This window comes from Eleutherodactylus coqui, chromosome 8 (assembly GCF_035609145.1).
Source record: "Eleutherodactylus coqui strain aEleCoq1 chromosome 8, aEleCoq1.hap1, whole genome shotgun sequence".
NCBI classification, from domain to species: domain Eukaryota; kingdom Metazoa; phylum Chordata; class Amphibia; order Anura; family Eleutherodactylidae; genus Eleutherodactylus; species Eleutherodactylus coqui.
This window is the reverse complement of record NC_089844.1, coordinates 185,664,776-185,808,954: the sequence shown is the minus strand read 5'-3', so window position 1 is coordinate 185,808,954 and position 144,179 is coordinate 185,664,776. Positions and strand designations below refer to the sequence as shown.

The 144,179-nt window shown below is 47.7% G+C and overlaps 1 protein-coding gene across 1 annotated transcript; it reads right to left on the bottom strand.

Annotated features, from left to right (window-relative positions):
- Positions 1-25,758: 25,758 nt before the first annotated feature.
- Positions 25,759-118,866, bottom strand: HIBCH (3-hydroxyisobutyryl-CoA hydrolase). The gene is made up of 14 exons (XM_066577095.1): positions 118,743-118,866; positions 103,828-103,870; positions 102,693-102,833; positions 82,083-82,167; positions 79,337-79,417; positions 70,208-70,260; positions 43,871-43,949; positions 41,546-41,691; positions 40,096-40,182; positions 38,484-38,542; positions 36,506-36,587; positions 32,872-32,991; positions 27,711-27,744; positions 25,759-25,952 (listed from the first exon to the last, which is right to left on the bottom strand). The coding sequence occupies exons 1-14, from the start codon at positions 118,760-118,762 to the stop codon at positions 25,828-25,830; spliced, it is 1,155 nt and encodes a 384-aa protein (XP_066433192.1). The 5' UTR covers positions 118,763-118,866; the 3' UTR covers positions 25,759-25,827.
- Positions 118,867-144,179: the final 25,313 nt, after the last annotated feature.

Sequence of the window (144,179 nt, the reverse complement as noted above, 5' to 3'; positions counted from 1 at the left end):
TTAATTATCAGGGATAGTCAGGTCCTAGGTGAAGACCGTGGGGCCGTCTTTACTAGGACGCCTACCCCACTTTTAGGCAGGGTCTCCCCATTCCTCTCAGTTGTAAGGGATAGGTTTCTCCATCCATCTTTGCCTGGAGTGGTTTAATCTGCGTTAGCATTTTCTCATGTGTTCTTGCGTTTGTGTGAACACGCCCTCCATCCGTGCTGGCGTGGCCCGATGTAAGTTACTATTACTTAAACATTATGTACTTCATTTACTGGCTATAACATTTTTGTCTTCTGTAATGGTATACTAGACTTTTTATACATAACAAAATACCTTTTTACTGTATTGAATAGAAGCCTCAGCTATAAAGCCTCATGGGAATTACAGCTGTGTATAACCCTAAAGGTCTGTAGAGCTGTAATCTAACACCTATAGAAGATTACTGGACTGCACAGTACATCAATGGAAGACGTTCAGGATCCAAGAAAAAAAGAATGGTCAGGATCCAAGAAAAAAAATGTAGCCAAGATCACATGACTGCCATTTGAGATTTGACTAGAAACAAAGAAAAAATCCCCCTGTAGTGCAATAAGGCATTTCATAAGAAGAAATATGGTGCACAAAGAATAGCTGTACCTCAATGAGTTGTGTAATGATGCAACACCTACAGAAGCCTGTGGACAGCAGCAGCCTCCCTGCCCGGGAACAGAATCAGTCTCAGTCAGAAATTGAAGAACAGCAGAAGGTGGCTTGGAGACCATGATGCACTTGGAGCAGGACCAGAAATCAATAATGCGCATTAAGGTTTATTGAATGAAGGCAGCACGTTTCTGCCCCCAAATGGGACCTTCATCTGGCCTATTATCTAATATCCAGTATTAGACCAAATGAAATATTCGTTCCGGGTCAGAAACGCGCTCCCTTGATTCAATAAACCTTAAAGGGGTGTCCAAGTTTAGGACACCCCTGCCACAGATCCCCCGCATGCCTTAAAATAACAAATCAGCAGTTACTCACCTCTCCCTGCTCATGCTCCAGTCTCCCTGCTAATGTCACTTTAAAAGCTGCTATCTGCCTCAGCCATCTACAAAAAAGCTGCAGCAGCCAATAACAACATTCAGTGATCATGGCTGAGCACTGCCACAGGCTGCTGCAGCAGGTTTACGGGACGTCACAGCAGCCTGTAAACAGAAACAGACAGTGCAGATGGGAGCAGGCAGCAGGGTAGTGAGGGGGAAGGGTAAGTAACTGCTGATTTTTTTTTTAACGCGTGGCGCATCGGTAACAGGGGTTTCCGTGAATCAGGTAACCCCTTTAATCTGCATTATTGACTTCTAGACGTGTTCCACGCGCACCATGCTCCGTGAGACATTTTCTCCTGTTCCTCTATTTGAGATTGGGAAATCACATTTCCCAGGAGTTCCCTGCATCCATTTTATCCCGACACCACCCTTCTTTAACATCGGTAATTCGGGTGGATTATCTGCAGTGCTGGAGTGAGCAGCACCTAATGGAAGCAAGTATCTCCACAGTGTCAGCGTATGCTCAACCTATATGTGACTGTAACAAGGGGGCGCTTCTACGTCTAGAGCAGTGATGGCATACCTTTTAGAGACCGAGTCCCCAAACTGCAAGCCAAAACCCACTTATTTATTGCAAAGTGCCAACACATCAGGAGGCGGGGCTTATCACAACGGATTATTCTACTCCCGTCGTTCTAAAAAGGACAGGGCGGCTTCACAATAGACAGTGTGCGGATTTAGACTGCTTTTTAGATGCGGAAATACTGCAGAATGTCCTCAGCGGCCCCCAGCGATAATAGTGACACCCCACAGCGATAATAGTGACATCCCATAGCGATACTATGGACACCCTACAGCGGCCGCCTGCGATAATATGGACACCTCACAGCAGCCCCCCGCGATAATATGGACACCCCACAGCGGCCTCCTGTGATAATATGTACACCCTACAGCGGCCCCCTTGCGATAATATGTACACCCCACAGCGGCCCCCCGAGTAATATGGACACCCCACAGTGACCCCCCACGTAATATGGACACCCCACAGCGTACCCACAGTCTGTGCTGAAGCCACTTCGTGTCCTGCTCTTCAGCTGCTACCGCTGCTCCCTCCAGCCTCCGCTGGCAGTGGCTGTGTTCATGACGCCGGCGCCACTCCCTCCAGCATCCCTGCTGCTGCCGTCGGTGCTCTCTGCTGTGCTACCGCCGATTTCTCTGATTGGTCCGCTGCCAATTACTCCGCCGCTTCCCCTGCTAAGGCCACACACGACCTCAGCTTCTGATAGGCTGGGGGCGTTACAACATGTCAAACCCCTGTATTATATCGCCACCCCTAACTTCCGATGCCGACATAATACAAGAATACCGGGGAGCCGCGGCCCCTGCCGGTATTCACAAGTGGTGAGCGGCCAATGGCGGCGCGTTCCAGCAGGGAGGGCTCTGCGTGCCACCTCTGGCACGCGTGCCATAGGTTCGCCACCACTGGTCTATAGGATAGAAGGTTTCTACACTGACATAGAAGGGGGTTCTTTACTGTAAGAGCAGCGAACCCATGGAACTTTGCCTGAGGACGTGGTGAAGGCGAATTCGATAAAAGAGTACAAGAGGAGCCTGGACGCCTTTATTGAGCGATACAATACTATATGTTATAATCATTAATAACTTCAGAACGGTCGGTGATCCGGGGATTATTCCGAATGCCAGATCGAAGTCAGGAAGGAATTTTTTCCATTAAATGGGGAAAATTGGCTTTTACCTTATTGGGGTATGTTCTCCACTTCCTCTGGATCAACATTGGGGGTTAAAAGGCTGAACTGGATAGACGTGTCTTTTTTCGGCCCAAATGTGATTGTTCTCAGCAAGAGAAACGACGTAATCTTGTAGATATGATACCTTTTAATGGCTAACAAAAATATATGATGTAATAATAGCGAGCTTTCGTACCAACGCAGGGTACTTCTTCCGGCTTAAATGGATTGGATCTGAAGAGGCATGCATATTTATACACACTCATTATCAGGAGGCAGTGTGAGTGGGTGTCTCATCGGTGCCCTCACAGGTGTTATTGGCTCCTCCATTTGGTAGTCAGCTACCTGCATGGTGAGAGGAGGATGCATCTATATGCACTCCTCAGTCAGTAAGTAACGGCCATTTTCTGTGATTGTTTTTAATTTTTTATTTCCCCTTCTGTGATGCATCAAATGTAACTGCAATCATTTTGCTTCCTCTTTTCCCAGCGACTTCCTCATCAAGCAGCGATATAAGTGTTGTTTCTAAAGCAATGAATAGATATAGAGTATGTGTAAGTAGGACAGCTTCAAGGTCCCTGCTGATAATACACTGTATGCCATAAATGTAATCACTAACGCCAGTAACAAAGTAACGCTAGCATAAAGCACACCTTCAGAGTGCTGCCATCAGAGGGGAAGCTTTTATTGTATTGTAAGCCAATTATACAAGGCCAACCGGGAATTGCTAAGCTTTGACTCTCGTCCCACGACTTTCATTACCATCTGGGCCTGATGTTACATCTCTGCTATCCAGAATTACTTCAGCGCTGCTCTCCTCTTGGCTGCAAAGTAATTCAGATAAAGCGATATTTATAAGGCTGTTATGTCGAAGGGTGTGAGGTTCTTCATAAGTATTGTGTTAACAGAGGGAGGCGTGGGACTCGTAGATGTCACACAATTGGCAGGTAGGAGAATATGGCATATCAGTCTTCTATGTATAGGTAGAGATGGGGCAATGTCAAACAACATCAATGTTGTTGCAGAACTTTTGGTAATGCTTACACCAGTGATGCTTTGTACAAGACAAAGTACTTCTCTCCAGTAGTTTAACAAAACCGAACAGTAAAAAGTCCTGCGTGTCCACATTTTCTCCAACACAAACTATCCGAGCCAATACAATGTCAATATACACCGTCCATATGCACCCCACTTGGGTGTGAGTCCAGGGTTGTCGCCCCTGTCGGACTCTGGCCTCTGCTAGGCCACCAGCCTGCAGCACCTCACCTCAGCTCTGCTGCACTGGTGTTCGTTCTCTCTCTCTCATTCTGGCAGGAACTGGTCCTTTTCTAGTTCCTGCTCCCCCCCTTTGTGTTAACCCTCGCACCAGAAGTCCTGTCTGCAGCCCTCTACAGAAGATGTGTTGGCCCAGTCACGTGCTGAAAACTATTTGGGTAAAAAAAAAAACTTTTAGTCAAGTCTTTCTCAAGATTCTAAAAATGTGCTTTTTTGGAGTCTGTCATATCTCCAGACAGCATGTTATATATCAGTCATATGTTTGAGTAATCCTTAGTTGTACTGGCAAACAATATCAAAATAACTAATGGTAATTATCTTACCCAATTTGTTCAGAACCCAACTAGGACGGCCATTTTGGACTTAATATTAACCAACAGACCTGAGAAAGTAAAACTAACACTAAACTGTTCTTTAACTATATAAATAGTAAAAAGGCTCATACTGAAAGTATTCTTAATATTTTTGGGTAATTTTTATGAAAAAATCTGGTGCAAGTGGTTAAGGAAAAGAGGGTTGCTTGTACGCATATGATATCTGCTCTATTGTTAATTGCATCCTTTCATAGTAGGGATCTCTTAAAGGGAAAGTTCAGCCCTTTCACATTTAGCAACAAAATTTTAAGAGACTTGATAAGTGGCAAAAATATATGGGACAAAGCAGAACCTTGTAGAGGTACATACTATAATAAACATAAAATATGTAACTATGTGAACAGTAGAAAACATTTAGCCCATTAACCATTGCAGGTGCATAATATACTTGATTTCTAAGAAAGCGAGAACTGGAGCATATGAAGTATTTTTAGACAAAGGTTATAGCAGGACACTTGGCCTGCCTATCTTTTTTTGGGGGAAAAAGTTCACCTGAGCCATTATATACCCCGAGTCCTGAGTTATTTTGGTGGCTACCCTGAGGAAGATGCTGAAAGTCGGTCTGATAGGTGGATTCCCCATGAGAACAGGGGTTTAGGGGTTTCCTCAGGTTTGGTGAGGATATGAGTGATGTCATCTTTCTGTATTAAAAGTTTGTTTGGAAAGCCTTATTTAAACGGGGTATTGGAATTATGTAGAATAGAAGTAGTGCTAACGAAGGCCTTCTAGCTTGGATTGTTGCAGGCAAGAGACTGGTGAAGAGAAGAATTCCCGTGTAGGGACTTGGTAGATTATTGGCTTTAAGAGCTGCAAACATTGATGCTTCTTTAACATGGTAGAAGTGCACTCTGGCTATGACGTCACATGGTGCATTACACTGGCCAACATGAAAAACATTGTGGAATGTTTGCTTAACTTTATGGGTCAGATCTTACTAATTTTGGGGTGAGAAAAAGGAATATGACAAAGAAAATGTTTTTATTAGCTCTAGTTTCTGTGATAAACAATAGGTGAAAGTATGTTGTTTTAATGGATTAAGAGAAAATGATACTTTATAATTACATATGCTAACAACATTGAAAGTGAATTTTAAATTTTTTTTAATGACCGTTACATTCTAAGAGTTCTAAATTGATGGAAGGATTCCTGGCCGGTGGTTCGGTGTGAAGAGAATCATGTGGTGACTTCATGAGAGCGTTTGAGATCGTCTTGCCTCTTGTAAGTGAGTTCCGGAGCATCCCTACACACAGACCAGCAGTAATCTGCAAGCACTGCTTCATTCCAACAACCCTGATATCTTTGTTCCATTACAGAAATATCCTGGTGGAATCTTTCTCTGTGTTCATCACTGACAGCTCCACAACTAGGAGGGAAAAAGTCTAGGTGGGAGTGGAGAAAAGGGATTTTAGGGACATGTTGCATCCGAGTTAATGGTATTTTTCCAGAAGTACTGTGACCAACTGAGTGCACTTATCTCTTTAGTTGCTTAAGAATCCATGAATAACTCCCTTTAAGGCTTGCCAAGCTTCCTTTTCTTTTTCCTCCAAAACTTGGTCAAACGCAGGATCCTTTACAAGTTGTCACATTTGTGGCCCAACAAAAATACCTTCCTTAGCTTTTGCATCACTCAATCTTGGAAATTTGTATCTTAAGTACTTAGATGCCTGTCCTTCCTGGTTCATACCTTTGACAACATTTTTCATTAAACCCAGCTTTATATGAAGGAGAGGAAGAACATCTTTTGGGTCCACGAGAGGCTCGGCAACAACATTTTTCTCGGTAGAGTCAAGATTTCTTGCAGGCCAGTCCGCGTGAATGTAATGTGATTTCCTATCCCTACTGTCCCACATACATAAAAAGCAACAGTATTTAGTGTCTCCAGTTGTATTCCTAATAGTACAGCGATGACTTTTAGATCGACACAGATTTTCCACTTGTGTTCAGCATATTTGATTGAGTCGAGGAGGGCTGTCAAGTTTGCATAAGTCTCCTTCATGTGCAATGCATGACCATCAGGAATAGAAGGACGACAGTTGACGTTGTGAAGTAATACAGCTTTCAAACTAAGCTTGGAGGAGTCTATGAATAGCCTCTATTCAGTTGGATCATGGTTCAAATTCAGACATTTCATCAAGCCATTAACGTCGCAGCAAACAACTAGATTGTTTTTCTTCTCAAAAGAAGGAAGCAGATCCCTCTGACGTTCTCTGTACTGTGAGACCCTGACATCACATTGGAGAAGATTCCTTTGCTGTAGTCTTGACCTTAGACGTTCCGCATTCTCCTTTGACAAGTCAAGGTCTTGAATGAGATGAATGATCATCTTTTACCTAAAGGTCAGGGTCATGGGATGTGGAAGGCTTGTTGGGTTCTTCTTTTTTCACACTTTCTTCATTTTCTACTCCAAGCTTATGATGTTGGGGTGGAGTAGGAACTGGTAAACTATCTGAATGTGGAATAGGTTGAATAGCAGATGGAAGATTCGGGTATTGAACTGCTCCTGTTTTCTTTATCGACAATCCTGCCTTTACAGTAGGAGTCAAGCAGAAATAGCAGTCACCTGTATGGTTTGTAGGCTCCCTCCAAAACATAGGCACAGCAAAAATCATAGATTGGCTGAAAAAAAATTTTTTGGTGTTTAACTGAACAAGAGTTGCAAAATATATGTGGAGCCCATAACTTATGCTGGTCCCCTACTTTCATACCAAAATAATGATGATAGCAGTCTTCACAAGAGGCGTCAGATTGCGTTTCTGTGACAAAAATGTTATTTCACGCAAATTATTCACTAAATTTACACATTTTCGTGGCATTTTGATATAGCAAATTTTACACTTCAAAAGCACTCGAAAACCAAAAATTTTGAAAAAAAGAAAAACAGAAACAATATGAAACTCAGTCATAGCAACATTTATTTTGTTCATAGCCTACAAACATATGGGGAACGTTGTGCTATGTCAGTTGAGAGGTGTAACAACTCCCCCTCAAAAAAAAAAATTCCCACAAAATAAAAATGTAAACTCTAAAAAATGACGTCACTGTATCTCCAAAGCAAGAGCTAATCAGTCATTTTTATGGTGATTTTTGAATTCAGCAGATAGAAATACATAAGAATGATGGTCAATTCTTTTGACGGAGGGAGGTCCATAATAAAGTCCATAGATATGGATCCCCATGATCTAGATAGGATTGGAAGTGGCTGTAATAGTCCCAGCGGATGGGTCGATGGGTTTTATTTTGTGCACAGGTGTTACAGGAGTTGACATACTGCTTCACATCGTCCTTGCGATTGGGCCACCAGCAGAAGCGAAGAGGAGCTCCAAGGTCTTTGTGATCCCGGGATGGCAAGGAAAGTTTGGAGTCATGGATCTGTTTCAGGACTTCAAGTCGGCCCACGTCTGGAGCATACAGGATTTTTTTTGTATCCAGAACCCCCTTTTATAGGAAAGATATGCTTCCTTGGGAGAGTGATTGAGCAAAGGGTCACTTTCATACCCTTCTTTAACACTTGTTAACAATTCTTTAGGGTTAGGAATTCCCAAAACATTTATTGGGGCCAGAATAGTCCTGTCCCTCTCAAACACCTCCTCCAATTCACCCAGAATTCCTGATAAGTCATTAGCTTTACTATTCCTGGAACCTGGTTGGTAGAAACAATAAAGTTAAATCTTGAAAAGAATAAGGCCCATCGTGCTTCTCTTGCTGATAGTATTTTGGCTGTACAAAGAAACTCTAGACTCCTATGGTCTGTGAGAACAGTTAACAGTTGATAAGTTCCCTCCAGAAGGTGTCTCCATTCAGAAAAAGCTACCTTGATGGCTAGAAGTTCCTTATTCCTAATGTTGTAGTTTCTTTCCACAGGCAATAAGGTGGAAGATAGAAATGCACATGGATGCAGCTGCTTTTTGTCTCCAACTCGTGACAGGATAGCGCCCACTGCTGAATTGAAGGTATCAACTTCCACGACAAAGGGCAAGTCTGGATTTAAGTGGATCAGCATCGGTGCTGACGTAAAGAGGGTCTTTAATCTTTCAAAGGCATCATGTGCCCCTGGGGACCATGAAAATGTTTGTGTTTCTTTGTGAGAGTGGTGATAGGCAGAATGTTTTTTGTAAAGTCTTTCATAAATTTCCTGTAAAATTTTGCAAGCCCGACAAAGCACTGAACCTCTTAAGTTCTTGGGAACAGGCCAATCCATAACTGCCTTAATCTTGGTAGGGTCCATACTCAAACCATTTGGAGAGATGATATACCCCAGAAACTGCATCAGGGTTTGTTCAAATTCACATTTCTCTAGTTTGATATAGAGGCAGTTCTTTTGGAGTCGCTCCAAGACCAACCAGACATGGTTACAATGTTCTTCCATGTTGTCAGAGAAAATGAGCATGTCATGGTAGGCCACCACAAATTGATCCAGTAGGTCTCGAAATACATTGTTAATAAAATGTTGGAAGGTGGGAAGAGCATTGCAAAGACCGAATGGCACGACTAGACATTCAAAGTGTCTATATTTTATTCTGAACACTGTTTTCCATTCATCCCCAGGGCGTATCTGTACCAGATTATATGCACCTCTGAGGTTTAGTTTAGTAAAGATCTTTGCTGCCTGCAGCCTCTCCAGCAGTTCTGGACTTAATGCGAGAGAATAGCGATTCTTAGTGGTGATCTTGTTCAGTTCCTGGTAATCAATCCATGTCAAAGAGTAGAATTTTTCTTTTTAACGAAGAATATGGGTGCTCTTGCCAGGGAAGATGAGGGCTGAATGAAACCATATTTTAGATCTTCGTCCAAATATTTCCAAAGTGCTTTTAATTCCAGACCTGAAAGGTGGTAGATACACCCAAACGGAACAGAATATCCAGGTAGCAGCGCATTAGGGCAATCATACGGCCGATGAGGGGGCAAATGATCGGTGTTTTGCTTGCTGCAGACCTTGTTGAACAATTAGTATTGTGGTGGCAACTACTTGTTTTCTAGGGGAGCACTCTTGGAGCCTTACCCCTGACTGGGTGTGGGCAGGCAGTTTGGATTGGCTATTCACCTTACAATACTCTGAGGGGAAGGTGATAGTTCTTGATACTCAGTTGATAGCTGGGTTGTGAGGAATTCCTAGGATGCTTGGAAATTTCGGAGAGGAGATGAGATTAGTTTTCATCGTGTCATGATGATTTGGCTCCATGTGAATTTACAGTTCACTTGTCCCCTGAGTGACAGGCCTAGAAACTAGGGGGTATCTGTCCACTGTTTCCATGTCAACAGGTTCACTTTTAGCTCTGGTTGCAATATGGTTATCCAGAGCGTATTGACAGTCCATGAAGTTCTCTCCTGCTCTTGAATCTAACATCGCAGTGCCCAAGAATTTGTGGCTCCCCATAATTATTTTGATAGGAATAACAAAGTGGAGGGATGGGTAATGTCTCTTCTTGTCTTCTTGGGTGACGGATGAAATAGCTGGCAGTTCAGTATCTGGTTCTTTCAGGATGACAGAGTCAATTATGGTCTTAGCATGTGTGAGGGCGATGGTCCTCTAGAATTTATTAGGGCAGTTCATAGCATAATGAATGCCCACCCCCCCGCCCCACCCACAACCGAACCCTGTCGAACATTATGCAACCTACTTTCAGCCGTAGCACAGCGGTTGGGGCTGTCAAACACTTGATCCATAGTCATGATGAAGGTGCTGAGGTCATCAACGAGGGTGCTGTTATTTTCCATATAAGGTGAGGCCCAAGCAAGCTAATAATAAACATCACCTTTTTCTGGTCATTGGTAAATGGCACGGGTCTTATCTGGAAGTAAATGAGACATTGGTTTAGGAACCCTCTATATTGGGGACAGTCCCCACCAAATCATGACGATATAGGCGTACGAACATCGGCCTCTGAATTTTGCAACTCCCGTACTTATTGCTGCAACATATCTACCTATTTTCTAAGGTAGAGACCTTCTCCTGGTACAGACTCCATGTTTGGGGGTGCTTATTCTGTCACGAGTGTAGCGCGGGACTGGAATCTTGTGATGTAGCTACTTATGGGAGGGTAGCGTGGACCAGGAGTTGCCGAGGTCTGGTACACAAGATGGCAGTGCAGCACAGAGGATTTAAGCAGTAACATAATCAGGAGGAATAGCCAAGGTCCGGTACACAAGAAGGACAATCAGTTGTAGAGGAGTAGGTATGTGGGAGGATAGCTTGGTTAGAGGGACAGGGCTCAATAAGCACACAAGGAAGGAGGGAATAGGGCCAGGTTTATATAGAGAGCTAATTGGGGAAGGAACAAGACACAGGGTGGACTAGACAGGGAAGACACAGAATCAGGAACAAGGAACTGGTGACAAGGAGCATAAGAGTAGGAATCAGAGCTATCTGATAGCTCAATAGGTAGGGCTGCTGCTTAGAGTGCAGAAGGTTGCAAGTTCAAGTCCTGGATGTAATGGTTGTGTATGCTGTCGATGACTATGTCTAACCAAGAAACATGAGACTAGGAACCAGAAGGAGCTACTGTATTTCCTTGTACAGTCTGCAGCATGAGTGTATGTGGTCACTGTATAGCAGTAGTATTGGTTATATTTGAGTTTGCACAGTGGTAGCACACACTTGTCCCGGATGGTGGTCTGCTGTGTTTCTTCCGCTGTTGACAGGACAGATAACATATTTCAAGAGACTGGTGAGTTATTTCATCATAAAACACATTTAGCTGCAGCGTGGGTTGTGCGCTGAATTTTTCCCTCTTCCCGATAGATGGGAACCGTGGATTCACCCCTGGCAATCCGTGCACATAGGCACTAAAGTGTACCCCCACCCAAAAACATCCCAGTGGTCCTGGATCCCACTTCTGGTGTGTTTTTCACCAAATCTTCTCCAGCCCCGTCTTGCCTCTTCATTTCGCATCGGGAAGTGTTCTCCTCATTTGTCACTGTAAATCGATGAAGACCCCGAGCCTTAGGAATTGTCATGCACCCTTCTAGATAGATAAGCTGTCCAGATTTCAACAAACGGCCCTTCATTTCTCCCCGAAGTCAATTATTTATTGACTAATGCTTTGCTCTCATCAAATGTAACTGCAATCATTTTGCTTCCTCTTTTCCCAGCGACTTCCTCATCAAGCAGCGATATAAGTGTTGTTTCTAAAGCAATGAATAGATATAGAGTATGTGTAACGAGGACAGCTTCAAGGTCCCTGCTGATAATACACTGTATGCCATAAATGTAATCACTAACGCCAGTAACAAAGTAAAGCTAGCATAAAGCACACCTTCAGCGTTCTGCCATCAGAGGGGAAGCTTTTATTGTATTGTAAGCCAATTATACAAGGCCAACGGGGAATTGCTAAGCTCTTACTCACATAAACATCCAAGACTATATGGACATATCATACGAGTCATGGCCAAAGGTTTTTCGAGACTGATACAAATTCTCGTTTTCACAAAGTTTGCTGCTTCCATTTATATAGTGACAATCTGCATTCACACGAGATGGTTATGAAATACAACATGAAGACCTTCTATCCAAGTACAAACAGTGTACGGAATATTATATATAGGAGGGGAGTTAGCTAGGGTAGACGGCCTGACCCAAGTTTGCAGATGGACCTCTACATCTAGAGAACGTTCCTTGAGCCAAAAATGATACTCTTCCTTGCGACCCTTATAAATCCACTCAGTGGACGGGTGCTCGCCCATCACCAGATACCAACGTGGTTCTCTGGAATAACAGTAGAGAATACAAAACGCTGTTTGGACTTCACTTGGACTTCTCTTGGAGGAGTCCTTTGGTGAGACTAAGATTTTGGCTAACAATTCCATATACAGAGTGTCCAGGGAGGAGACCTCATGCTCAAGTAAGTCATCCAATTGAATTTTCTGAAACACTCCATTTTTGGTGCCTGTAAGAAGCAAAGGACCTATTTTTATTTTGTATTCCCTACTAGATGGTTATGAAGAGAGGTTAGATGAAATGTAACATATTGCAAAGTCATTCCTTGTGATGAACATTAACTTAATCACAGAAACCTCATCTACGCAGAATTTCTGCCGGGCCACAAAATGACTTGCTAACATCATTTCAGTGATCTTCCTGTTGGCTCAGGAGAAAGTGGTAATGAGGAGAAGGCAGCTGATATCACTCTGTCATGCTGATTGAATTACAAGACTGGTTGCTTTAAAAGGAGGCTGGTGCTTGAAATCATTGTCGTCTTCTGTAAACCATGGCTACCTCCAAGGAAACGCATGCTTTGCATTAAAATGGCTTTACAGGCAAGGACATTGCTGCTTGTATAATTACCCCTAAACTAACCATTTATCAGATTATCAAGAACCTCAAGGAGAGGGTCTCAATTGCTAGGAACAAGACTATGGGCGCCCAAGAAGGTCCAGCAAGTGCCAGGACATTTCCTAAGGAGGATTCAGCTGCGGGATCGGCTCAACACCAGTACAGAGCGGGTCAGCAGTGGCAGCAGGCGGGTGCCAGTAAATCTGCACACACATGAGGTGAAGGCTTTTGGAAGCTGGCATGGTGTCAAGAAATGCAACAAGGAAGCCACTTCTCTCCAAGAAAAACATCAAGGACAGTCTGACATTCTGCAGGAAGTACGGGGATTGGACTTCAGAGGACTGGGGGAAGTTTTCTTCTCTGATGAAGCCCCTTCAGACTGTTTGGGACATCTGGAAGAATGATTGTCCGGGGAAAGAAAAGTTGAACGCTACCATGAGTCCTGTGTTATGTCAACCGTAATTACTTTTCATCCAATGGAATGGGCCCACTCACAGCCTAAGAACACTAAGACTGGGATCTAAACATCCTCAAAGAGCAACTTCTCCGAACCATCCAGGAGCAATCTGGTGATGAACAATGCATTTTCCAGTATTATGGAGCTCCAAGTCACAAGGCAAAAGAGATAACTAAGTGGCTCAGTGAACAAAGAATGGACATTTTGGGTCCATGGCCAGGGAACTCCCTGCATTTCAATCGCACTGAGAACCTGTAGTCAATCCTCAAAAAGTGGTAGAGCAAAGACGCAGAAATTGTGATCAACTCTAAGCACTGATTAGGAAGAATGGGTCATCATAAGTCAGGATTTGACCCAGAAGCTGATATCCAGCATGCTAGGGCGATGTGCAGAGTCTTGTAAAAAAGGGTCAATACTGTGAATATTGGGTTTTTGCCCAAGCTTGATGTATTTGTCAATAAAAGTGTAAAAACTTATGAAATGCTTATAATTGTACTTCAGTAACCATAGAAACATCTGACTAGAAGATCTAAAAACACTGAAGCAGCAAACTTCGAAATTAAACTTTGTGTCAGTCTCAAAACTTTTGGCCACGACTGTATTGTACACAGAGTTCTTACAATGACATGTTGTTCATGTGTATTTGCCTTTAGGATCTCAGCACTATCACTTTGATTGAAGTACATATTGTATTGTGCTAATCGTTGCTTCTTGTAATTCGAGAACTGCAAACACGGTATTATTCTTTGCAGCGTTTGGTTTCAGTTCAGCCCGTTGCATTACAGAAAATCATGAGCAGGAAAGCAGGCCTTACAGTGACAGCTGTGCTGCCGTGTATGTCGGGATTTATGGAACGTACCATCTGGAATGAAGCAGTTTTTTGTTTCTGCACCCATGAATACAAGGTCTAAATAGATCAGACATTCTGCACTTACTAAATGGGTTGTCTGGGATTAGAAAACAGGATTTGTCGTTTTTCTAGAACACGTGAACGCTCTTGATCATGATCTGTTTCATGTAATATCTCAGGACTGCTGAAGTGATGCGAGTTCTGCTGTTGCAGTAATAAAAAAAAAAGCATCAAGTCGCTATCAGTGCCAGTCATAGGTTAGATGGCCCCATGTACAGAATGTGTCTTGGAACCCCCACCATAGGGAAAAAAGCAATATATACTGCACTGATAGGCAGTCTGCCTGCATTCTGTTTGTACAAGAGAGCAGCATACCCACACCAGAACAGTTCAGGGAATAAATGCTGTGCCAGAACCAAGCTGAGTAAATACGACACCAGAACCAAGCTCAGTACATAAATACAACAACCAAAGCAAGCTCATAACATAAACAAAGCACCAGAACTCAGCGCATAACAAAAATACAGCACCAGAACCAAGCTCCGTACATAAATATGGCACCTGAACCGAGCTGATAGCAAATACAGCCCCAGAACCAAGGCCATAACATACTGCACTGAACCAACCCCAGTACATAAAATAGCACGAGAACCAAGCTCACTATACAAATGCAACGCCAGAACCAAGTTCATAACAAATTCAACCCCACAACCAAGCTCAGTACATACATAAAGCACCACAAGCAATGTCATAACATGATCATGTGGCCAGGTGGGACTAAGGGGGAGTGATCACCCCCAGCTTACATCCACCCGGTGCTCTTTTTACAAGATGGTGGTCCCTATAAGAAGATATTGAAAGACTTACTTAATATTTTATCATTTAACTCCATGCATTGCTTTCCCTTAATGTAACCTAGTTTTCCTTATTACTGATAGGGCAAATTACTTGTCAGATTGAATCACTCTCAGTGTATGAATACAGAATGCTTGTACTTGCTTCATCATAGTAGATCCGTATTCAATGCATGTTTTCAAAACAAGAAGGCACAGCTCTCTAATATATGAAGTCATCTGAGTTATACATCAGAAGGACTTTTAAGACGGCTCAAATATAAAAGGACACAAATGAATGTGAATATAATATACACAAAAATCCCCACGCAGGACTGGGATAGAAAAAAACTCTAAACTATCGATGGCGAACCTTTTACAGACCGAGTACCCAAACTGCAACCCAAAACCCACTTATTTAAGTGAGCTTGAGGTATGCTGCCATGTGTAGAGTGGCCTCAGTAGTAATAGAGACGATCACAGTAGCCCCAGTAGTAATAGTGACCCCCACAGTGGCCTCAGTAGTAATAGTGACCCCTTAATTGGCTCCAGTAGTAACAGTGACCCCTCTATTGGCCCCAGTAGTAATAGTGAGCCCTATATCAGCCCCAGCAGTAATAGTGCCCCCGCAGTGGCCTCAGTAGTAAGTGTCCCCTATATTGGCCCCAGTAGTAATAGTGACTCTCACAGTAGCCCCAGTAGTAATAGTGATGCCTATATCAGCCCCAGTAGTAATAGTGTCCCCCACAGTGACCCCAGTAGTACTAGTGACCCTCACAGTGGCCTCAGTAGTATGTGCCCCCTATATCGGCCCCAATAGTAATAGTGACGACCCAGAGTAGCCCCAGTTGTAATAATGAACCCGACAGTAGCCATAGTTACCCCCCAGAGTAGCCCCAGGAGTAATAGTGATCCCCAGAGTAGCCCCAGGAGAAATAGTGACTACCCCACAGTAGCCCCAGTAATAATAATGACCCCTCACAGTAGCCTCAGTAGTAATAGTGACCCCCTCGCAGTAGCCCTATTAGTAATAGTGTTCCACTGAGAATCATGTACTTACCTCCTCCTTGTTGTCGGAGCACTGCTGATTCAGGATGCACACACTGATGGCATTGTGTGCGCTTGAATTCCTCCTATCCTCCTGTGGAACTTAGGAGAGGTCAGGGGAGGAAGATCCTGGGTGCACACACGGACGTCAGTGTGTGCAGCCATTGCAGCGCCGCTGAGTGATTACCAGTCATTGGCGCCCTGGTCGATAATCACCACCATGGTGAGCAGCCATCGGCGCACATGCCAACACAGTGGGCTCTAAGTACCCTCTGTAGCACATGTGCTATAAGTTCGCCACCATGGCTCTACAGTGTAGGTTGTACTACTTCTCTGTATACTTATTCAACACTACACTGAAGGTTTGCAGGAGCAGAATTTAACTAAATGTACAACCCCAAACCCAAAAAAGTTGGGACTTTATAAAATGTAAATAAAAAGAAAGAATGCAATGATTTAGATGTCTCCTCTAACCATATTTGATTCCAAGTAGAACACATCAGAGGGGGGAAAGGAGACATCTTTCCATATCATTCAAAAAGAATGAACTCATTTAGAAATTGAGGCAGCAACACATCTCACAAAAGTTAGGACAGGGACATGTCTACCATTGTGTAGCATCCCCTCTTATGAGAAGTGAGAACAATTGCTGGAGGAATGTTGTCCCCTTCTTGTCTGATGTAGGATTCTAGGTGCCCAACAGTCCTTGCCAGATTTTGTGTTTCATAATGAACCAAATGTTTTTTAATGGTGGACGGTCCGGACTGCCGGCGGCCGGTTCACCCTGCACTCTTCTTCTGTGAAGCCATGCTGTTTTGATGGATGCAGTATGTGGTGAAAGGTCTGGACTGCCGGGGGCCGGTTCACCCCGGACTCTTCTGTGAAGCCACGCTGTTGTGATGGATGTAGTATGTGGTGAAAGGTCCGGACTGCAGGCGGTCGGTTCATCCCGGACTCTTCTTCTGTGAAGCCATGCGGTTGTGATGGATGCAGTATGTGGTGAAAGGTCCGGACTGCAGGCAGCCGGTTCACCCTGGACTCTTCTTCCGTGAAGCAATGCTGTTGTGAAGGATGCAGTATGGGGTTTAGCATTGTCTTGCTGAAATATGCAAGGCCTTTTCTGAAAAAGAGATTGTCTGGATGGGACTATATGTATATGTTTTCTACAACCTCTATCAATGCTCAGCATTGATAGTGCCTTTCATGATGTGTAAGCTGCCCATGCCATAGGCACTAAATCAACTCCATACCATCAGAGATGTAGGGTTTTGAACCGTGTGCTAACAAGTTGGATGTTCCCTCTCCCCTCGAGTCCACAGGACACGGCGTCTGTGGTTTCCAAAAAGAATTTTGTATTATCTGACCACAGAATAGTTTTCCATTTTGCTTCAGTCCATTTTAAATGAGCTTTGGCCCAAAGATGACGCTGGTGTTTCTGGATTGTGTTGATAAAAGGCTACTTAAACTTGCATTTGTGGATTGCATGGTGAATGATTTCTGGACGTAGTCCTGAGCCCATGCAGTGATTTACATTACAGAATCATGCCTGTTTTTAATGCAGTGCGATCTGAGGGGCCGTAGATCTCGAGCATCCAATATTGACCATCAGCCTTGTCCCCTGTGCACATGAATTTCTTCAGATTCTCTGAATCTTTTGATGATATTATCTACTTAGATGGGGGATATTCAAAGTCTTCACAATTTTACATTAAGGGACATTTCTCAGACATTTTTCCACAAATTTTAGATGCAGTTTTTCAGATTGGTGAATCTCTGACCATCTTTGCTTGTGAGAGACTCTGCCTCTCTAACATGCATTCTTGCTTGTAGAATATGTCTATAGTCCCGAAACCGTACTCGGGCCGATCAGCATTACAAAATAATTTCTACACAACACGTTCGACGATCATGTTAAATATCTCATTGTAAAGAGGAAAGACCAATGTACCCAGCTAAAAGAGTCTGACCTCGGTATGACGTCAAGCAATAGTGCCGCCATCTTTAGGAACTAAAATTGTTTTGCGGTTAAAAACAGTGAAGATCTGGACTCTGGCGTGCTATCATGTTGTGTGAGGTGTCGTTTAATTTGTCTCGGTGAGTTTCTACAAGTATGCAGCAAAAAAAAAGCAAATAGTGAACATTTTAGAAAATTATGGTGCGAAGAAGTACAAAATATTTATTTTCAAAATGTTGCGACATATGGCTAATAAATAGCTTCAAAGTTATTGAAAACATATTTGAGAGCATAGAATGGCTCTTGCAAATTAAAAAAGTGTAAAATCACTGATGCTGAATGTAAAAAAGGCTTATCAGGAGTGTCTCAAAGTTAAGGTGACCGAGTATCACATCTCCATCTCTGATTTGTAAATGCTGACGTTCAGGTGAATGATGGCTTACTCCGAGACTACAAACAACACTAGGGAAAACATGATAGTCGATACACAAGTATCCATCATACTAGTTGGAGATTTCAATAATAAGGACAAACTAAATTTTATAAGCTTTAACCCTTTGCAATCCAATTTTGGATTCAGGGTTTCCTAGGAGGCTTTCTCTTTCTGCCATTATACAATTGTGCCATCTGCTGGCTAGAGACAGTACTGCAGTATAGGACATGCTGGAGAGGCCCCCCACAATAACATAGCGGCCAGTAGTATACAGTAACAATACCCTGCTGGACGTCTTCCGACATTGGAGCTATACAGCCTTCAATCAGAATGTCTTCAGACGTCAGACAGTGGATTGGAAAGGGTTAAGCTTCATGAAATGCATTTAAATCTAGATTATCTGCCCAATGAATCTCCCACGACTCTGGGTGGTACCAATATAGATTTAGCTTTTGCCCGTAATTTTGACATTGATCTCTTAGCATATTTATGTAACTTCTCACATCACAGACCCTTGTACATCGGCTTGGTCTAGAGGATGTGTAAATTTGTTCAGAATTAAGAAATGAAATTTCAAAAATACAATATTTAGTCAGTATAGGTTTAACATTTTCTTAATTCTAAACAAATGAATACATCTTCATAAATTATCTTGTCAGTATAGGTTTGAAAATTTATTTGGATAATAACCATCACAAGGTTCGTATTCTACACCCCTAAAGACCCCTGTGACCCTAGTACAGCCTCATTTTATTTTAATTGAGTTTTCCTTCTTATACATTAAGAAAACCTCATACTAGGTCTGCAGGCTCTTCTACATTCAAGTTTCTGGTTAAGGGGGTGTTTACAGCACTGATCACTGGTCCCTCTTACGAATGCACACAAGCTCAGCTCACCCCTCTGTTTCAGAGGCTGGGCGACATAACCACGCCCACTCAATACTGCACAGCTGTCTCTCCACCTATCTCATCCTTTGAGTAGCTGCTTGTCCTGTTCCCCTTCCCTGCTGATAAAACTTTACAATTTACAGAGAGCGAATTACAGACCTCTGTCTATAATAGTAGCTTCCTCTGCTGTCTGTCCTCCTGATTCCCTCCACCATCCCCCTGCAGTCATACTGCTTCTGTAATAACGCAGTGGAAATGTAGTAAATACATGCTCAGCTCACAACAGGGGAGCAGGCTAAGAGAGGAGTCAGTCAATGTACTCAAGAGAGAATTTGCTAAGACTTCAGTCCTCCAGTCTGCAGTGCCTTGGAAACCAATGCAAGTATAGAAATCAAGCAATAAGAAATTTGTTCAAGAAAACCAAATTACAAAAAGTCTTAATTTCCAAAAACACACTGAATAAAAGAAAAAAAAGTACAAAAGTGTACATGACCTTTGAGTGTGTACTTACCTTAGAATAGCAACAGATCTGTTCAGCTAAAAGCAGTATTTCAATTTCTGCCGCTGAACATGTCCTGCTGGAGATGACTGGATTTCCTCAAAAAAAAATACCAGAGCATCCTGCGCTAAACTGCTTCCATAACGCTGACAGATAACACTAACCATAGTGAGTGACATCATTTTAGGCAAATATTGGTCAATCCTCAAAAGTGATCCACTTCTTAGAGATTATGCCTGAGAGGTCTGAAAGCTCACTATAACAGCATGTATTTTTGTCAGCCATAAATGGTATCATATCCACAAGATGACTTGGTTTCTCTCACTGGGAACAATCACACTCAGAGATTATATTCATGTGAAGCTGAGTTATACTCAAACACAAACATTGAAAACAACCCCTAACTTTTGGTATCGAGTAGATTATGCGGAATAGGTAACCAGCAATGCACTGAGGTTTTCTAAGTTTTCTTTCCTGAACTATAAGGCAGTTTCTGCTGCAGCCATAAGTATACAAGTGCGGTCTTAACATAAGAAACTTGGAGATTCAGAGACTATTTCTAAAGTGCATATGAAGACGAGATCAGTTAAATCGTAAATGTGATCTTCAATATGTAGGCCGCTCCACTCCAATTTGAGACAACACTTAAAGGGGTTGTCCCGCGGCAGCAAGTGGGGTTATACACTTCTGTATGGCCATATTAATGCACTTTGTAATATACATCGTGCATTAAATATGAGCCATACAGAAGTTATTCACTTACCTGCTCCGTTGCTAGCGTCCCCGTCGCCATGGATCCGTCTAATTTCGCTTTCTTCTGGCGTTTTTAGACGTGCTTGCGCTGTGCGGTCTTCTTCCTGGTGAATGGGGCCGCTCGTGCCGGAGAGCTGGTCATCGTAGCTCCGCCCCGTCACATGTGCCGATTCCAGCCATACAGGAGGCTGGAATCGGCAATGGACCGCACAGAGCCCACGGTGCACTATGGGAAAGGACTCGCGGTGCATCATGGGTGAAGATCCCGGCGGCCATCTTGGTGAAGGAAGAAGTAGGAAAAAGGAAGACGTCGCAGAGCGGGGATTCGGGTAAGTAATATGGTTTGTTTTTTCTTAACACATCCATTGGGGTTGTCCTGCGCCGAATGGGGGGCCTATGGAAAAAAAAACAAAAACGTTTCGGCGCGAGACAACCCCTTTAAACAAGTGGAGATGAAATGTAGTCAGCGGGGGCACTAGTGTGTCTAGACCTGCCCTGAGCACAAAGAACTGGGACTTTAACCCCTTAAGGACCAGGCTGTTTTGTACCTTAAGGACCAGACACTTTTTAGGGATTTTACCCATGTGGTGGTTTTACTGCTCTATTTTTTTTTCTTTAGCTACCAAAATTATTTTTGCTGCATTTTTTTCCCCCTGATATATAGGGCGATTTTTTAATATCTTTTTCACTGACTTTTTCCCCCCGTTTTTTAGTTTTATTGGGGGTAAAAAGCTTAAAAAAATGATTTTTTTAACATTTATAATTTTTTTTTTTTATTATTTTTATATTTACACTAAAATAAAGTATGGAAATGGGTTCCTCTATTTATTTCAGACATTTTGATACCGTGTTTCCCCGAAAGTAAGACAGTGTCTTACTTTCTTTTTATCCTCAAAAGCCCCACTATGTCTTACTTTCGGGGTATGTCTTATATTGAAAAATGGAGCATGAAAAAATCTGGACCATGCTCCATTTTCATGCGGGTCTTCTATTGAAGCCTATGAAAGCCGTCCGGATCCGCGGGACACAAAAATCAGATTGTACTCACACGCTCCGGTTCTTCTCTTCGCCGCGGCGCCATCTTCTCTCAGTCGCGGCCGGATCATTTTGCTTCTGCCCGGCGCATGCGCGGGGCACGTCACCGATGTCATCATGTACATCCGCCGAGCCGAAGAAAGAAGATCCGGCCGCAACGAGAGAAGATGACGCCGCAGCGAAGGAAGTATCCGGAGCGTGTGAGAGGTAAGTTAATTCTGATTTATTCCTATTTTCAGCGCTCATGTCCGCGGGGCAGGAGGGACCCGCTGCAGATTCTCCATGGAGAATCTGCAGCGGATCTGATTTTCCCCGTGGACATGAGGCCAAAGGCGGCAGACGCGGTGACGTATGGAGGGGGGGCGGCGCGGAAGTGGGCAGGAGGCGGCGCGCAGCTAGATGAGAGGGAGGTGGCAATACCCCCGTGTTTCCCCGAAAGTAAGACATATGTCTTACTTTCGGGGTACGGCTTACATTGGCCGACCCCCCTGAAACCCCCGATACGTCTTACAATCGGGGGTGTCTTACTATCGGGGAAACACGGTATATAGTATGTATGGTTTTGGTTTACAGGGCGTATACGGCAACGGTTTTTGTTGGCGTCTGCTTTGTGTATTCTCTCGTTGTTTTCTTCCGTAATTTTATTTTACTTGTGTATGTAATTGTGTTTTTTTTACTATCTATGTCCCCCATGACGTCATACAAGACCTCTGGGGGACATTCACATTTTTTTTTTCTGTATTTGACACTTTCCCACTGTAGCTGGGGCGTCCATAGGAGCCCCAGTTACAGGGAAAAGCAACCCCTATAGTGACATTAGTCACTTGCAGAGCTGCCAGGGGCTAGTCTGACCCTCCAGCTCTGCAGTAGCAGGGAATCCCCCCGAGGCTCCTGTAGTGAAAGTACATTTTACTTTCACTTTGCCCATACAGTGCTCATTGAGCACTGTATATCAGGGAAGCAGAAGGCAGGAAGGGTTAAAACCCCATCCTGCCTTCTGCTCTGAGTTATCAGCTGTCACTAACAGCTGATAACGCGTTCCTGCCTCTGACTGATTGCAGAGCAGGAGACTTAAAGCACCTCCGTAATTTTACTATAGGCGGTGCTCTAAGCCCAGGACCAGCCGCCGTAAATTTACTGTGGCTGGTCCTAAACGGGTTAATGAGTTTACAGTGCTACCAAGTTCCACCTCATAGTCACAATCGTTTCCAACAATTACAGACAGAGGAAAGTGTTGGAATTTTAGGCAAAACTGCAAAGTTTAAGTAAAGAATTGGAGAGAAAATTCTTATCAGCTTCTCCCTCTTTAAATTTTTCTCCCCCCTCCTTATTATTTCTTTCAAATTATATTACATACACTATGTCAACAGAAGAATTGGGCCCCCCACCAATATAGTGATATAGGGCGAAGGGATATGCAAATCAGATGTGTGAGCATTAGATATAAAGGATGGTATCACAGGTACATCGTAGTACAGAAAGCAGAATACTACCAGGTGTCGAGCTGACAATGAGCTATGGTGGCAGGATGTCACCTGACTAACTAACCAGTATGGGGCATTGCAGTGATTTTGGACCTTCCATAGTCCACTGTTGGCAATGTTATTAAGAAATGGAAAACCTATGGTGTGTTCGGGGAGAAATCGTAAAGTGACGGAACGTGGACAATGAAGACTTGTACAAGCTGTGAAGACATCGTGCACATAGTCTGCCCTCGCTCAGGAGGTCTCACTGGCCATTGGAACATCCATTAGCAAAAAAACCCTCTGTAGGGAACGGCCTGTGAAGGGTTACCATGGACGAGTGGCTGCACAGCGGAACCTGCGATGGGGCTTGAACTGTAAATGAGTGGAAGTGTTGTGGACAAACAACTCTGAATACAGCATCTTCTAGTCAGATGGCTGCACTTGGGTGTGGCGGTTCTGGAGAGCGGTTGCTACACGACATCATGTCAACAGTGAAGTTTGGAGGGGGTATAGTAAAGACCACTCTCAATACTAATGACTACGTAGCCATTCTGGACAACGTGGCATTAACTACCCAGTAGCAATTCTTTGGTACAGCTCCGTGTCTCTATCAACATGACCGAGTGCCATGTTGTTCGGCACGCAGTGTGGCGGTTTGGTTTGACGAGCAGAATGTCTGCAAACTTCACTGGTCAGTCCATATCTCAACCCCATCGAGCGTCTTTGGGATGAACTACAACACAATATCCATGTATGCCCAACACACCCATCATCACTATCTGCATCTTCTCTGGAGGGATGGAGGCAAATCCCTCCACGCATCTATGGGACTTTGGTGGAAAGTGTGGCTAGGAGGGTCACAGCAGTCACCGAGGCCAAAGGTGCCCAACACCGGATGGGAAATGCTAATAAAATTTCCCCACCTTCTAAGTGTGTCCCAATACTTTTGTCAAGGGTTGTATTAGCATCAGCTAGTAGAAAGGAGGTGGTGGAAAAGACTAAAACACTGGCGCCACCGCTGGGGTGGTCTGGTTTGGAATAAAGTTTTCTTACACTCGGAACCATCTGCACTTCTTTTTCCTGATCGTCATACCAGTGCTTTAGTCTTTTTCTCCCCCTCCTTTCAAGTTAGTGTTTGAAGCCACTTTGCTGACTAAAGCTCCTTGACGCTTTTGGGCATACATGGACATCCTCCAGCATCAGGTTTTGTATGGAGCAGGTGATCGCATCTGTTAACCCTTTACATTTCGCTCTTAATTTTGACAATCACATTTAAATGCTCCAATCAGTGTTCTGGGGTCCCAAACGGACTTCCCCATAATGAGATCACAAGAAACCAATTACTTGTCATTGGAGCTTGGGTCTTCCTAATAGCCCGGTAGTTTGTTATGGCGTACTGATCCTGTGCACTGGATGATCAGTGGAATCTGCACTCATGATGCAAACTACGTTTTGGAATACACAGGGTGTCTCAAAAGTGTGAAAACACCCATTTACAAGTAGAATGAAAACTGTTTTGCAGACGGTGAACCAATTTTGCATACAAGCTAGAGGGGAAGGGGGAAACTATTAAACCGTGTGACCAACATGACGGCCATTTTGAATGCCACCATCTTGGATTCAATTCTAATTTTTCCAATGGGAAGGGTGGTGTGTGATGTATCAGACTGGCAGAGAATTACACCAGGAAGACAATGGCGTTCTTCATTTTAACATAACTTGATTTGTTCTCGTGTTAACACAGTGATGTTTCTTCATTACAGGCGATGTGAATGATGGCGTTCTCTCAAGCAGATCATGCTCAGATCGTCCCTATGTCAGTTGTTTCAGCGTCTGAAATTTGTAAAGTTGCCAGTTATGTGCAGACAGAATTCGCTTTATGGAGGCACGGCTAACCCTAGGCGACGAGTGCTACGTTGTGAGCTCTTGCTGAATAAAGCCAGAACAGCAGTTGTTGGTGCTTCATCAGGAGTGGTTCTTGGTCAACCAGACTTAGTTTATCAGTGACAGAACCTATTCCTCGGACTTTGGAAAGAAGTTTGGTCACTGCGCAGTTGGTAATGGGAGGTCTTGTTGGGGTAGGTGCTGACTGAAATCTGCTGTGATGACACATGTGCTTCGTTGACCTGACATAAGGATGATCTCAACACGTTCTGCTTGAGATAACGCCATCATTCACATTGTCTTCAATGAAGAATAATTATGATATGTTAAAATGAAGCTCACCATTGTTTTCCTGGTGAAATTCTCTGCCAGGTTGATATATGACACACCGACCTCCCCACTGGAAAACTTAGAATTCAATTCAATATGGCGGCATTCAAAACGGCCGTCATGTTGGTGACATGGCCTAACAGATTTTCCCCCGAAGCTTGTATGCAAAACTGGATCTGCCAAACAATTTTCATTCTGTGTAACACCTCAGAAGTAAATGGGAGTTCGGTAAATAGTGTAGAATAGCGGTCTATGCCGTTTTGTAACTTCTGAGATGCGTAAACAGCAAATTTGTGCTTCGCTGTTTATAGTGGTCTACGCTGTCATGGAAACAACATAGTACAGCGGCTCTGCTCTTTCCATAAAACCTGGCCACTTTTGGGATCTTGGACATGGTGGCGGCAGCAGGAGAGGGGTACAATGGGTTAGGGCAGAGTTAGGAATACCCCTTTAACACATTTGTTTCCCCCCCCAGCAGTTGATGAGAATGTAACGCCCTTATTAGCCCTTGTTACTGGAGCCATCAGGCACTACTGGAGCCATCAGGCGGCATTAGATCCCTACAGTGGCCTGAGGACTGAATGTGTAATTGTAGGCTCTTTAATAACTACAACCCATCCATGTAGTGAATACAGAAGGCTGGGCAGCCGCGTCTAATGCGGACATGGCGTCACTCACTTTAATTGCAGGTTATAACAGTAACAGCGATAGCAGTTTATTGCTTTACTTAGATGACAATATCAGGTCGCGGCTGCCGAGGGAAGCAAAGCAGCTGTCCAGGTATTCCTCAGTCACGTCTTTTATGCGTTCTGGCTTCCATTTCGGGTTCTGATCTTTGTCAATCACCACTAGCAATGTAAACACAACAAAAACACTTTGTTAGTCTCCATACGGTCAGAATGTCTCATATGTAATGTTACCTAAAGTCTTCAGCAATACAGTTGTGGCCAAAAGTTTTGAGACTGACACAAACTTCAGTTTCCACCAAGTTTTCTGCTTCATTCTCTATAGTGACGATCTGCAGTAACTCTCAATGGGTATGGGCAGATCAGATGAAATGTAACACATTGCAAAGTCATTCCTGGCCATGGACATTAATGTAGACCTCATGCATATGGCAGGTCCGCATGAAATCCAGCTCTGACTGTGGAGGGTGACCCTGCGCACCTGTCGTCTTCTTCGCCAGCGTCGGTGCGGACTTGTCTTCTTTGGACCCGGCTTCTTTGTACTGCGGATGGCCCACAAGGCTCGATTTTTAAAAATCTCCTGTTTTTTCCGCAGAATCTGCAGCCCGCGAGTCGGACGGCTTCCATCGACTTCAATGGAAGCCGTCTATGTGGGAACCGCAGTAAAATGGAGCGTGCTTTGGGTTTTCCTCAATCATTTTTCCGTAGCATGCTATGTAGGGTTATTGCTACGGAATCCAAAGGCGGACACCCGCACCGGATTCCACAGCAAATATCTGCGCGTCTTCATGAGGCCTCAGGCCTCCTTCACACGGGTGACACGATATCACCCGGAAAAAAATTGCAGCAATATCGCATCGTGGTCTGTGCGATCTCGCTATGTTTTCTTGTGGAAATATCGTGATTTTGTGGTGCTACAAAGTCGCCATGGTGCTACAAAGTCTCGCAATTTTGTGGCACCACATGCAAGGATTTTTGGGGAGAGGGAGGGGCTTGAACGATGAACCAATCACAGCCATTGTGACGATGACCCAATCACAGCCATTCATCGAGCGCTGGCTCTGATTGGCTAAGCATCACAGCGCTCAGCCAATCAGAGGCAGCACTTCCAGGAGGCAGGGACTTTTCAATCCCCGGCCAGAAGAGATGATAAAGAACAGTGCCGGGGATCGGGAAGAAGACGCAGTGGAGCCCCAGACATGCTTCTAGGTGATGTATACTTTTTTTTTACCTGCAGCCAGGGCTTAGTTTAGGGCTTTGACAGTAGGATTTCCTACTGTCAAAGTAGCATCGCAACGCAACGCCCGGAAATCGCGTTACCTGTGAGGTTTTGTAGCCAACGTTTCCCTATGGAAGGCTCCATAGGGAAACCTGGGCTACAAAACCTCACAGGTCGTGTGCATATCGTGAAACCTGCAAGGTTTTTGACTTGCAATGTCGGATGCTGCAAAACATTGCAGATGTGAAGGAACCCATAGGAAGGCATGGGCTTCACATACATGGGATTTGTAGCATTGTCGCAACACGAGAAAATCGCGCAACTTCGTCGCCCGTGTGAATGAGGCCTTAATCACTAAAACCCAATTTCTACTAAATTTCTGCCTGGCCACAAAATGACCTGTTAGCATCATTTCAGTGATCTTCTCGTTAGCTCAGGAGAAAGTGTTACCGTGGACGAGGCAGCGGATGTGACTCGTTAGTGGTATAAAGTCACAAAATTTTCTTAACCGCCGTCCACGAACAACGCACATCGGGTAATACGGCATTTCCCACAATGCATAGAGTCAGTCATGGGAGAGAAGTTGGTCACATTGTGGGAAGCGTTTCTTTGTGTTTGCCGCGAGAGTGACGAGAGATTTGTCATGTCAGTGAGAGTGCTTTCTGCCCAAGGCCAGCTTTATAGGCTGACCGCCCACGTACCTGCTCTCACACCTTCATAGAAGTCATGGCCTTTCTGGAAAGAGAAAACAAACCTGTCCGTAAAAACAAGTCTTTTCCCCTTAATTACAAAAATGATAAAAATTCAAAAACCCTTTTCCCAGATTCATAATAAATATATTTAATATCACAGTCTGTAAAGTTCCGATCTATTAACCCCTTAGTGACCAAGCCTGTTTGCGCCTTAATGACCAGGCCAAATTTTGCAAATCTGACACGTGTCACTTTAACATGGAAAAACACCAGAAAGGTTTTGCATATCCAAGCGATTCTGACATTGTTTTTTCGCCACATGTTGTACTTCATTTAGGCAGAAAAAAAAGACCGATAGAATTTGTGTTTATTTATTAAAATTGTAATTTTTTCACATTTCCAACTGCAATATCTTAAGTATGTGCAAACATAATATAGAAATTTTTGCTAAGATATGTATTTCCACCCGTTTATTTTGGGCGCACATTGGAAAAACTTTCGTTTTTTTTTTAACCATTTAGGAGACGTACAAATTTAACATTACTTTTTAGCATTTTGAGGAACACTTCGTTTTCCTACACCAAGCCAAGATTGGAAAGGCTCATGAGTGTCAAAATAATAGATACCCCCACAAATGACCCCATTTTAAAAACTACACCCCTTAGTGTATTCACTGAGGGGTGTCATGAGTATTTTGACCCCACAGTTTTTTTTTCAGAAATTAATTCAATTTAGAGGAGAAAAAGTAAAATTTCATATTTTTGCAAATCTATCATTTTAAAGACATATTTTTTTCCAATAGTTTACATGAAAATGAGGATTTACACCCCAAAATGGATACCCCTGTTTCTCCCGTGTTCAGAAATATACCCATTGTGGCCCTAATGTTATATCTGAGTCCACAACGGGGCCCAAAACGAAAGGAGTAGTCAGTGTCTTTCAAAACAGAAATTTTGCTTGAAGTCCTTTTAGACCCCATAGCACACATGTAGAGTTCTTGAGCGCCCAAAACCATAGAAAACCCCCACAAATGACCCCATTTTGAAAACTAGACCCCTTAAGGAATTTATCTAGGGGTGTACTGCATATTTTGAACCCACAGTTTTTGAATGAATTCAAGCCAAGCAGAAGGAAAAAATTGTGATTTTCGTTTTTTTTGGCAATTCTGGAATTTTAAAAACAGCTTTTTTTGTACAGCACACATATGAATGAAGACTTGCACCCAAAAATGGATACCCCTGTTTGTCCCGTGTTCAGAGACATACCCATTGTGGCCCTAATCTTATGTCTGGATGCACAACAGGGCCCAAAATGAAAGGAGTAGTCAGTGGCTTTCAGAACTTAGATTTTGCTTGAAGTCCTTTTAGGCCCGATTGCCCACTTGTAGAGTTCTTGAGCGCCCAAAACCATATAGAACCCCCACAAATAACCCCATTTTGAAAACTAGACCCCTTAACGAATTTATCTAGGGGTGTACTGCCCATTTTGACGCCCACAGTTTTTGAATAAATTCAAGCAAAGCAAAAGAAAAAAATTAGGACTTTCGCTTTTTTTGGCAATTCTGTCATTTCAAAAACAGCTTTTTTTGTACAGCACACATATGAAGGAAGACTTGCACCCCAAAATGGATACCCCTATTTGTGCTCTTTTCAGAAATATACTCATTGTGGCCCTAATCTTATGTCCGCATGCACAACGGGGCCCAAAATGAAAGGAGTAGTCGGTGGCTTTCAGAACATAGATTTTGCTTGAAGTCCTTTTAGGCCCCATTGCCCACGTGTAGAGTTCTTGAGCACCTAAAACGATAGAGAACCCCCACAAATGACCCCATTTTGAAAACTAGACCCCTTAACGAATTTATCTAGGGGTGTACTGTGTATTTTAACCCTACAATTTTTGAATAGATCTAAGCGAAGCAGTAAGAAAAAATTACGATTTTCATTTTTTGGGCTATTGCGTCAATTTAAAAACAGTTTTTTTTGTACAGCACACATAGGAATGAAGACTTTCACACCAAAATGGATACCCCTGTTTGTCCTGTGTTCAGAAACATACCCATTGTGGCCCTAATCTACTTACAGGACACATGGCTAGGCCTACAATGAAAGGAATACCCGTTGGATTTCAGGGTACAACTGAATGAATTCCAGGCCCAATTGTCCACTTATAGTGCCATTGAGCGGCCAAAACGATAGAGAACCCCCCACAAATGACCCCATTTTGAAAACTAGACTCCTTAACGAATTCATCTAGGGGTGTACTGCGTATTTTGACCCCACAGTATTTGAATGAATCTAAGCAAAGCAGAAGGAAAAAGTTACCATTTTCAATTTTTTTGGCAAATTTTAAATTTAAAAACAGTTTTTTTGTACAGTGCACATAAGAATGAAGACGTTCACCCCCAAATGGATACCCCCGTTTGTCCCGTGTTCAGAAACATACCCATTGTGGCCCTAATTTACTTACAGAACCCATGACAAGGCCTATAAAGGAGGGAACACCCGTTGGATTTCAGGGCACAACTGAATAAATCCCAGGCCCCATTGCTTATTTGTACGGAATAAAAATTGACTCCCTAAAATTCCCCCCCCCCGCGCCCTTTTTGGCGTTCGCAAATCTTAGATAAAAGTAATTATGTGAACTGTGTGGTATTTCCGAAGACAGGGGTAATTACGGAGGCTGGTTGGAATGGGCCCATGTGGCAATAAAACCGTGTATCCCCCTCCTCTCATGCTTTTTGGCAGTATTTCGTGACCTTAGTGGCGGGTATGGGGTGTAAAAAGTGGCGCTCTGTGAGTCTCCGTAAGCTTCATGAGGTGCGGCGGTCTCGCACAGAAGGCGCTCAACAAGCTGCTCCTGGAACTGCATGAAGGCAAGCGTTCCCGGGGCTTCTTGTAAATTACGGATTACAGGTAGCAGTCTGAATACCGTCGGGCTCACGCAGCTGTAGGCGGAATCTGCTTGCGGAGGCCCGCAGCGGATCCCATCTGTGAGCCCGGCTATGACCCTGCGTACGGCCGCGTAATGTACTGCCCATAACTGCGTACCTACACGGGCGGTCATGCGCAGTACACCTTTTTTTTGTTTGTATTCCCCGCACCGTCGCTTAGCGATGACGCGGGTACCAGCAGCCCGTACACAACGTAGTTGCGTATGGGCAGCAGGTATATCCGTGACCATGGAGCACAATGGGCTCTATGTTGCGGATATCCGCGGTAAAATAGAACCTGCTGCGTTCTCTTTTCTGCGAGTGGATTACACAATTCCGACCCGCTAATGTGAGCGGAATTGTGTAATCCAATGCGATTGATCCGCGTATTAGCGCGGCTCAGACGCATGCGGAATCCGTAATTCCTATCCAGTCATGTGAGACCGACCTATGTTAGAGCGCTACTTTTTTATTACGTGACCAGGGACCGCTCAACGAGGCCACCCGTCACTGCTCCAGCAAGGAGATTTTAAGTTTCCTGGGCTCCCCGACTCCTGCGCATGTGTCCGGTATTTTGACGGCGGTCACATATGCAGAATCCGGGTAAGTTCACGGATGAGGATCGCGTCGGGGTGCAAATACAGAGGCCTCCGGTAAAGAGTTTACTCTCCTCTCACCGATCGCATCGGTGAGGGGAGATGAAACTTCAATTTTTTTGTAGCCAGGAGCAGGGAGCATTTCAATTATCCTGGCAATCCACAGCGTTTGCGCATGCGTCCGCCATTTTGGCGACGGGCGTGTGCGCAGAAGCTGGGGTAAGGTCCGCGGATACATCTGGGGGCCTTATGTATGTACTTTCATCCTCCCTTACGGATATGATCCGTGAGGGGAGATGAAACGTACGCTTTTTAAACTTTTTTTAAACTTTTTAAAACTTTTTTTAACTTTTTTTTTTTTTACTGTTTTACACTTTTTTTTAACTTTACATGATCGCTATCATCCATTGGATGACAGTGATCATGTTCCCAGTGACATCCCTCTGCTCTTGGCTACACATGGCAGCCAGGAGCAGAGGGATTTGGAATTTCCCGGGGCTCGAGCCCCTCTGTGCACGCGCCCGATGTCAATCATCGGGCGCGCATGCGCAGAGGGGGACTTCGGGTCCCGGAACACCGGGGACATCGGCGGACCTAAGGTGAGTATTTTCACTTCCCCTCATGGATCCGATCCATGAGGGGAGGTGAAACTAGCGCTTTTCTTTTACGTTTTCGCGATCGCCGCTATCCTATACCTTCAGGAGTCGGGAGCCAGGGGATTTTGAATTTTCCAGGGGCTCCCGGGCTTCTGCGCGTGACGTCATCGTTGGCGCGCATGCGCAGAAGAGAGGCGGCGGGTCCGGGAGGACCAGATCTCCGGGGGACACCGCCGACAAGCCAGGTGAGAATTTTCAGTCGCCCTGATGGATCCGATCCATCAGGGCAGTTGAAACTTTAACTTTTTGGGCACTTTTATTTACTTTTTTGCGAACGGCGCTATCCATTGGATAGCGCCGATCGCAATGCCGGGGGGGGTACCCGCAGCCCAGGATGACAGCTCCATGCTGTCGGCTACCTGCGGGCACCGACAGCATGGAGCTGTCACGTCCAGAGCCCACGGGGCTTTATTCTCTGTAGGACGCATGTTTTTACGTCCTCAGAGAATAAAGTCCACTTGGGCAGGACGTAAAAACACTATGGGCTGGTCGTTAAGGGGTTAAAACAAGTCCTCAGACAGAAAACTAAAAAAAAAAGTTTTTTTGTAAGTGGGAATTAGAAAACAAGACTGAAAAAGCAAAAAATGTCTGTGCCCTCAAGGGGTTAAGGCATAAGCTTCATTCTAAGAGTCATTAACTCTAATGTACAAATACATATAAAATGTCAATGATTAGGTCATTGTGTTTAAAGGCGTTGTCCCACCTCTAGCCATTTTGCTGCATCTTGCAGTGGCCAGGGTTGGTACTGCAGTCGGTCTCTCATCCACTTCAATAGGACTCAACCCGCAATACGAACCTGGGCCACTGTGCAATGTACGGTGCTGTCTGCTTCCAGTTGCCAATATCACATTAGCTACCTGGGCTCCAGAAAGTAATGATCAGTTAATTTCACCCCATCAAACCACTATATCCTGCCTATAGCCCAAGCAGACGGTTTTACCTCACCCCATGTAACATTGTTTGCTCCGGGCCCTGGGAGGTTTTCTTACCATGCTGGCTTGGCTGAGTCTGTATTCCATAGTCAGAACCTCTTGCAGAGTTAAGGAGGATCCACTTTTCAGTTGTCTGAATGTGACTTTCAAAGACGTCGGAGACATTTTCAAGATTGTCTATTAAAATAAAAATGGTGTGAATGCCACAAAATAACACCGCGCAGTAGTGACAATACTGCTAATCTCACGGAAATACAAACATTGGGGGAAACAATCAGAAAAATGGACAATTCACATGTCAACAATGTATTCCCTAATTGCCATGCAACTCGAATGCCTTCTAGCCGTGGCCTTCGCAATACGACCGGTCATACTTCACCGAGGCCGTGCTCTGCATACAATCATCGTCTGCACCGACGAAGGGCAAAACTTAGGTTCTGCATAAAGAAGTCTATTGTTCCTTCTTTTTAATTCAAGTTATATAAGAAAATGCCGGCAGACCCAGGTAAAAGGACATTAACAAAAAAAACTCGCTGCGTACCCCTGCTCTAGAATCAGTAAGAGCGGTATGTGGGTGAAATCTGTAACACAGCAGGGGGGACCAACTGTGCCACCAGGTGATTTGGGCTGTGGACGACTCCTGAGGGCTACTCTAAGAGGTCCTTTGTCTTCATGCTTTAACACCTGGTCTTCAGGTCGTTTCCCCAGGACATAGTCACAATAACCGGCCCGAGGTCAGGACAGGCAAAGTGCATGCAATGCAGTAATCAGGCTGAAATGTAGGACAGGCAGCGTTCTCACAAAGTGTAGTCAAAATAATGAGCCGAGGTCAGGACAGGCGGCAGTTTGGAAAGCTGTGTAATCATGCTGTACTTACATAGGCTATACGAATCGCACTCGACACGCTCGGACGTGACTCACATCGCAGAGCAGGCGGACACTCTGTTTGTGTGACACCCAAAATTACAAGTCCCATTCTTGGGAAAGACTCACATGAAAACGGACCTTGCAGAAATTTTCCAAACTCGTACCGTAAACATCGCTCATGTACACGAACCCATTCAAATGAATGGCTTCCTTTTCCATGCAAGTTTTGTCCGTGTCATACAGGACAGAACTTGTGCACGTTTAACGGAGGTGTGAAAGTGGCCTCAGCAGATATAGATACACCTTAAAGGGGACCTGTCAGGTCCTACGAGCTCACAAACTAAGCGATGGACCCATAAGACCACTCAGGTGTGCTTTTTATACTTACCTGCCCACCTGTTTCTTCACAATCCATCCAGGAAGCCACCACTACATCCGTGCACTGGACTCATCTCTGAATTCAGTTGATGCGGTTCACCCCTGCACTCAGCAGCCCCTGCCGTATGAGCCCATAAACCCAGTTTATGGTGTTCATAGGACCTGACAGGTTCCCTTTAACAGAACCACTAGGAATCTATTGCTCAGGCACACTCCAATGGTTAAGAGGGCCTTAAATAACCTGGGAAGTGTCTGGATAGGGATGGGATAACTCTGTGCACATGCTGGCCCTTTAAAAGGCGGGTAGTCATGTGCAATACCCTATGGGCAGAGGAGTCAGCTGGGGAAACCACATGACATCTGTTGCACAGAAGACTTGGGGGATGCAAACGGCCGTGACCAGTGGGAGAGGCATCACCTCTTTAGTGATAGCTTTCTACTGCTCTGCAGCAGTAAGGTGAATGGAGTTATTCCTTTTTAGCCCTCTTGGCCGCCAATCAGGCTAAGCAAACCCGCAGTGCTTACAAAGACAGGGGGATACAGAAAGACAAAAGTACACAAATTACAGAACCACGGTTACATGTAGTAATCAGCTGATGGAAACAGTAGGGGTGAGGGTCCTGCTCCAACAAGCTTACATACTACAAGTAATGGGATGTTTCAGAAGGTAAAGGGGCTGGAGATGTGCACAGTATGGCGAGGTGGAGAGTGAGGGATGCTATACACATAGACAATAGTCAGACATTCAGCCGTGTGACGGCCATCAGGGATTGCAGTCAGTAGGTCAGGGAGCATGTTATCAGGGGGAGTACAGAGGGGTTTGTTTAGGGAATGCGGTATGCCTCTCTGAAAAGGTACCTTTTTAGAGCACGTCTGAAGTGTTGCGAGTCAGTGATTGCCCGGGTATCCTTTGGTAGTGCGTTCCAGAGGACTGGTGCTGCTCTGGAGAAGTCTTGGAGGCGGGAATGAGAAGTTCGAATTAAAGGGGCGCTCAGTCTGATTTCGTTAACAGAGCAGAGAGCCCGGGCTGGGTGATGGATTGAGATGAGGGAGGCGGGGTGCTGCGCTGTGGAGGGCTTTGTGGATGAAGGTGGTGAGTTTGAATTGAATTCTGTATTTGACAGTCAGCCAGTGCAGTGACTGGCACAGGGCAGAGCCGACCATTTATAGAGTATGTTGTCTAGCACAGGAAACAACACCTGCCTTCGTAACTTGCGCCTGACTGCCCGGAATGGCAGTCAGGTGCAACTCTGTTGCAATTCCATTTTAGGAGTTTCCAAAACTTTTGAGAGTTCTCATGAGCAGACCTCGCCATGAGGTTCCTCCAAGGTTCCTTCTTCTTTGTCTCTAGTAAAATATATAACAATTCACCATTCCGACTTCTCCATTTGAAATGTCCTCTCTTTAACAACCCTGTCAAAACCCACTACCTGCCATTGCATGGACCATTAGATCAAAAGTTAGTGGGGTTAATCCCTGCACAGCTTTAAACCACCAAGGAAATTTTAAATTAGCCTGAAAACCTTTCCCCCGCTTTCTGTTGTCTAAATTCTGGGTGTTTCCTGTTCTCAGCCGCGTCTTATAGAGCAAAAAGACAGTCGTTATAAAAGCAGATCGAGCAGAATGATTTATGTGCCAAAACAGAGGACCCCTCTGTAATAGCCACTGCAGGGAAATGTGGGCCTGGACAAGGCTTCTGTGGTGTCGGTGTGAGTCACTATGCAGGGGTTTGGGTTTTTCAGTGCATTGTGTTCTCCGACTCCGGTGGGAGGGGATTTGGGTGTGTTGCTGTTGCATCGGACCTGGGGGCTATTGTGGAGGGGTTTTAGTTCCTCCTCACCTTGGGCTCTGTGCTGTTCAACTGTTCCAGCAGTCTCCTGGAAGTGAAGGAGATCATAGCTGTCTGCTGTGTCTCCTCCAGAGTTGGAGTCAGAGTTTCTTCTTGTAACCTAAAGATAAGTTCTTGGTTTTTGATTATTTGTGTGTTCACTAGGATTGTGGTATCCAGGTTCCTGCGTCGGTGCGTCCTTATCAGGACGGTACACTCACCATTTAGGTAAGGACATTCATATTTTTGAGTCCCATAGGGAAATTACCCGTTTACTTTATTTTCTTTTTACCATTAACGGTTTGCTTTTTGGGAGCTGTGGTGTTGACAGTTCCCGTGCGCTTGTTTCAGAAATACACTTACTGCATGTTGGCAGCTGACGTGACAGCTTCTCTTTAAAATGGGGTGATGACTTGGTGAAAATGAGATACGGACACAGTAGAATCAACAACAGATAATTCTAATTGGTGACAGTTGAAAGCAAACATACACGATCGTGTTCCAGAAGGATCATACGTTCCTGAATATAACACACGCGCTTCGCCATGCAGCCTGCTTCTTATGTCTATTTCACACTTTTATTTTCGGGTGTTAATGTTGACTTTCTCACAGATTTACCTTCAGCTGTTGATGTGCAAAAGGTGAATCATCCTTTTTCAAGTTCTCCAAAATTTCTTCCACACTGTTTGCTGAGAACAGACTGCGAACGACAACGGAAATTGTTACCTTAATTTTTTTCAGAACCACAATATACCTTATTAGTGGCCCAGAAGTCCGAGTCGAGGTCAGTAGACGATGGGCCACATTTACTATTTGGATTCCGATAGTTTCTGTAATACATCGCTGTAAAATAACGTTGCAAATATGACTATTCTCATCAAATCTGACAAGAAAACAGAGCTAATCTACTGACTCCTGCTTGTAACAGACGTAGATTAGATTTTCAGCTCGTTTGAGCCATCTAAATGCACCAAATGCTTTAAGATCTGTGTGCCAGCCTTACTGAATGCGGGCCAATGGCTGCCAGCCGAAATGGATGGAATCTTTGACATTTAAAGCACTGGAGGGAAAGCACATTGACTCATATAGGAATCAATAGCATTTTTAAAGGAGTTGTCTGAGCTATGACAGGCCATCTCACCGGGTTCTACGGGAGATAAAACAACAAAGAAGTTGATATTCACCACTTTCCACTCTCCCCCGATTGATAGATCTGGTCTCCCTGCTGATCATCTTTACAGACTGCAGTCAGCCTGAGCCATGTACAAACATCCTGCTGCAGCCAATGACAGTGCTAGGCAATCATCACGGAGCGCTGTCATTGGCTGCAGCAACAGATTCATGGGATGTCCCAGGCAACCTGTAAAAAACACAGAGACCAGAACTGGCGGCGGCGGACTAGTGTAAAGCGAGGAGAGGCGAGTATCAGCTGATTTCTTATTTTCTACCAGTGAGATGGCCTTTCATGACCCCTTTAAGTGTGTTGCAGCCAGTAGCGTCACTGGCACTGGGCATCTGCAGGGTTTGCTCCACATTTTTTGCCTGGTCCCCCAAATGTATAGATGAGCTCTGTAATCGGCTGAATCCCTGTCTTCAGGACACTCATGTGGTTGAGCACAATGGGGGAATGGAGGACAATGGAGTCTATGCTACGGTTCCCTGCCACGCTATTAATGCTCATAACCCTCAGGCCACCTTAGACCTGTAGCCTATCTGAGGCTTGTACATGGCGGAGTAAGCAGCTTATTGTGTGAGCTCTTGCTGACCTCGGTATATAATACACCACCAGGCTTTCATTGTAACATTTTACCAGCGAGGGGACTGAGGAAAGAAGCAGCTAGATCTTCCCTGGCATTGGGGGGGGGGGGGGGGGGGTGAGCCTGGCAGCATTTGGCACTTCTTCGCTGGAACTTTAACACCAGGCGCCCAGGGTCTAGCCCCCGCACAGATTTAGTCTTAGCCATGTGACTGGTCGTCTGAGACTGCCGGCGCCCGTTCCCCACCATGACACTGTGGATCGTCGTCTTCATCTCCCAATGCGGCTGAGCGGGACAACCCCAGTGGTGACCGAGGGTAGGACGACAGCGCACTCTCCTGCAGCAGATAGTAGTGCCACATCTTCCATGCCATCTTCCTCCCCCTGCACCATGGACCTCACAGCACTCTAGCCCCTCTGTCTTGCCTGTGCCTGAGGGCAATTCCTCTAAAGAGCCTCCTTCCCCATGTTTTCATGGGACTGAAAAACCCACATCAAAACATGGATAAACTTTACTTAAGACTGCCAGCCTCCCATAAACACGATATGGCGGGCCTGCGGAGGTAAGTGTAGCAAAGTACTATCAAAGCCAACCAACAATGATTGAACTGAAAGAAGCCGTACGGCACAGAACCGCGTAGAGAGAGCCGATGCATAAAGTGTCCGATTGTCGCCTCGACTAAACGGATGGAGATAGCTGACCTGCAGCAGCCTGCAGCAGAGTCCTAGACGTCTGCCTCCTCTTCATCACTCAGTTCTGTATCTGGGATATTTCGGGCTCACGGCCATCAATACGGTTGTTATGCCAATAAACGCTACTTACAGATATTTACACCTTACCTGTTAATTTTGTCCAAGTGTTCAGCAAGAATAAATGGCTGATTGTCGTTGGCAGCACTCTAGGCAGAAGAGCAGATATGTGATATTCAGGGGTTTTATCCCGTACGGCCATTTCTTACAATCCCAAATATATTTAATATTTATTTTCTAAATGAATAATTCCAACTAAGATAATATCCGTAAGTCCTATACATGGGAGGGGCTAGAGGTATCCCCCATGTAAACTTACCAACACACTAAACAAATACTGTATGTAATGCCTAATAAATAACACTGCAGACATATACAACAACAGTTTATGGGCGTCATGTAACAAAAGCAAAAAACGAATCAATTAATATATGATTACTGTTACATGTAAATGGTAACTACAGGGAGGGGGCTCCCTCTGTGAGATCATCAGCCCTCTGACATTCATTTGTAGAGGGCCAATGCATTGACTTATCAACCAGATGCCTGACAGAGGCCTCCGAGTTGTTCATGTTTGGTGAAGTGAAAAAACAGAGATAATACACTGCAGTATAGAAGTATTGCACTGTAATATCTGTGTGATCATAGGATCACAGGTTCAGTAACAAAAAAAAAAGTTCAAAAATGTAAATGGTGAAAAATTTTTCAAGTAAACAAAAAAAAAAAGTTTTTCCCCCACACTTTTCAGGGTTTTGTTTTTCTAAAAGAAAAGTAATAAAAAAAATACACGTTTGCCCCCGTCGCCCCTATAACGACCCATGCAATAAACTAAACACACGCAGGGCAAATGTTAAAAATTTTGAAAAAAAAGACGACCTAGCCAAAATGATGTTTTGTTCATTTCGCCTCCCAAAAGATGCAATAAAAGTGAGCAAAAAAGTTGTATGTACACCAAAATGTTACAAATAAAAACTACAGCGAGTCACTCTCCAACGAGCCCTCGCCCAGCTCCACCGATGGACAGATACAAACATTGGGAGTCTGTGAATGCAGCGATGACAAAAACAAAAATATACAATGTGGGTGTTGTGGGGATCGTATCGACCCGCAGAGAAGAGTTATGTCAATTATACTGCGTGGTAAACGTTGTTCAAAAAAATGGCAGAATTGATGTTTCCTTAATAGAGATGAGCGAGCGTACTCAGTAAAACACTACTCGCTCGAGTAATTTGCTTTATCCGAGTATCGCTGTGCTCGTCCCTGAAGATTCGGGTGCCGGCACGGAGCGGGGAGCTGCAGGGGAGAGCGGGGAGGAACGGAGGTAAGATCTTTCCCTCTCTCCCGCCCGCTCTCCCCCGCTCCCCGCTGCGACTCACCTGTCAGCCGCAGTGGCACCCGAATCTTCAGGGACGAGCACAGCGATACTCGGATAAAGCAAATTACTCGAGCGAGTAGTGCTTTTCCGAGTACGCTCGCTCATCTCTATTCCTTAATAAAAACTCCTGAATACTCTATCTGTACCCCAAAACAGTAGCAACAAATACCACGGCTCCCCACAACACAACTAAGCAGCCCCCCACGGCCATGGCAAAGGGGAAATGACAAAAAGATATGGATTTTGTTAGGTGGAGAAGAAAATCCCCCTAAAACAGTCACACTCTAAAGTACCAAACCAGGCAGCTTCCTTAAGGATTACAGGTACCTCTTTGTGATAAGTATCAAGAACATCAGTGATGTCGTCTTTTGATGGACTTTTCAAAGTGAAAAGGTCTTTTTCTAAAGAAGGGATCTGGAAAAGAAAACATCGTGGCTAAAAAAGATGGACATACATACACAGCATGCAAAGGTCTGACTTCTGCAATCCGCTGCTTGTTGTTAGGCATTCAGCTTCAGTAGTAACTGGGACGTTAAGATGTCTCTTAGCTGTGGGGGAGGGGCTGTCTTCATAGGCTCCGCCCTGCACTCACTTAGCTCTGAGATCTGCAGTCAGTGTGTACAATAGCTCCGTCTCTCCTGATGCCCTTATCTTTATGGTGTAGGCATTACATGCATCTCTAGTTTGCGGTGGGCAAAGATCTTACTGGTCTGATCTTTATTAGCTGCTTGAGCAGGTCTTGTGTGCTTGCGTGGTCACAGCATTATATAGAGACCACTATATATGTCTCAGACAAACTTGTATGTGCAGCAGCTTATCTCCAAAAACCCTAACATCAATTTCTTGCCAGTCCACAGGTCGATTCTTGTAGATAGCAGAGATGGTCACATTCTGGGGTGAGATGGATCCAGATTACCGTTGCCCTGTGCTGATGGTAGGTCAGAACTTGGTGCAAGCAGCACGAATCGCTGACCCCTTCCTGTCAGCTGGTCAGAACATGTCAGCTCCTCCATCTAATCTGTGGCAACTACAAGAAGCTTCCTGTCCGCAGGGTCCGATATTTCACCTAGCGGAATCTACACCACAACAAATTACTGCAGTTCTGAAGGCCAAAAGAGGCCCGAGGTGTAACCAGATGGGGGTCTCTAACAGATTGGTGTTTTAGTGTACATCTCTTTTCTATCACAGGAAGTAAATTATGACCTTAGTGTTCTATAAACTCTTCTCAGCCCGTTTCCAATTTGATCTTCGCAGTTTATACAGTTAACTCTTGCTATATAATTTATCACAGAAGGGTTACTAATGCCTCATATGGGAAGGGGTTGTCCCCAAGGAATAAGCTGCTTTAGTAGATTCCCTGCAGGCAAACCCCACTGTGATAAATGATATGACAGGACGTTAGGGGACACAGTCTGTGCGTGTAATGGCCCGTCAGACGTTTAAACGACTGCATGAGCGCCGACGTCACTGCGTAGGTCGTTGGCGCTCGTGTAGGGTGTTTAGTCTGAACATCGCTGGCTTCTTGCTCAGTGCTTCACCTTCTATGTGAAGCGCTGAGCGGGGAGTGTTTACACGCAATAAGAAGCCAGCGACCCAGTGATTGTTTTTTCGCATTTACAGTGAACAATTATCGCTGAAATTCATTCATTTGTACGAATTTTGAGCGATTATCGTTGCGTGCAGACGGGCCACAATATGCGGTTAGTTGTGTATCTGAGAGAAGCCCGTACACTTTACACTTGGGGACATATAATTTAAAAGAAAAGTGAAATCCTACCTTTTGTGACTCTACAAAATGAGTAGCGATTCCAGCCTTCTGCACGTCCCGTCCCTTTAATCTGAAGCCAGTAAGGGCAAGAAATAAGCCTATCTGTCCTGGAAGCCGCGGCAAAAAGTATCCCCCGCCAACATCAGGAAAAAGTCCTGCGTTAAGGAAGTAAGACATCAAGACAAGTACCGTACATATAAAGGGGCACAGGTCATTAGTGCTGAAAATCTATAACTCAGGCCCCCCTCTAATTGTACCAGAGCTCCAGCATTACATCGCCCACCATGTCTTCCCTTCCGGGTTCTATGTGGCGGGTACTCAGGCTGCAGCACTAGACAGCAGGTGCCAGGGAAAGGCAAGTTTCAAATTTGTATTCATTTTAAACCCTTTGAACTTATTTTTGTTGTGCAAGACTCCTTTAAATGCCCTTTTTTCAGCAAGAGATCATGTGATAGAATGTGAGGTTTCTTTAAAAAAAAGTTAAATCCCTTAAAGGGGTTGTCCGTCTTGTAAGAAGTCTTGACAACCTCTTCCCTGTGTATAAAAATGACAATTGTCGATATACTCCCCGCTCCTGCGATGGCGCTCAGTCCCGTCCGGTTCACGAGACATCACGGGGGCTGCAGCCAATAGCAGAGCTCGATGATCAATCACAGCGGGTGCGGGGAGTATATCACCAATTGCTATTTTACTGCACGGGGATGGGGTTCTCCAGAGTTCTTACAACCCAGACAACCCCTTTAACTACAGAGGAGCCAGACGATGCATTGGGGAGGGGTGTGGGGGGCTCTTCTTCAGCTTTGCATGTAGAATCCCCCGGGGATTGCAGCTGGAGAGATGTGAGTGTGACACAGATTTTCCCAGGAATTACACTGCAGCCTTCGCTGGTCGCCCTGCTGAATGTGACCTAATTATTTTCCGTTCTTGCTAAGCCTGGATGACATCAATGGCCGCACACAGGCTCTGCGCTGTGCAAGTGCTACTTATTACATAAAGCCCATGAATGGAGAGGAACGCCGGCGAGCCGATGCCTCTACAAGATCAGATCTCACAAGCATCAGGGTAGGGCTTATTTTCGGGGTAACAGTACATAGGTATAACATTGGAAAAATGTCCCCCCATTCTGAGCGATGTAGGAGGAATTCAGCATGGATTTGTAAAATTCGGACTTTTAACTTTCATTTATATTTAATTTGCAATGTTTAATTTAAATACGCGGTATTGGGGATTAAAGAACACCCGCACCCAAATCCGTGTCCGATTCCACATCACATCAGCGGTGCAGATTTTGACATGGATCCACAACAGACAATTGAAAGTGCGAAATCAGCTGCAGATCTGCGTCAAAAATCATGCCAAAATCCGCACAGTGTAGTTTTTTGGCACATATTTTGGTGCGAATCCGTAGCGCAAAATACTCTACAGATTTGTGTGCGGATCGGCACCTAAATTCACCGTATGTGACGGACGCCTGTAAATTACATTTATTTCTGGATAAATGGTTAGAAATGCACCCTACAATGTCCAATCACCTGTACTACCTAACCAGTAGAGATGATACTAGGTTTCCCTGAAAATAAGACACTGTCATATTAATTTTTGCTCCAAAAGAGGCACAGTGTCTTATTTTCAGGGGGGCATTATACTCACCTGGCCCGCGGCGTCCCGATGGTCTTCGGTGGCACTGCGGCAATCTGCGAATGACATCACTGAGTGGCTGTGATTGGCTCATCGAGTGCTGGCTGTGATTGGCTGCTGGCACTCGATTAGCCAATCACAGCGCTCGCTTTGCTGGAGGCGGGGTATTTAAACCCGTCACCAGCAGAAGCTGAAATGGCAGACGGGGAGGACTCTGCAGTTTGCCGCAGCGCCGCCAGAGACCATCGGGATGCCGTGGACCAGGTGAGTATTGATTTTTTTTGGGAGGGGGCAGGTTAGCTAGGTCTTATTTTGAGGGAAGGCCTTATATTTCAAGCCTCCCCCGTAAACCGGGGTAGGTCTTACTATCGAGGTAGGACCTACTTTCTCGGAAACACGGTAATTATTAGAAGGGGTTAATTTGAGGTTAATGTTTGAAAGGGGTTAATGTATAGGGTTTTGCACAGTAGGCTCTCCTCAGCATCCCAAAATGCAGGAGGACATGACATTTTTGTTGACAGGAGGACTTCCGAGCAGATGCGCATGATCTGCCCCCGGGACGCTCACAACCTCCCACAAATAGGATATTTTAGGACAATATACAAGAGTTCCCTATAATAAACTCTAAAAGGGTAAGTTGCCTCCTCCTTGGCCCGCACTAGTCGTCCAACTAGGCTATTCTGTAACTAGACTTACCGATTGCCGTCTCGGGCATCGCGAACACAGTCTTCTCAGACGCTACTCTGAAGTGGCCGTGAACAGAGAGCCCGACACCCTGCAAGGAAAGACCTCATAGATGAGAATGACACAATCACTAGAGACAGTCAGGGAGGAAGGGGTCGTCCGCATCTGCTGTTCATCAGGGAGCAACAAAACGAGACAGAAGAATAAAATCAGTCCTGGGTTCCTTCCCTCTGATTTCAGCGGGATTTTCCGGCTTCAGTTCCACTTGGTTCGCTCTTCTGTTCCGTCTACTTTACATTAAAAAAAATAAAAAATAGCGAAAATGCAGCTGCACAAAACACTCAGACGCGGTCCTCTGAAATAGGAGGATGGACCATAATGCTAAGAATGTAATACTCTACTGTCCCAACGTTACCGTATAGCAGGCATCTGTACCCCACTATTTACTAAAAAGGTAATAAAGACATTTTGAAATAAAAAATAGCAAAAAAAACGGAAAGCGAATGGAAGAGATCTTTTTTTTTCTTCGCACTGCAGTCAATGGGTGACAGAGCTGAGCGGAAAGGCTTCTGTTTGGCTACAACATAACAAAATGTAATACAGTGAAAGGGTCTGAAGACTCCAAATGCATCATATATCAGTGTACATACATGCCTATCTACCTATCACACATACAGGGGGAGGCAAAAGTCTGGACACACCCACTTAACTGTTGTAATAAAGGAGAAAATTGGTTTAACCCTTTCCAATCCTGAAGACATTATGATTGAAGGCTGTACAGCTCTGACGCCTGTCAGGGTTCTCTTACTGTATATTGTGAGCCTCTCTGCTATCGGAGCCCATTCAATGTGTCACCTCATGCAGTACTGGCTTTAGCCAGCAGATAGCGCCGTCGTATAATGGCACAAAAAGAGTAAGCCCCCTAGGAAAACCAGGATACTAATTGGATTGGAAAGGGTTAAAGGAGGAGTTAAGTGAGGGCAAAGTTGGTAAACTGTACCTGACATCCAGGGATCACTTAAAGATAAGAAGAACCTTGAGATTTTACAGGATACCGTATTCCCATCTGTGCTTAATGAGATCAGCGAGTTCCCACGTGTCTTACCACAGGATGACGCACCTCTGCACCTCACTGTTGCTGTACGCAGATGACTAGGTATGCCATTCCCTGAGCACTAAATTGGGCATAGAGGTCTGGTAGAATGGTCTTAATGCCTTTGGACTTTATCTCTGGGGCCATTTCATGTCCTTTATGTATTCGAAAAAAATACGCAATATGATATTGCAGAGTTCAAAATAGCTGCTGAAAAAGGCTCTCCTCCACCACAGAATGCAGCCACGCTCCCCATTAATACGGTCACATATTAGATGGCAATTTTCGCATTATTACACCAGTTTAATAAGTGTGTCCAGACTTTTGCCTCACCATATTCTATATATTTGTGTAACATAAATCTATTTTGCCTTATCTCGCTCTCTGCAGGTACTAATCAACTGCGTTATACATGGAGATACTCCACAACCCTGTGAAGCAGCAAGCTCAGAAGGGGATTCATATTAATTACCGTATTTTTCGCTCTATAAGACGCACCTCGAGTCGGAAAATAGGGAAAAAATATTTTGAGCTCACCCAGGGACAGTGCAGGGAATAGAGCTGGGTGACGGAGCAACAGAGGTCTGAAACAGTGGAGTTCCGTGTCACAGCGGCGCTTCAGTATGGCAGGAGGAGAGGAAGAAGCGGTTTGGTGGAGGCGGGGAGCAGCAGTAGCTCCCACCGGCGCTCACCACCAATTAGCGGTACATAGAGGCGGCGGCGGGGAGGAGAGAGAACTGCTGTACTAACGGATCGCAAGTTTCTTCACCTGATTGTTCGCACAACCCTTGTTAAACTCGTTATCGCACAAAAAAACAGCGCGTTCGCTCTATAGGACGCACTGACTCCCCCCCCCCCCCCAAACTTTGGGAAGGAGAAAAGAGCGTCTTATAGAGTGAAAAATACGGTAACGATTGTTTAGCTGAACAGATTGTACATCCAGAAGCAGATTCAAAGAACGCCTCCCTGAAGTCCTGTGGTAATCAGCTTCAGTGTCTGGCCATATAGACATTCTTCAGCTTTCTTTCGGTAATGGCTCACTCCCCCCCCCCTTCCATCCCCGCCCCCAAAAAAGGTTGACATTTTGTCCTCTAACTTGTATCGGTATTACTGTGTTAGCGAGAATCGGCTATAAATCTACGTATTATTTAGGCGGGATGACATCGCGCACGTCTTCCTACGCCCAATACTTTCCGAGATACGGATTATCAAATCATTGTGCTTCTCGGTGACCCTCCTGCATTTCTTGACCCCGTGACCTGATGGGTCTGCAAATTGAGATTTTTATACACATTCTAGTAACAAACTAATTTGCAAAGTTTTGTAAAAATTGGAGATAAAAAAAAATAAAAGTGTAACTTTGACGTAGTTTAACTACACCTCAACTCCCAAAATGCACAATAAAGAGCGATCCAAGTCATCAAACCCCAAAATGTTACCAACGAAAACCAATGACACCAAGGCAGAATCCCTCGCAGAACATTGGAGATGAAGAACTGTTAACCAGTTGTGTCTCTGAATGTGGTGGTGAGGAAGTAGTTGAACATTTATTGCGGTGTCGCGATAGCCATGCGGACCGCAGAATACGCCCTACGTGTTATTTATAATGGCGCACACATTAAAGTTGCATTTTTTTTACGGCTGGGCTCCAAAAAATGCAATAAAAAGCAATCAAGTGAAAAGCAATAAAACCATCCGCTCATCCTGCCTTAGACGCTCCGTGGAGAGACAGAAAACGTTATCACTCTCGGAATATGGTGAGAAAAACACATTTATTGAGCAACGGTTGTAAAACATACAGAGGCGTAACGTGAAGCTCCTGGGCCCCAATGCAAAACCTGTAACCGGGCCATCAACTAACGTGTCTCCCCGAAAATAGGTCCTACCCTGATAGTAAGACCTACCGGGTTTTGGGGGAAGGCTTGAAATATAAGGCCTCCCCTGTAAATAAGACCTAGCTAACTGCCCCCCCCCCCCCCCCCAAAAAAAAAAGAATACTCACCTGGTCCCTGGGGTCCCGATGGTCTCCGGCGGCGCTGCGGCAAGCTGCTGAGTCCTCCGCGTCTGCTATCTCAGCTTCTGCTGGTGACGAGGCTTTGAATAGCCCGCCTCCAGCAAAGCGAGTGCTGTGATTGGCTCATCGAGCGCCAGCAGCTAATCACAGCCAGCGCTCGATGAGCCAATCACAGCCACTTAGTGAATGACATCACTGAATGGCTGTGATTGGCTGATCAAGTGCTGACTGTGATTGGCTGCTGGTGCTCAATTAGCCAATCACAGCACTCGCTTTGCTGGAGGTGGGGTATTCAAAGCCCTGTCACCAAGAAGAAGCTCAGCTGTGAGACGAGGAGGACTCAGTTTTCCGCAGCGCCGCTGAAGACCATAGGTATGTTGTGGACCAGGTGAGTATAAGCCCCCTACCCCCAAAAGTAAGACACTGTGCCCTTTTTGGGGCAAAATTAAAATTAGACAGTGTCTTATTTTCAGGGAAAGATGGTATAATGCTTTATTCATGGTACTAGAGAAGAGAGGCCTTATGGGCCCCCTAAGGCTCCTGGGCCCCGGTGCAAACGCATCCCCTATAGTTTCACCAGTAAAAACATAAAAGAAAAAAAAACCCTCTAAAAACGTATTATTTGTTACGGTACTAGTGGGGTGCCTAGGTACGCACGGAGCGGGGCTCCCTGAACTTCACCCACGCCACTGTCCCTTCCTGGAGAAAGCCCTGATGGTGGACACGTCCAGCCCAGCCAACTCTGACCCTACGCTTCCTAGGGGAGGATGGGCAGGGACCCCCGTACTTATGCAAGAGAATACTACCCACTAGCACCAACAGGAAAGGCAGATGACAAAACCATCACGAACAGTACAAACAGGACAGAGGCAGAAGGTAAACCCCTGGCTGATAACAGCGAGGTCTAGCGGACAAGCTGACAGAAACAGGATACAACCAGAGGCCGACTGGAACCCCTGGCTGATAACAGAAAGTAAAGCAGACAATAGCAAGGTCAAACGGACAAGCTGCATGAAGCAGGATACAAACGAGGCAGACAGGAAAACCCTGGCTGATAACAGCAAGGGCTAGCGGACAAGCCGACAGGATAAAAACAAAGGCAGACTGGCTAGCACACAGAGGGAAAGGCACAAGGTACCAGGGCCAGGCTACCAGCAGGTCAGAGGAGCTGCGGACACTGAAAAGCACCACAAAATACCGGACCGACACTCAGCAGGTCAGAGCCACTAGACTACTCAGAGGACACTGCAAACTGAACAATAATCGGCCACCCCCAGGCAGCAAGAGCGGGATCTTATAGGAAGGCGGGAGGAGCCAATAGGTTGATAGACCTGTCAATCAGCAGCACACCTCTGTTAACCCTGGGTCGTCTGGACAGAACAAGGTGTGCTGGCAACATTAATTATGAGCCGACAGATGTAACATTATCACTGTAATCAACCGAGACGCAGAATAAAACTAACATGTCATTCATACCACATGGGGGCGCTGCAGAAACGAAAGCCGGAATTACAGTTTTTGCTTATTCCCTCCATCAGAAAAAATTTTAAAAGGCCACATTATGGGTCTCAAAGGTGACAGCGAGATGTCCGGGGAGCTGTGCTTTATACTCACTGGTCCGCCGTTCCTGCGCCGTTTCCCCCCCAAAGTCTGATCCTGCCTGCAGCGTAATGGTCTTCATTGTGCTCTGTGCGCATGCTCTCCCATTGTAACGGCCCGGTGTTAGCAAAACCCTGCAAATACCCGTGGGGTTAAAACGTTCTCTGCATGCTTTGCTGAACATTGCGAGGGGCGTACGCTACAGCTTATTATTGTCCAGACCCCATGAATAAGGCCAACACACCTGTATTGCACTCATACACATTACAGATGGAACGGGTCCGGATTGCCCTCATCGCAGTATCCGCTCAGCAGGGACCACATTTATCACAGACCATTGCTTCTTTTGTTCATTTCCCAAAAAATGGACAGTTTGGTATATTGAAACTAATGAGCTGTGGTGTAGTCTCCCGAACAATCACTTTTTGAAGCAGACAGTGGGAGGCGGCGGGGTCGGGGGGGGGGGGGGCACTCTACTGTACCGCAGGGGACTCTGCAGTTGCAACAAGGCATCCAAAAATAATTCCAGCATCATCATTTGCACCCCTTCCCCTCTGAGCTGCGCCGTGTTCCCAAACAGCAGTCCACGTATGGGACATTTCCGTACTGCAGAGAAATTTTGTGGCCCTCATGAAAATCATCAGGGCTAAATCTATGTGTTTTTGATAAGAAATTGTAATTTGTTTTCATTTTAATGGTGCAATGCCACCAAACATCTGTGGGGTCAAGACACTCACGACACTCCTTTATGGCTTCCTTCAGATGTCCAGTTTTTAAAATAGGAGTCAATGTTGGAGGTTCCCACCGTTCTGAGGACTTGAGGGGCTCAGCAGATGTAACAAGGGGTCTGAAAATGATTTAATCACACAGCGCTCCTTCCCTTCTGATCCCCCCACGTGCCCAAACAGCAGATGAGCCCTTTCTGTGGTCAGGAGAAATTGGGCAGCAAATTTTAGGAGGCTTTTAAAAGCCCAATTCTAATGCATCTGTGAAGTTCAACTTCAATTGTACCTCTTTATGAATTTCTTGAAGGATGAAGTTTCTAAAATGGGGTCTTTTGAGGGGTGTTTCTTATGTCTTGGCACCCCAAGGCCTCTGCAAGCCTGAAATGGTGCCTAGAAAGTGTCCCAGAAAAAGGGAGGCTCCAAAATCCACAAGGTGCTCCCTCTTGTGTTTGAGTCATGTTGTACGCTACGGCCACATGTGGGATATTTCCAAGAACTACAGATTCAGGGTAATAGAGTTTTATTTATCTGCTAACTCCTACTGTGTTACAGAAAAAATAGGTATAAAATCTGCAAAGTGATTGGCTGCTGCGGTCACATGTCCTGGAAAACAGCAATCAAGGACATAATGGTTCTGAAGTAACTTTAAAGGGGTTTTGTCATAAGAAAAAATGATCTAAACTTACCTATCCCTTCCCCGTCAGTCTCCTTATCACATCTTCTCCTGGTTGAGCTTCTCCAGTGCCCCAGGTCAGCTCACTGCAGGCTGGGCCCAGCTTGTTATGAGGGCTGCATATCACAAACTCCTTCCTATTGGGTCAGTGAAGGTCACATCCCTGTGCTGTAGCTTCACTGCCTAGGAAGAAATTGTAATCTCTTTCAGAGACAGCTCGCATGAGCAATCTCTGAAGAAGATAGGCAGTCCTCCTGCTGGCCTGTGAGCTGTGACGTAAGGTACATTGGCAGACTACCAACCTAATGTACCAGACTGCCAACCTAATGTACGTAACCTCACAGGAAGGAGAAGAATCAGGCAGCTGGAGCTGAAGTGAGCCCCCGGACTGCAGGAGACAGGAGAAAATAAGGGAGGTGAAGATATGGTAAGTAGACTGATGGGGGAGGAATAGATAAGTAGAGCATTTTTCCTTTTTTAGTGACAGAACCATAGTAACATAGTATGTAAGGCTGAATGAAGACAATGTCCATCTAGTCCAGCCTGTCTATCCTCCTGTGTTGATCCAGAGGAAGGCAAAAAACCCCAAGAGCAGAAGCTAATTAGCCCCTTTGGGGAAAAAATTCCTTCCCGACTCCCTAATGGCAATCAGACTGTTCCCTGCATCAACCCCTAATAGTTCCTACCTGCCTGTATACCCGGATTGACAATTAACCTAAGATTTATATCCTATAATGTCCTTCCTCTCCAGAAAGACATCAAGTCCCCTTTTAAACTCCTCTATTGATTTTGCCATCACCACTTCCTCTGGTAGAGAGTTCCACAGTCTAACTGCTCTTACAGTAAAGAATCCCCTTCTATGTTGGTGATGAAACCTACTTTCCTCTAATCGTAGCGGATGTCCTCTTGTTACCGTCGCGGTCCTGGGTGTAAACAGATCTTGGGAGAGATCCTTGTATTGTCCCCTCATGTATTTATACATAGTTATTTGATCACCCCTTAGCCGTCTTTTTTCTAGAGTAAATAGTCCCAATTTGGATAGCCTCTCTGGGTATTCCAGTCCTCTCATTCCATGTATTAGTTTAGTTGCCCTTCTTTGAATCCCCTCAAGCACTGTGACATCTTTTCTGAGCACCGGTGACAAGAATTGCACGCAGTATTCCATGTGAGGCCTGACTAGTGCCTTATATAATGGAAGGATAATGTTCTCATCCTTCACCCCTATACCTCTGTTAATGCACCCCAAGACTTTATTTGCCTTTGCAGCAGCTGACTGGCATTGGTTACTCCAGTTTAGTCTACTATCCACTAGTACCCCCAGATCCTTTTCCATATCACTTTTCCCTAGTGGTACCCCATTAAGTGAATATTGGTGACATCCGTTTCTCCTGCCCATGTACATAGTCTTACATTTTTCAACATTGAACTTCATTTGCCATTTTTCTGCCCAAGCCCCCAGCTTATCCAGGTCCGTTTGTAGCCGCACATTGTCCTCCGTTGCATTAATTATATTGTATAATTTTGTGTCATCTGCAAATATTGATATTTTGCTGTGCAGCCCCTCTATCAGGTCATTGATAAATATGTTGAACAGAGTGGGGCCTAATACTGAACCCTGTGGCACCCCGCTAGCGACTGTGGTCCAATCAGAGTATGAACCATTTATTACCACCCTCTGCTTTCTATCATTGAGCCAATTTTTTACCCACTTACACACGTTTTCGCCCAGTCTGAGCTGCCTCATTTTGTATATTAGCCTATTATGTGGCACGGTGTCAAAGGCTTTAGAGAAGTCCAGATATACGTGATCAATAGATTCTCCCTGGTCCAGCTTAGAGCTTACTTCATCGTAGAAACTGATCAGATTTGTCTGACATGAGCGACCCTTCATGAATCCATGCTGGTGAGGAGTTATTCCCTTGTTCTCCTTGAGGTACTCATCAATGGCGTCTCTCAGAATCCCCTCGAAAATTTTTCCCGTTACTGAGGTGAGACTTACTGGCCTGTAGTTACCAGGCTCACTTTTGCTCCCTTTTTTGTAAATTGGAACCACGTTGGCAATGCGCCAATCCAATGGTACTACTCCGCTCTTGATAGTGTCTAGAAATATTAGATATAGTGGCCTAGCTATCTCGTCACTTAGTTCCCTTAGTATCCTTGGGTGTAATCCATCTGGGCCCGGCGCTTTATCAATTTTAGTCTTCTTCAGTCGCTTCCGCACCTTCTCCTGTGTTAGGTATGAGATATTTTGTGAGGGGTTCGTTTTATTCCCCTGCATCTCGTGTGGCATTTCCTTTTCGTTTGTGAATACACTTGAGAAGAAACTGTTTAGTAGATTTGCTTTCCCTCTGTCATCATCAATGATCTCTCCTGCATTATTTTTTAAAGGGCCAGTGCTCTCCCTGCAAATCCTTTTGCTGTTAATATAGTTGAAAAATAGCTTCGGGTTGTTTTTGCTCTCTTTGGCGATCCGTCTTTCTGCTTCCTCCTTGGCAGTTTTGATCGTAACTTTGCATATTTTGTTTTTTTCCCTGTATGATTTTAGCGCTTCTTCGCTGCCTTCCTGCTTTAGTAGTTTGAACGCTTTCTTTTTTTCGTTTAATGCCTCTCTTACCGTCTTGTTGAGCCACATTGGTTTCCTTTTAGTTGAGTTTCTTTTATTTTTAAAGGGAATGAACTGCTCACATGAGGTGATTAGGATCCTTTTAAACTTTTCCCATTTGTCCTCTGTACTGATATGTTTGAGGGTGTTGTCCCAATTAATGTTACCGATAGTAGTTCTAAGCTCATCAAATTTTGCTTTACTAAAGTTTAGTTTCTTTGTCGCTCCCTGATAAGGCTTCCTATTGAATGACAGCTGGAAATTGATTATATTGTGGTCACTGTTCCCCAAGTGCCCCTCAACCTGCACCCCTTTATACGTTCCGGTTTGTTAGTTAGTACTAGGTCCAGAATGGCTCTCCCTCTTGTTGGTTCCTGCACAAGTTGGTTCAGGTAATTGTCTTTAATTACTCTCAAGAACTTATCACCCCTGTGAGATTTGCAGGTTTCGTTCTCCCATGTTATATCTGGATAATTAAAGTCCCCCATGATAATTACATCATTGCGGTTTGACACCTCTTCTATCTGCCTTAATAGTAAGTTATCAGTTTCTTCTGTTGCTTTTGGTGGTCTATAGAAGACCCCTATCAGGATTTTGTTATTTTTTCCTCCCTGTATTTCTACCCACAGAGATTCTACCTGTTCTTCTCCTACCCCTATATCCTCCTGTAGCCTCGGCTTCAAGTTCGATTTGACGTACAGACATACCCCTACCCCTTTCTGGTTCCTTCGGTCCCTTCTGAAGAGATTGTACCCCTGCAAATTCACGGCCATTCGCATTTATCATCCAGCCATGTTTCCGTAATTCCGACTATAACATAATTTTCATCAGTCATTCTCGCTTCTAGCTCACCCACTTTACCAATCAGACTTCTTGCATTCGTGGTCATACAATTTATATCTTTTTTTTGTTTTTTAAATTTGTTTTGTTGCTATTCGTACTTATGGCTGATCTATCAGTTCTAACTGTACTAACCCCACCCCCTGCTCGACCCCCATTCCCTTTGCTTGGACCCGGGTCGCTAGTTACACTGGCTACCCCACTATTTCTCATTTTACCCTCCCCCCCAGTCCCTAGTTTAAGTTTAATATTTTTTATTACTCATCTCCCCAAAATGAAACTTGCACCAAAGAGAGTGCATTTACCTGTATTCAGATTTTAATTCCCCCCCCCCCCCCCCAAAAAAAAAAAACCAAAACCTGAACATGGACTTTTAAGATATTCATGGTCAAAGTTTACATCATGTGACTTTGAAATGAAGAATGTACACCCCCAATTGCAAAAAGTCGAAACGTTGTGTAACATATAAAAAAAAGTTTAAAAAAAAGGATGCAATGATTTGGAATTCTCATCCAACTATATCTACAGTAGAACATATAACATATCAGAGGGGGGGGGGGGGACATTGTTCATTTTAATTAAAAAAAAATAACTCATTTACAAATTGATGGCAGCAACACATCTCACAAAAGTTGGGTCACTGGCTGAAAAAGTAAGTGGTACTAATGAGGGTCAGTTTCCTACTAAGTCACATGACTGTATAATAGGAGCATGTTAGAGAGGCAGAGTCTCTCAGAAGCAAAGATGGTCAGAGGTCACCAATTGGTGAATGCGGTCTAAAAATGGTGGAACAATTCCAAAAAAATATTCTTCAATGTAAAACTTTGAAGGTTTCGAATATCCCAACATCTACAGCACATAATAGTGTAAAAAAATCAGGGAATCTGCAGAAATTCATGTGCATAAGGTACAAGAATGATGATCATTATAGGGCGCTGGAGAACTACGGGCCTCAGGTGGCACTAAAAGGGATTGTTGGAGTTGTAAGAATTCTGGACAACACCTGCCCCATACAGTAAAAAAAAAATAATGGTATACTTATCACTCCGCCCCATGATCGTGCTCGGTCTCCACTCCGGTCTCTCTTTACAACTGAAGTCCCGCCTGGTTTACGGGACGCCACAGGGGCAAAAGCCAACAACAGAGCTTGGTGATCGATCACTGTGATCCGTTATTGGCTGCAGCCACTGTAACGTCCTGTTAACTGGACGGGACTTCAGCTGCAAACAGAGACCAGAGCAGGGGACTGAGCGCTGTCACGGGGAGAGGTGAATATATCACCACTTGTTGTTTTACCGCATCGGGAAGGGGATGTTCTTACAACTCGGACAACTCCGTTAAAACGGGCATGATTCTGTAATGGAAATCAATGCACAAGACCAGAAATACTCCCACAAATCACCGTCTGTGAACACAGTTTGTCGTGCAATCTACAAATACAAGTTACCACTGTATCATGCAAAGAAGCAGCCAAATATCAGCACAAAGTCTATGCGGGCCACGAAAAATATGGAGAGACACTAAAAGGGAAATACAAAAAGAAAACTCTGATAAAAAATTGGATATCAATGGAAACGGAAGCTCAAAAAGTTTTGTTGCCCATCATCAAAAATCTTTTCCCCATTAGAGGTGATCAGTGTGACCCCCCTCTGTTACCGGACACACATGGAGCCTGTAGTCAAGTCCTGCCATACATGTTGTAGCGGATCATGATGACTGATACAATGTCTTCTGGGATGGGTCCTCGCAGATCATGGTGGCCCGTATGTTAGTTATCTCGCTTGGACGAGTGCCGATCTAGAATGACCACGACCGAGAGCATTGTTCCATTCAGTGTTGATGTCGGAGGAGATACCATTGCCTATCTGTTGCACCCACGAGTGCTGCGGATGACAAAGAGGCCTCCGTCATCCGGCAGGGCATCGTCTCTCGATTTTCCTAGCAATCGCTGTGTTAGGGCTGGCCAGGGCAGATGGACAGGGATTCCCTACGCCAACCCTCTCCCGTATCCCTACCTACTTGCCCCCCCTGGGCTAAGCCCCATGGCAACGACTGGGCGACGGTCCCTACTCTGCATTAGTGTCAGGGAACCAAGGAGGGGAGACTGGGAAACCAACAGGTGGGAATTGTGTGCTGATGAGGACAGGGAGGTGCAAACCAGAGGATAGTCAGGAAGCAAGCCGGGTCAAAACCAAAAGATCACGAGCGAAGTACAGGAGGGCAAAAACAGAAGCAGAGACAATTGCAAGCCAAGGTCAAACCAAAAGACACGTTCGAGGTACAGGAGGGTAAGGCAAAAGCACAGTCAAAAAACAAGCAGCAGTCTAAGCACTAAAGTCAGCTAACAGAATGCGGGTGGTAGTCAGGACTGAGTCAAAACATACACTGGCATAGAGATCTGGGTCAGCAGGGTTTATATGCAGACCTACCCCGCCCAGAGGGGCAGGGATAAGTCACCTGATGACTGGAGGGAGTCAAAAAGGCACCTCCCCCCTATGGCGTGAACTCACCTGAGCACCGCGCAGTCGACCGGACGCGAGGCGGGCCGCCATGACCAACCAGGAGCGGGGGAACCCCGGACCGAGCCGCCAGCCTGGGCCCCAGCCACACCAGGAGGAGCAGCCCGCACAGATTGAACAACAGTGCCCCCAGTGGTAACCCTTCTTTTAACATGCTGCGGTTAGAGCACCGTGGGCCGAAACAGCTTTTGACAAGTGTACAACATGACCAAAAAGTGCAAGTTGTCTCCTTTTTATTGTTTTTGTGATTGACTCAAGCCCTATGCAAGCCTGTATCTCGCTGTTTTTGATTAAATCAAACCAACGGACACGGAGAATCTGGCGTTGGCATCGCATGTGAAAGAACTCTAGATGCCCAGTGGTTTGCGACAGCAAGGTCCAAGTCTCCGAGCTGTACAATAATATTGGCATACACAGGTCGGGTAGAATCGAATCTTAGTCCTGAGTGTTATGTTCTGCTTCCGCCAGAGTTTATCCAGGGACCTCATTGCCGAGGCTGCCAGCGCTATTCTCCGCAGGATGTCCGGAAGCGCCCTCCCATCTGTGTGCTGAACGCTTCCGAGGCCCAAGACAGGCCGCCTCAAAATCGAACCGTTTTTGGGGGCGGGGCGGTGGGGGGCTTATAGATCCTAACACTTACCCAGAGGAAGAAAAAAAATCACACCGTGTAAGGCGAGAAATGTGAAAGTTCATTATTGTCACCACCTGCACAACCAATCCATTGGTTTTGTAGTTGCCATTCACTTCTGACTACATTGTGATAATGGGAGGTGGGGTGCATCCTGTTGGAAGATGAAACCTCAGATTTCCTGTTCCGGCTGCGGCAGAAGCCGTATTTGTTGCTTCTAGGTACGAAATCCCCGGGAATGTTTTTTGTAAAATGTATATATGTGAGTGTCATTAGTTGTGAATTATATGTATTTCAGATTGGGAAGATGATGTGTTATAGCGCTGTATCGCACATTCACAGCCTTCATCCACGGCTACAGTCTGTGTTACAGATGGATTTGTATCATAGTCACACATGCTAGAAAAATCAGGTCAGTCTACAGAGTCGTGTCGAGTCGCTTGAATATTTCAGAAATGGGATGCAGTAGATAATGCATAAGTCTGACTGGTCTACACAAGGGGCTTAGAGGATGCATATAGCCATACAAGAGGGCACTATTGCATGTATTCTGGGTGTGTTTGGGCGGGTCACACATGGCATCAACAACCATAACAACTGATGGCATCTGCCTCAAGCTGATGGTTCACTATATCAACAATGCATAAACCCCCCAGGAACGCCAATCATGTCCGATGACATGACGGACTATGGTCGCTTCATTTGATAAGGCCCCAACAGTATCTATGGCCCTTGTGTTTTGCTCAGAGTCAGCCAATGACATATGGTCCTCATTGGCATCACAGTGTCTTAATGTGCAGCAGCGTACATTAGGAGGAGACAGATGGAAATCCCTGTCTGCCTCTTCCACAGAGAAGCTCGCAGTCATTAATTTTTTATCCTAATCTAATGCCTGAACGGCACATCTGGTTACATAATAATCAAGCAGGATCTCCGCCGGGAGAAAGACGAGGTCTGAACTGCTCTACTGAATCACTACATGATGATGTACGAGGCCCGTCCTATGTAGACCTGCTTTACCTACACTCCCATTTACATTTCATACTGCCTGTATTTGGAATACACACTTATGCTTTTATTAAGGGAGCTTTACAAGAAAGTTGACCGATTTGACCCCCCCCCCTTGGCGACATCTGCCATACATGTACGGTGGATGTGCACAGAGTTGTATGGAGAAGGTGCAGGAGCCACACTCACTCCATACGTGTTGTCGGTCTTTAAAAACCCCAACTGTAGTTGTTACCTATTTAAATGCTGTAGTCAATTCTGGAATTGGTATTCAACTGTCCTGTAAGGCTTGCCCGCAGTGAGATTGCTGGGTCGGTGTGTTCATGCAAAGAGCTGATAGGTGCAGGAAGCAGACAGCTCTGTTCGTATTGCAGTCCAAGTTCCTATTCATTTCAGTGAGAACTTGGCTTGTAATACCAAGCCTGGCCACTGCAGTGGGAACAGAGCTGTCTCCTTCCTGCAGAAATCAACGAGTTTCCTGTTGACTGCCCCCTGCCAATCTATCACTGATGACCTATCCTTAGGATATGCCAATAGTAGATTACAACTGGACAATCCCTTTAAGAAGAACAATTGGCCTTTAATTTTTGCACTCTAGCTGATCCTTTGCAGGGTTAGGAGCTAATAAGATATAGGAATGGAGCATAGAGGCTGGTACTGGGGAACCCTCTAAAAAGGGATTACAGAGGTACAAATCAGGGAATCAATTCATGGGCAAAGGTCTTACAACAGGAATACGACATACCATCTGGTAGGGAGACTTTCGATCTGGCAGATCTTTGATAGTCAGTGAAATCTCATCTTCAGAGATGGGAGCATTAAGGTAAGTGATGGTTTCTACCGGGAGCTTATAGAGCTTACAGAGGATTAAGCAAGCATTCCCTTTCCTTCTCATTAGCAAAGAGCTGGATTGGTAATGAGTTTAAGCAGGAGCAGTAGTAATAAATTGTCAATCCGTGTATGGGTGCCATGAGGCGATGAGAAGAAAGAAAAGGATTTGTCATAGGGATGATTGAACAGCCAAAAATCGTTTAACGAAAAGCTTCTAATTAATTTTCAAAACTGTCTAGAAAGCCTGGACACTGGTGTAGAAAGCCATCCAAGAGAGAAAGCCTGTCCATCCTACTGGAGAACACGGCATTAAAGAATAGCTGAGGGTCATAGACATTCACTTAAGAGCTGTCTTCAGAAATGTAATTTCTGGTGTATTAGGGGCAAATATGTTGTAGGTTGTCATAAGTGCTCCTTGTAAGGACTCCGCTGAATGACATACCTGCCCTTAGGGTCAGTTTGCGAGGACGTCACCTGCAGAGGGCAATTCCAGGCAAGGAGAACCGCTACACCTGCCCTTTTCTGAGCTGCTGAGAATACAGTAGGGAAATATTTAAGAGGGTAATTGTGTGCCACATGGTGGTATTTGGTTGGCACTGCAGGATAGTACTTGGTGCTGCATGCAGGGCTCTAGAAGGCAACCAAAATGTTCACCAATGCACGCAAAATTTAGCTGATGGCAACAAGATTTTTCAGCCTGGCCACCATTTGTGACTAGGCCATCGCTGCGCCGACTCTGATTAAAGGAAAAAACAAAAACACTTGCTCTGCAGGACATGTCTGACACTAAACATGCCTGCTAGGTGACCGTCCACCTGTCGCACTCATGCTACCCAGAAGGAGCGGAAGAAGTCCTTAGTGCCGCAGGGTCCTGCTCAAATGTTGCCTGAGAACATGTATGTAGATAAGATGCTGATGGGGCCAGGGCCTAGCTGATATTCATTTGAGAGGGCACCTGGCTGCAATGTAATGTGAATGGGGGAGGTGGGACTCCTGGCTACTAGTAAGGGGCCAACCTCATTGTCTTTAGCTCTGTCTATTTCCTCTATGGAGGTCTGAAAAGTGTCCAAGCTTGACCGCGGGTCTCCGGACCCAAACTCAAAGCATCATACGGATGTATGTTGCTCTGAGTCTGCATAGTCTGTGAGCAGAAAAGAAAGGAGCCAAGGAGTCCCAGGAGTGTGATTTTTATACTTACCTGGCTTCACATTCCCTTACTGTCAGCCCTGGAAGGTGATGTGGAGTTCATGCACTGGACTCATCTCTACAATTACACATACCATTCTCTATGTGTGTGTGCACACCAACTGCAGGGATGAGTCCAATGCATAGACCACCTGCCGAATTCCAGGGCGGATAGTAGGGGACAAGTAATCCAGGTAAGTATAGAAAAGCACACTCCTAGACTCCTCAGCCCCTCTTCTGAGCTCACAGGCTTACTTCACAGTGCTCAGAGGTGATGACCAGTTCCCTTTAAACGGATTGTCCAGTTGTAAACCACTGATAGTCTATCCTCAGGATAGGTCATCAATATTGGTGTAACATCTTACCGGCGCTGGATAGGAGCCGCGGTTGTAGAAGTCGTGCAGGTGACTAGAGAGTAGTCAGGATAGCCAGGAGTCGTTATCGGGAAGTCTCGGTTGCCGTACAAATGGATGAGGTGGAAAGTGTAGTCAGATGGAAAGCCAGAAGTCAGCAACAAGTAATTACGGTTTGCAGGAGAGGACGCTTGATCAAGGCAATGAAGCCCAAAGATGGTAGTCATTGCTTTCAAGGGGGGCAGGTCCACTATAAAGTCCATCGAAATAGATTCCCATGGCCTGGAACCACAAGCTTGCCCTCTGGGATTGGCAGAGGTTAGAGGAATCCCAGAGGGCAAGCTTGTGGTGTCTTGCTCTAGGCACATACGTCGCAAGAGGTGACATATCTCTTCACATTCTTCCTGCAGTCGGGCCACCAGAAGGAACAAAGTAAGAGTTCCAGAGTCTTTGTGATCCCAAGGTGACTGACCAGCTTGGAATTGTGGAGCAGTTTGTGGTCTTCAAGTCGACCAGCCTTGGGATTGTATAGTTGGTGTTCTCGCCTCCAAAGTCTATTTTTGAAAGAGAACTTCACATCCTTAGAAGGACGACTCAGGAAAGGGTCACTTTCATAGCCTCCCTTAAGCTTGGTTAGGAGGTCCTCAGAAGGCAGGATACCCCAAAATTTAGGGTGGACAGAATTGTGTGGTCCGTATTTGACTTCTCTTCAGACTCCAAAAATACCATGGACAATGCATCTGCCTTCCCATTTCGGGAACCGGGGTGGTAGGACACAGCGAAATTAAACCTGGAGAAGAACAGGACCCATCGTGCTTGTTTCACAGATAACCTCTTGGCAGTACAGAGAAATTCTAAATTCTTATGGTCAATAAGAACCATTACTGGATAATGGGCATCTTCCAAGAAGTGCGTGCATTTGGTAAAAGTTACCTTGATGGCTAGAAGTTCATTGTTCCCAACAACATAGTTTTTCTCCGCGGATGATAAGGTGTAGGACAGAATTGCACAAGTTTCTCCAAAGTGACTTGTGCCTTCGGAGACCAGGAAAACGTATGTACTTTCTTTGTGACTGAGGCAATGGGAGAGATGACTTTTGAGAAGTCCTTGATAAATCTTCTGTAGAATTCTGTGAAACCGATCAGGCGTTGTCCTACCTTCAAATTTTTTGAAATGGGACAATCCAGGATAGCTTTAATTTTGCTGGGGTCCATATTTAAGCTGTCTGAGAAATTCACACTTCTCTAGCTTGATGTAGAGGTTATTTTTTGGGAATCCTTCCAAGACCACCTGAACATGCCTGCGATGTTCCTCCAAAATGTAAGAGAAGATGAGGATGTTGTCGGGATATGCCACTACAAATTGATCCAACAGCTCTCGAAATACGTTATTGATAAAGTGCTGGAAGGTAGTGGGAGCATTGCAGAGACCGAAAGGCATTACTAGAGATTCGAAGTGTCCACATCTTGTTCTGAAAGCAGTCTTCTATTCATCTCGAGGGTGGATCCGTACCAGATTATATGTTCCTCTGCGGTCGAGTTTAGTAAAGACTTTGGCTGCCCTAAGCCTCTCCAGCCGTTCTGGGATTAAGTTCCTGGTAATCGATGCATGGTCGAAGAGTAGAATCTTTCTTTTCAACTAAGAAAATGGGAGCTCCAGCTGGGGAAGGCGGCAGCCGGATGAAACCCTTCTTCAGATTTTCATTCAAATATTCCCAAAGGGTCTTTAACTCTGGTTTTGGGAGGCTGTAGATACGCCCAAACAGAATAGAAGATCCAGGTAGCAGCTCAATAGGACAGTCATATGGCCGATGAGGTGGCAGCTGGTCAGCTTAGTTATTGCTGCAGACATCCCTGAACATGTGGTACTGAACTGGTAGTTTATCCATGTCCTGTTGACCATCCTTGAGGTTCAGGGGCGATGGTTCCATGTGGCAGTTCTCTTTACAGTATTCTGAAGGTAAGCAATGGTCCTTATTTCCCAGTTGATAGAAGGTTTATGGGAATAGAACCAGGAGATCCAGAGAATCACTGGAAATTTAGGGGACAAGATTAACCGGGGGCAGATGGTTTCTCTTTTTTTTTAAAATATTTTTTATTTGGATTGTCATCACTTTTCTTATTTAACAAAACAAATAAAAAAAGTTGTACCTCCACCCCTTCCCCTTGAGTCTCCCTCATGTATCCAATATATAGATCGTCCAACATCCTGAGTAAACAGAAGAAAGAATTTTCCATCCTTTCAGATCTCTTTAACTTCGTCCCTTTGAGAATAGTCAGTTGTACTTTCAATTAGCTCAATCCACACTTCAGTGCATACTGTACTTTACCCATCCCCCATACATGTACAACAACTTTAGAACCTTTGCTATTGTATTTCTACATTATATTGTGATATACACAGTCAGATACATTTAGACACATGTCTTATGATTATTTCATGGGTCAACACTTTTGCGCTTTCTTCTGACTAGCATATATCCTACTAGCATTTCCCTTGTACACTCAGTTTACCTAATGTGCAAGTTTACTTGTGCCAAGCCAAAGGCATCCAACCATTTGGACCATATCTTACTGTATTTGTGTCCTGCTTTACATTTAAAGAATATGCCTTTTTTCTATGGTAAGAGTCGGTTGATTTTATCCCTAAATTCGCTCAACGTAGGGGGAGACTCATCCAACCAATGCGGCGCTATCAATTTTCTTGCGATATACAAGAGTCTCACTACCGCTAGTTGTTCATGTTTCTCCACTGGTATATCACTTATATATCCTAGGATACATACTAATGGAGTGATCGTTTCTTGATGGTCAGGTTTCATGCGGAGCTCCAGTTCGATTGTATTCCGTGTGACAGGTCCTGAGGACAAGGGTGACCCATCCACGGTTTCCATATCAAATCAGTATGGGCTTAAGCCTGGTGGCGATGTTTTTGTCAAGAGCGAATTCTAAGTCCATGAACTTTCTTGTCGCTCCTGAATCCAACATCACTGAACACTGAGTCTTACCCATTAAGATATCTATTGGGAGAACATAGTGGTGCAGTGGGGAAGGGTTTTCACATAGTCATGAACTACTGATGCAAAGGTGTGTTTGGCGACATCCCCTTGGTTTGCGATGGCTGGATTGGTTGTAGTCTTGACGTTGGCTATGGCCTTTGGGCCTTATTTGGACAGTTTAAGACATAATGTCCCGAGCTTCCAAAGTAAGGGCACGGATTTTCAGCACGGCACCTTTCTTTTTCACTGGTGGAGAGGGGTTTGCAGGTTGCATCAACCTGCATCGGTTCTGGTGCGGCGTCAGTCCTCGACTGGGGACTTAACGTGGCTTGATTGAAGGAGTAATAGGTATTGATGCTCAAACCCCACAGTCTCTCTTTTTGCTGTTTGGAAAGTCTCTGGTCAATTCAAATTCATAGCTGGATAAAATCTTCTAGGTTATCAGGGGCCTCCACTCTGGAAAGTTCATCTTTTACCCACTCAGATAATTCCAGACAAAATTGGCTCCGTTGTGCGGCTGGGGTCCTCGTGGTATCATTCGCCTAGCAACAGAACATCGTCCTTGTCATAGGTTATATAACGTCCCTTCAGCCATGGCACAACGGTTCGGATCATCAAAGATTTGACCCACAGCAGTCGTGAAGGCATCGAGGCTGTTAAGGAGATTACTATTGGTCTCTATGTATGGCGAAGCCCATGCAAGTGCCTCATTAGTGAGGAGATTAATGCTGAAAAACACTTTTTTTCTGTTGCTGGTAAACAAAGTGAGCTGCATCTGGAAATAAATCTGGCATTGATTAAGGAAGCTTCTATACTGATGAGGAGCCCCACTGAATTTTGCGGGCAGTGAGATGCAGCCATCAGAGCCCGAGTGATGCAAATCCAGAAGTTGTTTCTGTAAACTGCTAATTTCCTTTTGTTGATCTAGCACCAGTGCCTGTATTCCAGAAAACTTCTATAGGTAGGAGGCACAAAATTCCTGGAGGTCTGTAACTTGCTTCCGCAGGGTGGACACTGCAGGTTGCATGTTTGGGCGAGATTATTTTGTAACATCTTACCGGCGCCGGATAGGTCGCGGGTGTAGTAGCCATGCAGGTCACTAGAGAGTAGTCAGGATAGCCAGGAGTTGTTATCGGGAAGTCTCGGTTGTAGTACCAATGGATGAGGCGGAAAGTATAGTCAGATGGAAAGCCAGAGGTCAGCAACAGGACTCGGTTTGCAGTACAAATGGATGAGGCGAGAAGTGTAGTCAGATGGAAAGCCAGAGGTCAGCAACAAGTAATCACGGTTTGCAGGAGAGGAGCAGGTTTAGGAGATGACGCTTGATCAAGGCAATAGAGCCCAATAATCTCGCACTGGAGGAGTGTCAGGGTCGGGCTTTTTAGAAGCAGGGGAGGGCCAGGACAGGGAGGGAAACACTAAAATACACAGGATCATGGAACAAGGCTAGGTTCAGCAGGGGAGTTTGTCCAAAGGCTTGGATGGCTCAACAGGGAGAGCCACTGGTCTAGGAACAGGGAGTCCTGGGTTTGAGTCCCGATAAGTGGATTTTTGGGGTCAATAGCCAGTGAACCCCACTGATCAGCTATTCTCTGAGCCAATTAGCTCAGACACCAAGCCAATTTTTGGCAGAAGTGAATAGCTTCATTCTTGACTTAGTATTATAAGCCAGACACACTGAAACGAATGGCCTGCAATACCCAGCCAGGTTACTGCAGTGGGAATGGAGCTCTCCACTTCCTGCAGAAATCGTGTCAGTACACAAGTGCACCGGCCTGGCAAACAGGTGATCAGTGGGCGACTTGATGGCTTACTCTGAAAATAGGCTCTCAATTCTTTAGAATCTTTAAATTTAGTGACCAAAAAATTCATTTGGTTCCTAGTTAATAGAGCCCTGTGCATGATGGTTCTTGTCGGCTAGTGAGGGCCTGGCATCCCCATAAACTGGTTGGTTATACCTGAGTACCATGAAAGCAATGCGGCAGATCATTGATGGGACAACAAAATGATATTAGATGTGGAGGTTACTATTAGCAGTATAAAACAAGTAACTAGGCACTGCCCGCCCCAAAACAGGTAAAGGGATGGACACTCATTGTTTACACCAATCCCTCCCCACCAATATTGTCAGTAACATCCCTCCCCTTGGAGGAGTATATATAATAATAATCTTTATTTGTATAGCACCACCTTATTCCACAGCATTCAAAACACAGGTAGTACAACAATTACATGTGAGCATCACAATAGGGGTGGGGGGTCTGTACCAGGGTGGTGCAGGAGGTACAGGGGAATAGGGCGTATAGGGCAGGCAAAATGGAGAATGTGGGGTGGTCTAAGTAGGCAATAGTCCAGACGTGTGTTAGGTGGGGCGGGGCATGTTGTAAGGGGTGAGATTCGTTCAGGAGATTAGATATGCTTCTTTAAAGAGGAGCGTTTTTAAGGCGCTTCTGAAGTTTTGTGCATCGGGGATTGTCTGGATATTTTGGGGTAGAGCGTTCCAGAGGATCGGTGGGAGAGGTGAGGGGGTGGGAATAAGAGGTACGAATTAGAGGGGCGTTTAGTCTGAAAGTATTAGATTGAAGTTCGCGGGCTGGTTGATGTACGGACAGGAGGGAAGTGATATACATTAGCACGGTGCCGTGGGGAGCATTGTGGGTGAGGGTGATAAGTTTGAATTGATTTCTGTAGTATATGGGCAGCCAGTGCAGCGACTGGCATAGTGCAGAGGCGTCTGAGAAGTGGCTGGATAGGAAGATGAGTCTAGCTGATGCATTTAGTATGGATTGGAGAGGGGAGAGTCTGGTGCGGGGAAGGCCAACAAGTAGCGAGTTACAGTAGTCGAGTCGGCAATGGATGAGGAACGGAGGCTTTAGTACCTGTTGGGCCACATCTATCTTCGATACAAGATGTGATATGGGTAGCTCTGGAGTTTCTAGTACCCTGTTGGGCCGCCTCTAGCTTTGATACAAGATGTGATACTGGTGGGCATGGAGGCTATAGTACCCTGTTGGGCCACCTCTAGCTTGGATACAAGATGTGATACGGGCAGGCATGGAGGCGTACAGGTTCTGCGTGGTTTCCTGCAGCATATTGCTCTACATTTGGTATAGCTGAGCCCCTAGATTGTGCAAACTTGTAGGCTACATGTTAGTTATAAATCTGGCGACCGGGCCACCACGGAAGTGTGACAATGTTGTGGGGGCTCCTGTGACCCCCTTGTGTGTGCGGCCGAGCATTATCCTGCCGGAAGCCGTCGTGAGAGGAACACATGTGGCTGCAGGATGTCCTGAACATATCGCTGAGCTGTCATTGTCCCTCGTACCACTACTAGGGGTGACCGACTGTTGTATGCGATGGCCCCCAGACCATCACACCAGCAGGGGGCAGTGTGCCGCTCCACGGCAAAGGCAGGATTGAGCCGCTCACCCCAAGGTCTTCAGACAGGGCCCAAACTAAACCTGGACAACTCGGTTCCCCTCCGTAGCGTCCAGTTTTATTGTTCGCCACACCACTGCAAACGCAGGTGCCAGTAGGTATCAGAGGCCATACACGTAATGGGGGCTGTGAGACCAAATGTCCTTCAGCCAAGCACCTGGAAACGGTTCAGACAGACAGAGGGGTGTAACAATGGCGCCCCGTCTCTGGATGGCAGACAACTAAACAATTGGAACTGCTGGTTCTTGTCGGACGATCAGATGATCCTCTGTACTGGTGGTTTGTTGGGGGTCCTGAGCCCTGTCACCTTGTGTGCCCTCGCACATCCACTGGTTCCAACACCTCCTAACAGCCTGGTCAGACACTCCTCTTTACTGGTGGTCTGTAGGGGGCATCCTGAGCCCGGTCACCTTGTGTGCCCTCACACATCCACTGGTTCCAGCACCTCCTAACAGTCTGGACAGAACGGCCCAGTAGACAAGGGGGAACCACTTTTAGGGCCTCCAGTGACAAGACCGTTCATCTAATCCCACCAAATCTGCCCGCGATGTAACAAGGGGGGTCAGCTGTCAATCGTTCAGCGGGTTGGGGCCCAGGTCCGGCTTCTGTGCCTGCATCATCACTATGTAGTACATATACGGCGCTGGTCCCCAACTGTAGGCTTCCAGCATTGTACATGTATTACAAGTGTCATCAAGGGGTTAAAGAGGAGTCCTGACCCCCGGTAAGTAGGCAGGTGCGGGTCCTGGAGGTGGGACTTACACCCATCAGACACTTTTGCATATTCACAGCATAAACATCCCCAGTGTGAATCACCCCGTTCTGTTATATTGTGGTCCCGGAAGATAGAAGCTTATTTCCTGCAGCATTAGTGGTCATTATATGTGATGGAGCCCGAATAATGCATTTAGTGAGGAGATAAGAAGGCTGAAGTGATGCAAGTAGTTTACAAGTAGTTTACAAGCTTTTAAAAAAATCCTCTCTCTCCTTTTCCCGCCGCTGCGGCGGTCGGAAGCCTCGTGTTCTGCGCAGCGGTCGGCGGGCCTCGTGTTCTGCGCAGCGGTCGGAGGCCTCGTGTTCTGCGCAGTGGTCGGAGGCCTCGTGTTCTGCGCAGCGGTCGGAGGCCTCGTGTTCCGCGGGACGACTTGTAATTTTGGGTGATACTATTCTATGTACTATATAATACAGAAAACCTGAAGTGGAGTGAAATGGGAAAGAACACAATTGCGCCATCTTCCCGGGGTCGTTTCTGCGGCGTACACTCGGCACCACCAATGACATAACTCTATTCAATGGCTCATTGCGGTCACCACGACAACAAGTTTAGTTTTCTTTCGCTGCACTACTTTAAAAAAAGGCCTTAAAAAAATATTTCCTGTCGCCACCATCGTACCGCTGTAACTTTTCTATTTTTCGGCAGAGACCATGGATGCGGTGTGTGTAATTTCGTCTGTGTTTTTACTGCATTTATTTCACACACGCAAGAAGAAAAAAAAGAAGGCCCAATTGGTGTCACTATTCTTTAACCCCCTGTCTCCTGCCAACATATGTAAATATGCAGTGAATGCAGGCGCCACTCATCAGACTTCGTATCGCTTCACGCAGGGACAGTTTGCAGAAAATGTAGAACCATTCATTACATGATGAGTATTTCTGCGCCAATGTTATAGGACGGCGGAAATGGTTGGATTGCAGGATTTTTTTTTAACCCCGTTAATAAAAACTGCTGCAATTTTCCAAGCTCCAGGGGTGAAACGCATCAAGTACTGAACAGCAGAGGTGGAAGCCTGCCATCTGCTGGACATTGTTATAAAGGCACTCGGAATAAAGGCACCACTTGACCTTCTTCATTACCGTACAGAAGTACATCCGCAGCAGCGCTGGAGAGAAGCTACCCACACTGCGCCCTCCCCACCGGGTTCTATATTTCTCTGACTCAGACGAGGCCGGCGGCGCGGATGCATACCGGAGCTCCCAAAATAGTGGAGGCACCCAGATGTTAGAGATTTATTATTAACCCCTTAATGCTCCAGGACACACCGCTAACTCATGTAGGAGGGTGTTAAGGAGGGGGGTGTCAATCCCGCTCCATACAATGTGGGTGTCGACACCCGCCCACAACAGCCCGGATTAGAGCTCATGCTGGTCGCGGCTGTTAACTCTTTAGATGAAGCAGTCATTTCTAACTGTGGCATTTAAATGCCTTGATTGAAGTTCAGTGGTCCTAAAGCCCCCCAGGGCTGCCATCGCAGTTTGTCTATGAAGCCTTGCCTGTGGAGTTGCTTGATAGGCTGCCTATCAGGTGTAATTTAATACTATGGTATGACTGCCTGTCAGATCGCAAGTGCAAGCCCCCTATAGAGACCCAAAAAAAATGTAAGAATGAGTAAATAAAAAAATTTTAAAAATTTAAAAACCTGTTACAATATTTATAATAAAAAAAGATCAAAATAAAAATGAAACTGTAAAATCCGTAACACATTATTTATCTTGCACGGTGAAAGCAGTCAGAAAAAAAAGCACAACCGCAGAATTGAGCTTTTTTTGGTCACCCTGTTTTCAAGAAAAAAAGTAATAAAAAGTGATCAAAAAGTCATATTTAGCCCAAAACTGTAGCAATGGACACCTATGGCTGTCAGAAGATGGTTGCAGCAAGTAAACATGAGTATATAAAAGAGTTATGGTTTTTGAAGTAGGGAGAAAAAAACGGAAATGGAAAGAAAAAAAAAGGGGTGGAAAGTCCTGAAGGGGTCAATAATGTCTTGCACGCTTCTAGTTTGACTCCCGCTGATGGCATATCAGACAACTTGTGATGCAATAACTGCTCAACTGACATGTCACTCCTTGATGTGCTAATAACGGAGACCACCACCTCTGCAGCGCCACCTACTGGATGGCAGCATTCCTTGAAATCAATGGCCGACTCTTAATACAGGTCTTGAATTGTAAATTACCTTGCTTTTCTATTCCCAATCATTGCTCCACAGACCTGTATTAAGGGCCGGACATTGATTCGCAGGAATGCGGCCATCCAGTAGGTATTGTTCCCTCTTCCTTAATTGCATATTACCCAGAGGAGCATGCATGGCCTTATAAGGGACCTCCTAGGTACTCTCCTCAAGGAGAGGCAAAACTCCTTCTGACTTCTTGATGTGGAAATGCGATCTTCTGCGTCAGAATTGCGCACACTGATTTTGCGCGCTGACCGGGCTAAATCCGCGCACAGATCTGTGCCGAAAACCGCGTCAGAAAAGTCATGGATTTTGAGGTGGTTTTTAGAGCCGGAATTCATGTGGAAAATTCAATGATGAACTCGGCTGTGTGACCCCACCCCGGGGGCGATGTGGATCCGCAACAATGGTATCGTTTGCAGAAAATCGCAGCAGCGTGTAATCCCCTACCTTAACTAGGTGCCGCCTCCCACCGTGATGTGAAGCCGGCCTGCGATTCTTTCCAGGAGCCACATTGTAAGCGTATCTGTATAGTTACCCACCAGGGGGGCTCTCATTACTAGGAGATATCCTCCGTTGCCTGAACCCGGGGGGCTCCTTACCATCCGCTGCGTCTTATAGTCCGAGGAATACCCTCATTATTCTATTTACTTGTTATGAACATTTTTGCAGGTGCCGCCATATTGGTTGTCACCTTTGAAGGGACTTCTCTGTAAATGGTCAGTTTCTATGTGAGGGGAAGCAGAGATTAGGAGCTCACAATCACAAAGTTGAGCCTTAACCCTTTAGAGATCAAGCGTGAAATTAATCCGTACAAAATTTTGGGTTTATTTGAGGTTAAAAAAAAAAAAAATTAAAAACTTGGAACAACCAATAACAAACATGTCCTTACCCCTCCCATGGTAATCCCATCAATCAGGGCGACATAGGGCTTCCTGAAAGTACCTGAGTGGGGGAAGAGAAAAAAAAATAAGAATAAACCAAACTTTCCCTTTAACCATTTCAGAACCGCTAAACTCATAGAAAGGTCTTGCGGTCCTGCAGGGTGTATTCAGCGAGCTCCGTACCCGACAGCTACCGGCAGTTTCTGACAGCTGCCGTGATCACGGCAGTTAACCTTTTAGATGCTGTGGTCAAATCAGACCTTGTGTCTAAACAGTGAGAACGAGGGGGAAGGATCCGTTTCTGCACCCCCTCACCTGGCAGCATGATCAAGAGTGTCAAAGTACTGCAGCATACAGGAAAAGCGAGTGCAGAAAAAGGGTGTAATAAAGTATAAAAAGGATTAAAAAATAAAAATTATTAAGAGAAAAAAAAAGAAAACACCCGGGAATTGCTCCATTTATCAAACCCAACGACGAGGTCACATGACATTACTGTGATGCCAAGTTTATAGAGATTTTTTATTCTATTATTACTTTTGTACAATAAACCAGGTTTTTAAAGGAAAACAATGGACTCTGCATCGCCGCATTCTAAGATCCCCATTTACACTGACAGATGATCGCTCAACCATAGTCTGAGTGACAGTTTTTAGCAATCATCTTTGCATACCTTATAGTAGCTAATTAGCCACTATAGAACTAAGGCCCATTTACACACTCACACTGAGCTGTCTCGCTCAGCAGGGGGGCTGGGCAGTGCAGGAGATTTCTCTCCTCTCGCTCCCCCGCCACTCTCTATTCACATAACACAGTGGCAGCTCACTACTGAATGGCCACTATTTACACTGAACGATGAGCTGCTGGTTGCTCCGAGAAGCAGCCTGCTAGCTCCAGTTGTGACAGCATGGGAGCGCGGAGACACGGGGACGACTGTCGGGCATCCTTTGCCCTAAAGTCTTCCCATGTAAATGGACCCCTATGCAGGCAGAGCGCCCTTCCCCCCGCAGCCACTAACAGAACAATATAGCTGCTTTGCATAAGCAAACAGCTGTATTGTTCTCCGCTCTGACTGCTAGTGTCCCTGCTGTGAATTCACAGATCACTGATAACAGCTGATCCCTCAATTATAGCAAGCTAGAATTCAGGGATCAGCGACTCACAAGAATCGCTCATAAGACAGCTTTGAGTGATTTTTGTTGTGTTTAAAAGGGCCTTAAGACCCAGAACATTAATATTCTGTGGGCAGCAGAGCGCTGCGAGGGGTTTATTGCGGGAAGAGTTGTAGTTATTGTTGGACCAGTCTGGGGAACACGGGACTCGTGGATTGGTTATTTATTGTATTATTTAGGAGGTAAACAAAATGAAAGTAAAAGCATTTCTGTTGTTACTTCTACAATTAGTCCCACAGCGTTCACCAAGCGCTAGAAGTTCTCTGCATTGTTACAAACATAGTTATACCTACATGTCTACATGAGCGGTTTTAACTTGGTTTGGGGAGGGCGGGGGGGGGGGGGGGTAATTTTATGCATTTAAAACAGGTGTTTTGGTGATGAAAATTATTTTTCTTTTAGACTGAATTATATTTCTTTCAATTAACCCCTTAGTGACGAAGCCTGTTTGCGCCTTAGTGACGAAGCCAAATTTTGGAAATCTGACATGCATCGTTCAACGTAGCATAACTCCGTAAAGGCTTTACATATCCAAGTGATTCTGACATTGTTTTTTCGCCACATGTTGTACTTCATTTTGGTTGTAAAAAGAGACCGATATAATTTGTGTATATTTATTAAAAGCGCCAAAATTGGGAAAATATTGAAAAAAGTGTCATTTTTTCACATTTTCAACTGTAATATCTCAAATATGTCCTAACATACGGTACAAATTTTTGATAAGATATATATTTCCATCTGTTTACTTTATTCTGAATGCACATTTGAAAAACTTTTGTGTTTTTTTAACCATTTAGATGACGTACAAATTTAACATTACTTTTCAGCATTTTGAGGAACACTTTGTTTTCCTGCACCAAGCCCAGTTTGCAAAGGCTCATGAGTGTCAGAATAATAGATACCCCCTCAAATGACCCCATTTTAAAAACTGAGTATTTTGACCCCACCGTTTTTTTTCAGGAATTAATTAAATTGAGGAGAAAAAATAAAATTTCATATTTTTGCAAATATGTCATTTTAAAGATATATTTTTTTCCTATATTGCCAATGAAAATGAGGATTTACACCCCAAAATGGATATCCCTGTTTCTCCCGTGTTCAGAAACATACCCATTGTGGCCCTAATCTTATGTCTGGATGCACAACGGGGCCCAAAATGAAAGGAGTAGTCGGTGGCTTTCAGAACTGAAATTTTGCTTGAAGGCGTTTTAGGCCCCATGGCACTTTTGTAGAGCTCTTGAGCGGCCAAAACCATAGAAAACCCCCACAAATGATCCGATTTTGAAAACTAGACCCCTTAACAAATTTATCTAGGAGTGTACTGCCTATTTTGACCCCACATTTTTTGAATGAATTCTAGCAAAGCAAAAGGAAAAAATTGTGATTTTTGTTTTTTTGTCCATTCTGTCATTTTAAAAACAGTTTTTTTTGTACAGCACACACATGAATGAAGCCTTGCGCCCCAAAATGGATACCCCTGTTTCTCCCGTGTTCAGAGACATACCCATTGTGGCCCTAATCTTATGTCTGGATGCACAACGGGGCCCAAAATGAAAGGAGTAGTTGGTGGTTTTCAGAACTGAAATTTTCCTTGAAGGCGTTTTAGGCCCCAAAGTACTTTTGTAGAGCTTTTGGGTGGCCAAAACCAAAGAGAACCCCCACAAGTGACCCCATTTTGAAAACTAGACCCCTTAACGAATTTATCTAGGGGTGTACTGACCATTTTGACCCCACAGTGTTTGAATGAATTCAAGCAAAGCAAAGGGGAAAAAATGTGATTTTCGTTTTTTTGCCAATTCTGTCATTTTAAAAACTGCTTTTTTTGTACAGCACACACATGAATGAAGACTTGCACCCCAAAATGGATACCCCTGTTTCTCCCGTGTTCAGAGACATACCCATTGTGGCCCTAATCTTTTGTCTGGATGCACAACGGAGCCCAAAATGTAAGGAGTAGTCGGTGGCTTTCAGAACTGAAATTTTCCTTGAAGGCGTTTTAGGCCCCATAGCACATTTGAAGACCTCTTGAGCGGCCAAAACCAAAGAGAACCCCCACAAGTGACCCCATTTTGAAAACTAGACCCCTTAACGAATTTATCTAGGGGTGTACTGTGTATTTTTACCCTACAATTTTTGAATAAATCTAAGCAAAGCAGTAGGGAAAAAATTACAATTTTCATTTTTTTGGCAGTTGTATCAATTTAAAAACTTTTTTTTTGTACAGCACACATAGAAATGAAGACTTTCACCCCAAAATGGATACCCCTGTTTGTCCCGTGTTCAGAAACATACCCCTTGTGGCCCTAATCTACTTAAAGGACACATGGCTAGGCCTATAATGGAAGGAGCACCCATTGGATTTCAGGGCACAACGGAATAATCTCCAGGCTCCATTGCCCACTTATAGAGCCATTGAGCGTCTAAAACGATAAAGAACCCCACAAATGACCCCATTTTAAAAACTAGACCCCTTAATGAATTCATCTAAGGGTGTACTGCGTATTTTGACCCCACAGTATTTGAATGAATCTAAGCAAAGCAGAAGGAAAAAATTATAATTTTCATTTTTTTGGCAATTTTGTCAATTTAAAAACTGTTTTTTTTTGTACAGTGTACATAGGAATGAAGACATTCACCCCAAAATGGATACCCCCGTTTGTCCCGTGTTCAGACACATACCCATTGTGGCCCTAATCTACTTATAGGACACATGGTTAGGCCTATAAAGGAGGGAACACCCGTTGGATTTCAGGGCACAACTGACTGAATTCCAGGCCCCATTGCCCATTTGTACGGAATAAAAATTGACTCCCTAAAAATCACCCCCCCCCCCCCCCCCGCACCCTTTTCGGCGTTCCCCAAATCTTAGATAAAAGTAATAATGTGAACTGTGTAGTATTTCCGAAGACAGGGGTAATTACGGAGGCTGGTTGGGATGGGTACATGGGGCAATAAAACTGGGTATCCCCCCTCCTCTCATGCTTTTTGGGGGTCATTTCTTGACCTCAGTAGCGGGTATGGCCTTCACAGATATAGATAAAATTAAAATTAATAACTTTTATTCGCGACTAGTTAAAATTAGGGCCACATAAATCATATAACAAACACAAACAAACGTGGACTAACAACATGGATCGTACTATGTGACTCAGTGACCGGATGGAATGAGGGTCTCAATTCCCCTCTAGTATCCAGTCGGGTTAACCCCTATTGACAAAATTAGGGGACTGGGTCATTGGTTTGTAGCGGTACGTCACAATAGGAAGGATGGTCAAAAGGTATCAGGTTTCCATTCTAGGATAATAATTCATAGCTGGAGACCCATCGACCATTTCTATCGCTACTTTCAATAAGGATCATATGGTTAATCAAAGGTGTGTGTTACACCATACTAGATAGATAGTCACTCAGAGTTAGTGTGTTTCAACGTTGAAGGGGAATTGTTCCCCACAGTGGGTGGTCACTCAGATAATAGTGTAAGTGTTTTGCAACGTTAGTGGCCGAGTAGTCACTCAGTAATCACTCAAACATTCTGAAGTCTTTTCCTATTTGGGAGTGAGATAATTACTCCGCAGGTAGGTGACTACTCGAGTGTCTTTCAACGTTCCAGCTCTTTTTAAGGTATCAACTCAGAGTTGTGTATTCGTTTCACACAGTGAGTGACTGCTCAAGTATTAGTGTACGTATTTCGAATGGTCACTCAGTGATCGCTCAAACATTCATAAGTTTTAAGGAGCGGGATAATCCCTCCAAAGGTAAGTGATCACTTCAGTGGCTCTTCGCCGTTCAATTCCTTTAGGAATAGGATATTAGCTCTTTTTCTGAATAAGATATTAGCTCTTTCAATTCTTTTAGGGATAGGATATTGGCTCAACGCGTTTCTCCGTCCCTGTCTGGGGCGGTTCTTCAGGAGCAGGGCCGAGGATCGCCCTAAAGAATACGTGATTATCCCTATGAGTCCTATTATAGTGAATAAGACCCTTGTTGATAGTCCTTATTTTTATTAGAAGGGAATAAAACAAGCAAAATTCTCCTCCTATTGCTTCCCCCGTCCCGGCTCAAAGACTTAGTGTAGAAGGTCACCTTGCTAGATAGAATAGCAAAGGGACCAATGATAGCCTCTAAGTATTCGTCTGACAACTTTACTGGTTGCAGCGTGACCAATTAACGTATATAAGTCTCACGGCAAGTAGGAGGAAGTTAAATGTCTCAGCTCCCCGTTCCCAGAAGGAATCTCTAAAAACAATTCCTTCTAAGGCGCAATATAAATCGTGCCCAAAAGTGAGGGGCTAGTCAAATAGACTCGTTGGTCCAAGTCTATAAGTACTAGACCAATGCCCTATTACAGCCTGTAGCCTGTAAAGGGTAGTCTAATCCATAGGCCACTGATAGGGTTGGATCAATCATCCAGTGCGCCAAAAATAGGTAAGCAGTGCTGCCCCAAATGCCGGGCAGAGCTGCGCAGCCCTAATAATAAGGGAAGGTAAGTTGCGGGAGGAAGAGAGGAGAAAAGGTATAGCGCCTGCGGCTCTGATGGTGAGCGGCTGGCAAGGGTATGGGGTGTAAAAAGTGGGGTTCCGTGAGTCTCCGTAAGCTTGCTGAGGTGCGGCGGTCTCGCACAGAAGACGCTCAACAAGCTGCTCCTGGAACTGCATGAAGGCGAGCGTTCCCGGGGCTTCTTGTAAAATACGTATTACAGGTAGCGGTCTGAATAACGCCGGGCTCACGCAGCCGTAGGTGGAATCCGCTTGTGGAGGCCCGCAGCGGATCCCAGCTGTGAGCCCGGCTGTGACCCTGCGTACGGCTGCGTAATGTACTGCGCATAACTGCGTACTCACACAGGCGGTCATGCGCAAAACCTTTTTTTTGTTTGTATTTCCCTCACCGTCGCTTAGCGATGACGCGGGTACCCGCAGCCCGTATACAACATAGTTGCGTATTGGCTGCGGGTATATCCGCGACCACGGGGCACAATAGGCTCTATGCTGCGGATATCCACGGTAAAATAGAACCTGCTGCGTTCTCTTTTCTGCGAGTGGATTACACAATTCCGACCCGCTAATGTGAGCGGAATTGTGTAATCCAATGCGATTGATCTGCGTATTACTGCGGATCAGACGCATGCGGAATCCGTAATTCCTATCCGGTCATGTGAGATCGGCCAAAGGTAGATCGCTACCTTTTTATCACGTAACAGGCGACCGCTCAACGAGGCCACCCGTCACTGCTCCAGGCTCTCGGCGACCGTTGGTCACTGGGAGTAAGGAGATTTTAAATTTCCTGGGCTCCCCAACTCCTGCGCATGTGTCCGGTATTTTGCTGGCGGTCGCATGCGCAGAATCCGGGAAAGTTCACGGATGAGGATTGCGTCAGGGTGCAAATACGCAGGCCTCCGTTAAAAAGTTTCATCTCCCCTCACTGATCGCATCAGTGAGGGAAGATGAACCTTCACCTTTTTTTTAACTTTTACGTGATCGCCATTATCCATTGGATGACGGCGAACACGTGACCAGGAACCGCTCACCGGCTCTCCGTGAAATCTCCAGGCTCTCGGCTAAATTTTGTAGCCAGGAGCAGGGAGATTTTAAATTACTCTGGCAATCCACAGCTTTTGCGCATGCGTCCGCCACTTTGGCGACGGGCGCGTGCGCAGAAGCTGGGGTAAGGTCCACGGATAAATCCGTAGGCCTTAGGTATGTAATTTCATCCTCCCTCACGGATATGATCCGTGGGGGGTGATGAGACGTAAGATTTTTAAAACTTTTTTAAACTTTTTTTTTTTACTTTTTACACTTTTTAAAAACTTTTTTACACTTTTTTTTTACTATACATGATCATTGTCATCCATTGGATGACAGTGATCATGTCCCTGGTGACATCTCTCTGCTCCTGACTACACATGGCAGCCAGGAACAGAGGGATTTTAAATTTCCCGGGGCTCGAGCCCCTCTGTGCACGCCCCCGATGTCAATCGGGCCACCGCTGACGACCGGGGGTGAGTATTTTCACCTCCCCTCATGGATTCGATCCATGAGGGGAGGTGAAACGGACACTTTTTAAAAACTATTTAAAACTTTTTCGCGATCTCCGCTATCCAATGGATGGCGGCGATCGCGGGCCCGGGGACCACTCTCCGCGGTCCCCGGTAACACCTCCTGGCTCCCGGCTACCTTCGGGAGCCGGGAGCAAGGAGATTTTAAACTTGCCGGGGGCTCCCGGGCTTCTGTGCGTGCGCGTGATGTCATCGTCTGGCGCGCATGCGCAGAAGGCCGCCGGCGGGTCCGGGAGGAGCAGATCTCCGGGGAACACCGCCGACAAGCCGCGTGAGTATTTTCAGCTGCCCTGGTGGATCCGATCCATCAGAGCAGCTGAATATCTGTCATTTTATGCACTTTTCTTTACTTTTTTGCGATCGGCGCTATCCATTGCATAGCGCCGATCGCAATGCCGGGGGGGACTGCCCGCATCCTGGGATGACAGCTCCATGCTGTCGGCTACCTGCGGGCACCGACAGCATGGAGCTGTCACGTCCTCAGGCAAGTGGGCATTAATCCAAAGAGGATGCATAAAACTACGTCCTCTAGGATTAAAGCCCACTTTCTGAGGACGTAGTTTCCCGATGGGGCAGTCGTTAAGGGGTTAAACTTTACTGAACTTTTTTTTCTTTACACAACTTTTTTTTAGTTCCTGAAGGGGGCTTAAAGATGCGACCGTTCAATCGCTAGGATATTACACTGCATTACAAAGTCTATGATAGCAGCCTATTAGAATCTGTGGGAGGCGGGGCCTAGAAAGAGAGGTTTCATGGCAGACACAGAGGCCTTTGTCAGGCTTCCGGCTGCCATAGGAACCCATTGGTACATTACAATTGCAATTCAGTGTGAGTGACAGAAAGATCCCCTCCCAGTTATCTGCTTACATGCCGCAGTTACTATTGATTGTGGCACGTAAAGCTGCAGGGTATTGCCGCCCCTCTAGTCTGCGCCGGCCCCTACTGATCGCTGTCTGCAGAGTACTGCCGCCCCTTTACTCTGCGCCGGCCTCTACTGATTGCTGTCTGCAGAGTACTGCCGCCCCTCTACCCTGCGTTGGCCCCTACTGATCACTGTCTGCAGAGTACTGCCGCCCCTCTACCCTGCGCTGGCCCCTACTGATCGCTGTCTGCAGAGTACTGCCGCCCCTCTAGTCTGCGCCGGCTCCTACTGATCGCTGTCTGCAGAGTACTGCCGCCCCTCTACTCTGCGCCGGCTCCTACTGATAGCTGTCTGCAGAGTACTGCCGCCCCTCTACTCTGCGCCGGCTCCTACTGATAGCTGTCTGCAGAGTACTGCCGCCCCTCTAGTCTGCACCGGCCCCTAATGATGGCTGTCTGCAAAGTACTGCCGCCACTCTAGTCTGCACCGGCCCCTACTGATTGCTGTCTGCAGAGTACTGCCGCCACTCTACTCTGCGCCGGCCCCTACTGATCGCTGTCTGCAGAGTACTGCCGCCCCTCTAGTCTGCGCCAGCCCCTATTGATCGCTGTCTGCAGAGTACTGCCGCCCCTCTAGTCTGCGCCAGCCCCTATTGATCGCTGTCTGCAGAGTACTGCTGCCCCTCTAGTCTGCGCCAGCCCCTATTGATCGCTGTCTGCAGAGTACTGCCGCCCCTCTAGTCTGCGCCGGCCCCTACTGATCGCTGTCTGCAGAGTACTGCCGCCCCTCTAGTCTGCGCCAGCCCCTATTGATCGCTGTCTGCAGAGTACTGCCGCCCCTCTAGTCTGCGCCGGCCCCTACTGATCGCTGTCTGCAGAGTACTGCCGCCCCTCTAGTCTGCGCCAGCCCCTATTGATCGCTGTCTGCAGAGTACTGCCGCCCCTCTAGTCTGCGCCGGCCCCTACTGATCGCTGTCTGCAGAGTACTGCTGCCCCTCTAGTCTGCTTTCTGCAAGTGTGCAATTCTGGAAGCAATGGGAGATTGTAGCACTTACCAATAGCATTGTTCACAATGTACTCTTCTCTGAAGAAGTCCCGGGCGAGTGACCCTCCGACCTTCCCATCCTCCGTAACCGCTGGGGATAAAGCAATATATACATACAGGAAGCTTCATTGTGTATATAGAAAAGAGGTCTTACAACATCTGCAGCAAAAACTACAAGGAGTGAACAGAACAGTAACCTACTGTAGGCCCTAACACACTAAGAGGGACGGTGAAGATGGCGTGTTACGTCCTCATGTAAGTGGGGCCGACCACTTAGCTCTTCAGCCGCAGCCCTGCTGACTTCAACAAGGTCTTCTTTGGGTTATACTAAAGCCTGTTCCCTCATACAGGCTCTTCTTAGATTTGTCTCCTGATGCTGTAGATGTGTCATGTGGGTGGTCCCCACCGCTCACTATCAGTAGGTGGCATAAGACTAGATTGATGGTCGGCCCCACTGACAGAAGAACACGACACGTCTTCTTTAAGGAGAACCTGTCAGACCCTTGATGGTGATTTCTCTGCGAGGACAGCATTAAGTTGTGATAGCACACTGTTTCTAGGGGTCCATTATTTATGAGTTAGAGGGGTTGTCCCAGGATGTGAGCGAAGATGCCAGGTGAACGGACGGTGGCGTTGTGGCCTCTGATTGGCTGCAGCGGTCACCTAAACACAGACTGGGAGTGTTCACAGGTGCCGCTGTGCTGCTTGCCGGAGAGAGCAGAGAGGCGAGTATTGCTGCTGCTGTTTTAGGTCAGGGCCAGATGTTTATGCTTTCAGTTGGGACAACCCCTTTAATGCGCTGTAACGTGTAAGATCTTGCAACTTATTCCCTGCTCTGCCGGTGAGTGTAATACATTCACGATATAACGGCGCCCTCGCACTCCAACTGCTGATTGCCATATTATAAATGTGACTCCTCAGGAGCAGCACTCACCGGCATGAAGGGCCGACAGGTTCACTTTGGGTCCTGTTCACACGGTGGTAAAGATGCTGTCTATAAGCCTCTCACTAGCCAAGCCAGAGCCCTACTGCACACTGGTGAGGGACAAAACCCCCCGAAGCGGCTGTCAGTGTATGAATTCTGGCTTGGATTTCAATTCCCAATCATTGTTATAAGGCTTGTCTAAAGAGTCTGGTCATTGACTTGCAGGAATGCAGCCATCCAATAGGTGGTGCTGCAGAGGTATTGTTCCATTTTCCCCATATGCATATATTTCCCAGAGGAGCATGCATGGCCTTATAAGTCTCTTTACTCGCCTCCGAGGCGTCTCCTTAAGGAGAAACTATACTCTTTCCGACCCAAATAAAAAGCAGTGACAGGTCGCTACCCGGCGTGGATTTTGCGCAAATTCCGCATCAGGGAATCCACATGCAGATCTGCCCATTGAAAAGCGCTAAATTGGCATGCGGATCCGTGGCACAGATCTGCTAGTCACTGGGGATTCCCAACACAGTTGTTCTGTGGTAGAATCTGCGTCAGACGGTGCCGTGTGAACAGATGCTTACAGGACTGCAAAACGAGCGTCACGTCCGTGCTCCTTCCATGGAAAGACGCTCCTCCCATGGGGATTCTCCTCTCGCTGATGACATCAGGCAGGGATACAAGGCGGCGGCTGCTAGTAAGTACATGGATAGATTTGTGTTGTCCACTGGGTTTTGCTGAAACGCAAGGGTTGCGGACCCGTACATTCACATCTGTCTGTGAACTGGTATCCACAAGAGCGCAGGGCTTTTCTTCTTTCCCTTATGATCAGTGAAAACGATCAATTCTGACAGCAGCATTCATATGTTCTGAAGAGCCCCCATGATGAGATTGTGGGGTACTATTCAGGTGTCATGGCAGCCGGGGGGCCTTAAAACAGATCCACCTGTTAAAATACCAGCGCTGCAGCCCCGCGGCCCTCCCGGTCCTTGTTGCATATAAGGTAGATGGAACAATACCTCTGCAGCGCCACCTAATGGAAGGCAGCCTTCTTGCAAATCAATGTATGACGCAGCAGGTTTCTGGCTAGGACGTCTGTCCTTAAAGGGGTTGTCCCGTGAAATCAAGTGGGGTTATACACTTCTGTATGGCCATATTAATGCACTTTGTAATATACATCGTGCATTAAATATGAGCCATACAGAAGTTATTCACTTACCTGCTCCGTTGCTGGCGTCCCCGTCTCCCTGGTGCCGACTAAAGCTGCTTCTTTAGTCGCACGAACAGTCGCGCTTGCGCTGTAAGGATTCCTCTTCTTACTCCCTCCGGGCTCACGAGCGGTGTCCTGGCCCCTCCCTCTTCTCTGCGTCATCGTAGCTCCGCCTCCGTCACGTGCTGCCGATCAGCCAATTAGGTGGCTGTATGGGCAGTGGAACGCAAGGAAGGAGAAGACAATCCATGGTGCACCATGGGAGAAGACCCGCGGTGCACCATGGGAGAAAACCACGGTGCACCATGGGAAAGGACCGGCGGCCATCTTTAAAAGAAGAAGCTGCGTGAACGGGGATGCAGGTAAGTGATTTTTTTTTTTAAATAACTAACAGAATTGATTTTAACGGGGCAGAATGCGGGGGTAAGTTAAAAAAAAATTGGATTTCGCCGCGGGACAACCCCTTTAAGGAGAGCACCCAAAAACTGTATGGAGACACCGAGGGGGTGAGTGGGTAGTGGAATGGCATCGTCTCACCACGAGGAGACTTATAAGGCTGTGCAAGCTCCTCTGACCCCATAAATACGAGAATTAGAAGGAGTAGTAATTAAAAATAAGTCTCACCAACTATGTCTCCCCCGGCACAGAAGGCTTTGCCGCCGGCACCCTTAATTATCACTAGAAAGGTTTCAGGGTCGTCTTCCCAAACCTGACAAAGAAAACAGTAATGGTCACGTGTAACACATGTATGAGCAGAGCACTAAACAGGATTAACCCCTAAATTACAAGTGAAGATCAAAGGAACCTCTTGTCTAATTTACGAAGAGATTATCTGGCGACTACTAGGTGTCCAGCGGCACCTCTAATGGAAAAATTAGAGATGCTGTAAGTTTACTAGACAGCATACCCCCTAAAGCGCCCGCTGTGCCAATATAACAATACTTATCCATTGCCTGCTGCCGCGATCCGGCACTGCAGCCCCGCCCACTGCGGTACTGGTGTTTGTTGGGGCTGATGTCACCGGAAATCACCTGACTGCTGCAACCAATCACCACTGCGCCTGTTCTCCTGGCATCAGCGCTCCCATCCTGGGCACCACGGTGCTTAGTACAGAACAGTAACGCTGCAGCGGTCTGCTGATCTCATCGGCCACCACAATCATTATTAGGGGGCGGGGCCTCCGCGGCTCAGACATGGACACAAATCCTAATGCAAAGCTATGCCTGCTCATAGAAGGCGTATGTCAATTTCTAGTGCAGCGAAAAGCCAAAGATACGGCTCTTAATACATTTGGCGCAGAGTATGCCGACTGACTCGATTAAAAGGTAAAAAATTCAAAAAGAGTCAACAAGTCGGGCCACAGAGACAAGACAAATCTTGTGGCCATGACCAACAGATGTGTAATATTCCAGTTATAGACAAATGTCCCATTTACACGGGAGGACAGTCGGCTAAGCGGCTGCAGGAACGGGTGACGTCGCCACTAGTCGCTGGCGCTCAGGCGGAGCATTTAGACCAGCAGATCCTCGCTGGGCTCTCACTCAGCGCTTCACATTCGATGTAGCACACGGAGCGTGGAGCGTTTACACGCAGCGAGAGGTCAGCGACCGGCGATGAATTTTCTGCTGGTTTGCAGTAAACGATGGCTGCGCATTTATTGTGCAAATTCATTCGTTTGAACAAATTTTGTACAATAATCGTCCCGTATAAATGGCCCTAAAGATGTAGATACATTTCACACAACGGCGTCTCTTATCAAGCTGGTGGGGGCTACGGGGGAGATCGTCGTGGGGGCGGCTGCCGTGGGAGACCGTCGTGGGGGCGGCCACCGGGGGAGACCGTCGTGGGGGCGGCCACCGGGGGAGACCGTCGTGGGGGCGGCCACCGGGGGAGACCGTCGTGGGGGCGGCCACCGGGGGAGACCGTCGTGGGGACGGCCACCGGGGGAGACCGTCGTGGGGACGGCCACCGGGGGAGACCGTCGTGGGGGCGGCCACCGGGGGAGATCGTCGTGGGGGCGGATGGGGGAAATCGTTGTGGGGGAGACTGGCAGCAGGTCAGCATTTACTACCAGGGTCACTGGGATTCTTTAGCTTCGCTGACCTGATAAATCGTTGTGGGGGCGGTCTCCGGGGGAAATCGTATTGGGGGCGGCTGACCTGATAATTTGCTTGTATTTCAGTAACTCTTTATACTTACCTTTTAGGACTACTTAGAACTTGTCTTTCTGCCCCTTCTTCTTCATTTCATCCGGTACCAATGGGGTTCCTTCATATACTACTCCATAGGTGGGTATTCATGGATTCTTTTCTTTGGGTCTCCCCCTTGTATGTTGATGTGCCACTATACTGGCCAGTGGCCCCCGAACCCACTTACCCCATTACCGCCAACCTCTTGGTCAGCTTATGGTGGGCTGCCCGTCCCTCAGTTTTCCTTGTTACTCTACCTCTCGGCCTCTTGTTCCTATATTCCTTTTCTACCATGTCTCAGCATAAGGCCTGTATTCTTCTATATTATGTGGGTTACAGGATATGGTTAATGCCCCACCTCGCACAGCCTGCTATATCAGTTTCCAGTTGCCCTGTTAGGCCATCTGCACACGAACGGATCTTTGCTGCGGAATCCGTGGCAGGCGTCCACACCGCAAATCGACAGCAAATACTCTCCATAGCAGGCTATGGAGAAACGCTTTCTTCTGCATACGAGCGGAAACCAATTGCAGTTTCTACAAGATGAGGAAAAAATGCTCCATTTTTGCGCAGATTCCAAGCGGACGGTTTCTACTGAAGTCAAGAGGGGGCTGTTTAATACCCCAGAATTCCAATCGGGGCATTCAAAGGGTTAACAGCCGTGATCAATGTAAATGCTGATTGTGGCTGTTGGGGGCAGGTGTCAGCCGTAAGAAGTAGCCGACACCCGCAATGTATGGAGCGGGATCGGCCCCCGAATCCACTCTATATAGAAACCCCGACGCTCCCTGATGTAACTGTACGTCATGGAGCAGGAAGGGGTGACTGTATGTATGAGCCCACCGTATATAATGTACGGAGCAGGATCGGCCTCGACTCCACTCCATATACAAACCCCAACCCTCCATGATGTAGCTGTACATCACGGAGCAGGAAGGGGTGACTGTATGTATGAGCCCACCGTATATAATGTACGGAGCAGGATCGGCCCCGACTCCACTCCATATACAAACCCCAACCCTCCATGATGTAGCTGTACATCACGGAGCAGGAAGGGGTGACTGTATGTATGAGCCCACCGTATATAATGTACGGAGCAGGATCGGCCCCGACTCCACACCATATACAAACCCCAACCCTCCATGATGTAGCTGTACATCACGGAGCAGGAAGGGGTGACTGTATGTATGAGCCCACCGTATATAATGTACGGAGCTGGATCGGCCCCCGACTCCACTCCATATACAAACCCCAACCCTCCATGATGTAGCTGTACATCACAGAGCAGGAAGGGGTGACTGTATGTATGAGCCCACCGTATATAATGTACGGAGCGGGATCGGCCCCGACTCCACTCCATATACAAACCCCGACGCTCCATGATGTAGCTGTACATCACGGAGCAGGAAGGGGTGACTGTATGTATGAGCCCACCGTATATAATGTACGGAGCGGGATAGGCCCCGACTCCACTCCATATACAAACCCCAACCGTCCATGATGTAGCTGTACATCACAGAGCAGGAAGGGGTGACTGTATGTATGAGCCAACCGTATATAATGTACGGAGCGGGATCGGCCCCCGACTCCACTCCATATACAAACCCCAACCCTCCATGATGTAGCTGTACATCACAGAGCAGGAAGGGGTGACTGTATGTATGAGCCCACCGTATATAATGTACGGAGCAGGATCGGCCCCGACTCCACTCCATATACAAACCCCAACCCTCCATGATGTAGGTGTACATCACAGAGCAGGAAGGGGTGACTGTATGTATGAGCCCACCGTATATAATGTACGGAGCGGGATCGGCCCCGACTCCACTCCATATATAAACCCCAACCCTCCATGATGTAGCTGTACATCACGGAGCAGGAAGGGGTCACTGTATGTATGAGCCCACCGTATATAATGTACGGAGCGGGATCGGCCCCCGACTCCACTCCATATACAAACCCCAACCCTCCATGATGTAGCTGTACATCACAGAGCAGGAAGGGGTGACTGTATGTATGAGCCCACCGTATATAATATACGGAGCGGGATCGGCCCCCGACTCCACTCCATATACAAACCCCAACCCTCCATGATGTAGCTGTACATCACAGAGCAGGAAGGGGTGACTGTATGTATGAGCCCACCGTATATAATGTACGGAGCAGGATCGGCCCCGACTCCACTCCATATACAAACCCCAACCCTCCATGATGTAGCTGTACATCACAGAGCAGGAAGGGGTGACTGTATGTATGAGCCCACCGTATATAATGTACGGAGCAGGATCGGCCCCGACACCACTCCATATACAAACCCCAACCCTCCATGATGTAGCTGTACATCACAGAGCAGGAAGGGGTGACTGTATGTATGAGCCCACTGCATATAATGTACGGAGCGGGATCTGGCCCCCCTCCACTCCATATACAAACCCCGATGCTCCCTAATGTAACTGTACGTCACGGAGCAGGAAGGGGTGACTGTATGTATGAGCCCACCGTATATAATGTACGGAGCGGGATCGGCCTCGACTCCACTCCATATACAAACCCCAACCCTCCATGATGTAGCTGTACATCACAGAGCAGGAAGGGGTGACTGTATGTATGAGCCCACCGTATATAATGTACGGAGCAGGATCGGCCCCGACTCCACACCATATACAAACCCCGACGCTCCCTGATGTAACTGTACGTCACGGAGCAGGAAGGGGTGACTGTATGTATGAGCCCACCGTATATAATGTACGGAGCGGGATCAGCCTCGACTCCACTCCATATACAAACCCCAACCCTCCATGATGTAACTGTACGTCACGGAGCAGGAAGGGGTGACTGTATGTATGAGCCCACCGTATATAATGTACGGAGCAGGATCGGCCCCGACTCCCCTCCATATACAAACCCCGATGCTCCCTAATGTAACTGTACGTCACGGAGTAGGAAGGGGTGACTGTATGTATGAGCCCACCGTATATAATGTACGGAGCGGGATCGGCCCCGACTCCACTCTATATACAAACCCCAACCCTCCATGATGTAGCTGTACATCACGGAGCAGGAAGGGGTGACTGTATGTATGAGCCCACCGTATATAATGTACGGAGCAGGATCGGCCCCGACTCCACTCCATATCCAACCCTTAACCCTCCATGATGTAGCTGTACGTCACGGAGCAGGAAGGGGTGACTGTATGTATGAGCCCACCGTATATAATATACGGAGCGGGATCGGCCTCGACTCCACTCCATATACAAACCCCGACGCTCCCTGATGTAACTGTACATCACATAGCAGGAAGGGGTGACTGTATGTATGAGCCCACCGTATATAATGTACGGAGTGGGATCGGCCCCCTACTCCACTCCATATACAAACCCCAACCCTCCATGATGTAGCTATACATCACAGAGCAGGAAGGGGTGACTGTATGTATGAGCCCACCGTATATAATGTACGGAGCGGGATCGGCCCCGACTCCACTCCATATACAAACCCCGATGCTCCATGATGTAACTGTACGTCACGGAGCAGGAAGGGGTGACTGTATGTATGAGCCCACCGTATATAATGTACGGAGCGGGATCGGCCTCGACTCCACTCCATATACAAACCCCGACGCTCCATGATGTAGCTGTACATCACAGAGCAGGAAGGGGTGACTGTATGTATGAGCCCACCGTATATAATGTACGGAGCAGGATCGGCCCCGACTCCACTCCATATACAAACCCCGACGCTCCATGATGTAGCTGTACATCACGGAGCAGGAAGGGGTGACTGTATGTATGAGCCCACCGTATATAATGTACGGAGCAGGATGGGCCCCGACTCCACTCCATATACAAACCCCGACGCTCCATGATGAAACTGTACGTCACGGAGCAGGAAGGGGTGACTGTATGTATGAGCCCACCGTACATAATGTACGGAACGGGATAGGCCCCCGACTCCACTCCATATACAAACCCCAACCCTCCATGACGTAGCTGTACATCACAGAGCAGGAAGGGGTGACTGTATGTATGAGCCCACTGCATATAATGTACGGAGCGGGATCGGCCCCGACTCCACTCCATATACAAACCCCAACCCTCCATCATGTAACTGTACGTCACGGAGCAGGAAGGGGTGACTGTATGTATGAGCCCACCGTATATAATGTACGGAGCAGGATCGGCCCCGACTCCACTCCATATACAAACCCCGACGCTCCATGATGTAGCTGTACATCACAGAGCAGGAAGGGGTGACTGTATGTATGAGCCCACCGTATATAATGTACGGAGCAGGATCGGCCCTGACCCCACTCCAAATACAAACCCCAACCCTCCATGATGTAGCTATACATCACCGAGCAGGAAGGGGTGACTGTATGTATGAGCCCACCGTATATAATGTACGGAGCAGGATCGGACCCGACTCCACTCCATATACAAACCCCAACCCTCCATGATGTAGCTGTACATCACAGAGCAGGAAGGGGTGACTGTATGTATGAGCCCACCGTATATAATGTACGGAGCAGGATCGGCCCCGACACCACTCCATATACAAACCCCAACCCTCCATGATGTAGCTGTACATCACAGAGCAGGAAGGGGTGACTGTATGTATGAGCCCACTGCATATAATGTACGGAGCGGGATCTGTCCCCCCTCCACTCCATATACAAACCCCGATGCTCCCTAATGTAACTGTACGTCACGGAGCAGGAAGGGGTGACTGTATGTATGAGCCCACCGTATATAATGTACGGAGCGGGATCGGCCTCGACTCCACTCCATATACAAACCCCAACCCTCCATGATGTAGCTGTACATCACAGAGCAGGAAGGGGTGACTGTATGTATGAGCCCACCGTATATAATGTACGGAGCAGGATCGGCCCCGACTCCACACCATATACAAACCCCGACGCTCCCTGATGTAACTGTACGTCACGGAGCAGGAAGGGGTGACTGTATGTATGAGCCCACCGTATATAATGTACGGAGCGGGATCAGCCTCGACTCCACTCCATATACAAACCCCAACCCTCCATGATGTAACTACGTCACGGAGCAGGAAGGGGTGACTGTATGTATGAGCCCACCGTATATAATGTACGGAGCAGGATCGGCCCCGACTCCACTCCATATACAAACCCCGATGCTCCCTAATGTAACTGTACGTCACGGAGTAGGAAGGGGTGACTGTATGTATGAGCCCACCGTATATAATGTACGGAGCAGGATCGGCCCCGACTCCACTCTATATACAAACCCCGATGCTCCCTAATGTAACTGTACGTCACGGAGCAGGAAGGGGTGACTGTATGTATGAGCCCACCGTATATAATGTATGGAGTGGGATCGGCCCCCGACTCCACTCCATATACAAACCCCAACCCTCCATGATGTAGCTGTACATCACAGAGCAGGAAGGGGTGACTGTATGTATGAGCCCACCGTATATAATGTACGGAGCAGGATGGGCCCCGACTCCACTCCATATACAAACCCCGACGCTCCATGATGTAACTGTACGTCACGGAGCAGGAAGGGGTGACTGTATGTATGAGCCCACCGTACATAATGTACGGAGCGGGATAGGCCCCCGACTCCACTCCATATACAAACCCCAACCCTCCATGACGTAGCTGTACATCACAGAGCAGGAAGGGGTGACTGTATGTATGAGCCCACTGCATATAATGTACGGAGCGGGATCGGCCCCGACTCCACTCCATATACAAACCCCGATGCTCCCTAATGTAACTGTACGTCACGGAGCAGGAAGGGGTGACTGTATGTATGAGCCCACCGTATATGATGTACAGAGCGGGATCGGCCCCCGACTCCACTCCATATACAAACCCCAACCCTCCATGACGTAGCTGTACATCACAGAGCAGGAAGGGGTGACTGTATCTATGAGCCCACCGTATATAATGTACGGAGCAGGATCGGCCCCGACTCCACTCCATATACAAACCCCAACCCTCCATGATGTAGGTGTACATCACAGAGCAGGAAGGGGTGACTGTATGTATGAGCCCACCGTATATAATGTACGGAGCGGGATCGGCCCCGACTCCATTCCATATACAAACCCCAACCCTCCATCATGTAACTGTATGTCACGGAGCAGGAAGGGGTGACTGTATGTATGAGCCCACCGTATATAATGTACGGAGCAGGATCGGCCCCGACTCCACTCCATATACAAACCCCGACGCTCCATGATGTAGCTGTACATCACAGAGCAGGAAGGGGTGACTGTATGTATGAGCCCACCGTATATAATGTACGGAGAAGGATCGGCCCTGACCCAACTCCAAATACAAACCCCAACCCTCCATGATGTAGCTATACATCACCGAGCAGGAAGGGGTGACTGTATGTATGAGCCCACCGTATATAATGTACGGAGCAGGATCGGCCCCGACTCCACTCCATATACAAACCCCAACCCTCCATGATGTAGGTGTACATCACAGAGCAGGAAGGGGTGACTGAATGTATGAGCCCACCGTATATAATGTACAGAGCAGGATCGGCCCCGACTCCACTCCATATACAAACCCCAACCCTCCATGATGTAGTTGTACGTCACGGAGCAGGAAGGGGTGACTGTATGTATGAGCCCACCGTATATAATGTCCAGAGCGGGATCGGCCCCCGACTCCACTCCATATACAAACCCCAACCCTCCATGATGTAGCTGTACATCACAGAGCAGGAAGGGGTGACTGTATGTATGAGCCCACCGTATATAATGTACGGAGCAGGATCGGCCCCGACTCCACTCCATATACAAACCCCAACCCTCCATGATGTAGGTGTACATCACAGAGCAGGAAGGGGTGACTGTATGTATGAGCCCACTGCATATAATGTACGGAGCGGGATCGGCCCCCCCTCCACTCCATATACAAACCCCGATGCTCCCTAATGTAACTGTACGTCACGGAGCAGGAAGGGGTGACTGTATGTATGAGCCCACCGTATATAATGTACGGAGCGGGATCGGCCTCGACTCCACTCCATATACAAACCCCAACCCTCCATGATGTAGCTGTACATCACAGAGCAGGAAGGGGTGACTGTATGTATGAGCCCACCGTATATAATGTACGGAGCAGGATCGGCCCCGACTCCACACCATATACAAACCCCGACGCTCCCTGATGTAACTGTACGTCACGGAGCAGGAAGGGGTGACTGTATGTATGAGCCCACCGTATATAATGTACGGAGCGGGATCAGCCTCGACTCCACTCCATATACAAACCCCAACCCTCCATGATGTAACTGTACGTCACGGAGCAGGAAGGGGTGACTGTATGTATGAGCCCACCGTATATAATGTACGGAGCAGGATCGGCCCCGACTCCACTCCATATACAAACCCCGATGCTCCCTAATGTAACTGTACGTCACGGAGTAGGAAGGGGTGACTGTATGTATGAGCCCACCGTATATAATGTACGGAGCGGGATCGGCCCCGACTCCACTCTATATACAAACCCCAACCCTCCATGATGTAGCTGTACATCACGGAGCAGGAAGGGGTGACTGTATGTATGAGCCCACCGTATATAATGTACGGAGCAGGATCGGCCCCGACTCCACTCCATATCCAACCCTTAACCCTCCATGATGTAGCTGTACGTCACGGAGCAGGAAGGGGTGACTGTATGTATGAGCCCACCGTATATAATATACGGAGCAGGATCGGCCTCGACTCCACTCCATATACAAACCCCGACGCTCCCTGATGTAACTGTACATCACATAGCAGGAAGGGGTGACTGTATGTATGAGCCCACCGTATATAATGTACGGAGTGGGATCGGCCCCCGACTCCACTCCATATACAAACCCCAACCCTCCATGATGTAGCTATACATCACAGAGCAGGAAGGGGTGACTGTATGTATGAGCCCACCGTATATAATATACGGAGCGGGATCGGCCCCGACTCCACTCCATATACAAACCCCGATGCTCCATGATGTAACTGTACGTCACGGAGCAGGAAGGGGTGACTGTATGTATGAGCCCACCGTATATAATGTACGGAGCGGGATCGGCCTCGACTCCACTCCATATACAAACCCCGACGCTCCATGATGTAGCTGTACATCACGGAGCAGAAAGGGGTGACTGTATGTATGAGCCCACCGTATATAATGTACGGAGCAGGATCGGCCCCGACTCCACTCTATATACAAACCCCGATGCTCCCTAATGTAACTGTACATAACGGAGTAGGAAGGGGTGACTGTATGTATGAGCCCACCGTATATAATGTACGGAGTGGGATCGGCCCCCGACTCCACTCCATATACAAACCCCAACCCTCCATGATGTAGCTGTACATCACAGAGCAGGAAGGGGTGACTGTATGTATGAGCCCACCGTATATAATGTACGGAGCAGGATGGGCCCCGACTCCACTCCATATACAAACCCCGACGCTCCATGATGTAACTGTACGTCACGGAGCAGGAAGGGGTGACTGTATGTATGAGCCCACCGTACATAATGTACGGAGCGGGATAGGCCCCCGACTCCACTCCATATACAAACCAAAAACCCTCCATGACGTAGCTGTACATCACAGAGCAGGAAGGGGTGACTGTATGTATGAGCCCACTGCATATAATGTACGGAGCGGGATCGGCCCCGACTCCACTCCATATACAAACCCCGATGCTCCCTAATGTAACTGTACGTCACGGAGCAGGAAGGGGTGACTGTATGTATGAGCCCACCGTATATAATGTACGGAGCGGGATGGGCCCCCGACTCTACTCCATATACAAACCCCAACCCTCCATGATGTAGCTGTACATCACAGAGCAGGAAGGGGTGACTGTATGTATGAGCCCACCGTATATAATGTACGGAGCAGGATCGGCCCCGACTCCACTCCATATACAAACCCCGACGCTCCATGATCTAACTGTACGTCACGGAGCAGGAAGGGGTGACTGTATGTATGAGCCCACCGTATATAATGTACGGAGCGGGATAGGCCCCCGACTCCACTCCATATACAAACCCCAACCCTCCATGATGTAGCTGTACGTCACGGAGCAGGAAGGGGTGACTGTATGTATGAGCCCACCGTATATAATGTACGGAGCAGGATCGGCCCCCGACTCCACTCCATATACAAACCCCGACGCTCCATGATGTAACTGTACATCACGGAGCAGGAAGGGGTGACTGTATGTATGAGCCCACCGTATATAATGTACGGAGCAGGATCGGCCCCGACTCCACTCCATATACAAACCCCGACGCTCCATGATGTAGCTGTACATCACAGAGCAGGAAGGGGTGACTGTATGTATGAGCCCACCGTATATAATGTACGGAGCAGGATCGGCCCCGACTCCACTCCATATACAAACCCCAACCTTCCATCATGTAACTGTATGTCACGGAGCACGAAGGGGTGACTGTATGTATGAGCCCACCGTATATAATGTACGGAGCAGGATCGGCCCCGACTCCACTCCATATACAAACCCCGACGCTCCATGATGTAGCTGTACATCACAGAGCAGGAAGGGGTGACTGTATGTATGAGCCCACCGTATATAATGTACGGAGCAGGATCGGCCCTGACCCAACTCCAAATACAAACCCCAAGCCTCCATGATGTAGCTAAACATCGCCGAGCAGGAAGGGGTGACTGTATGTATGAGCCCACCGTACATAATGTACGGAGCGGGATAGGCCCCCGACTCCACTCCATATACAAACCCCAACCCTCCATGACGTAGCTGTACATCACAGAGCAGGAAGGGGTGACTGTATGTATGAGCCCACTGCATATAATGTACGGAGCGGGATCGGCCCCGACTCCACTCCATATACAAACCCCGATGCTCCCTAATGTAACTGTACGTCACGGAGCAGGAAGGGGTGACTGTATGTATGAGCCCACCGTATATAATGTACGGAGCGGGATCGGCCCCCGACTCCACTCCATATACAAACCCCAACCCTCCATGATGTAGCTGTACATCACAGAGCAGGAAGGGGTGACTGTATGTATGAGCCCACCGTATATAATGTACGGAGCAGGATCGGCCCCGACTCCACTCCATATACAAACCCCGACGCTCCATGATCTAACTGTACGTCACGGAGCAGGAAGGGGTGACTGTATGTATGAGCCCACCGTATATAATGTACGGAGCGGGATAGGCCCCCGACTCCACTCCATATACAAACCCCAACCCTCCATGATGTAGCTGTACGTCACGGAGCAGGAAGGGGTGACTGTATGTATGAGCCCACCGTATATAATGTACGGAGCAGGATCGGCCCCGACTCCACTCCATATACAAACCCCGACGCTCCATGATGTAGCTGTACATCACAGAGCAGGAAGGGGTGACTGTATGTATGAGCCCACCGTATATAATGTACGGAGCAGGATCGGCCCCGACTCCACTCCATATACAAACCCCAACCTTCCATCATGTAACTGTATGTCACGGAGCACGAAGGGGTGACTGTATGTATGAGCCCACCGTATATAATGTACGGAGCAGGATCGGCCCCGACTCCACTCCATATACAAACCCCGACGCTCCATGATGTAGCTGTACATCACAGAGCAGGAAGGGGTGACTGTATGTATGAGCCCACCGTATATAATGTACGGAGCAGGATCGGCCCTGACCCAACTCCAAATACAAACCCCAAGCCTCCATGATGTAGCTAAACATCGCCGAGCAGGAAGGGGTGACTGTATGTATGAGCCCACCGTATATAATGTACGGAGCAGGATCGGACCCGACTCCACTCCATATACAAACCCCGACGCTCCATGATGTAGCTGTACATCACGGAGCAGGAAGGGGTGACTGTATGTATGAGCCCACCGTATATAACGTACGGAGCGGGATCGGCCCCCGACTCCACTCCATATACAAACCCCAACCCTCCATGATATAGCTGTACATCACAGAGCAGGAAGGGGTGACTGTATGTATGAGCCCACCGTATATAATGTACGGAGCGGGATCGGCCCCGACACCACTCCATATACAAACCCCAACCCTCCATGATGTAGCTGTACATCACAGAGCAGGAAGGGGTGACTGTATGTATGAGCCCACTGCATATAATGTACGGAGCGGGATCGGCCCCCCCTCCACTCCATATACCAACCCCGATGCTCCCTAATGTAACTGTACGTCACGGAGTAGGAAGGGGTGACTGTATGTATGAGCCCACCGTATATAATGTACGGAGCGGGATCGGCCTCGACTCCACTCCATATACAAACCCCAACCCTCCATGATGTAGCTGTACATCACAGAGCAGGAAGGGGTGACTGTATGTATGAGCCCACCGTATATAATGTACGGAGCAGGATCGGCCCCGACTCCACACCATATACAAACCCTGACGCTCCCTGATGTAACTGTACGTCACGGAGCAGGAAGGGGTGACTGTATGTATGAGCCCACCGTATATAATGTACGGAGCGGGATCGGCCTCGACTCCACTCCATAAACAAACCCCAACCCTCCATGATGTAGCTGTACATCACAGAGCAGGAAGGGGTGACTGTATGTATGAGCCCACCGTCTATAATGTACGGAGCAGGATCTGCCCCGACTCCACACCATATACAAACCCCGACGCTCCCTGATGTAACTGTACGTCACGGAGCAGGAAGGGGTGACTGTATGTATGAGCCCACCGTATATAATGTACGGAGCGGGATCGGCCTCGACTCCACTCCATATACAAACCCCGACGCTCCATGATGTAGCTGTACATCACGGAGCAGGAAGGGGTGACTGTATGTATGAGCCCACCGTATATAATGTACGGAGCAGGATCGGCCCCCGACTCCACTCCATATACAAACCCCGATGCTCCCTAATGTAACTGTACGTCACGGAGTAGGAAGGGGTGACTGTATGTATGAGCCCACCGTATATAATGTACGGAGCGGGATCGGCCCCGACTCCACTCTATATACAAACCCCAACCCTCCATGATGTAGCTGTACATCACAGAGCAGGAAGGGGTGACTGTATGTATGAGCCCACCGTATATAATGTACGGAGCGGGATCGGCCTCGACTCCACTCCATATACAAACCCCAACCCTCCATGATGTAGCTGTACATCACAGAGCAGGAAGGGGTGACTGTATGTATGAGCCCACCGTATATAATGTACAGGGCGGGATCGGCCCCGACTCCACTCCATATACAAACACCGACGCTCCATGATGTAACTGTACATCACGGAGCAGGAAGGGGTGACTGTATGTATGAGCCCACCGTATATAATGTACGGAGCGGGATCGGCCCCGATTCCACTCCATATACAAACCCCGATGCTCCCTAATAGAACTGTACGTCACGGAGCAGGAAGGGGTGACTGTATGTATGAGCCCACCGTATATAATGTACGGAGCGGGATCGGCCTCGACTCCACTCCATATACAAACCCCGACGCTCCATGATGTAGCTGTACATCACGGAGCAGGAAGGGGTGACTGTATGTATGAGCCCACCGTATATAATGTACGGAGCAGGATCGGCCCCGACTCCACTCCATATACAAACCCCGACGCTACATGATTTAGCTCTACATCACGGAGCAGGAAGGGGTGACTGTATGTATGAGCCCACCGTATATAATGTACGGAGCAGGATCGGCCCCGACTCCACTCTATATACAAACCCCGATGCTCCCTAATGTAACTGTACGTCACGGAGTAGGAAGGGGTGACTGCATGTATGAGCCCACCGTATATAATGTACGGAGTGGGATCGGCCCCCGACTCCACTCCATATACAAACCCCAACCCTCCATGATGTAGCTGTACATCACAGAGCAGGAAGGGGTGACTGTATGTATGAGCCCACCGTATATAATGTACGGAGCAGGATCGGCCCCGACTCCACTCCATATACAAACCCCGACGCTACATGATGTAGCTGTACATCACGGAGCAGGAAGGGGTGACTGTATGTATGAGCCCACCGTATATAATGTACGGAGCAGGATCGGCCCCGACTCCACTCCATATCCAACCCTTAACCCTCCATGATGTAGCTGTACGTCACGGAGCAGGAAGGGGTGACTGTATGTATGAGCCCACCGTATATAATGTACGGAGTGGGATCGGCCCCCGACTCCACTCCATATACAAACCCCAACCCTCCATGATGTAGCTGTACATCACAGAGCAGGAAGGGGTGACTGTATGTATGAGCCCACCGTATATAATGTACGGAGCAGGATCGGCCCCGACTCCACTCCATATACAAACCCCGACGCTACATGATGTAGCTGTACATCACGGAGCAGGAAGGGGTGACTGTATGTATGAGCCCACCGTATATAATGTACGGAGCAGGATCGGCCCCGACTCCACTCCATATCCAACCCTTAACCCTTCATGATGTAGCTGTACGTCACGGAGCAGGAAGGGGTGACTGTATGTATGAGCCCACCGTATATAATATACGGAGCAGGATCGGCCCCGACTCCACTCTATATACAAACCCCGATGCTCCCTAATGTAACTGTACGTCACGGAGTAGGAAGGGGTGACTGTATGTATGAGCCCACCATATATAATGTACGGAGCAGGATCGGCCCCGACTCCACTCTATATACAAACCCCAACCCTCCATGATGTAGCTGTACATCACGGAGCAGGAAGGGGTGACTGTATGTATGAGCCCACCGTATATAATGTACGGAGCGGGATCGGCCTCGACTCCACTCCATATACAAACCCCGACGCTCCATGATGTAGCTGTACATCACGGAGCAGGAAGGGGTGACTGTATGTATGAGCCCACCGTATATAATGTACGGAGCAGGATCGGCCCCGACTCCACTCCATATACAAACCCCGACGCTCCATGATGTAGCTGTACATCACGGAGCAGGAAGGGGTGACTGTATGTATGAGCCCACCGTATATAATGTACGGAGCAGGATCGGCCCCGACTCCACTCTATATACAAACCCCGATGCTCCCTAATGTAACTGTACGTCACGGAGTAGGAAGGGGTGACTGTATGTATGAGCCCACCATATATAATGTACGGAGCAGGATCGGCCCCGACTCCACTCTATATACAAACCCCAACCCTCCATGATGTAGCTGTACATCACGGAGCAGGAAGGGGTGACTGTATGTATGAGCCCACCGTATATAATGTACGGAGCAGGATCGGCCCCGACTCCACTCCATATACAAACCCCGATGCTCCCTAATCTAACTGTACGTCACGAAGTAGGAAGGGGTGACTGTATGTATGAGCCCACCGTATATAATGTACGGAGCGGGATCGGCCCCGACTCCACTCTATATACAAACCCCAACCCTCCATGATGTAGCTGCACATCACAGAGCAGGAAGGGGTGACTGTATGTATGAGCCCACCGTATATAATGTACGGAGCGGGATCGGCCCCGACTCCACTCCATATACAAACCCCAACCCTCCATCATGTAACTGTATGTCACGGAGCAGGAAGGGGTGACTGTATGTATGAGCCCACCGTATATAATGTACGGAGCAGGATCGGACCCGACAACCACTCCATATACAAACCCCAACCCTCCATGACGTAGCTGTACATCACAGAGCAGGAAGGGGTGACTGTATGTATGAGCCCACTGCATATAATGTACGGAGCGGGATCGGCCCCGATTCCACTCCATATACAAACCCCGATTCTCCCTAATAGAACTGTACGTCACGGAGCAGGAAGGGGTGACTGTATGTATGAGCCCACCGTATATAATGTACGGAGCGGGATCGGCCTCGACTCCACTCCATATACAAACCCCGACGCTCCATGATGTAGCTGTACATCACGGAGCAGGAAGGGGTGACTGTATGTATGAGCCCACCGTATATAATGTACGGAGCGGGATCGGCCTCGACTCCACTCCATATACAAACCCCGACGCTCCATGATGTAGCTGTACATCACGGAGCAGGAAGGGGTGACTGTATGTATGAGCCCACCGTATATAACGTACGGAGCAGGATCGGCCCCGACTCCACTCCATATACAAACCCCGACGCTACATGATGTAGCTGTACATCACGGAGCAGGAAGGGGTGACTGTATGTATGAGCCCACCGTATATAATGTACGGAGCAGGATCGGCCCCGACTCCACTCTATATACAAACCCCGATGCTCCCTAATGTAACTGTACGTCACGGAGTAGGAAGGGGTGACTGTATGTATGAGCCCACCGTATATAATGTACGGAGTGGGATCGGCCCCCGACTCCACTCCATATACAAACCCCAACCCTCCATGATGTAGCTGTACATCACAGAGCAGGAAGGGGTGACTGTATGTATGAGCCCACCGTATATAATGTACGGAGCAGGATCGGTCCCGACTCCACTCTATATACAAACCCCAACCCTCCATGATGTAGGTGTACATCACAGAGCAGAAAGGGGTGACTGTATGTATGAGCCCACCGTATATAATGTACGGAGCGGGATAGGCCCCCGACTCCACTCCATATACAAACCCCAACCCTCCATGACGTAGCTGTACATCACAGAGCAGGAAGGGGTGACTGTATGTATGAGCCCACCGTATATAATGTACGGAGCGGGATTGGCCCCGACTCCACTCCATATACAAACCCCGATGCTCCCTAATGTAACTGTACGTCACGGAGTAGGAAGGGGTGACTGTATGTATGAGCCCACCGTATATAATGTACGGAGTGGGATCGGCCCCCGACTCCACTCCATATACAAACCCCAACCCTCCATGATGTAGCTGTACATCACAGAGCAGGAAGGGGTGACTGTATGTATGAGCCCACCGTATATAATGTACGGAGCAGGATCGGCCCCGACTCCACTCTATATACAAACCCCAACCCTCCATGATGTAGCTGTACATCACGGAGCAGGAAGGGGTGACTGTATGTATGAGCCCACCCTATATAATGTACGGAGCAGGATCGGACCCGACTCCACTCCATATACAAACCCCAACCCTCCATGATGTAGCTGTACGTCACGGAGCAGGAAGGGGTGACTGTATGTATGAGCCCACCGTATATAATGTACGGAGCGGGATCGGCCCCGACTCCACTCCATATACAAATCCCGACGCTCCATGATGTAGCTGTACATCACGGAGCAGGAAGGGGTGACTGTATGTATGAGCCCACCGTATATAATGTACGGAGCGGGATCGGCCCCCGACTCCACTCCATATACAAACCCCAACCCTCCATGATGTAGCTGTACATCACAGAGCAGGAAGGGGTGACTGTATGTATGAGCCCACCGTATATAATGTACGGAGCAGGATCGGCCCCGACTCCACTCCATATACAAACCCCGACGCTCCATGATCTAACTGTACGTCACGGAGCAGGAAGGGGTGACTGTATGTATGAGCCCACCGTATATAATGTACGGAGCGGGATAGGCCCCCGACTCCACTCCATATACAAACCCCAACCCTCCATGATGTAGCTGTACATCACAGAGCAGGAAGGGGTGACTGTATGTATGAGCCCACTGCATATAATGTACGGAGCGGGATCGGCCCCGACTCCACTCCATATACAAACCCCAACCCTCCATGATGTAGCTGTACATCACGGAGCAGGAAGGGGTGACTGTATGTATGAGCCCACCGTATATAATGTACGGAGCGGGATCGGCCCCGATTCCACTCTATATACAAACCCCAACCCTCCATGATGTAGCTGTACATCACAGAGCAGGAAGGGGTGACTGTATGTATGAGCCCACCGTATATAATGTACGGAGCAGGATCGGCCCCTACTCCACTCCATATACAAACTCCGACGCTCCATGATGTAACTGTACGTCACGGAGCAGGAAGGGGTGACTGTATGTATGAGCCCACCGTATATAATGTACGGAGCAGGATCGGCCCCGACTCCACTCCATATACAAACCCCGACGCTCCATGATGTAGCTGTACATCACGGAGCAGGAAGGGGTGACTGTATGTATGAGCCCACCGTATATAATGTACGGAGCAGGATCGGCCCCCGACTCCACTCCATATACAAACCCCGACGCTCCATGATGTAACTGTACGTCACATAGCAGGAAGGGGTGACTGTATGTATGAGCCCACCGTATATAATGTACGGAGCGGGATAGGCCCCCGACTCCACTCCATATACAAACCCCAACCCTCCATGATGTAGCTGTACATCACGGAGCAGGAAGGGGTGACTGTATGTATGAGCCCACTGCATATAATATACGGAGCGGGATCGGCCCCCGACTCCACTCCATATACAAACCCCGATGCTCCCTAATGTAACTGTACATCACAGAGCAGGAAGGGGTGACTGTATGTATGAGCCCACCGTATATAATGTACGGAGCGGGATCGGCCCCCGACTCCACTCCATATACAAACCCTGATGCTCCCTAATGTAACTGTACGTCACGGAGCAGGAAGGGGTGACTGTATGTATGAGCCCACCGTATATAATGTACGGAGCGGGATCGGCCTCGACTCCACTCTTTATACAAACCCCGACGCTCCCTAATGTAACTGTACGTCACGGAGTAGGAAGGGGTGACTGTATGTATGAGCCCACCGTATATAATGTACGGAGCAGGATCGGCCCCGACTCCACTCTATATACAAACCCCAACCCTCCATGATGTAGCTGTACATCACGGAGCAGGAAGGGGTGACTGTATGTATGAGCCCACCGTATATAATGTACGGAGCGGGATCGGCCCCGACTCCACTCTATATACAAACCCCAACCCTCCATGATGTAGCTGTACATCACAGAGCAGGAAGGGGTGACTGTATGTATGAGCCCACCGTATATAATGTACGGAGCGGGATCGGCCTCGACTCCACTCCATATACAAACCCCAACCCTCCATGATGTAGCTGTACATCACATAGCAGGAAGGGGTGACTGTATGTATGAGCCCACCGTATATAATGTACGGAGCGGGATCGGCCTCGACTCCACTCCATATACAAACCCCAACCCTCCATGATGTAGCTGTACATCACGGAGCAGGAAGGGGTGACTGTATGTATGAGCCCACCGTATATAATGTACGGAGCAGGATCGGCCCCGACTCCACTCCATATACAAACCCCAACCCTCCATGATGTAGCTGTACATCACGGAGCAGGAAGGGGTGACTGTATGTATGAGCCCACCGTATATAATGTACGGAGCGGGATCGGCCTCGACACCACTCCATATACAAACCCCAACCCTCCATGATGTAACTGTACATCACAAAGCAGGAAGGGGTGACTGTATGTATGAGCCCACCGTATATAATGCTCACTGATACATCTGTATTACGTCTTACTGTAGCTTGATAACGGACGCTGTTGTGTGCAGCGTCGCTACATCTGGAAATAACACATCTGGTAATAACACATCTGTCTGTCATTGGAACCTTTTTATGGTCGGATGACATAAAACAAGACATTTATGGGCGTCTTCTTCCACGAGTCTGCGGTGCGACCGGTCGGCTTTTGAGAATGGTTGAGTCCGTGAGACCTTGAGGCCATCGAGGTCTACAACCACACGCAGCATCCATGGGGACCGCTGCGCCATATACTAGTAGACAGATTTCATTGGATTAAAATTGACCTATAAAATTCCGTCTTAATAAATCTCCCTGATTGGCCGTCACACAACAGTGCAGCAGCCAATGGGAAGAGCCAGAAGTTGTGTCTATAATGACCGACAGTGTAGAGCAGCGGCCGCCGGGTCGTATCTGCACTCTGTCTGATGGGTGACATTACATTTGTTGTTTGTTCTGTTGCTTCTGGACTTCTTAGTGATCCGGTTCCTCTTCTGACAACTGGCAGATAAGAGCGCCTGCAGTGCCAGTAGTCAGAGTCCATGCAGTTATCATGCCAGGCTGCAGAATAGCAGTGATTACCGACATGCTCTTATAATGCTAACGGGTGAGAGGTGACCCGCTATCATTGTAACCTGCTGCAGAGGTGCCCAAACGTCTACTTACTGTTAGCTGGGGGTAGATGAGCCGCACCATATTCAGGTTTAGCGCATTCAGAGCCTTTGGCCTGTTTAGAGTGATGACGCCTGAGCAGCCATGCTTCGCCAGGAGAACCTCGGCATCAGCGGAGGCGAGGCTGGACATCCGCTGCAGAGAGGAGAGTAAGAAATGAGGTCATAGAAGCTACTGGCGCCCCCTGGCTTTACTATACAGTGGAGCGACACTATTCTAGCATCAGATCTACAGAGCGAGCGAACATGACATGTAATTCCCAGCTCTGTACCGTACTAGACCGCTAGGAACCAGGGGGCCAGACCTGACGATGGTACAGAACCCCAACAGGGACCCCACAAAGTAACCCTTATTGTCCCGACTGACACGAGTCACCAATGCTGTCTCAGAGCCTCATCAGGTAAATGGAATCACATGGTAAAATAGTATGGAAGGCCTGTCAGGTCCCGAGTACACAGGACCCCAGCGACTACCCACCCGTCTAAGAGAACCCTTAGCCTGCCACGCTAATCGCGGTACAACGCTCCCATTGATTTCAGTGGGGCCTCGCAGACCTGCGCTTGAACGCGGCCTTTCAAACTCTGCGATCTTTGAGCGCTGTGTCCCATTTTCTGTGTTTTCACGTTTTTTAACGCTCCTCTCCACCCATCAGAATGACGGATGCGTTAAAAAGCGCTGTCAAACACCGTACCATGTGTTCAAAAACTTTGCTCAAAATCGCGGTAAAATTTAGCAGTTTCGAGCTGTGTTTAAATGAGCGCATGTGTGAGAGCGGCCTTGGATTACTGCCCGCCGTTACCCGAATGCACCGATCCGCAGAGAGGATGCATGCCGCGTCTTCCTGCCTCCAGGCGCCATCTGCAGGGGGAATCCCTGTGATGTCATTAATGATGTCACTGGGTTCCCCAGCGTTGCCCGCTTCCAGCACTCAGAATGTTTTGTGACAGGGAACTCAATACGAAATTGGACAGCCGGATCCTGCGGAGGGCGCTGTATGCAAGGTTGCAGAGTGCCATCTAACACAACATGCGCTACCAGCACAGGGACAAGCCCAACAATGGTGGTCAGGAAGGAGTTAAAAGGATGATCAAAGCGATGTAATTCAGGCCGGAAGCAGATTATTACTCACCAAATGCTGCAGGATGACCGGTAATCTGTTAGCGGGGATCAACCTACAAAACAGAGATCTATTAGCCATAGAAGAAATGTTACTGACAACTGGAAAAGTTACTGAAACTCCCTGCAGAGTCCGGAGGAGCGATGAACCCCTGACCCTGCAGCCGGGGGTCATTCCCCCCCAGTAAGTATATCACAGGACATGGACAGCAGACACCCTGTGGGGTACGGTGGGGATACAAACCACTGACCCTGCAGCTGGGGTTCATTCCCCTCTACTAAGTATATCACGGGACACGGACAGCAGACACCCTGCGGGGTCAAAAACTACAAACCGCTGACCCTGCAGTCGGGGGTCATTCCCTACAGTAAGTATATTCCGGGACACGGACGGCAGACACACTGCGGGGTCCGGAGCTACAAACCGCTGACCCTGCAGCCGGGGGTCATTTCCCCCCAGTAAGTATATCAGGGGACACGGACAGCAGACACCCTGCGGGGTCCGGAGCTACAAACCGCTGACCCTGCAGCTGGGAGACACTCCCCCCGGTAAGTATATCAGGAGACACGGACAGCAGACACCCTGCGGGGTCAAAAGCTACAAACCGCTGACCCTACAGCCGGGGGTCATTCCCCCCCAGTAAGTATATCAGGGGACACGGACAGCAGACACCCTGCGGGGTCCGGTGGGGCTACAAACCGCTGACCCTACAGCCGGGGGTCATTCCCCCCAGTAAGTATATTCCGGGACACGGACAGCAGACACCCTGCGGGGTCTGGAGCTACAAACCGCTTACCCTGCAGCCGGGGGTCATTCCCCACCCAGTAAGTATATTAGGGGACACGGACAGCAGACATCCTGCGGGGTCCGGTGGGGCTACCGACCGCTGACCCTACAGCCGGGGGTCATTCACATGGACATGGACACCAAACAGCCGGGAGTTATAGCGACGCGTCCGCCATGTTTTACCATCCTCGATGACCTCTAGCAGCGCTGCTCACCAGACGTGGTTCCGTAGTCCTGCGGTCCGCACCACTGCCTTTACAACCCGCTAACAGATTCCAGCTGAACGCCCACTAATAAGCGTCTATCTTACCGCCGCGGCAGTCCCGTAGTGAAGGCGGATCTCATCCCCCGCCGACGGCATTATCACTTGTGAAGAGGACAAATCAACAAAAAGACATTTCTTTAAGTGATCCGTTGCAAGTTAGCAGATGGTCCGGAGAAATACGAAGAGATCTCAACCCCCGAAGATCAGGAAAGTGTATTCTGTGCGCTACAATAAGCTGGTCTGCAAGGTCGCAGTAGTCTATTTCCCAGCAGCCTCTGGGGGACAGCTCCCTATACAATATTGCCGGCTGTCACCTCCAGATTTATTCTTCCTTTCACCAGAAAATTCTAAGAGAGCGGAATGCGTTAGCGGTCAAACGGCCGACGTATGGACCTGCCGCCAGCGGTTGACTACCCCAAGAAGTGCCTGGATCTCAGCGCCGAAGAGTTTGTGCCCGGTGATGATAGAGCCGGAAAGCCTCAGCGGATTTAGGGCTCTTCCACACTTGCCGTTTTTTTACACGTGATATCGCTGCGTTCTTCTTTTTTTATCGCACAAAAAAGTTTGTGCTTTTTTGCGATTTTTGTGCGATGCATTTCTAACATTAGAAAGTCCCATTGACAAGAAATCCTTAAGGGATCTCAAACCGGCATAATGGACAACTCTGGCCATCTAAAGATAGCAGACTTTGGCCTGGCCCTCAATCAGACCGAGGGCATTACAGGATATGCCGGTACCCCTGGATATGTGGCCCCAGAGGTCATCGTGGGGCACGAATATGCCGCTGACTATTTCTCACTTGGGGTAATTATTTTTCAGTTGACGACGGGACAGCGAAGCTCCAAATGTAAGACCGCAGCTCTGCAAAAATACCACCTTAATGGCGACTCTAAACGGATAATTAAGGAGCTTCTGTGCAACAACCCAAGAAAAAGACTAGGAACGACCAGCTCCATAAGATCACATCCATTTTTAAAAGCTATTGATTGGCAAGAAATAGAAGAGCTCAAAATAACACCACCAGTGCTACCATCTGCACCCCTAGTGACCAGGAGTACATCAATGAGGCTGGTGCTACCATCTGCACCCCTAGTGACCAGGAGTACATCAATGAGGCTGGTGCTACCATCTGCACAAATAGTGACCAGGAGACCATTAATGAGGCCAGTGCTACCATCTGCACACCTAGTGACCAAAAGTACATTATTGAGGCTGGTGTTACCATCTGAATCCCACGTGACAGTAAGTACATCAATGAGGCCGGTGCTACCATCTGCACCCCTAGTGACCAGGAGTAGATCAATGAGGCTGGTGCTACCATCTGCACCCATAGTGACCAAAAGTACATCAATGAGGCTGGTGTTACCATCTGAACCCCACGTGGTCAGAAGTACATCAATGAGGCTGGTGCTACCATCTGCACCAATAGTGACCAGGAGTACATCAATGAGGCTGGTGCTACCATCTGCACCCATAGTGACCAGGAGTACATCAATGAGGCTGGTGCTACCATCTGAACCCCTAGTGACCAAAGTACATCAATGAGGCTGGTGCTACCATCTGAACCCCTAGTGACCAAAGTACATCAATGAGGCTGGTGCTACCATCTGAACCCCACGTGACCAGAAGTACATCAATGAGGCCGGTGCTACCATCTGCACCCCTAGTGACAAGAAGTACATCAATGAGGCTGGTGCTACCATCTGCACCCCTAGTGACCAGGAGTACATCAATGAAGCTGGTGCTACCATCTGCACCCATAGTGACCAGGAGACCATCAATGAGGCCGGTGCTACCATCTGCACCCATAGTGACCAAAAGTACATCAATGAGGCTGGTGCTACCATCTGAACCCCACGTGACCAGAAGTGCATCAATGAGGCCGGTGCTACCATCTGCACCCCTAGTGACCAGAAGTACATCAATGAGGCTGGTGCTACCATCTGCACCCCTAGTGACCAGGAGTACATCAATGAGGCTGGTGCTACCATCTGCACCCCTTGTGCCCAGGAGATCATCAATGAGGCTGGTGCTACTATCCGTACCCCTTGTGCACAGGAGAACATCAATGAGGCCGGTGCTACCATGTGTACCCCTAGTGATCAGGAAAACATCACTGCGGCCGGTGCTATCATCTGTACCCCTTGTGTCCAGAAGATCATCAATGAGGCTGGTGCTACTATCTGCACTCCTATTGACCAGGAGACCATCAATGAGGCTAGTGCTACTATCTGTACCCTTTCTGCCCAGGCGAACATCATTGAGGCTGGTGCTACCATCTGCACCACTTGTATTCAGGAGAACATCAATGAGACCGGTGCTACCATCTGCACCCCTTGTGCCCAGGGGAACATCAATGAGGCCGCTGCTACTATCTGCACCCCTTGTGCCCAGGGGAACATCAATGAGGCCGGTATTACCATCTGTACCCCCTGTGCCCAGGAGGACATCAATGAGGCTGGTGCTACCATCTGCACCCCCTATGCCCAGGAGGACATCAATGAGGCCAGTGCTACCATCTGCACCCCTTGTGATCAGGAGAACATCAAAGAGGCTGGTGCTACAATCTGCACCCCCTGTGATCAGGAGGACATCAATGAGGCCGGAAATACCATCTGCACCCAATGTGCCCAGGAGAACATCAATGAGGCCGCTGCTACCATCTGTATCCCTTGTGCCCAGGAGAACATCAATGAGGCTGGTGCTACCATCTGCACCCCTTGTGCCCAGGAAAACATCAATGAGGCTGCTGCTACCATCTGCACCCCTTGTAATCAGGAGACCATCAATGAGGCTAGTGCTACCATCTGCACCCCTTGTGATCAGGAGAGCATCAATGAAACTAGTGCTACCATCTGCACCCCCTGTAACATCAGAAGACCCCAGGACCTCTGCCATTTGTACCTGGAGACCATCAATGAGGCCGCTGCTACCATCTGCACAACTTGTGACCAGGAGAACATCAATAAGGCTGGAGCTACCATCTGCACCCCTTGTGCCCAGGAGAACATCAATCAGGCTAGTGCTACCATCTGCACCCCTTGTGCCCAGGAGACCATCAATGAGGCTAGTGCTACCATCTGTACCCCACCCCTTGTGATCAGGAGTGCATCAATGGGGCTGGTGCTACCATTTGCACCCCTTGTAACATCAGAATACCCCAGGACCTCTGCCATTTGTACCTGGAGACCATCAATGAGGCCGCTACTACCATCTGCACAAATAGTGCCCAGGAGAACATCAATGAGGCCAGTGCTACCATCTGCACCCCTTGTGCCCAGGAGAACATCAATGAGGCTGGTGCTACCATCTGCACCCCCTGTGATCAGGAGAACATCAATGAGGCTGGTATTACAATCTGCACCCCTTGTGATCAGGAGAACATCAATGAGACTGGTGCTACCATCTGTACCCCTTGTGCCCAGGGGAACATCAATGAGGCTGGTGCTACCATCTGCACCCCTTGTAACATCAGAGGCACCTGGGACCTCTGCCATTTATACCCGGAGACCATCAATGAGGCTGGTGCTACCATCTGCACCCCTTGTAATATCAGAGATATCTGTGACCTCTGCAATTTGTACCGGGAGAACATCAATAAGGCTGGTGCTACCATCAGCCCCCCTTTTAACATCAGAAATACCTCCGACCTCTGCCATTTATACCCGGGGACCATCAATGAGGCCAGTGCTACCATCTTCACCCCTTGTGCCTAGGAGACTATTAATGAGGCCGCTTGTACCATCTGTACCTCTTGTAACCAGACAAACATCAATGAGGCCGCTGCTACCATCTGCACTCCTTGTAACATCAGAGGCACCTGGGACCTCTGCTATTTATACCTGGAAACCATCAATGAAACTGCTGCTACCATCTGCACCCCTTGTGCCCAGGAGACCATCAATGAGGCTAGTGCTATCATCTGTACCCCTTGTGATCAGGAAAGCATCAATGAGGCTGGTGCTACCATCTGCACTCCTTGTAACATCAGAGGCACCTGGGACCTCTGCTATTTATACCTGGAAACCATCAATGAAACTGGTGCTACCATCTGCACCCCTTGTGCCCAGGAGAACATCAATGAGGCTGGTGCTACCATCTGTACCCCTTGTGCCCAGGAGACCATCAATGAGGCTAGTGCTATCATCTGTACCCCTTGTGATCAGGAGAGCATCAATGAGGCTGGTGCTACCATCTGCACTCCTTGTAACATCAGAGGCACCTGGGACCTCTGCTATTTATACCTGGTAACCATCAATGAAACGGGTGCTACCATCTGCACCCCTTGTGCCCAGGAGAACAACAATGAGGCTGGTGCTACCATCTGTACCCCTTGTGCGCAGGAGACCATTAATGAGGCTAGTGCTATCATCTGTACCCCTTGTGATCAGGAGACTATCAATGAGGCTGGTGCTACCATCTGCACACCCTGTAACATCAGAAGACCCCAGGACCTCTGCCATTTACACCCAGAGACCATCAATGAGGCCAGTGCTACCATCTTCACCCCTTGTGCCCAGGAGACCATTAATGAGGCCACTTGTACAATCTGCACCCCTTGTAACCAGACGAACATCAGTGAGGCCGCTGCTACCATCTGCACTCCTTGTAACATCAGAGGCACCTGGGACCTCTGATATTTACACCTGGAAACCATCAATGAAACTGGTGCTACCATCTGCACCCCTTGTGCTCAGGAGAACATCAATGAGGCTGGTGCTACCATCTGCACCCCTTGAAACATCAGAGGCACCTAGGACCTCTGCCATTTATACCCGGAGACCATCAATGAGGCTGGTGCTACCATCTGCACCCCTTGTAATATCAGAGATATCTGTGACCTCTGCAATTTGTACCGGGAGAACATCAATGAGGCTGGTGCTACCATCAGCCCCCCTTTTAACATCAGAAATACCTCCGACCTCTGCCATTTATACCCGGAGACCATCAATGAGGCTGGTGCTGCCATCTGCACCCCTTGTGATCAGGAGAACATCAATGAGGCTAGTGCTACCATCTGTACCCCTTGTGCCCAGGGGAACATCAATGAGGCTGGTGCTACCATCTGCAGCCGCTATGATCAGGAGACTATCATTGAGGCTGGTGCTACCATCTGCACCCCTTGTAATATCAGAGATATCTGTGACCTCTGCCATTTGTACCGGGAGAACATCAATGAGGCTGGTGCTACCATCAGCCCCCCTTTTAACATCAGAAATACCTCCGACCTCTGCCATTTATACCCGGAGACCATCAATGAGGCCAGTGCTACCATCTTCACCCCTTGTGCCTAGGAGACTATTAATGAGGGGGCTTGTACCATCTGTACCCCTTGTAACCAGACGAACATCAATGAGGCCGCTGCTACCATCTGCACTCCTTGTAACATCAGAGGCACCTGGGACCTCTGCTATTTACACCTGGAAACCATCAATGAAACTGGTGCTACCATCTGCACCCCTTGTGCCCAGGAGAACATCAATGAGGCTAGTGCAATCATCTGTACCCCTTGTGATCAGGAGAGCATCAATGAGGCTGGTGCTACCATCTGCACCCCCTGTAACATCACAAGACCCCAGGACCTCTGCCATTTGTACCTGGAGCCCATCAATGAGGCCGCTGCTACCATCTGCACAACTTGTGACCAGGAGAACATCAATGAGTCCGGTGCTACCATCTGCACCCCTTGTGCCCAGGAGAACATCAATGAGGCTGCTGCTACCATCTGCACCCCCTGTGATCAGGAGAACATCAATGAGGCTGGTGCTACCATGTGCACCCCTTGTGATCAGGAGAACATCAATGAGGCTGGTGATACCACCTGTACCCCTTGTGCCCAGGAAAACATCAATGAGGCTGATGCTACCATCTGTACCCCTTGTGCCCAGGAAAACATCAATGAGGCTGGTGCTACCATCTGTACCCCTTGTGCCCAGGAAAACATCAATGAGGCTGGTGCTACCATCTGTACCCCTTGTGCCCAGGAAAACATCAATGAGGCTGGTGCTACCATCTGTACCCCTTGTGCCCAGGAGACCATCAATGAGGCTGGTGCTACCATCTGCACCCCTTGTGCCCAGGAGAACATTAATAAGGCTGGTGCTACCATCTGTACCCCTTGTGCTCAGGGGACTACCAATGAGGCTGGTGCTACCATCTGTACCCCTTGTGATCAGGAGAGCATCAATGAGGCTGGTGCTACCATCTGCACCCCCTGTAACATCAGAAGACCTCTGCCATTTGTACCTGGAGACCATCAATGAGGCCGCTGCTACCATCTGCACAACTTGTGACCAGGAGAACATCAATGAGGCCGGGGTTCTACCATCTGCACCTGTTGTGCCCAGGAGCACATCAATGAGGCTAGTGCTACCATCTGCACCCCTTGTGATCAGGAGAACATTAATGAGACTGGTGCTACCATCTGTACCCCTTGTGCCCAGGAAAACATCAATGAGGCTGGTGCTACCATCTACATCCCTTGTGACCAGGAGACCATCAATGAGGCTGGTGCTACCATCTGCACCCCTAGTGACGAAAATAACATCAATGAGGCCGATGCTACCATCTTCACCCCTTGTGCCCAGGAGAACATCAATAAGGCTGGTGCTACCATCTGTACCCCTTGTGCCCAGGGGACCATCAATGAGGCTGGTACTACCATCTGTACCCCTTGTGCCCAGGAGACCATCAATGAGGCTAGTGCTACCATCTGAACCCCTTGTGATCAGGAGAGCATCAATGAGGCTGGTGCTACCATCTGCACCCGCTGTAACATCAGAAGACCCCAGGACCTCTGCCATTTGTACCTGGAGACCATCAATGAGGCCGCTGCTACCATCTGCACAACTTGTGACCAGGAGAACATCAATGAGGCTGGTGCTACCATCTGCACCCCCTGTGATCAGGAGAACATCAATGAGGCTGGTGCTACCATCTGCACCCCTTGTGATCAGGAGAATATCAATGAGGCTGGTGCTACCATCTTCCCCCCCCCCCCCCCTCCTGTGATCAGGAGACTATCAATGAGGCTGGTGCTACCATCTGCACCCCTTGTAACTTTAGAGGCACCTAGGACCTCTGCCATTTATACCCGGAGAGCATCAATGAGGCTGGTGCTACCATCTGCGCCCCTTTTAACATCAGAAACACCTCCGACCTCTGCCATTTATACCTGGAGACCATCAATGAGGCCAGTAATACCATCTTCACCCCTTGTGCCTAGGAGACCATTAATGAGGCCGCTTGTACCATCTGTACCCCTTGTAACTAGACGAACATCAATGAGACTGGTGCTACCATCTGCATCCCTTGTGCCCAAGAGAACATCAATAAGGCGGGTGCTACCATCTGTACCCCTTGTGCCCAGGAGACCATCAATGAGGCTAGTGCTACCATCTGTACCCCTTGTGATCAGGAGAGCATCAATGAGGTTGGTGCTACCATCTGCACCCGGTGTAACATCAGAAGACCCCAGGACCTCTGCCATTTGTACCTGGAGACCATCAATGAGGCCACTGCTACCATCTGCACAACTTGTGACTAGGAGTACATCAATGAGGCTGGTGCTACCATCTGCACCCCCTGTGATCAGGAGAACATCAATGAGGCTGGTGCTACCATCTGTACCCCTTGTGATCAGGAGAACATCAATGAGGCTGGTGCTACCATCTGCACCCCTTGTGATCAGGAGAACATCAATGAGGCTGGTGCTACCATCTGCACCCCTTGTGATCAGGAGAACATCAATGAGGCTGGTGCTACCATCTGCACCCCTTGTGATCAGGAGAACATCAATGAGGCTAGTGCTACCATCTACAGCCCTTGTGATTAGGAGAACATCAATGAGGCTGGTGCTACCATCTGCATCCCCTGTGATCAGGAGAACATCAATGAGGCTGGTGCTACCATCTGCACCCCTTGTAATATCAGAGATATCTGTGACCTCTGCCATTTGTACCGGGAGACCATCAATGAGGCTGGTGCTACCATCTGTGCCCCTTTTAACATCAGAAACACCTCCGACCTCTGCCATTTATACCCGGAGACCATCAATGAGGCCAGTGCTACCATTTTCACCCCTTGTGCCTAGGAGACCATTATTGAGGCCGCTTGTACCATCTGTACCCCTTGTAACCAGACGAACATCAATGAGGCCGCTGCTACCATCTGCACTCCTTGTAACATCAGAGGCACCTGGGACCTATGCTATTTACAGCTGGAAACCATCAATGAGACTGGTGCTACCATGTGCACCCCTTGTGCTCAGGAGAACATCAATGAGGCTGGTGCTACCATCTTCACCCCTTGTCCCTAGGAGACCATTAATGTGGCCGCTTGTACCATCTGTACCCCTTGTAACCAGACGAACATCAATGAGGCTGGTGCTACCATCTGCACCTCTTGTAACATCAGAGGCACCTTGGACCTCTGCCATTTACACTTGGAGACCATCAATGAGGCTGGTGCTACCATCTGCACTTCTTGTAACATCAGAGGCACCTACGACCTCTGCCATTTATACCTGGAGACCATCAATGACACTGCTGCTACCATCTGCACCCCTTGTGATCAGACAAACATCAGAGACACCTGGGACTACCGCCATCTTGGAAACCACAATGATTGTCACTGGGCACAAAGGCAGAATGCAGATTCATCCCACCTCTAAATTGTCAGAGAACGGCCGGTGGAGCCATTGGAGGTCTTCCTACCAGACAAGGCCACAGCCTACATGTCTCTTCCGGACCAGCAGGCTGCTGTTACAGGACGCTGCAGTGTGAGTGTAGCCGGACCTTTACAGTTCACAGCCTTTATTAGACATAAAGCCACAAATATCTAGAGCGATGGACTAAACATCGGGCCACAATGGACCCGACATCTGCACACTACAGACTAGTCTCTGGGCTTTCCTGACCCCATAACTGTAGACACCTCCATGCTGAACCTGTGGGAAACTTAGATTTGTGCTTTAACTTAGTTCTTGCATTTGTGTCCCACAGCTTAAAGACATTGGATAAGACTGAAGTAAGCCGGACAAGACGCGACTGCTCATCTTCCTGGCCGGCGCTATGGAGCAGGAAGACCGCAACATGGAGCGTCCCTGGAACCGGAGCGCTCTACCCCTCTAGCACTACTTCTGGGACGGTGGCCTGCGGAGGACAACATCTGGGGTCACTGCAGACAGAGGAGACTTAATAAACTTTTTGTTTGTCTCTTGCTGCCAACCGGCGGTATTACGTGACGCTATACTAATAAATACTAGTTCTACACTAACAGCAGCGACTATTCCAGTTATTGGTTGTTGGAAACTGTTATATCTGCTGGGACATAAGACATGAAGGCAACAGGAACTACGGGACCGGGCTTCTTGCTTGTCGCCATCTGCACATTGCTCAAAGGGGTATTCCCATCTCAGATGCTTTATGTCCACCCCAGGTCGTCGGGGACCCGCACCCATTTCCGGTTCTGGGGTCGGAAGGGTTGGGGGAGGGGTCCAGAGGACTAAAACAGTGGCTCCTGTAACCCCCTATAGGTCAACAGGAAGTTTGCAGACATCCCAGCAGCGAGAGCTCCGCTGTTCCTGTAACTTAGGGACTGCGGAGACAACACAGCTAACTCTGCTACATTGTTGGCAGAACTCAGACTGACTTCTATGGGAGTTATGAGAAGAGTGTAGCCCAGATGACCCAACACCTCAGATTCATCTCCTCATGTTTGGCCAATATGGGATCACCCCTTTAATTAAGGGGAAAGAAATGATCCTCCACTTCTTATCCGTTTGTGAACGCTCCACCATGAAAGGTCAGAAAAGCGAAGTGACTCCATAAGACGGAGCCGTCCTACAGACTTACCAACTTCTGAGCAACGAGAAGAGGAAACTTTTAGTGTCACATGTAGTGTGGCAAATGGTTTAATCTGGCCACGCCCCTTTATGCTAAGCCACACCCCTTTGCACCCTCACAGTGCTCATGCCTCCCAACCACCCCGGATTCTGTGGGACAATTCTGGATTCGGGATGCGGTCCCCAGCGGAAGCCTCGCCCCCAATCTAAGGGCCCTTTTACATGGACATCCAGCGGGAATCTGAACAATTATCACTCAGTGTAAATGCTGACCGGACTGAACGCCAAACAAAATGTGTCTGCCTCTCATTCGTTGCTCAGTTTCTGCATTGTAAAACTGATCGGCGTGTGAACAGGCGGTATCACTTATGAAGGACGGCCCGCTGACTGTGATTGTTGGTGGGCGGGAATGATCCCTGGCTGCTCCGCCTCCATTCAGTGAGCAATGGTCGTTCCAATGACTATGGCTGGGACGGCTGTCAGGCATCTGCGCCCAATAGGTCGTCCCATGTGAAAGCCCCATTACTCACTTGTAGTTCCAGTGTAGCAGCAGCTGCTGTAATCAGTGAGACCCCTGACCTCTCCCAGTGTCTGCAGTCCTGCATGCAGAGAGGTCAGAGGTCACACTGATTACACCAGCGACTGCCGAACCAAGACAAGAAGTGAATTTTGCTTCTGGGGTTGCTACGGCTGGAGATACATTATGGGGGTCACTATTACTACTGGAGCCACGATGGGGAAAATTATTAGTACTAGTGCCATTGTTTAAACTGGGGCCACTAATGGAGACACTATTACTATTGGGGCCACTAAAGGGTCCCTACTACTATTGGAGCCATTAAAGGAGTCACTACTACTATTGGAGCCATTAAATGGGTCACTACTACTATTGGAGCCATTAAATGGGTCACTACTACTATTAGGGCCACTAATGGAGACACTGTTACTACTGGGGCCACTAAGGGAGACACGATGACTACTGGGGCCATTAAAGGGGTCACTACTATTATTGGGGCCACTAATGGTGGCACTATTACAACTGGGGCCATTAAAGGGGTCACTACTACTATTAGGGCCACTAATGGAGACACTGTTACTACTGGGACCCTTAAAGGGGTCACTACTACTATTGGGGCCACTAGAGGGGTCACTACTACTATTGGGGCCACTAATGGAGGCACTATTACTTCTGGGGCCATTAAAGAGGTCACTACTACTATTGGGGCCACTAATGGAGGCACTGTTACTACTGGGGCCATTAAAGGGGTCACTACTACTATTGGGGCCACTAATGAGGGCACTGTTACTACTGGGGCCATTAAAGGGGTCACTACTATTATTGGGGCCACTAATGGAGGCACTATTACAACTGGGGCCATTAAAGAGGTCACTACTACTATTGGGGCCACTAATGGAGGCACTGTTACTACTGGGGCCATTAAAGGGGTCACTACTACTATTGGGGCCATTAATGGAGGCACTATTACTACTGCAGCCATTAAAGGGGCCACTACTACTATTGGCGCCACTAATGGAGGCTGTATTACTACTGCAGCCATTAAAGGGGTCACTACTAATATTGGGGCCACTAATGGAGGCACTATTACTACTGCAGCCAATAAAGGGGCCACTACTACTATTGGCGCCACTAATGGAGGCAATATTACTACTGCAGCCATTAAAGGGGTCACTACTACTATTGGAGCCACTAATGGAGGCACTGTTACTACTAGAGGGGTCACTACTACTATTGGGGCCACTAATGGAGGCACTATTACTTCTGGGGCCATTAAAGGGGTCACTACTACTATTGGGGCCACTAATGGAGGCACTATTACTATTGAGGCCATTAAAGGGGTCACTACTACTATTGGGGCCACTAATGGAGGCACTATTACTATTGAGGCCATTAAAGGGGTCACTACTACTATTGGGGCCATTAAAGGGGTCATTACTACTATTGGGGCCACTAATGGAGGCACTATTACTTCTGGGGCCATTAAAGGGGTCACTACTACTATTGGGGCCACTAGAGGGGTCACTACTACTATTGGGGCCACTAATGGAGGCACTATTACTTCTGGGGCCATTAGAGGGGTCACTACTACTATTGGGGCCACTAATGGAGGCACTATTACTTCTGGGGCCATTAAAGGGGTCACTACTACTATTGGGGCCACTAGAGGGGTCACTACTACTATTGGGGCCACTAATGGAGGCACTATTACTTCTGGGGCCATTAGAGGGGTCACTACTACTATTGGGGCCACTAATGGAGGCACTATTACTTCTGGGGCCATTAAAGGGGTCACTACTACTATTGGGGCCACTAGAGGGGTCACTACTACTATTGGGGCTACTAATGGAGGCACTATTACTTCTGGGGCCATTAAAGGGGTCACTACTACTACTGGGGCCACTAATGGAGGCACTATTACTTCTGGGGCCATTAAAGGGGTCACTACTACTATTGGGGCCACTAATAGAGGCACTATTACTTCTGGGGCCATTAAAGGGGTCACTACTACTATTGGGGCCACTAATGGAGACACTTACTACTGGGGCCATTAAAGGGGTCACTACTACTATTGGGGCCACTAATGGAGGCACTTACTACTGGGGCCATTAAAGGGGTCACTACTACTATTGGGGCCATTAAAGGGGTCACTACTACTATTGGGGCCACTACTACTATTGGGGCTACTAATGGAGGCACTATTACTACTGGGGCCATTAAAGGGGTATCTTATGTATTACTGTTTCCAACGCCTGTAATCTGAGGGTCACACTTCGCCCCGGTAGTGATTCTTCATCCCTCCCGCGGCGGCTGCAGCCTTTTGGCACCGCTGTGTATACTGACTCCTCCCGCTGAAGCGCTAGAGAGGGGGAGGAGTCCATATATCCAGCAGTGCTGAGGGATGAATACGGAGGATCCGCTGCTGCTATGTACTGGGGCTCAGAGGGGAGATCAGCGGCGCCTCCAGACACAGGATGTAACTGTATAACTGCGTGCGGCCCCTTTATAACCCGCCGCACTGAGGGTCTGAGCTGTCAGGCCGCCTGCACACCGGCGGATTTACATAGCGGAGTCTGCTATGGCGTCCGCCTCTGGATACCGCAGCAAATATCGTCCACCGATGCGGTTAAATGCTTATTCTTCCACACGAGCGGAAAGCAACTGTGGTTTTCACTCGCGGAGGAAAAAAAATCGCAGCATGTCCTATTTTTGCGTGGATTCCGCGCAGACGGCTTCCATTAAAGTCAATTAAAGCCAACAGATCTGCGGTGCTCCCGCAATTATATTGCACAAAGGTTGTGGACTCTGCGTCATCACTCGTCTGTGGGTCGTTTACTAGCCGTTACCCGCCTGGCGCTCGCAGTCATGTGACCAGTATGGCGGTTGTTACCATGGAGATGACTGGAGACTCGCGCCGCCTGCACACGGGCGGAAATCCCGCGGCGGTATTTCCCGCGGGATTTCCGCCACTGAAAGTCTGCATAGGAGTGCATTACAATACGCACTCCTATGCAGACGGCCGCGGTTTGGCCGCGCGAAATCTCGCGCGGCAAACAAACCGCGGCATGTCCTATTTTTGTGCGGGGCTCGCACTCACCCGGCCGCCGGCTCCGGTCTGCGCATGCGCCGGCTGCGCCGCAGCCGGCACATGAAAGCCGGGGCCGCCAGGCGCGGGTGAGTACGCGCTCGTCCCTGCAGGCTCTCGGGTCGGGTCCCGCGGCGAGAATTCTCGCTGCCGGATCCGACCTGCTCGTCTGCAGGCGGCCTTATAGATGTGAGGGGGGATTTATGGGGAAACGCAGAGCGGTAAGAGTGCGGTATCCGCCGCCTGCTGGTGCCCCTTGTAAGCTCCTGTCTGGGCATGGGGAACTACAAGTCCCAGCAGTATCAGCTCTCAGCAGTAACACACGGGGAGACAACAAGACATTCCTAGTAAATCAGCGCCGGCTGCCGTCACCCCGCGCCCGTCCAGAACAGCAGGGCTGCCGGGTAGCATCTACTCTGCCGCCACCTACCGCAGCCGGGACCCCAGCATGGCGGCACCGCGCCGGATCACATTGACGGGACCTACAGGCTACACGGAGCAGCGGCTGCAGGACCTGTGGTGACGTCAGGGCCACCTGACCAATCACACTGCTGTTACCATGACAACCACCAGAGCTAAAAGGTTACAGTGGGCTAAAGGACCTATGATGACGTTGCGGCCATGTGATCAGTCAATTGACAGGACGGGCGGTGCTGGCCGCTGTCTGCGGGCTCTTCTAGATTGGGGATTAGTGGTCATATAACCGCTGGGTGGCGTACTCTGCCCCGCGCCCGGGGCTAGGCTGCGGTAGGTGGCGGCAATCGCTGTTACACGCAGCGATTATCCTTCAAATCCGCACGAACCAACCGTTATTTGACTGCTAATCATTTGGTCTGTAACAGGGCGGCTTCACACGAGGCCACGTATTTCCCCGCTTCACGTATCTGCACGCAATACTGAGCAATTTGTGCCGGACACGCCCCTTCCACGGAGTAAATGCAGTTTAGCCTCACGAGGGCCATATGGGTTTACACAGAATTGCGCGGCGTGTTTCACATTCGCATGCCTCTTCAGTATTCACGCCTCCCGTAGACTTCTAAAGGGCCTTTGCTGTGTAATACGCAGAGAGATCGCGCCGGACGCATTTATTGCGCATGCGGACGGATGTCCAACAGCGGGTTCTGCTTTCTGCACACTCTGGATGGATATTTTACACGCGTCTACAGGCGTGCCCTCAGATGTGGCCCTTCTCGGTAATTGTGCCCTCAGATGTGGCCCTTCTCGGTAATTGTGCCCTCAGATGTGGCCCTTCTCGGTAATTGTGCCCTCAGATGTGGCCCTTCTCGGTAATTGTGCCCTCAGATGTGGCCCCCCCTCGGTAATTGTGCCCTCAGATGTGCCCCCCCCCCCCCCTTGGTAATTGTGCCCTCAGATTTTTTCCCCCTCGGTAATTGTGCCCTCAGATGTGGCCGCCCTCAGATGTGGCCCCCCTCAGTAATTGTGCCCTCAGATGTGGCCCCCCTCAGTAATTGTGCCCTCAGATGTGGCCCCCCTCAGTAATTGTGCCCTCAGATGTGGCCCCCCTCAGTAATTGTGCCCTCAGATGTGGCCCCCCTCAGTAATTGTGCCCTCAGATGTGGCCCCCTCAGTAATTGTGCCCTCAGATGTGGCCCCCTCAGTAATTGTGCCCTCAGATGTGGCCCCCTCAGTAATTGTGCCCTCAGATGTGGCCCCCTTAGTAATTGTGCCCTCAGATGTGGGCCCCTCAGTAATTGTGCCCTCAGATGTGGGCCCCTCAGTAATTGTGTCCTCAGATGTGGGCCCCTCGGTAATTGTGCCCTCAGATGTGGGCCCCTCAGTAATTGTGCCCTTTGATAAGGCCCCTTACCCTAGTAGGTCCTCTGGCCACCCAGCATTGCCATGGGCACAGACATCGGGTCCCTGGGGTCAGTCACCTAGTCCGGCAGTGTCATAGCCCATCCTCTGTATCCTGTACTTGGACCGCGCTGCAGAGACACAACGAGCAGGACTAACAACCCTCTATATATACACTCTCACTGTCAGTAACTCTGCATCCAAGGGGCGGGGGCCACAGCCGAGGAGACAGCGGGGTAGACTTGTCACGGGGCTCTACCATCTGCTCCCCTGGGGGCAGCACGGGACCCAGCCAGGTTACTGCTGTGGGAGTTTCACAGGGTAACCCAGTATGCTGTTTACCTTAAGGCCTCCCTCACACAGGGCGTTTGCAGAAACCCAGCGTTTTTCAACGCTGCATTACTACAGATTCCGCCCCGTTTCAGCAGCGCTGGCATACTTTATGCCAGCGTTCTGGCTGTTTTTTCAGCTCGGCTGAAAACGCACCCAAGAATGCTGAAAAGAAAAAACAAAAGCAATACTCACCTAGCCGACAACCAATCACAGCACTCTATTGCCGGAGGCGGGGTTCTCAAACCTGGCCTACGGCAATAAACTTGTGAATGCAGGGGAAGCCCAGATCAGCGGCAGAGACCAGCGGCCGCGACCCGGACTGCAGCGGCTAGGTGAGTATTGCTTTTGTTTTTTCTTTTCAGCATTCTTGGTGAGTATTATTATTTTCTTTTTTTTCTCTAGCCAGCTGGGACAGATTTTCGGGGTAGGGCTTCTATTACAAGCCCTCACCCCGAAAATCGGTGAGCAGTTAACGCTGCCAAAAACGCGGCACCAAGTGTTGCCGCGTTTTCAGCAGTGCTAAAACCGCTGCCCATTCATTTCAATGGGCGACGTAGGGCTGAAAACGCCCCAAAATAGAACATGCATCGCTGTCAAAGCGCAGCGTTGGGAGGCGCTGCGTTTTCAGCCCTGTGTGAGCAGCCCCATTGAAATGAATGGGAGTGTTGTACAGCGTTTAGCGCTGGGCTGAAAAGGCAGCGCTAAACGCTGTACAAAACGCCCTGTGTGAGGGAGGCCTAAGTCCTTGTCACTCGTGACGCCACCGCTCCGTCCTCTGTGGTGAATCCAGAAGTGGTCCACACACAGGGATAACGTTATCAGCAAAACCGGGAACGGTCGGCAGAGCTCTTACTCCAAGGTTACAGTCTAAAACGTTACATCAGCCAGCAGGACATCGGTGTGACAGGGAGGATTCACAGGGTGACAGACGAGGCCACAGTCCCAGTTATTGGGGGGGGCGCTCTGTTCCCGGCCACTCTCCTCTCCAGCTCTCTCCAGCTCTCTCCAGGTCAACACTCCCATTCTGCCTGGCAGCTCCTCTCACTCTCTCAGTCCTCCACGTTAACAGCAAGCAGGCCTGGGTGGACAGGGCCCAGGGCAGACATCAGACATCAGCCTCTTCCATCCTGGGGATCCTCATAGGACGAGGCGCAGTTTCTCCTACTCACTAAGAGGTTCTCACTCAAACTAACTTGCAGACTTCTCTCTAGACTGCCGCTTGCTAACTCTCTGACATAGCATCATTGCATACTCATATATGAAACATGATCACGTGGCACACAACAAGATACATTTTCCAGACATAACCCAAACATTAACCCATTCAGTGCTGCAGAGCTGCAATACACATCACAAATGCACACACATATGGAGGGGCCCTGTTAACTCTGGGTCACTGCAACTCTCCGAGAAGGAGTATATATGTATACACTCATTGTCAACATACCTTCCCTAGAAGTGATAGATATATATTTTGGGCCGCCTCTAGCTTGGATACAAGATGTGATACAGACGGGCATGTAGGCTCTGATCCTGTTGTATCACCACTAGATTGTATACACGATGTGACGCGGACGGACATGGAGGCTCTAGTACCCTGTTGTACCACCTCTAGCTTGGATACAAGATGTGAGCTGGGTGGGCATAGAGGCTCTAGTACCCTGTTGTACCACCTCTAGCTTGGATAAAAGATGTGAGCTGGGCGGGCATAGAGGCTCTAGTACCCTGTTGTACCACCTCTAGCTTGGATATGTTAGGGGTCTTAACCAGACCGTTCAGCTGATGCTGTCTGCTTCCGAATTAGTTTAGATATAAGTACTCATAGACAACTCAAATGGACGACCACACGGCACGCGGTTAGCCAAAGAGAAGTGAAGTTTATTTAGCGAAGCACAGAAGATATATAGAAGCTTGCTTACGTAGGATTTAATCACTGCGCATGTCCAAGGTCGTTGGACATCTGGAGAAAACAATTAACAATAAGTCTTTCAAAGACACCGGCTACAAGGACAATACATCAACACACTGTGATAAGTTTATCAAAGCAAAAGTATCCTTTAACTACTTTCCCAGGACAGCATGAGAAGGAGAACAGATAATAATTCATATGAGAACAAGAACAGAAAGAAAATAAGAGAACAGTTTCAGAGAAATTAAAACCTATTTTTCTCCTATTTATTCAAAAGAAGGGAAAACTAGAATTAACCCCTCACATTCCCCCATTTGGACATAAGGTTCACCATCATGCTAGGTACATTCACCCGAGTGGTGCCAGCTCCTGCCAGATTCCCTAGAGTCATGTGGTGGTCCCGAAGTCCACCTGGGTTAAAGTTTAGCAAAGGCTCCTTCGCTACAGCGCGCAATGCAAGACATGATTAACTTTATAACAACATATATGACGAGCAAAATCATTACCATTTGAAGTATACTTTGTAAAATTCCCATAAACCATCCTCCTGGGCCAGAGAACCAATTAGCGGGATTGAGAAAGCTAAATGTGTAACCCCACCAGCTATCTCCGTTCTCTGAATTTTCTTTGTCCATGCAAGCAGTTCTTTCGGCGGAACAGGAACAGCCAGGAAAGGAAGACTAGTGGCAGTTACTGGTGCGTGTGTGCAAATCCAACAGTCCTTCACCCGTGAGGTGTTCAGTCCATCTACCAATATTTGGTGGTGTCTAACAAAGTGGTTCTGGGCACTGTGTCCAAGCTTAACTTCCTCATATGGGGGCAAAGCATGGAGTGAGGAGTCCAAAAAGTCCAACAATAAACAAAATGTCCTTCATTTTTCCTTATCATAGGGGGCGAAGCAGGGCGTGAAAAGTCCCATTAGTCCCAAAACAAGCAACAGTTCCTTCAACTTTCACTGAAGTAGGTGTGGTCAGCAGAACTCGATGGGGCCCCTCGAATCTGGGCTCTAGGGATTTCCGGACACGCCTCTTTACGACCACCCAGTCTCCAGGTTGCAGAGAGTGTGATCCCTCTAAGTTGTCTGGGTCTGGAATAGAAGAAAAGACTAGATTCTGTGTTACTTTTAGTTGGTCACACAGGTGCTTTACATATCCGGCTACTGTGTCATAGCCCTGCTGTAGGGCCTGTGGATGATACAGCCCCAATCTTGGCACAGAGCCAAACAAAACTTCTTTTAACTTAAGCGTACCATTTAGTCTTTTCACTTTGCCTGAACTCTGCGGGTGGTATGAAGTGTGAAACGCTTGTTCCACCCCAAGGGCTGACATCACCTCTTGCATCACTTCACCTGTAAAATGTGTACCTCTGTCACTCTCAATTGTCTCTGGTACCCCAAATCTACATACAAGTTCTGACACAAGTTTAGTCGCTGTGCATTGTGCGGTGGCTTTGAACAGGTCCACCCACACAAGGACGTACTAATACCTGCCTGATTTGGGAAGCTGGATGTAATCGATTTGTAATCTCTGAAAAGGATACAGTGGTCTGGGTGTGCACTTCCGGGTGGGTCCTCACCACTTGACCTGGATTGTGCAGGGTGCACACTTCACATGCCTTCACATATGCCTTCGCCAACCTGTCGAACCCTGGAGCATACCATACCTTGTCCACAACAGAAACCATAGCATTCCGAGAGCCATGCACTTTCCCGTGAGCTAGGACGGCGAGGTGGGGGTAGGCAGCCGCTGGTAAACACACTGTGTCTCTCATTTTCCATACATCATCTACGTACCTAGCTCCTGCCTTGGTCCACTGCTCCACTTCATCCTGTGCGACGCTAAATCCCACATCAGCAAGAGTGGTGGGACCAAGATCCAACTTACAGCACATTGCCTTGGTCCACTGCTCCACTTCATCCTGTGGGACGCCAAAACCCACATCAACAAGAGTGGTGGGACCAAGATCTGGCGTCATGTCCAGGAGAGCTGCAGCCTTGGCTGCCTTATCCACTCTATCATTCCCCTTGCACTCTGGTGACTGCTCCTGCGTGTGTGCTTTAACCTTTATTATGGCCAGCTGTACCGGCAACATGATGGCCTGCATTAATCTACCTACTGATACACCATTCTTAATGGGCTTGCCTTGTGCTGTGAGAAAGCTTCTGGACCGCCAGATGGGTCCATAATCGTGTGCAATACCAAAGGCGTACCTGGAGTCAGTGTAGATGTTAGCAGTGGTACCTTTTGCAATCGTACAGGCCTCAGTTAGAGCACGGAGCTCAGCCTCCTGCGCTGACATATGTGGCGGCAGTGGTTTTTTGTACAAGTATCTCATTCAGTGTGACTACTTCAAAACCTGTTACAAACCTTCCTTTGTCATTCAGGTATCTGGATCCATCCACAAACAGCTCAAACTGGGGGTTTTGCAGGGGCTTGTCTGTGACATACGCAAACCCAGCCGTTTCCTGGGCCATGAGGGCCACACAGTCATGCTGGTGCTCAGCGTCGAATGCCTCCTGCTCGTCAGTCAGGGAGTTGTAAAACAACTGATCCCCTGTACTTACTCCCCCATTTGAATCTATGTCACCTAATAGAAGTAAGGTGGCTAGATTCAAGGTGGTGCACCTTTGGAATGAGATGTTCGAGGAGGAATGTACTGCGAGTTTCATTTTTATCTGTTGTGGGGGGTCTTCAACGGAGACCAGTGCTGATGTTGCCTGAGTCCAAATTCAAAGGAAAGCTATAGCGCGTACTCGAGGAGAACCATAAGAAGCCACTATACACACAGCCTAGTGTATCAAATGAGTTCTGCTTTATTAGGAGAAGCACACAGCTTATATAGGCCGTCGCCCGCACAGGGTGCGACTTTGAAGAATTACTTAATCAGGTGATTAGTTTGAGAAACAGAATATTAGCACATTCCATTCTTGCAAAAACAACTTATCTTGAAAAAGCACATCTGCTGCATTCGGGCGCATCCGGCCACAAACTGTCAGTAAGAAACTTATCTACTTAGTTCCTTATCTGGTGCAAGGTCCGGACTAAAATAAGGAACTTCTAAGTCCCTCTTCTTATGTTATGTTACTCAGAAACAAGATTAACCCTTAACATAATCCCCCATTTGGACATCAGAGCCACCATTATCTCCTGGTTCTGTCACCCGCTGGTGCCGGCTCCAGCCGGACCCCCAGGTAGGAATGGTGCACTCTATGTCCATCTAGGGTACCAAGACATTTCCCGATTTCATTAGGGTCACAAGTAAAATTATAATGAAAACAAAGATCTGGTACCGTGTTAGCCAGTAGAGCAAAATGTGATTGGTCTCAGCAAGAGAAACGACGTAATCTTGTAGATATGATACCTTTTAATGGCTAACAAAAATACATGATGTAATAATAGCGAGCTTTCGTACCAACGCAGGGTACTTCTTCCGGCTTAAATGGATTGGATCTGAAGAGGCATGCATATTTATACACACTTATAACATACATACTTATGACAAGGCACAGATATGGATGTGAGTGATTGGTTTAGGGACCATAAAACTTTCACTCCGCTATCAGTGCCTAGACAAAAAAAGTTTGTTTTCTGGTTTGCAGAATTCCTTTTAAGTGCGAACCAATCACATCCATATCTGTGCCTTGTCATAAGTATGTATGTTATAAGTGTGTATAAATATGCATGCCTCTTCAGATCCAATCCATTTAAGCCGGAAGAAGTACCCTGCGTTGGTACGAAAGCTCGCTATTATTACATCATGTATTTTTGTTAGCCATTAAAAGGTATCATATCTACAAGATTACGTCGTTTCTCTTGCTGAGAACAAGTAAAATTATAACACACTTCAGCCAATGCAACATTTCTCACCTGAAACTGAGTCATATTCGTCCAATGTGTATGTTCAATGGCATCGCAATGGGGACAATATTCATATATATTAAAGAAGGTGTTTTCCTGAACAACATTGTCATCTACTACATCACTATCATTGTGTACTATTGAGTATATGTCTCGAAGAGTCTCTACAGGAGTGGGGACAGATAATAGACAAGTCCGCAAAATGTCCTCTCCACTCCTGAGGTTGGGCATACACATGTGAGAAATGTTTAATACATCCTTTGCTAGGTATTCCCACATATTGGGGTGTCCTTCTGCCCATCCAGTCCATCGCTTCTCAATGTGGATCTTTTGTAGTGGTGTTCTCCAACAAGAGGACAGTCCAATAAGACAAATTGCAGATGTCAAAGTCCAAATGCCCAGTACCCCCCCACCCAAACAACGCCGGGATCCCACCCATCACTTTTCCTCTGGCTCGGGAACTTTCTTGCAGTGGGAGGCGTGTATCCAGGTAGCTCTCCCTTCTACTTTTACCGAAGTAGGTGTTGTCAACAGAACTTGATATGGTCCGTCAAACCTTGGGTCCAAGGCCTTCCTTACATGTCTTTTTACAACCACCCAGTCTCCAGGCTGCAAGGAGTGAGTCTCCTCTAGGTTGTCAGGGTCTGGAATTGAAGAAAACACTAGACCGTGTGTTACTTTCAGCTTACGACATAGTTCTTGTACATATTCAGTAACCTTATCACACCCCTGCTGCAGGGCCTGCAGATGGTACAGGCCTAATCTTGGCACTGAGCCAAACAGTACTTCATACGGAGAAAGACCTGTTTTTCGATTGGGGGTGGTGCGTACAGAATAAAGAGCCATCGGGAGGCACTCTGGCCATGGTTTTCTAGTTTCAGCCATGGCTTTTTGGATTTTGAGTTTTAAAGTACCATTAAGTCTTTCTACTTTTCCCAAACTCTGCAGGTGGCATGAAGTGTGAAACGCTTGTTCCACCCCAAGGGCTGACATCACCTCTCGCATCACTTCACCTGTAAAATGTGTACCTCTGTCACTCTCAATTGTCTCTAGTACCCCAAATCTACATACAAGTTCTGACACAAGTTTAGTCGCTGTACATTGTGCGGTGGCTTTGGACAGGTCCACGCACACAAGGACGTACTCATACCTGCCTGATTTGGGAAGCTGGATGTAATCGATTTGTAATCTCTGACAGTGGTCTGGGTGTGCACTTCCGGGGGCAGGGTGCACACTTCACATGCCTTCACATATGCCTTCGCCAACCTGTCGAACCCTGGAGCATACCATACCTTGTCCATAACAGAAACCATGGCATTCCGAGAGGCATGCACTTTCCCGTGAGCTAGGACGGCGAGGTGGGGGTAGGCAGCCGCTGGTAAACACACTGTCTCCTAATTTCCATACATCATCTATGTACCTGGCTCCTGCCTTGGTCCACTGCTCCACTTCATCCTGTAGAATGCCAAATCCCACATCAACAAGAGTGGTGGGACCAAGATCCAACTTACAGCACACGGGGTCTTGCGTCCTGTTCAGAAGAGCTGCAGCCTCGGCTGCCCTATCTGCTCTATCATTTCCCTTGCTCTCCGGTGACTGCCCCTGCGTATGTGCTTTAACCTTTATTATGGCCACCTGTTCTGGCAACATGATGGCCTGCATTTAATCTACCTACTGATACACCATTCTTAATGGGCTTGCCTTGTGCCATGAGAAAGCTCCTGGACCGCCAGATGGGTCCATAATCGTGTGCAGTACCAAAGGCGTACCTGGAATCAGTGTAGATCTTAGAAGTGGTGCCTTTTTCAATCGTACAGGCCTCAGTTAGAGCACGGAGCTCAGCCTCCTGCGCTGACATGTGTGGCGACAGTGGTTTTTGTACAAGCATCTCATTCAGTGTGACTACTTCAAAACCTGTTACAAACCTTCCTTTGTCATTCAGGTATCTAGATACATCCACAAACATTTCAAGGTGGGGGTTTAGGAGGGGTTTGTCAGTGACATGTGCGAACCCAGCTGTCTCCTGCTCCATGAGCGCTGCACAATCATGCTGGTGTTCTGCGTCAAAGGCCTCCTCCTCATCATCAGTCAGAGAATTTGCAAAAAGCTGGTCCCCTGTACTTACTCCCTCATTTGAATCAGTGTCACCTAGTGGTAATAAGGTGGCCGGATTCAAAGTGGTGCAACGTTGAAATGAGACATTGGATGAAGAGTGTACTGCAAGTTCCATTTTGATCTGTCTAGCAAGGGACAGATGTCTACGGCTTACCTGTGTCAGAATTCCATGTATGTCATGTGGGGTGTAGATCACCATGGTGTGATCTAGGACAACGTCAGAACTTTTGTCCAGTAGCGCCTGAACTGCTAGAACCGCTCGGACGCATGATGGACACCCTCTAGCCACCACATCAAGATGGGCACTGTAGTATGCTACAGGTCACTTTTTGTCACCATGCATTTGTGTCAGTACAGCGGTGGCGTGTCCTGCCATCTCAGTGACGTACATTTGGAAAGGTTTGTCATAGTCTGGCAGCCCCAGTGCGGGTGCACTGGTTATCTGTACTTTCAGCTGATGGAAGGCTAACTCGGCCTGCGGGGTCAGGATAAATGGCCGTGAACCCAAACAGTCGTACAGAGGCTGCATGGTCATGGAGGCAGAGCGTGTCCATGGCCAACAGTATGAAACCAGTCCCAAGAGGGTACACAACTGGGCATGGGAGGTGCGAAGTTGCATGTCACTTACCACCTTCGTGCGCTCCGGCGTCAGGTGTTTAGTACCTGGACCTAGGCAGTGGCCCAGGAACACTACGTGAGATTTGCAGAACTAAAGTTTCTCTTTGCTGGCTTTGCAGCCATTCTACTCTGATGGAGGAAACACAAAAGGCTTAGTGATGCATTGAGGCAACTATTTGGGTCAGGAGTACATAAAAAGTAAATCGTCAACATATTACAAGAGGGTGGTGCCCTCGGGAATTGACCAGGCGTCTAATACCAGCTTCATGCATCTGGTGAACTGGTTTTGGGCTATTCTGAGCCCCTTGTGGCAGCACTGTCCAACAGTACTGCTTTCCTCTGAAAGTAAATGCAAACAAATACTGACAGTCTGGCTGGCCCTTTATACCCTTTTTCTTGACAGGTAACAAAGGGGTATTGGCTGGAGAGACACATTCCTTGAGGGCTTTAAGTTGGCATAAAGAAAAGACGGTGTCTGCAATTGCATCTTCTTGGGCGTGTGCCAGGGGGTACTGACGGACCATGGGGGCTTTTTCCCCTTCTTTAAGTAAGCCATTACCGGTGGGACTGACAGTCTGCCAAGGTCCGTCTGACTGGTAGCCCAAAGGCTTGAAGGAATGACACTAAGAGCTTGTTCCTCTGCGTGCGTAAGAGTGAGGACAGGGAGAGGTGTCGCTAGGTCTGCTGCCATCCGACAGAAGGTCGGGTAAATTTCAGACCCGGGGTGTATACGAGCCTCACCGGATGGTTGAAGTTCGATACAACATCCCAAGGGTCCCATCACATCGGTTCCCAATATGCTTTCAGGACTTTACAGCACAAGGAAGCGCATGAGGCATCGCGACCCTTTAAACATTATCTCTAGCGGTTCAGTTTCTGCCAGCTGAATCGGCACTCCTGAAACCCCTTGCACCGATTACTGCTAGACAATCAGGCTGGTATTCTATTTAAAATAGATTAGAACCTTGTTGCAAAAAAAAAATTAAAAATTGCTGACCTGCAATACCTAGATCACCTATGTCAGATGTCCAGTTCCTTGGGCTAAGCAATGACCCAAAAGAACAACCTTTGTTTTGCAGAATTGGAGTTTGTCCTGAAGGTGGCTTACTATTTGTCAGGACCTGCGGAAAGCTGAGTTTCTGCAGTAGCTATCAAGACAAACACATGAGCCGGATCCACCAAGAGAGCAGTTAGTTTACAAACTTCTTCTGAACTGTCACCTGAGGTCTCAATCCGTACCGATCCATCTGGTGAGAATTTGATGGATGCAGATAAGGCTTGTAAGATATCAGTACAAATAACAGAAACATGAATTACAAGGCAGAATAATCCACAAACATCTATCCACATTGGAATATGATATTCTTTAAGCAAATTCATTATTAATCTGATCCTGCCTGCAATGTCTCATCAAATTTCAGAAGGAAAAAAAAACTTTTCCTAACTGCCCAAGCTTTTCACCCTCTCCTTTCGGAGAAGAGAGGGATGAAACATTACGTACTTTTACATCATCTAGCTCCTTCCCTTCGATACTGGCCGTTTGTGTGTTTCTCCTACAGAACATTCTCTCAGAGACAGTACAGTACTAACAGCATTTAACAGCGATACAGAAATCCAACCAATCACAGAACTGACATTTACCCAAAAAGCAAAAATATACCCTAAAATCCCTATATGTTTTCTATTTTTAAGACCATATAATTCACGTAATTCATTACAAGTTTCTTATTTCATCAACGTTTGTCTTCCTTCCTTCTATGACCCTGAATATTATCTCTCTATGAAACAGAACAATAGCTAAAATATTAAAAAGCAGCTAGAACATTCAGACTTTAAACAGCATTAATCATTAGTAATTACAAGAGGTATATTTCTCTGAGGATATGAAACACAGATGGCAGGAAATAGTTAAAAATATAGAAAAGACAACATGCTAAGAGCTTCTAACAGCGCAACATTTTTCTGCATTTTTAACCCTTGTATTCTTTTAAAGCCCCCACAGATGTGAGTGGGGTATAACTTTCTTACACTTGTATGAAGGAGACTAAAATGTACAACAAAGAGTAGATTACATAACATCAAGACATACAAGACAAACAATAATGGTTATTTGTCACACAATTGTCCACAGATTCTGCATGAACTTGCTTTATGTCACAGAGGAACACAGACTAAAAGGGTTCCCTTTCTCTGATAACCCATTACTGCCATATCTACACTTGCCTCAATCCATCTGTCTAACATATTTTTATCCAACCTTTTGACTATCTCTGAATCTTTCTCAAACTTGCTGGTCTAAGACTCCATTCTCCCAAAGTTTTAAACACCTGCTTTTGTCAACAACTTACTACATTCTCTTCCCATGGCTAACTTGCTTTCTCTGTCTTTTGCTATTTCTCTAGCTGTTTTGGCATACTCCTTGCCCTGTACATTTCCCATATTGTCTGTTCTTAGAGCCCTCTTATCCCTTCCCTGACTCTATTTTTCCTCTTTTACAAAAGAAGATTTCCCCAGGAGTTACTATTTTAAGTTAGTCCTGTTCTACCTAGGCTTCTCGCAACCCAAAAGTTGTACCTGTATAGAGGTCAGTAGGGGGATTCCAGGGCTCACTACTGCCCCTTTAGACGCTTTCTGCAAACCTGTTCCAATGCTAAGGGTCTAATGCTATACCCTGCCTGCTCTAACAATTTAGTACATATACTTTATAGGCTTGCCTACAAATGTCCTTCCCTTCCCCTTCTCTCACGGACTTACCTCTTGATTTACCACTATCACGCAGTATTGAGGATGCACACAGTTTCCTCGGGTAAATCTGGCGGTCCCACAGACCTTTTAGTCCCTTCTGCCAGGTCCGCGGCTGGCAGGACACTTATTTGCACTATGGACTTGTTCCTCTGTTTTTACCTCAATCACACAGTATAAGGATGCCCACAGCTTCCTTCGGGTAAATCAGGCTAGTCCCTTCTGCCAGGTCCGCGGCTGGCAGGAATTCTATTTGCAATCTCTTTCCTTCTTACGGGGATAGGGGGGACCACGGCTTGCCTTTATACGCGGCTTTAGTAATCTTATAACAAATTACAGCTAACATTATGAGTCCGGCAGTTAAAGCAAGAATAAAAGCAATAATTTCTATAGCAGACAGCATGGCAATATACACATATGAGTTCTTCCGTCTATTACAGTTACTAAGAACACCAAAAATAACAGGCAGAAGCATCCTAAATAACATGCAGCGACTCACCTCCTCTCAACACAGGACTGAAGTCAGGGGAGCCCAGAGCTGGAGTGGCAAGTCAAGGGCTTACCGTACACCGGTGTTTTGTAGATCTGGGGTCCCGTGGCCTCTGATCCGGCTGGTCGGCAGGCAGGGTCATCAGGTATCGGCTGCAGGTAAGGAGTTAGCTTCTGCCCCACGTTCAGGCGCCAAGTAATGTTAGGGGTCTTAAACAGACTGTTCAGCTGATGCTGTCTGCTTCCGAATTAGTTTAGATATGAGTACTCATAGACAACTCAAATTGGACGACCACACAGCATGCGGTTAGCCAAAGAGAAGTGAAGTTTATTTAGCGAAGCACAGAAGATATATAGAAGCTTGCTTACGTAGGATTTAATCACTGCGCATGTCCAAGGTCGTTGGACATCTGGAGAAAACAATTAACAATAAGTCTTTCAAAGACACCGGCTACAAGGACAATACATCAACACACTGTGATAAGTTTATCAAAGCAAAAGTATCCTTTGACTACTTTCCCAGGACAGCATGAGAAGGAGAACAGATAATAATTCATATGAGAACAAGAACAGAAAGAAAATAACAACAGTTTCAGAGAAATTAAAACCTATTTTTCTCCTATTTATTCAAAAGAAGGGAAAACTAGAATTAACCCCTCACAGATACAAGATGTTAGCTGGGCGGGCATGGAGGCTCTAGTACCCTGTTGGGTCACCTCTAGCTTGGATACTAGATGTGATACGGGCGGGCATGTGGGCATACAGGTTCAGTATGGTATCCCGTGACAAATTGCTCAACATTTGCTGTAACTGAGCCTCTAGATCAGTCAAACTCGTAGGCTGTGGAAGTTGGCGTCCCAGATGGTTCCATAATGTTCTATTGGTGATAAATCTGGCGACCGGGCAGCCACAGAAGTGTGACAATGTTGTAGGGGCTCCTGTGACCTAATTGTGTGTGCGGCCAAGCATTATCCTGCTGGAAGCCACCATGAGTGGAACACATGTGGCTGCAGGATGTCCTGAACATATCGCTGAGCTGTACCACTACCAGGGGTGACCAACTGTCGAATGTGATAAACCCCACACCATCATACCAGCAGGTGGCAGTGTGCCGATTCACAGCAAAGGCAGCATTGAGGTGCTCACCCTGAGGTCTCCAGACATGAACACGGCCTTCGTCAGCGTCCAAACTAAACCTGGATTTGTTGCTGAAGACCACCCGGTTCTTCTCTGTAGCGTCCAGTTTTATTGTTCGCGACACCACTGCAGAGGCAACGGTGGGTGTCAGAGGCCGGACATGTAATGGGGGCTGTGAGACCAAATGTCCTTCAGCCAAGCGCCTGGAAATGGTTCAGATAGATACAGGGGTGTAATGATGGCGCCCCCTGTCTCTGAATGGCAGACAACGAAACAGCTGCTGGTTCTTGTCGGACGATCAGAAGATCCTCTCTACTGGTGGCCTGTAGGGGCGCCCTGAGCCCGATCAGCTTGTGTGCCCTCACACATCCACTGGTCCCAACACCTCCTAACATTCTGGTCAGATGATCCTCTCTACTGCTGGCCTGTAGGGGGCGTCCTGAGCCTGATCAGCTTGTGTTCACTCACATCCACTGGTCCCAACATCTCCTAACATTCTGGTCAGATGATCCTCTCTACTGGTGGCCTGTAGGGGGTGTCCTGAGCCCGATCAGCTTGTGTGCCCTCACCCATCCACTGGTCCCAACACCTCCTAACAGTCTGGTCAGACGCTCCTCTCTACTGGTTGTCTGTAGGGGGCATCCTGAGCCCGGTCACCTTGTGTGCCCCCACACATCCACTGGTCCCAACACCACCTAATAGTCTGGACAGAATGGCCGGTTGGGGGACAACTCACCGATACGACCATCCAGATTCTCACATCCCAATAATGCGCCCCTCTCAGACTCTGGTAGCAGGGTGAAATCTCTTCTCTGCGTCGTAGAGGCGTCTAGTGGTCAACAAGCTCTACACAAGCGGAAGAAGAGGTCACTACACACAAGGAGCCTCCGAGAGCCTCTTATAGGACAAGGAACCATTATTAGGGCCTCCAGTGACAAAACCATTCATCTAATCTCACCATATCTGCCTGAGATGTAACATGAGGGGGTCAGCTGTCAATCAGCCGTCCAACAGCAGGTTGGGGCACAGGTCCGGCTTCTGTTCCCACCTCATCACCATGTAGTATATATATAGCGCTGGTCCCCAACTGTAGGCTTCCAGCATTGTACATGTATTACAAGTGTCATCAAGGGGTTACCCGACCCATGGTAAGTAGGTAGGTGCGGGTCCTGAGGGGGGATTTACACCCATCAGACACTTTTGCACATTCACAGCATAAACATCCCCAGTGTGAATCACCTCGTTCTGTTATATTGTGGTCTCGGAAGATAGAAGCTTATTTCCTGCAGCATTAGTGGTCATTATATGTGATGGAGCCCGAATAATGCATTTAGTGAGGAGATAAGAAGGCTGAAGTGATGCAAGTAGTTTACAAGTAGTTCCCAAGAACCTCTTAAATGACATTAACCCTTAATGATGCGGACGTTGTTTGTTTTTTCCTCCCAGCTTTCAAAAAAATCCTGTCTCTGCTTTTCCTGTTGCTGCTGCGGCGGTCGGAGGGCTCGTGTTCTGTGCAGCAGTCGGAGGGCTTGTGTTCTGTGCAGCAGTCGAAGGGCTCCTGTTCTGGCCAGCGGTCGGAGGGTTCGTGTTCTGCGCAGCGGTTGGAAGGCTTATGTTCTGCGCAGCGGTCAGAGGGCTCGTGTTCTGCGCAGCTGTCGGAGGGCTCGTGTTCTGCGCAGTGGTCGGCGGGCTCCTGTTCTGCGCAGCGGTCGGCGGGCTCCTGCTCTGCGCAGCGGTCGGAGGGATCCTGTTCTGCACAGCGGTCGGAGGGCTCCTGTTCTGGCCAGCGGTCGGAAGGCTTATGTTCTGTGCAGCGGTCAGAGGGCTCGTGTTCTGCGCAGCGGTGGGAGGGCTCATGTGTTGCGCAGCAGTTGGAGGGCTAATGTCCTGCGCAGCGGTCAGAGGACTCGTGTCCTGCGCAGCGGTCGGAGGGCTCGGGTCCTGCGCAGCGGTCGGAGGGCTCGTGTTCTGCGCAGCAGTCGGAGGGCTTGTGTCCTGCGCAGCGGTCGGAGGGCTCGTGTTCTGCAGGACGGCTTGTAGTTTCCTGTGATACTATTCAATGTACCATATAATACGGAAAACCTGAAGTGGAGTGAAATGGGAAAGAACACAATTGCGCCATCTTCCCGGGGTCTTGTTTCTGCGGCGTACACCCGGCACCACCAATGACATAACTCTATTCAGCGGCTCAGTGCGGTCACCACGACAACAACTTTAGTTTTCTTTTGCTGCACTAATTAAAAAAAATATCTTATAAAAATCATTTCTGTCTGTTTTTCGGCCAAGTCTGTGTATTTTTTTATGCACGTATTCACTGCCAAGGCCCAATTGGTGCCACTATTGAATGCAGGCGCCACTCATCAGACTTCGTATCGCTTCACGCAGGGACAGTTTGCAGAAAATGTAGAGCCATTAATTACATGATGATTATTTCTGCGCCAATGTTACTGGACAATGGAAACGGTTGGATTGTAGGATTAATTGTAGGATTTTTTTAACCACGTTAATAAAAACTGTTAAAATCTCCCAAGCTCCAGGGGTGAAACATATCAAGTACTGAACAGCAGAGGTGGAAGCCTGCCATCTGCTGGACATTGTTATAAAGGCGCTCGGAATAAAGGCACCAATTGACCTTCTTTATTACCGTACAGAAGTACATCTGCAGCAGCGCTGGAGAGAAGCTACTCAACCCCCCCCCCCACCACCACCACCAGGTTTCCAGATTTCTCAGACTCAGACGCCCCTGTTGATCGCAGTCTGCAGAATATTGCAGCCCCTCTAGTCTACGCCGGCAGCGGTCGGCCCCTACTGGTCGCTGCTTGCAGAGTATTGCCACCCCTCTAGTCTGCGCTGGCAGTGGAAGGGCCCATGCTGATCACTGTCTGCAGAGTATTGCAGCCCCTCTAGTCTGTGCCAGAAGAGGTCAACCCCTACTGATCGCTGTCTGCAGAGTATTGCAGTCTCTTTAGTCTGTGCTGGCGCGGTCGGTCCCTACTGATCGCTGCCTGCAGAGTATTGCAGCCCCTCTATTCTGCACCAGCCCCTACTGATTGTTGTCTGCAGAGTATTGCAATCCCTTTATTCTGCACAGGCAGCCGAGGGCCCCTGCTGATCGCTGTCTGCAGAGTATTGCAGCCCCTCTAGTCTGCGCCGGAAGAGGTCAACCTCTACTGATCGCTGTCTGCAGAGTATTGCAACCCCTCCAGTCTGCCCCAGGCAGCGGTCGTCCCCTATGGATTGCTTTCTGCAGAGTATTGCAGTCACTTTAGTCTGCACTGGCTGCGGTCGTCCCCTGCTGATCGCTGTCTGCAGAGTATTGCAGCCCCTCTAGTCCACGCCAGCAGAGGTCAGCCCCTACTGATCGCTTTCTGCAGAGTATTGCAGCCCCTCTACTCTGCACCAGGAGCAGTTGTCCTCTACTGATCGCTTTCTGCAGAGTATTGCAGCCCCTCTAGTCTGCGCTGGCAGCAGTCGTCCTCTACTGATCGCTGTCTGCAGAGTATTGCAGCCCCTCTACTCTGCACCAGGAGCAGTCGTCCTCTACTGATCGCTGTCTGCAGAGTATTGCAGCCCCTCTACTTTGCACCAGGAGCAGTCGTCCTCTACTGATCTCTTTCTGCAGAGTATTGCAGTCCCTTTAGTCTGCACCGGCAGCGGTCGGTCCCTGCTGATCGCTGTCTGCAGAGTATTGCAGCTCCTCTAGTCTGCGGTTCAATTCTTCCATGGAGAGGTTGGTTGGAATGGCCTAGCATTAACCCTAAGACCTGGAGCACGTGCGAGCACACAACGCACACACGCTCCCAGGATACATTGTAACTGAAGAGGCTATGACGCTGTACCTCACCAATGATTCCAACTTGGCTAATAACACAGTGGTATGCAATATAGAGTGGAGTTAGCATATTAACTGGTCTGTGGTTTTGCTTCCAACAGCACTGCATGCACCCTGCCAGACACCGCTGCTCATAAAGAGCTTGGTTAGCTGGAACTCTTGCTTGACGTTTCTGTTTTTGGAGACCTGATCATAGCCCAAGGGCCAAGAAGCAATAACCTGACAAAAAGGTTCCTCCTGCAGCCCGACCTTCTACTACTTGAGGCGACGTCACAGGCACTCAGGAGCCACAAGCTCAGGCAGCCATGCTTTCGAATCATTTATTTATTACCCCCACCCAAAAGGCTGGGTGCTCATTTTACCGACCACGGAAGGATGGAAGGCTGCTGAGTCAGCTAACTGACCCAAGCGGGTATTGAACTAAAGCAAGAGTGGTCAGCAAGAGTTTAGGACTGCGATTCAGCTGCCTTAGCCCTTTAGCATAATATGATGCAATTTTTAAAATGTGCAGAGAGCAAAGTTAGGAGACAAAGTCTTTTAGTGTTTATGCTCACAATGCTAAGGAAATAAAGTAGAAAATTACACTTGCCACCAGGGGCATAACTTAAAGGGGTTGTCCCGAGGCAGCAAGTGGGTCTGTACACTTCTGCATGGCCATAATAATGCACTTTGTAATGTACATTGTGCATTAATTATGAGCCATGCAGAAGTTATAAAAAGTTTTATACTTACCTGTTCCGTTGCTGGCGTCCTCGTCTCCATGGTGCCGACTAATTTTCGCCCTCCGATGGCCAAATTAGCCGCGCTTGCGCAGTCCGGGTCTTCTGCAGTCTTCTATGGGGCTCCGTGTAGCTCCGTGTAGCTCCGCCCCGTCACGTGCCGATTCCAGCCAATCAGGAGGCTGGAATCGGCAGTGGACCGCACAGAAGAGCTGCGGTCCACGGAGGAAGAGGCCATCTTCAGCGGTGAGTAGAGAAGTCACCGGAGCGCGGGGATTCAGGTAAGCGCTCCGGTGAGCTTTCTTTACCTCCCTGCATCGGGGTTGTCTCGCGCCGAACGGGGGGGGGGTTGAAAAAAAAAAAAACCCGTTTCGGCGCGGGACAACCCCTTTAAGGCTCAGGGGCCCGGGTGCAAAAGTTCAGTTCAGGCCCCCCTCCCTGTACTGGAACCCGTACCTACATTGTGCTGCCTACAACTGCAAAATGAATTTACATACATGATCTAGCCCCTTGGCGAAAGCTTTTCAAACATGACTAATTTCCTGAACTACATAAAAAATTTGTTTGTAGCCCCTTTGTTTCACAAGGATGAGTTCAGTAATCAAAGCCCGATATCACGCTTGCCAGCCTGGGATTTTGCCGCAGATGCAAGGCATTTTAGTATCAAATCATCTTGCATCACTTCAGGGAACTACTGATCCTCCAACACGGCTGACAATGGGGAAACCTTGCATTGCATCGTGTACACCTAGCATTGGGGTGCGTTGCTACCGCCGGCCCCATTGGAATCAATGGGAGATGCGATGCAAGAGCATGCCGAAAGATAGGGCTGCAGAGACCTCATATCTCCTGTGTACAATTATATATCTTCAGCTGGTATAAGTTATACATCTGCTGTATATTCTCCAGCAGGATAATGCTCAGCCGCACACACAAAGGGGTCACAAGAGCCCCCACAACATTGTCGTACTTCAGTGGCTGCCCGGTCATCAGATTTATCACCAATAGAAAATGTATGGGACCATTTGGAGCACCAACTTCAACAGCCTATGATTCTGCATGATCTAGAGCAGTGATGGGCAACCTTTTGAGCTCGGTGTGCCACAATTCGCCAAAAAACGGAGCATAACTCGGGTGGTGTGTCACTTCGAGAAAAAAACCATATATTCGCAATATTTATAGTTTAAATAACAAAAATGTATAATTGTAATGTCTAACTGTATTTAATAAACCCAAAACACCCATAGCACAGGTCCTCGCCTCTCCCAGCCTCCCCCTCACTTATTTCAGTAATGATGAGCTCCCAGAAGTGACAGTACCCCCCACAGCAGCCCCAGCAGCGACAGCGCCTCCCCAGCAGTGAGAGCGGCCCTCCACAGCGGCCCCCCAGAAGCGACAGTGCCTCCCACAGTGGGCCCCCAGCAGCAACAGCACCCCCCAAAGCGGGCCCCCAGCAGCAACAGCGCCCCCCACAGTGGGCCCCCAGCAATGACAGCGCCCCCGCACAGCGGCCCAGCAGTGACAGTGCCCCCCAGCAGCGACAGTGCTCCCCCACAGCAGCGACAGTGTTCCCCACAGCGGCCCCCCAGCAATGACAGTGGCCCCCCAGCAGTGACAGTGCTCCCCACAGCGGCCCTCCAGCAGTGATAGCGGCCCCCCACAGTGACAGCGCCCCCCCCAGCAGTGACAGCGCCCTCCCAGCAGTGAAAGTGGGCCCCCAGCAGTGAAAGTGGGCCCCCCAGCAGTGACAGTGCCCCCCAGCAGTGACAGCGGCCTCCCAGCAGTGACAGCGGCCCCCCACAGTGACAGCGGCCCCCCAGCAGTGAAAGTGGGCCCCCCAGCAGTGACAGTGCCCTCCACACAGCCTCCCCAGCAGTGACAGTGCCCCCCACACAGCCTCCCCAGCAGTGACCGTGCCCCCAGAGACCCACGTACTTACCCCATCCACGTCCTGGAAGCTCTGCTCCTCCGCTAGTGCTGCTGTACTCCTCTTCCCCCGAACGCTCCTACGGAACCAAGTGGTAAGTGACGTCAGGGGAGGGGGGAGCAGGATCCTGGCTGCACACTGACACAGTGTGCTCCGGGATCAGCGTTGCTACCTGTAGTAGCGCTGGTTAGTTAATACCAGCAGGTTGGCCGCGGCCCCTGATAGTATTCACTAACGGGGTGAACGACCGACAGCGGCCGCGTGTCATAGGTTCGCCATCACGGATCTAGAGGCTCAGTTACAGCAAATGTGGAGCAATATGTGGAGGATACCATACCGAACCTGTGTGCCTCTATGCCGGCCTGAATCACATCTTGCATCCAAGCTAGAGGGGGCCCAACAGGGTACTAGAACCTCCATGCCTGCCAGTAGTAATATTGACCCCCTATTGCGGCCTCAGTAGTAATAGTGACCCCTATTGTGGCCCCAGTAGAAATAGTGACCCCCACAGTGGCATCAGTAGTAGTAGTGTCCCCCATATTGGCTCGAGTAGCAATAGTGACCCTTTCAGTATGAATGTTAACCCTCACAGTGGCCTCAGTAGTAATAGTGACCCCCACAGTAGCCCCAGTAGAAATATTAACCCCCATAGTGGCCTTAGTAGTATAGAGACCCCCCACAGTGGCCTCAGCAACAATAGTGACCCCCACAGTGACCCCCAGTAGTAATATTTATTGCCTTAGTAGCCCCAGTAGTAATATGTGCCCACTCAGTAGTCCCAGTAGGAATATTAACCCTCTCAGTAGGAATATTAACCCCCTCAATATCCCCAGTAGTAATATTAAACCCCTCAGCCCCAGTAGTAATAGTAACCCCCTCAGTAGGCTAAGAAGTAATATTTGCCCTCTCAGTAGCCCCAATGTAATATTAACCCCCTCAGTAGCACCAGTAGTAAAAGTCTCCTCAACCCATATACTTCCTTGTAGTCAGCACCACTCCTCCTCTTCTCGGTGCTGATCCCGGGTGCACACTGACAGCAGTGTGTGCACCCAGAACATTTCCTCCCTTCTCCTCTCCCACGGAACTAAGGAAGAGAGGTCAGGGGAGGCGGATCTTGGGTGCACACACAGACGTCAGAGTGTGTGCCCGGGATCAGCGCTGCTGAGTGATTACCGGCTAGGGAGCTGTGGACCCCCCAGCTGGTAATCACTATTAGGGCGAGCAGCCGTGCGAAGCTCGGAGCCCCTGGTAATCGCTCGCCTCTGGTCCACCGCAGCGCAGGGGCCCAGTTGCCATTGCGACGCTGGTGAACCCTATGCTTGCAACCATAAGTATCTTGTTTTTCCTTCTTTTAATAATTTCAAAATTGTGGACGGGAAAGGTGAGTGTGACAAAAAAAAATTCCACACTGTGTAACACCTGACCTTGCTACGCCATTGGCACACATGAAGGCACAGAACAGACATTCACTTTGGGCACAGCCTGCCTCTTGTGCACCTGCTGGAGGATCTCCTGGTAATACAATCACTCAGAATTAGGGCTTAAACAGACGGAAGTGTTTGCGCATGGTATTACATGCGTGAGATTCACACCCATAAAATGTGACAAAGCCAAGCCATTGATTGCAATGGATTTGTTCTCACAATTGGGTTTCTCGCAAGCTAATTCTGCGTACAAGAAATGATAGGACTTGTGCTTTCTGCCTGTTAGGTAAAAAGCTGCTATAGAAGTCTATGGCAGCTTAAAGAAAAGGGATGAAGCACAGGGATAAAGAGACAGCTGCGTATATCACCTTGTTTCTTGCCTTCTTCAAACCAATTGATGCACAAATACGCTCCATTACGGTGAGCAGATTTGCGCATACACTGGTCTGTCGCAGGCCTGAGCGTAGCACTTCCCAGCCAGAAGTTACTGTTCACAGACAGCATTAAATGAATTGCCTTTACGGATTCCTAATCCTGTTATGCAGTCGTGAAAATCATGGCCGCTTAACGGGACGAAACAAAATTGTTGATTTCAATGGTTCTGTTTTTATTAGCAGTATTCTCGCCCATTAACCCTTTCAGTGGCACGCCCGGAAATCTTCTGGGACGAGCTCCACTGCCCATAGTGATATAGCCCGGTAGATTTCTTCTTTTGCTTTAGTTTTCAGTACATAATGTAAATGTACATCAAAGCTATCTGCCTGATGCTGTGTAGGTGCCACTTGTTGCCTTAAGACTGGAGGTCCAAGACCTATGAAGGTCTCTTGTGGTATCTGGAACCAAGACCTTAGCGGCAGATCCTTTAACCCCTTCAGTGGAATGCCCAGAAATTTTCCAGGACGAGCTCCACTGCCCATAGTGATATAGCCCGGAAGATTTCCAGGCTATGTTTCACTATGGGACCTGCAGAACACAATGCCATAAGCTGTGGCAGTGTACTCTGCCTGCACAGAGCCACAGAGAACTAGCGCAGGACTTTAAAAAAAGAAGCAGGAAGATAGAACCAATCTGTCGGCAACTTCCCGCTTTTTTTAAAACTCCTGCACTGTTTTGTTTATAGGTTGCCACGGAGACCATCGGCTTGTCAGCAGCCGGCTGATGGTCCCCATGCCAGGGAGAGCTGGTGAGCGGCTGTCAGAGGACAATTGGGCGCCAAGCTCTTACAGCTGTTTAACCCTTTACATGCCGTTGTCTATACAACCGCAGCATGTAAGGGGCTGTCACCATCAGACCCCCGCAATGTGATCAGGGGGTCCTGATGGGTCTCTGTGGAGGTCCCCTGAAGGGACAAAAGTTTTAAAAAAAAGTTAAAATGTGGTATCCCTGCGTTCGTAATGACCCATAGTAGGAAGTTAGTACATTATTTAACCCCTTAATGATGCGGCCCCTTTTTTTTTCCCCCTTTTCGTTTTTTCCTACCCCCTTTTAAAAAATCATAACTCCTTTACTTATGCATCGACGTCGCTGTATGAAGGCTTGTTTTTTGCGGAGTTGTATTTTTCAATGGTGCCATTTATTGTACCATATAATGTACTGAAAAACTTTTACAAAATTCTAATTGGAGTAAAATGAAAAAAATGACATTCCGCCATCTTTCAGTGCGTCTTGCTTCTACGGCGCACAAACGGCAACAAAAGCGACATGATAACTTTATTCTATGGGTCAGTATGATTACTACGATACCAAACTTGTATAGCTTTTTTTTTGCTGTAGTACTTGTATTTTTTTCAAAGACATTTAATTTTTCTAAATTATTTTCTTCTGCGCGCAATAACTTTTTTATTTTTCCGTTGACATACTTGAGCAAGGGCTCATTTTTTGAGGGATGTCCTATATATTCTGTTAGTACTAATTCGGAATACATACGACTTTTTGATCGCTTTTTATTGCATTTTGTCTGGGAGACAGGGTGACTGAAAAAGTGCATTTCTGGCGTTCTTTATATTTTTTTGGACTACGTTCACCGTGCGAGGTAAATAGTGCGCTACTTTGAGAGATCGGACTTTTACGGACGCGTAGCAATACCAAATATGTATTTTTCTTTTATGATTTAGATTTTTTTTATTATAGATATGGCAAAAGGAGGGTGATTTAAACTTTTATCATTTTTTTTTTTAGAAGTAATAACACTTTATTGATCTTATTTTTCCTTTTTTTTTTTTAAAGCCCCCCTGGGGGACCACAACTAGCGATGCTTTGATCGCTCCTTTAGTATGTTGTAATGATGTACGATTTCAGTTATTGCTCGTGGGTGTCAGCTGACGCCCGTGCTATATGAAGAGAGGTCGCGCCGCATCCCTCTTCATTCATATCACGATGCTTCAGGACGTAAATGTACAACCTGAAGCGGGAAGAGGTTAATCTGCAGGGTACACGGCATGAAAAAAATTTAAAACGTGGCAAAAATAGCTAATTTAGCCTATCCGCACAAAAAACGGAATAGAAAGTGATCAAAATGCTGCACAGATCAATAAATGATATTAATAAAAAGTACAACTCATCCTGCAAAATAAAACCCCTTACACGGCTCCATTAATAAAAAAAAATGACAATGGCATTCAGAATGGCATTCAGAGACCCCCCAATGCCAGGGGTCTCTGAATGCAGCAATAAAAAAAAATACTCTTGTTTTTTCTTTTTTTTTGAAACTGTAAAAAAGTAACAAAAAAGAAAAAAACTCTTACAATTTGGTCTTGGCATAATCGTACCGGCCTGGAGAATGACTTTAATATATTGTTTATACGGCTCAGAGAATGCTGGGAAGCATAAAAATAGAAAACATGCCAGAATTACAGATTTTGTTAATTTTGCCGCCACTCAAGGGGTAAATACTACGTGTGATAAAAGATCGGGCAGGACCAACATTTCTCCTCCGTAGCTAATACTATGT

Excerpts from the sequence above, each read along its gene's own strand:
- HIBCH (XM_066577095.1), bottom strand. The coding sequence starts at position 118,762 with ATGCTGGGGTCCCGGCTGCG. Across the intron at positions 103,871-118,742 it reads ATGCTGGGGTCCCGGCTGCG|GTTGATCCCCGCTAACAGAT; the intron begins GTAGGTGGCGGC and ends TCTGTTTTGTAG. Across the intron at positions 36,588-38,483 it reads CACTTGGACAAAATTAACAG|TCTGTTCTCAGCAAACAGTG; the intron begins GTAAGGTGTAAA and ends TGTCGTTCGCAG.